The sequence below is a fragment of the Patagioenas fasciata genome, chromosome 1 (genome assembly GCF_037038585.1).
Source record: "Patagioenas fasciata isolate bPatFas1 chromosome 1, bPatFas1.hap1, whole genome shotgun sequence".
NCBI classification, from domain to species: domain Eukaryota; kingdom Metazoa; phylum Chordata; class Aves; order Columbiformes; family Columbidae; genus Patagioenas; species Patagioenas fasciata.
In genome coordinates, this window is record NC_092520.1 from 181,022,805 (window position 1) to 181,166,983 (window position 144,179).

At 36.7% G+C, this 144,179-nt stretch overlaps 1 protein-coding gene across 4 annotated transcripts; it reads right to left on the minus strand.

The window, feature by feature from the left end:
• Window positions 1-29,226: 29,226 nt before the first annotated feature.
• On the minus strand, window positions 29,227-107,044 carry SLC16A7 (solute carrier family 16 member 7). Of its 4 annotated transcripts, none has more exons than XM_071802734.1 (5): window positions 106,933-107,044; window positions 58,780-59,017; window positions 35,426-35,569; window positions 32,544-33,356; window positions 29,227-30,128 (listed from the first exon to the last, which is right to left on the minus strand). In XM_071802734.1, exons 2-5 carry the CDS (start codon window positions 58,991-58,993, stop codon window positions 29,857-29,859), a joined length of 1,443 nt encoding a protein of 480 aa, XP_071658835.1. In that variant the 5' UTR covers window positions 58,994-59,017; window positions 106,933-107,044; the 3' UTR covers window positions 29,227-29,856. The 4 variants fall into 4 exon arrangements, with proteins under 4 accessions (XP_071658835.1, XP_071658834.1, XP_071658831.1 ...); XM_071802733.1 differs by having other exon boundaries at window positions 58,780-59,022; XM_071802730.1 differs by lacking the exon at window positions 106,933-107,044 and adding an exon at window positions 106,434-106,679.
• Window positions 107,045-144,179: the final 37,135 nt, after the last annotated feature.

A 144,179-nucleotide genomic window follows, 5' to 3' on the forward strand; every position in this document is an offset into this window, starting at 1 on the left:
AAGGCTCCTCTATGCCCCTTTTTTCTTGCTATGAAAAATGAAAAGTAAACATTAACAAGTGCTTCTGCCTGGTGTCTCGATTTTCTGTTTGAAAGATGCCACTGTTAGGTAAAGAAAGCTTCAAAACCCTGCCATTATCAAATCACAGAATCACACAGAATCACAGAATGTTAGGGATTTGAAGGGACCTCAGAAGATTATCTAGTCCAATCCCCCTGCTGGAGCAGGAACACCTAGATGAGGCTACACCAGAATGTGTCCAGGAGGATTTTGAATGTCTCCAGGGTAGGAGACTCCACAACCTCCCTGGGCTGCCTGTTCCAGTGCTCTGTTACCCTCATGCAGAAGAAGTTTCTTCTCAATTTTAAGTGGACCCTCTTGTGTTCCAGTTTGAACCCATTACCCCTTGTCCTATCGTTGGTTGTCACCAAGAAGAGCCTGGCTCCATCCTTGTGACACTCACCCTTTATATATTTGTAAACATCAATAAGGTCACCCCTCAGTCTCCTCTTCTCCAAAGTAAAGAGACCCAGCTCCCTCAGCCTTTCCTCATAAAGGAGATGTTCCACTCCCTTCATCATCTTTGTTGCCCTGTGCTGGACTCTCTCCAGCAGTTCCCTGTCCTTCTTGAACTGAGAGACACAGAACTGCACACAATATTCCAGGTGTGGTCTCACCAGGGCAGAGTGGAGGGGAAGGAGAACCTCTCTTGACCTACTAACCACCCCCCTTCTAATACACCCCAGGATGCCATTGGCCTTCTTGGCCACAAGGGCACAGTGCTGCCTCATGGATATCCTGCTGTCCACCAGGACCCCCAGGTCCCTTTCTCCTACACTGCTCTCTAATAGGTCATTCCCCAACCTATACTGGAACCTGGGGTTGTTCCTGCCCAGATGCAAGACTCTACACTTGCCCTTGTTATATTTCATTGAATTTTTTCCTGCCCAACTCTCCAGCCTGTCCAGGTCTCGTTGGATGGCAGCACAGCCTTCTGGCGTGTCAGCCGTGTCAGCCTCTCCTCCCAGCTTGGTGTCATCAGCAAACTTGCTGATAGTACACTCTATTCCCTCATCCAAACCATTGATGAATATATTGAATAATACCGGTCCCAGTACTGACCCTTGAGGCACTCCACTAGATACAGGCCTCCAACTAGACTCCACCCCATTGACCACGACTCTCTGGCTACTCTCCTTCAGCCAGTTCCCAGTCCACTTCACTACCCGATCATCCAGACCACACTCCCTCAGTTCAGCTGTAAGGATGCTGTGGGAGACTGTGTCAAATGCGTTACTGAAGTCAAGGTAGACCACATCCACCGCTCTGCCATCATCTATCCAACTCGTTATGTCCTCATAAAAGTCAATGAGGTTGGTCAAGCACGACTTCCCCTTGGTGAAGCCATGTTGACTGCCCCTAATAACCCTCTTATCCTTGATATGCCTGGAGATGGCATCAAGGATAAGTTGTTCCATCACTTTCCCAGGGATGGAGGTGAGGCTGACTGGTCTGTAGTTACCCGGGTCCTCCTTCTTGCCCTTTTTGAAGACTGGAGTGACATTTGCTTTCCTCCAGTCCTCAGGCACCTCTTGCATTTCCCAAGTCTTGGCAAAGATGATGGAGAGTGGTCCAGTAATGACCTCAGCCAGCTCCCTCAGCACCCGAGGGTGCATCCCATCCAGACCCATGGATTGCCTAATTGCTCCCAAACCCAGTCCTCATCAACCGAGGCAAACTCCTCCGTTGTCCTGACTTCCTCTGAGGCCTCAGGGGTACAGGGCTCCTCAGAACAGCCTCTGGCAGAGTAGACAGAGACAAAGGCGGCATTCAGTAACTCTGGCTTCTCTACATCTTCTGTCACCAGGGCACCCACCTCGTTCATCAGTGGACCTACATTGCCTCTAGTGTTAGTTTTATCTGCCATGTATTTGAAAAAGCTCTTTCTGCTGTCCTTGACCCCTCTTGCCAGATTTAATTCTAAGGAGGCCTTAGCTTTCCTAGTTGCCTCCCTACATCCTCTGACAACAGCCTTATATTCCTCCCAAGTGGCCAGCCTCTCCTTCCACAATCTATAAACTCTCTTCTTCCACTTGAGCTTATCCAGCAGTTCCCTGTTTAACCACACAGGTCTTCTGGCTCCCTTCCTTGACTTCCTATGTGTCGGGATGCTCTGATCTTGAGCCTGGTAGAAGCAGTCCCTGAACACTAACCAACTATCTCGGGCCCCTTTACCTTCAAGCAGCCTTGCCCATGGGATTTCCCCTAGCAATTTTTTGAAAAGACCGAAGTTCACCCTGCTGAAGTCCAGGGTTTCAATTCTGCTTGGTATTCTGTTCCTGCCACACAAGATCCTGAACTCCACCGTTTCATGGTCGCTGCACTCAAGGCAGCTCTCGGCATTTACTGCTTCAACCAGATCCTCCTTGCTAGTGAGGATGAGATCCAGCTGTGCACCTCTCCTAGTTGGCTCCTCCACCATTTGTATCAGAAAGTTATTGTCAAGGCACTAGAGGAACCTCCTAGACTGTGGCTGGCTGGCTGAGTAGCCCTTCCAGCAAACATCAGGGAAGTTAAAATCCCCCACAACAACCAGGGCCTGTGACTGTGAGGTTGCTCTCAGCTGTCTGTAGAAGGCTTCATCAACTTCCTCACGCTGATCTGGTGGCCTGTAATAGCCACTCACAACAGCATCATCCCTGCCAGCCTGCCCCTTAATTCTCACCCATAGACTCTCAACTCGCTCCTCATCTGTGCCTGGACAATACTCAGCATATTGTAGTTGCTCTCTTACGTAAAGAGCAACTCCACCACCTTGCCTGGCTGGCCTGTCTTTCCTGAAAAGGACATAGCCATCCATGACCACATTCCAGTCATGTGAGCTGTCCCACCATGTCTCCGTCATTGCCACCAGGTCATAATCTCCTGCCCGAACAGAGATTTCTAACTCCTCCTGTTTATTCCCCGTGCCGTGTGCATTAGTGTACAGGCATTTCAGAAAGCAAACCGGTTTCACCTGAGGGGTATGTGAGGCCTCCTAGTCTTCACCAACTCTAGAGTGATGCCCCACTGATGCAAGCCCAGCCACAACCTCATCCCCCTTCGAGTCTAGTTTAAAGCTCTCCAAATGAGCCCTGATAATTCCTGTCCCAGCATCCTTTTGTCCCTGCGAGATAAACCTTTCCCACATATCACTGTCCGGACTGGTGTCTTGTAAAACCAGCTGTTATCAAAGAACCCAAAGCTATATATATGTGTGTGCATATATGTATATGTATGTATATACATATATATATATATATACTGAAATAAAATCTGTATGAGCTCAGGCATTTGTACTCTGAACCCTTGTTGGATCTGTAGCAGTATTAACACTCACACTCAAATAACCCTGAAAAAGCATCCCATGCCCACCACACACACACATGCGCACACACACACAGACGACAAAATTTACTATATTATTTCATTCATTTATTTCTTTGGATGCAATTTTGTGCTGAAGTGCACTAATCAAACCTCCTTACTCTTTAAAATTTACCATGGTTGATCCCCTGCATAAAGGCAAAGAAAAATATACATCAAATCGCACTGTCATCACCCACTCTTCTAAAAGAGCAGTGAGTAGCCAAGTAGCTGTAGACTGTAGTTGGAGCCATGATTTCCATCCAGACTCGATGCTTGGATGAGGGGAAGTCCAAGGCAAACCACAGATGTGCAAGGAGTTCATGCTGATGCCATAGCTGCGACTCAGCTGATGTTCCTGCCTTAACATCAGAACTGAACAGCCTTGGCATTGGGATGAAGAAATGGACCAAAAAGCTGCAAATGGTGTTCTTTTAGTAACTGAGGCAATTAAATAACACAAGAGTGGAAAGAAATTGGATATTCCAGAAGCTTGTGCAGGTATATTAAGTTATGCACAACTAGAAGTTGACTAATAGTGCAATTACCCAATGGAAAATAAAATGCAGTATTTCCAAGAATTTTTAGCACTTGTTTTTCTGTTACCCTCTGACCCACATGGAACTGATCATCTGCCTGTCATGCTCAAGGGAGTCAAAACAGAAATAACAGAATCATCGACCAAGTAAACAGCAAATGTCAAGAAGAACTGGGGAGAGGGAGGTCTAATCTCTGCCTCTCAAAGGCTAAACCCACACCGAATTTGGCAAGGATTCAGCAAAGGCTCTTCCCATGCTGCCTGTGCCGTGGAGGGGAATATGAATATTTTCATAAACTAATAGTTCGTTCCATTTCCTAGTAGTTCACCAGAAACAATCCTCATGAGTTGCTCAGATGGTGACAATGGAAGTTCTGAATCTTTTATTTTCACCTCTACGTGACGCAGAAAGCCTTAATTACTTCCATGGAGTTAAAACAAACCAAAACCAAACAAAACAAAAAAGACAAGTTTATAAATACAACAGAGTTTGAGTTTTATTCTTGTTAACACAGTTTTCAAGGCAGCTCTTAGTAGTTGCACTAGATTTGTCCCTGTGTGAGAATTAAAAAGAGAAACCAACTTCAGTACAGAGTATTGCATAAACAGGACCTGCCATTCTTACTTTCAGAAACGATTTGTTGGTCAAGTAGATGTTCTCTGGATGCAAAGATTCATTAGCAATTGAATGTGATTACTGATGAGTTTTAGACTTATTCTGTCTCACTTCATGGTGAGATATCAAGATTACAACTTCCTGTGGAAATTATCTTCTTTTATCTTTCTTTTTCCCTTCAGCTTTTTCATCTAGAAATGCTTAGAACAAATGACCATAGCTATGGACACAGATATATCATTACTAATCTAAATGAAATAATATCTGCATTTTTACATTAATATTCACTGAGGCTCTAAAAAAGGTTAGTAGAATCATATATGGGTTTTATTATTTCATAGCAAACAAAGATTTTAAATACAGCAAAAAAATACATTTATTGTACAAACATGCACATTTAAAAAACTATATATATTATAAACACCCAAAGGTAAGTCTGAGTTTTGAATTTGTAACTCATTTTCAGAAGCAATTTAAAGTAATAAATGAGGCAGTCAAAGGTTATATCTCTATGGGCCCACCAAACATTTGATCTACATGCAAGAGAACTCAATGGCAAAATGTACTCATTTCACTCCACTTCAAGGTACAGAGTCTTAAATAAATAAATTAACCCACAAAATCCATGGGAGTGTAAAATCTATTACAAACACATAATACTGGTTATTATTTTTCATACGCAGCTATTGGTGACACAATCACATAGAAACGTGATTTGATCAAAATCAAAGTGTTTTCTGTAATTGTGTAAAACAGATTGCACATAAGAAAACTTTCTAATGAACTTCCCCATACAATTTTGTAAGAGACAGCAGATTTCCATAACAAGTATACAAGTACTTTAAATGTCCCCAGTATAGAGTAAGTCTTCTCTCATTTTAAAAGTCATCAGAAGTGTCATCCCAAAGGCAGGAGAAGATTGAAAAAGTTTCTTGATAGCAAGCATGTAGAATACATCACCTTGCATTAAAAAATTGCAAATGTTTCCCATTATATCAAATGCAATTTCCTTCTCCAACTCCTAGGAGGTTTTGAAGATGATTGCAATCCTATAAATTTTACAGACATGTCAAGTTGCCATTTCTCAATAAAATACCTGTGCTTATTTAACTTCAGTGCCATGATTCTCAGGAACTTTTATCTTTTGTGTAGTCTGTATCTCTTAAAATTCCTCAATAAGGCATTAAGCCACATTAAATTACATTTAATCAAGAAACTATTAGTTTTTAATGAAGTAAGGCTGGAAAAAAAAAAAAAAAAGCTGGACCATTTTACTGTTATAATGTCAGCGGATTTAGTATTTCTGGAAATAAAATTTGATTTCAACAACTTTGGCAATGCACATTACCACACAGTGCAAACACTGCTGACAGTGACCACAGGGCTCTGCCTGTAAAAGGCTAGCAGTCACGAATGCATTCTCACGGTCTTTTAACGTAGCTGTGAGGAATGATTAAGTTGGAAACACTAATCTCTCTCATTTTCCTTTATAATTCTAGACAGCATGTGAACAAAGGCTTTCAGAGATGAAATAAGATGTATTGACTGACCGTGTCATTAGTCCTCAGCATTGCATGTCTGGATTTGGAGAATATATTTCCGCTTAGTAAAACACAGAGTTTTATAGTAAAAATATGTAAATCAATGGAGTTGGAGTATTGTTACATCATCCAACTGCTGGGAAATTGACTCAAGAAAGTTTGTCTTTCATAGCTATATGTGACAACAGGCAAGTATGTTTGACCTCTATGGGATTTTTCCTATCAGATATTGGTGACAATATTATCACATACACAATTCTTTACAGAGAAGTGTGTGCTTCTAATGTTCTCCATCCTCATCATGAAATGTCCCTTGCTGGGTAACATGACAAAAGCTGCACCTCACACACAAGTGCAGAGGAACACGACAATTAGGGGAATCCCAGTACCACCCTGTCCAGTTCCTCCAAGTTCCCCACAGGATCCATGAGCCTGTGAAAGGCACATCCCCATGGCCGCAAAGGATCACAGAAATATAATGACGAGGGGTGACCCCAATGCCCCAGTCAGAGACGGGAGCTCCTGTCCTGGCCCCAACATTGTCCCAGTGCAGCCCCAGTCCCATGGGCCAGGGGACACCCAGCACCAGGAATCAGTGAAGAGGTTCTCTGGGTCATCCCACAGAGCAGGTACACTGCTTGAGGTACAGGGTTTACAGAGGGGTGTAAGGAATAACATTTCAGGACTGCACAGGACTTACTATAGTATGTTTAGAGGAAGTAAGGAAGGTAGGGAATGAGAGGGATTGAGGTAATTAGTCCAACATCTATACAGTCCTAAAATTACATTTGACCCTTTGAAGGCAACTGTGAGGCTGATGTGGCTGCCTAACGAAAAGGAGTTTGATGCCCCCGAACTATAGGTTTTAGATGTACAGTTTAGTCAGGGTGATGTCCTCATGTACCGCTGGAGGAGAGGAAATAGTCTCTGCTGTTTGCTAATATTTGAGATTTTTATTTTATGTATGTGTGTGTGTGTGTACTCTCTGCCTTAAGGTACTTGAATAAAATTTGGATATGTTCACAGAAAATATGTAGCAAGGTTACACGCAAAAAACATCTGTTGTTTCAGCAGAATATTTTAGGTGCTCCCATGATTTCAGTCATGGGGAGCATAGGGATATTTCGAAAGCACAATATTACTTCATTTTCCAGGGAAGAACATGGTACCGGTGGGTCTGAAAATGCAAGAGTTTCCAGGGAGAAGTGGGAAATCATTGGTGACTGCAGAGTAAATTGCTAGAGGCTGAATGGCTATCAACTGCAGTACCAAGTTGTTGATTTACATGTTGTACACTTGCAAAGAAGTCGGTGAGTCTAATGGACAGGAGATGTGTTTACTTTCTTTAACAGTTTTTTCTTCCTCCAAGTATTTATGCTTTTCCTTGAGGTGCTTACCATGAGGGAATGTTTGTGACTAATATCCGCTTTTCTTAAGAATGACTTTTTGGCTACATCCATTTATAATATTTGAATCTGTTATTGGAGATTTAATATTTAAAATTGATCTAGTTACTAAAAGCGATTAGACGTATTTACCAGGGTTTATTCAAATTATGGATTAGTTTGATTAAAAAAAAAAAATCAGATTAAATTTCTATCAGCAATGAAAAAACTTGAGAAGGTAATTGCTTAATAATTGATCTCAGTTTAAGCATTACTATGTTACTCTTGCCTGTGTGAGGAGCTATTTTTTGACAGATTTTTTTTTTTCCTGCCTAGTAATCTATAAAGCTATATCTTGTTACATATTCTGATTAAAATTTTTAGAGTCTAAGGTCCAATGAAAATAAATCTGCTCATAAAAAGAACGTATATACTTTGGCCTAATGATAATTTTAAATACCCACACTGTTTCAGAAGCCTTTCAAATTAATAAAAAACAACAAAAAAAAATCAAATAGATTTAATTTTTAGCACTGATGTTGAATATCTACACCTTACAATTTGTGATGTCAAATTGATGAAAAAAATGAGAGTGAATTCTATATAAATCTTTGGAAATTAGAAGAAAACAACTGTTATATGGGATTAACAATAGTTTGCAATCTACAAACAGCAGTAAAGGAATATTTAGCAAAAATTTCTGAATTATTGAGAACTCCAGGATTTTGGTTTTCTTTCAGCTTAGAAGTATAATGTCAAGCAGGTTAAATAAATAAATAAACAAATAAAAGATAATCCTGTGGTTATAGCTGGGTGTCTACTTGACATGTACATAATATTAATCTTTACGAGAAAAAAACACCACAAACAAAACACAACAAAACCCCCTAAAATAAAACAAAATAACATCAACAAAACAAACACACAAACAAACAAACAAAAACCCTCAAAACCAAAAATCAAGATTAGTTGGGTAACTTTTTTTGCTGGGTTAGCTGAAATCAAGGATATTTTCCATGCAGTTATAATATTTTCTTCTTCGTAGCTAGCATGGCCTTTTGTTTTGGATTTAGTTTTAGAATAATGAGATAACACTCCAGGAGAGATTTCATGTTTTCTTCCAGTAGTTTTCCAGCGTTTGGAATTTGATACAGAAAAAATATAAGAACTCACTAGTATCTTTGCTGTTGTCAAGCAAATGAAAGACTTCTCCAACTGTCCAGCTGCAGGTGCAAATTAGTAGGAGGAGGGGCACAAATGGGACAGCACCTAGATTGACATCCAAGTTGATCAATTAAGTATTCCATGCTGTGAACATCATGCTCCACACATAAGTGGGAAGTTGCTGGGGACAGCCCTTCTTTGATGTCCACTGTCCATGAATGGTCCTGCTACTGCTCCCATTGCCTGAACCACTACTTCCCTATTTCCCTGCTCTTTTTTAATTATTCTATTAAATTTGCTTCCATTTCAACCCATGACCCTTTCCTCCTTTTCTGTTCCTTCCCCTAGGAGAAGGAAAGGCAAGAGAGAGCGCGGCTGTCTACTGTTCGGCTGCTGGCCCAGGGCTGAATGGTAACACAAAAGTCCCAAGTTACCACTGAAATGAAACTGTATACAATAGCTGCTTACATGTAAAGGTGTATTTGTGCTCTTTGATCTGAGAGTTCCCCTGATTTCTGCACATCTGGCTATGGTGCATGCACGAGCAGGTTTGGACTTTACATTTGCCTAAGCATTACTGAATTCTAAAAACTACAGTAATAATCCAAAGGTTACTTGACTAGTTCTATAGACAACTTTTCCACATGTCTAATGACACTAACAGGAATTAGGCATTGGGGTCACCTCTGCCATTCCAATTCTGTGTTCCTTCTTGGATATAAAGATAAGCCTTTCAACATCCCATGAGATCAGCCTGTGATTAACACAGGTAGGGTCTGCAAAAGCGCCTTAGGAATGGTGGCATGAAACTTCCATTTTTACTCCTCTCTTCCAAATGAAGTATATGTGAATCCCTAAAGGTCTCATGAGAGTCTTTTTTTTATTTTTTTTTTTTAAAGATATTTGAGATCTCTTTATCATTCCACAAATTAGGTTGGCTAACAAGTGCAGAGATATCTGTGCATTACCCTTTACACACAGTTTTCTTAGGTTTGTTAAAAGAAGAAATACAGCTTACAAATATAATATCCTTCTGCTGTCTTGAAAATGATTTTCTCAACCCCATCAAATGCAACTAGTGAGACTTCATTTCCCAAAGTAAATCAAGATCTTATATTTGAGAGTCTATGCCGAACATTTCTGGTACATAAAAGAATGCTCCTAGAAATATTAACATCCTTTTTTTCTTCTGTTTACATTTTCCCATTACTTGAAGTGTCAGATAAGAACACATATTGAACAGATATTCTCTATAGCTTTTATAGCTGGGACTGTCTTACTTTTTTTCTTTTTTTTTTTTAAACAGTATTTGCTTTTTATAGTTTATAGAAATCTTGATAGTAATTTTTTCACTTCTGGCTTGTATATTTAGCTGTATGCCATGATCTATCTTGTAAGTGTATTCTGTTCTTACTAATGATTAAAGGCAAAAGCTTTCAGATTCCACTATATTAAATATTTCAGAGGCTGATTATAGTCAATATTTAAAAACAACAACAACAACTACTACAACAACAACAATAACAACCAAACAGAAAACAAAAACCAAAAATCCCAAAACCCAAAAAACAATATTGGAAAACTGCACAAAGAAGTAAAAAGAAAAAAAAAAAAAAAAAACAAAACCAAACCTTTAAATAAACTTATGGACTTAAGCAAATACAAGAAAGAAGGTGAAGCATAAAGTAATAGCCATTTTTCTATTAGTTCACTAAAATTAAAGAAGTAATCTCATCACATCTAAGTCAGTTGGTCCCTTACTCATTAATTAGACAATAAAAGGGATTTTCTACTAAAAGTATTTTTGTGTAGGGGATATTCTTGAGGATTTTGTTCACAATCACATCCAAGCTAGTGTTCAATTATTCGTATTAATTAAAAACAAAGGTCAGCTCAAAGGGGTTATTTAAGAAGACTTATGTCTTTTTAAATAACCTGTATAGCACATTCACAGGCTGTTCTGTAATAATTCCAAATTTACTTCTTTCTGATTATTACAAAAGGACAGTAAATTTTATTTTGTAAAAACATTTTAAGTCAAGATACATAAGGATTAATTTATTGCTTATTTTTGGTTTTTATTTGATAAATTTTGAGAAGTGACTCAAACGTCAGTGATGACATTTTCAACTATTAATGTAGGAATTCAAGCACAGTACACAGAGAGGAGTTATCATTGCTCTGTCTTCTCAGACTCCTCAATTCTTGCCCATTCTGCAGTCATTTACACGTGTGAGTGACAATTGAGAATCAGAACAAATGAAAATAAAAGCTTTTTTATTCCCTTTGAATACGTAAAATAGCTAAAGTGAATTCTGTGATTTGGCTTTTATGATGTCCCATCAAAGTGGTTTTTAATTTAGCCTTGGTATGTTATTCTTCTCAAATGAAGTAATGGACAAATTTAATTGAATGTAAGTACAACAAATCAACTAGCACTTCAGTTTTCCTCCTGTTGGCATTAGCTCATCCTGTATCCATGTTCTACTGTCCAATAATGGCGCTTTGGCAAGGCACAGCCTATGTCTCTGAGGGAGATAAATATGTCATATTGCTTCATAACAGGATTCTTTGTTTCCACCCAACTTCTGATACAGTCACCCTTTATCCATTTTACTTTCCTAGCTCAAGGAAAAGAAGAACAAACAAACAAAAGATAATCCCTGTATCCCAAGTATCAGTGATAAAACATCACTGACTGCTGAGAAAATCATTCCAGTGGGATAGAAGATCTGGAAAGAATTCTGTAGTAGAGGATGCATAAGAATAAACTGAGAAGAAAATTAGTTACTAGAAAAAAACTTGCAACTAGAAAACTAGAAGATCTTAGGTCTGATTCTGATATGAAGATATACATGACTTGATTCCTGTTTTATTTTAGATTTTTTTAATTACTGACTTATACTTGGTTCAGCAGAGTCCTATTCTTTCTGATGATCAGGAGGAATCAACAGTTACCATTATTTTCCTTTCATCTCTGAGATATAGTAAAGAACAGCACAAACTTGTGGAGTTGGGAAGATAAAGTCCAAAAATAAAGAAAAAAATAAGAGATAGGCAAGCATAGCAACATGATTGGGAGAGAACAAGGACTATTTACAAACTGGAAAAGATTTAAATAGTCACACAAATTTCTTTAGTGGCAGAGACAAGATATGGTACCAAGCAGTTTTGATTTTCTTTCTGTTCCTCACTAAGGCTGACCCAATCTCACACTTAGTAATTACATGTCTTTTATCACAAAAAGTACATCTTTGAAATGAGACTCCATGAGCCAATTAGGCAGATTAGTTTCAAAACACACAGGATGCAGCAGTTCTCATTTGTTGACCTTTGGACAGCTGTGCTAATGGCTTTGTCTTTAAATTATCAATGTATTAGCTCAATTACAGCTACTTTGTTGTTTAAAAATGTTAGGAACCTGATTAGCTTTCCTAGCCTAGCTTGAATATGTGGGCTGACTGTCCAGCTGTATCTTCTGTTGCTGAGTTTACAAAACATAAAGAGGGCAAAGACACAGTCAGTGAAGTGGAGTGTCAGCTCAAAGTCCAGGTCTAAATGGTCCTAATTGTGATTGCTTTAATTGACTTTATCAACAGGAATTTTCTCTGTTAACAGTGCATTGTTTATTTAAGATATAGCCAGCAACATTACCAGAAAATATACGTATTTTTATCTTACTACATAAGCATGATGAATGTTTTGATTTATTTCTGATTTGATTTATTTTTAGAATGTTTTTAATTTCTACATTTTTACTTTCAATATTGTGTTATGTATAAAGATACACACTTTAATTAATGTGAAAATATGGAAGCATATGCAGTAGTCATTACAGTTCAGTAGTCATATTTATGTCTTGTCTTGAATTCTAGAATTATTTGTAATAAGATAAGGAATCTACAGCCATTCTTCTCCCTGCTAAAGTTATGTGGAATACTAAACTTGCAAACAAATAATAAGGTTTAATAATTCAACAGGAATAAGTCAGCATATTCTATCATAACTTCCTCTCAGCCTGCTGAATATTAATTAGTTATGGCCAAGAAAATACTCAGAGTTGAAGCATGATGATCTTCAAAAGACTGAAGCAATGTGAAGCTTAATTACATTGTTTCTTCTGCTTGTCACTAATGTTATGGGGAAAAAGACCCCTATGCCAGACTTCTTGTGTCACACTGGTGATGGTGACGACTGTACTCCCAAATCCATTAGACCATTGCTGATGAGAATAAAAACAGTTCAGGAAGACTGGTCTGTGCAAAACACCATCAGGATCAGGGTTCTGTGAAAAACAAATTTATGAACTTCAGCCTGATGTAGCTCTATCCCAGGGGTGAACTAGGGTTATGATAATACTGAATTTTACTGTTTCTTAAAAAATAATTTTTACAGGATTTTAACTTTGATAAGGTTTTTGTTGTTTTTTGTTGTTGTTGACGATCGGTGAAAATAGTTTTTTGTATTTTTTTCAGTGAAATCTGAACCCTGTGAAGAAAAATTCAATTTTACAGGGAGAAAAGAAGTGAGGGAGAAGGAGAAAGGAGAAAGGAGAAGGAGAAGGAGAAGGAGAAGGAGAAGGAGAAGGAGAAGGAGAAGGAGAAGGAGAAGGAGAAGGAGAAGGAGAAGGAGAAGGAGAAGGAGAAGGAGAAGTATTCCACAGTCAAGGTGTGCAGGAGGAGACAGGAATCTTGAAAAAGTAATTCATCTCACCTTACTTAGAGATCTGAGGACAACAGTAATCCTCCTCTAGAATTAATGACAAGAAAGAGAAAAGTGATTTGATGTGTCACATAACTGAGGTATCAAATTCTAGCAATACACTAGTACTGAGTTATGTTCAAATAGAATAAAACCAGTTTGATAGCACAATACCTGCGTAAATAACAATCAGATTTATCATGAGTAGGGCTACAAAACCAGATCTATCATCTAGCTAATGCATTTCTAGTGAAAATATTGGATTTATTTATTGAGCTCTTGAAAACTAAGAGCTCATTTTTTTTTTTTCTTGGATTACTTTCTACTGTGACTTCAAACCTCATAAAATCTTTGTTCTTTTTTTGTTAGTTGAATATAATGATTAAGTAGTAAAAAAACTATCTGAAAAAAAGAAATACACTATGCTTGTATTGTGCAACATTGCAGTAATAGTACTGATTTACATCAGACAAGGATCTAGGTTCTCAAAGAACATTATTTAATCAAATGTTATGGACAGTTTTACTTGGATCTATTTTTGCTTAACACATGCTTTCATTTGTTTGTATATATTCAATCAGTTTCACAGGTTAGACGTGCAACACATCAAATCTTCTCATTTTTCCCCAAATTATTTGTGACAAATTCATAACTTTTAGCATCAGGCTTGGAATTCTCCAGATGATGTGTGGCTTATATGGTGAGCTCCTCAAATGACCCAGTATCAGGTGACATATCTTTTATATGCCAGTCAAATCTCATTTAATTCTAGGAGGGTAATCTTATTTTTTAAATTATTTCTTGCATTGTGTCAACAATTTATTTTTCCCTCACAGTGTTGAATATAAATATCTAGCAGAAATAAGCCAAGAAATTCCATGGAAAAGCATATGCCACTGGCGTGCAAGGAGGTTATTGCTAGATGACAGTCATGATGGAGATATTTTCCATAATGTCATGGAAATAAAAGAATCAGAACTGGAGGATTACTGACTTCGCACAGATATTCACTGCAATGCAATGGTCAGCACACTGAAAGATCAGGTTAACAGAGACATGCTGAAGGGTCAGAAAGCTGCAGACGGCCATAAAATTGAAAATTCTCAGATGATTGCCTAAAAGAACATTAACCAGGACTTTGACGAGTTTTAAATATGGTGGGGTTTTTTGTTGTTTTGTTTTGTTTTGTTTTGTTTTGTTTTGGTTTGGTTTGGTTTGGTTTGGTTTGGTTTGATTTTTAGTGAGTACACTTTGTTCACTTTGTTGTACTTAGGAGTGACTTTTAAAATTATTTTAAATCAGTTTTTCAAAACTAGTCCAAACTGATTTTCTTACAGGAAGACTTGAATCACCCTTTAAAACCTTAAACCTAAATTTTTATTCTCCTCAGCTCAATTGTAATCTGCAATCTTGAAGTCTGAGAAGGCCAGGGATGCCTTTCAACTTTTGTTAAAGTATGGATTTTTTTGAACAGAGCAGCAAGTATGCTTTTTGACTTTACACGACTTCGATTACCAGAGCATTTCAGAGCCCTTCCTTTAATCTTCTGAGAAGATTCTCTTGATGACTTAGATTATAAGGATAGATCTCATTTACTGATCAGTGCAAGCTGACTAAGTTTCTGACACTTTTATAAATATCATTTTTCTTAATAATCTTCCTAACAGAAGAGCTTAAGGAGATGAAATATAAAATAGACAGTTAATTATGAATATAGAGAAGCTGCCTGAATTAAATGAGGATTGTTCCCTATGAGTAGGAAAGATTTAAAACTTGAAATATGAAACATTTTTTTAGTAATTACTATTTTTTTATTTAAATGAACCAAATGGAAATTCAGTTGAAAGTTACCTGGAGAGCTCCACGAGAAGTGTATACTCAGTACAGCAGATTCCCACCTTCAAGCAGAATTGTTAGGGAAAATGAAAGTAAAGAGCTATAAATGCTGGATTCAATACTGAGATTTCTAAATTATTTGATTGGACTGAGAACTTTTTTTTAGTGCTAAGTAAAAACTTACCTGACCTTTTTTATAACTCTATTTTCATTAAACGAAAAAGAGACCAAGTAAACAGTTCTGGCAAGTATCTGCTTTCTGAAGTAAACTATTTACATTCTTTCATCTTTAGGGACATTTACAGTAGGTTGAATGTTAAAGCACGTGTTCATTAATGTAATAAGACAATTTTTAGAAAGATATGTATGTTTTTTCTGTTTATAATGTAAATATATATATATGTTCCTGGGGATTCATTTAAAATTGCGATTCACTGCAGTCACAGTTTTCAGAACTGTTACTTGTCTAACCAGCTGGCAGATTTTAACAGTAGGATTTATCCAATGAAGCAAATGGTTGGTATTTTCAAAGCTGTTCCTTACATATTCAGCTAAGACCCATCAACTCTCTTAAAACAGGTTACAATCAGGTAACAAAACTGTTATACAAGACTGAAATTTGCAGAGCTCCATGAAGACCCTAGGTTTTCATGCATATTCAGAAATTGATTTGTAAATCCATAGCTAGGTTTGGATACACATCAGAATGGGCATTTGCATTCTTGCTCTGTGTTAAAAGATTAATTGCAGAAGGCCATAAACTGTCTTCTTAGAAGTTTTCTTCAACTCTTCTATAATGTAATGAAAATCATGCTTTAAATAAAAAGTGACATTCAGAGCTACATCACAGCAGGCAGAAACTCTGCATTACACTTGTTAGTCATTGTCATGTAATGCAACTGAAGACAGGAGGCTGATTGTGACTTTTGTCTGTCACAAAGAGTTTCAGAAACATTTGTTACCTTCAGAAAAGAGACTGCTACAGTTTGAACTTCACAAATCAGACAGTAACTAAGAAACAAACTGAGTTGATCATGTCCTTTGTGGATTGCACTCATTGCTTCCTTCCTCCTTGTGTTTGTACTGTTGAAATGAAGGCTTTGGAGAACTCCTTACTTCTTGCTCCTGGGGAAATATTTCTTTCCATTGTAGAGTCCTAACAGGCAATTAATTTATGGTGGTCATACAGGCACACGTACAGGCACACGTGGGTTAGTAAAGCAGAAGCAACTACAGCATGTGGTGCTAGATCTCCCCACTTTTCCTGTCACCTTGTAGCTTTACTAATGGAGATTCAGAAGCTAGTTTGAAGTGCTGCTCATCAGCCCATATGCTGCCTGTGAGGACTCCTCAAACACACCCTCTTCAAAGTTATTCACATTTTTAGAGGAAGTTGTTGATTTCAGGTGGGTCAGAAAAGCAATATATGAAGTTTTTTAGAGAGTTACTTGTTTAGTGGTGTGGGTCAGCCAGACTGAGGAGAGCGGATAAAACGGAAATTGTCTGGATGGTAAGTTAACGGAGATATAAGTGGTCTACTTGTCCATCTTGAACACTGCATAAGTGAAAGAAGGCTTACGTCTTCTTTTTTTTCTTTTCCCCACATAAGTCCCTACAGGTCTACTGTAAAAACCCTGATTGAAGCAAGTGGCTGTTGTGATGTAGATGTTTCAGTGAACAGTCACAACTTTTGTCACAACTTGTCACACAGTAGCAGAGTCATATTGTTGTAAAATTATTAAATTATTCCTTTTCAGGAATCACAAACATTTTCAGTTAGAGAACATTTTGAGAGATAGAACAGTGTATTTGGAAAGACCCTGTGCAAGGCAAAAGTGGGAGAAGAGCTAACCAGATAAGAACCAGGTCTTAGACTCTATTTACTAGCTTTTAGGGTGGGCACTATTCATGTGTTTACAAGAAAGCTGAGTCTCTCCCTTTTGTTGTATCCTGTCTCTGGACTGCGAACTATAAAAGACCATGCCTTTTTTTGTGAAATGGAGGGAAAGATGTAGTGGGAAAGGAGCATGTTACACCAGCTTAGCTGCATACGATCTTCTCTTCCACCACTCTTGACAAAAAGGAGCTACACTTCAACACATCATCTAGGAGTGCTCAAAGGAGTAGAAGGAGGTATGGACCTTCCCTTTGCTCCACATCTGATACAGGTCCACAAAGCTGTTTAATGTTAACCAATTAATACACTTTTGGGGTAACCAAAACCAGCTGGACTCACAGATCATTTTTTTCATAGTAGAAAAGTAGGAGTGGTGACTGTGAGCAAGACAGCTTTTCATGTATATTAGATACTGTTCCTGAAATTCTGGCACTTCTATTTTTAGCTTCACAAGGCAATATACATTCTTTAACATCAAATCCATTAGCACTGTTACAAACGCGCATATCTATTCTTTCATGTGGTAATAAAATTCACTTAGAAATAAGGAGCTGAATAGAGAAATTGTTGCTTTTAATTTAATATGTGGCTTTTAGTTTTGTTGAATTATAAAGTTATTTCTAGGTCAGAGGTGTTAGAAATTGAGTAGGTGTGTGGAGCTCTTTCTTTAGGGATGCTAGCAACCTCATGCTGAGAACTTATTGTCTGCAACTCTGTAAAAGGAGAAGTGGTTCTTCAGCTGCTACAAAGGTGAAAAGGAAAACGGTATGTGTTCTGAGAACATAAAAATATTAGTAATAACTGATATTACACCTTGAATTCATATGTTTCACCTTTCTTTGTGAAGATTTCTAGGCATAATTTCTTGTATGTTTAGAAAATAGAGACAAGTCCAGAAATTGCTTGGAAATTTCCTAAAATGATCTGTAGGACAAATGCGAAACAAATTCCAGTTATCCTGCATTTTAATTTCTTTTTATTTATACTGTCACCCTATTTTAAAGGGACAACTTTCTAAATACACAAGCTTTCCCAAGAAGTCTGTATCAAACAGGAAAAGCTTTTCAGGAGTAGAAGAGAGACTTCTGAATCTGCAGTTCCTGAGTCTTTTTATATTTGAGGTTTACTTATGCTGCTTTAACCCACTCAAAGATACTTCCAACATAGGATTGTTTAAAATTTTCACAGTCACATGTGATTGATCAAAAAACTATTCCAGAATATAATTTTCCATACAGTAACTAAAAAATTCTGGACAGAGAAACCCTCCTAAGGACAGGAATCCTGAAGTGGAAATATCTTTCATAAAGTTTTTTTTTAATTTGGTTTCATGTGAGTTTCTTAAGGTTTCTTGTAAAATCTATCAGAAAGAGAAGTCCCAAAATTAAATACTTTACATTTTTTCCTGTGGATTATATTCATGCACACCGAGGTTTACAACTGTCGCTGAAAGAACCACAGAAAATATTCAACCTAAAAGCTGTCCAATGAGATGAGTGCCTGAATTAAGCACCTTTCAGTGCTGAAGCAAAGCATTGCTTAGCTGTTGTGTATTGTGGGTGCTTAGCTGTAGGATGGAGAATGTGCAAAAAGTGTGAGGCAAGCAATTTCCATCCCAGGCTCTGCAGTCAGCTGTCTGGTCTGCACTTGGAGGAAGGTGAGAGAAAGGTTATTGTGGAGCCTCTCAGTGACTGTTGCTTCAGTAAACAAAACACATTGCCTACTCTGGTGACACAGATGTGGGAATAAGTTATTAACTGACACACAAAATGGAGTTGTAAATGGCTTGTTGTTGATGCCCTACACCAACTGCAGAATTTAAAGCAGTCCTCTGGCTGCAAACTCCTTTTAATCTAAAATTATTGAGGGCAATTGAGTATGTCACACTTTTTAGCCCTGGGACTACACACTTCTGTTAACAGCCCACTTGCCACCCTCTGCCAGCTGCACTGAATCTCCAGGTTGCTGCTGCTGCTGTTCTCAATGCAGAGTTTAAGAATGAGTTTTTAATGTTTTTACTTGATTCATTCTAAGACAAAATTTTGCTTTAATAAACTTGAGTGGAACCTAGAATTAAGGCCACTTAATGACACTGCTACTGTTGGGAAAAATATTGCTAGAAAGAGTAAGTCTCTTGAAAAATAATTGCTACTTTGGGGCATTATTTCCTATTTTCAGTTACATTTTGCATCCAGACAGAATTTCTGTGCCTCTGGATTTTAGGATGGGAAGATAAATATCTATTTCTGTGAGGCAGTCATTTTCAATCAACTCAGACTCTACCACTGATAAAACAAATGCATTGTCCTTGCAAACACAAAACAGTTGACTGTGGATTTATTAATACCCAATGATGAAACCTTTTACTTGCAGTGGACATCAGCTGAGTAAAAAGAAAGAGAAGATTACCAATTCCAATCTACTTTATTTCAGTCTTTCAAAATATATGGATAGTGTCTATTTTCAAACCAATGCATTTTCTATAATATTTCCCAAACACAATTTGTATTTTTTTTCTGGCATGCAGGTATCAACAATTTGTTTTATTGGTGCTCCTTCACTTTGTTTAAAATATTGGCTGTTGGAAAACATGTAGTCCAGATGCTAGAGTGCCGCCATGCAAGATGGAACAAAAGATTGCCTGTCTCTGCATCGGCAAAAATTATCAGCAGCACAGAAATTCACTCTTGAATCCCAAACAGCTTTAGAAGAGGGAATCATAGGTTGGTTCATGTCAGAGAGAAAAAAGAACTGAATCTGTCTCTCTGTATGTCTGATGAATTATGTGCTGATCGCCTAATCCTGTTGTTTCATATATGGTATCCAACTCTCCCTTTATTTCCATTCAGAAGATCCAAAATGGAATAAAAGAGCTTTGTTTTGTAATTAAGATAAAGAAACAGTTTTTCTGTGAGTGGAAAAAAAAAACCCTTCAGATCAACCACAACCATTTTCCCCTAATTATTCAGTTCAGTAATGGAACTGAATAATTACACTGCCTAACTGCTACTCATCTATCATTCAGGCCACACTGGAATTGCAATTATTAATCAAAGTATATTATGAAGGTTGGCAAAATGAATCACTGTTCCTCCAAAATAAACTCTTTGTCAGTGAAAGCTGATGCATATATGATATTTCAGAAATTTTCCATTTCTTTTGGTACCTAGCTACAGGTTTAACGTTCTACAGGATCATTTCTGAAAATAATTATTTTGTGGAAAATTCAAGCACATATAGATTATGGATATCTGAACCAGACTATGCAAGAGAAATATTTTCTATTAGTATTCAGTTTGAACTTATTTTAACAGTAACTTTTGAGAGTTTTAAATGTCTGAATAACACATTTTCCTAAATATTTCACATGGCTTTTGTGCTCAGAATTCAAATAACAAAGAGTTTTATTAAATGATTTTGAGTTTTGTAGGTCTCCATAAACTTTGGTGAGGACAATAAAACCAAAATAAACTGTGCTAATGTACTTCTACCTGTTTTAAATTAAGAAACAAGGAAAGTGGCATTAGCAAATTTTCCATTCCAATATCATAGACCTTAAAGGGTTCAAATAGATTATGCACATTTCCAACTTACGAAAAAATATATGAATCATAGAATCATAGAATGTCCTGAGTTGGAAGGCACCCACAAGGAAAGCGAGTCCTCAAAAAGGGAATTAGGAATCGGAAAAGCCATAAGACTTGGGTTGGCTGGTGTATAGTTGGTATAGAAGGCACCAAAATTCTTCTGCTGTTACAGTAAATCTGCAGTGGTTTTATAGACATGTCATGGTTTAACCCAGGCAGGCAACTAAGCACCACCCAGCTGTTTGCTTGCTTCCCCACAGTAGGATGGAGAAGAGAACTGGAAGGATAAAAGTGAGAAAACTCACGGGTTGAGATAGACCATTTAATAGGTAAAGCGAAAAAAACATGCATGCAAGTAAAGCAAAATCAGGAATTCATTCACTGCTTCCCCGGGTTTGCATGTGTTCAGCCACCTCCAGGAAAGCTGGGCTACGTCATGTGTAATGGTTACTTGGGAAGACAAATGTCATACTTTCAAATGTCACCCCTTTTCCTCTTCTTCCCCCAGCTTTATATGCTGAGCATGACATGATAAGGTAAGCAATATCCCTTTGGTCAGTTGGGTCAGAGACATATCAAAAGAAAGAAAATTTATAGTTTTTGTAACCAAACAAAATAAACTTTTGCATAGATACTACTGTTTAAAAGCACTCATTAAAATTGCCAATTTCCAGGCATTAGCATCTAATTATATTTTTAATTGAAACAACATGTGCAAAATTTTAGGATGATATCTGCAAATGCTGAACAATATCTCCTGCAGCCATGCATTTTGATTCAGTTTTTTCTTTATGGAGACTCGGCCAAGAAATTTCTCAGAGATGTTTTTCTTACATAAAATTTGAGAGTTTGTGCTTTTCTCAATGGTTGGAAAATAACTCCCCCTCCCAATTATGTTTTACTTATTGCTGTTGTTTGGGTGGTTTTTTTTTTTTTTACAAAAAAAAAGAAGATCCATGCTTTGCAGCTAAAACATATTACTTGATGGATATTTTTTCAGCGTGGTTAGTATGAGTGAAAAAGTTAGGAGAAGAATAGCACATGAAAGAGGGAAAGTAACTTAGTTACCTTCCAGGCCCATTTACTCCAAATTTTGACAAAATGCTAAAAGGCAGATCAATTAAGATTAATCTTAGTTTTTTATTATTAATTTTTAAAACGTTTCTTTCAGATATACCAATTTGAAATATCGGTGTGAGGTAATTTTCAAATAATAACTGGAATCTGTCATTCCAAAATCTAAATATATTCTGATAGCTGAATCAGCACTTCCTTGTAAAGATTATAGATAACATATTTTGAAAGCAGATTTTACAATTATTAGAAATCTAAAAATAAAGACCATTTGCTTTCATAGACAAAGTTATTTCTTTCTTATTCAATAGTTCATCTTTTAGACCTTTGTTTCTAAGCAGCTTATTGTGCTTCTGTGACCTTAGCATCTCTAATATTAATATTATCTCTAATTTCTCCTTAATATCTGTAATTTTAGATATCCAATCGCATTCAATAAATAAACACCAATTTAACTGGGGCAAGCAATCAAAACCTTAAGTCAATTGACAAATATGTAGCATCTGGGAACGCTTATAAAAATGAGAATAGAGTTAACTACATCTTCTATTTCAAGCTTTGTGGATAGATTTTTCTGTATAAAAATGAGTATTAGTGAATGAATCATATTGCATGTACATGGAATATAGAAAAACATCCCACTCAGAGTAATGGGGAAAAATCCTGGGTGACCAGATGGTATTTGAGTAATGTCTGAGATTAAGTCATAATTATGGTGGAATTAGGAACAGCAAGGAGCCGGTAACATGTTCTGCTGTTTGTAGTGTCTTTCCTACACAGGAAATTTTCCAGTTCTGTCCCTGTATGCAAGAAGAAGTGATTCTCAGATCTTAGCTACATTTGAATAGTGAATCAATTAATATATGAATATTTGCATACTTTAAAAGTGTAAATAACTTACTATTAAAGAGTCTAAAAACCAGCAGTTACATGCTTTCAGAAATTTACATGGAAATTTTATTTTAATGTTCCTTCTTTTAATTGTTTATCTTACACATTTTTCATTCTAATTTTTCATAAATATATATGGGCAAACTTGACATATTAGACACTAGTACAAGCTCGGAATGGAAGTTAATGGGCACATATGCTTTTAAATACAATGTAATGCAGTGCAGAAGCATTTTACTGGGTTAATATACATTATGAACAATGAATTTTGTCAGGTCAAAAAAGGATTTGGCATCTAGAAAGAGAATGCTATCATTCACCCAAGCCTCTTTGGAACATAAATAGCACCTCTAGCTAATAAATGGTTGTCAAAAAAAAAAAAAAATCTAGCCAATATATTCAAGTGAAAACCATACAGTATTGCAAAATACAAAAAGGAAGAAAAAAATTTGTTACTCAACAACTATGGCTACTGTATGTTTCATTATTGCATAGCAATACCAAGTTCTGTTGGAAGACTGCAGATATGGTGAACTTTCCAAGTAGGCTGTAAATGGAAAATGCACCTATGTCACACTTCAGGAAGGGTATTTTTGTAAGTACTTTACCACTCTCAAAAAAGATCTCAATAACTTTAAGGTAGAACTTTTAAGGAGCCAGAGACAAATGTAGACATTTCACTGGCTCGCCTACTTGCAGACAAGTGAAAAACAAAAGAGAACAAACAAAAAAAAATTCTGGAAAAGATAATTTAACAGGAAAACTGTTTTCAGGGCTTTGAGTACCCTCATTCTCCACACTTTTTACAACAGTATCATGTCCCTCAATACTTCATATAATCTTGTCATATGTAATAAGATAGATAAAAACTCAGTCTATGTGTTGCAGTCTGTTCAGAGATCATCTAGTTAATACCTTCACAACAAAACCAAACAATCAACCCCTCCACCAATAACGTAGGTTTTACAGTCTAACAACAAAGAAAATTCTTAGTGATCTTATGCCACTTTGAACACAATCATGTTTGAAATACCAGTGTTATATAATATTGCAGTTTTCTGAATGAATTTCCAACATAAATAAAACCAGCAGAAATGGAAAAACTGTAAAATATTACTCTGGTAGAAAATCTTTACATTTTTTTGTCATTTGCTGAAGTCTTTTATCTGCTTACAAATACGATTTATTTATCAGGCACAGTATATAACTTACTCTAAGACATTATATATATTTTATATATACATAAATATATATAATATATATAAATTAGAGTTTTATATATAGGGGAATAAATATACACATGCATATGTATTCCCTTGTATATAAATCTATATATACATTCCCAAAAGACATAAAACATTTTCCCTGGAAATAACAAAAATGAAGATTATAAATTGCTGAAGAAAGGCTTGAAAGAAAATAGATAATTTCCTCTGGGGTAAAACAGAATTGTTTGGATATTTAGTTAAATATATCCACTATATTTTATAATCTACATTCAGAGTTAATGTTTGATTTTTTTTTTTTTATTTACATAGGCTATTAAAATTATACATATTGTGCGTTAATTTAGGGACTGATTCATTCAGAATATTATGCAAGCATAGCTTGATTGCCAGTTGCCACAAATTCTGCATTTGCTGTGTTATATCTGACACTCCTGAGATTTGATATGGAGAAAATAAGGCTGAAGCCTCCATTGAAGCCACATTACCTCCAATGTCTGATAAAGCTTTCTGACTTCGAAAGGGATTTTTATGTTGGCTTCATTGGACTTCATACTAGATTCTAGAAGGCAAGAATAGTTTGCAGAATAAAAAGAAGAATATCTTTGAAGAAACAATCATCTCTGGTTTTGTAAAGAGTATACAAAGGTCAATCATTATTCCTTGGCCCCAGTCCAACATTTTGTGACCATCTCCCTCATCTGCCCCACAAAAGGGAAATCAAGCTAAAATTCTGTATTATTTCTAAACCAAAGAAACTTCTTTTTTTTTCTTTTTCAGGGATGCAAAATGTGTTCTGTAATACTTGTTAAAAACTGCTTGGGTATAATGGGAATATTAACTATATAATGTTTGCATTTAGTTACTTTCACTAACTGAGAAATGGAAATAAAATTAAAAAAAAAAAAAAAAAAGAGAGAGAGAGCCAGCATCTCACAAAAAGGGCAGTAGACTTTGGATAGCTACAGGATATGTTGAGTACGGGTTAAATCTTTAGATTTAATAAAGCTATGCCAATTGAAACAATAATTTGGTCATAAATGTGTACTGACTTAAAAATAGAACTGTAAGTAGCTTAAAATATTTGGGAGACTTTCTAATGGTCTGTAGAGGTTTTATCATTATGCTTTTTGTTAACTGTATGTTAACTGAGTCATGCAAGTCTCCAAACTAGAATTAAGAGGTAGATTATGAGAAAAATTTGAACTGCAAAACAACAACATGCAAATCATGTTGAAATTACATAGCAATGCTTATGAAAATTGTTGATCAAAAAGGTGATAAAACATGCAAACACTTTCAATATATACGCAAAAATATCAGAAAAGCACCCACACTCAAAAAAATCCAAAGCGTCTTGTTAAAATTGATATGTCATCTCAGAAAATAATTATTTAAAAATTCCCTTTATATTCCTCTCTTTTAGTAGAAAAATAGTAATCTATAGAGAAACTAACAAAAGTTGCCTTGATTCAATTTTGTTATAGGTAAAATTGTCTGTATCAGCTACAGCAAGTTCATCCATAAAAGTGGTCAGTGGCTTTGTTTAGCAAAATCCTGATGGCTGCCCCAAATCTTACTACATGTGGTATCTGAAGTTTATTATGTATCTGAATAATACCTCCCCACTGATACTCACAACCATCCAGACATGAAAGTCGCAAGTGAAAAATGTTGCTTAGGAAACAAGCATTTTAGTCACTATATGCCAGGCCCATCTTTGTGTTACATCAAAATGGAAAACAGGGTGGGAGTGGGGAACCTTCAAGAGGAATAGGACTTGTTTGGGAGGAACAGTTACGTACATACTGAAAAATGTTTTTTAGGCACACTGGATGCTGACATACAAAAAGACCTATAAAACTCATGCGAATTTTGAATCTGATGTCAGTGAAATTGCTGCCATTCACTGCAGTAGTAACTTGAACTTCCCCTCATAAGGACAGCATCATTAAAAAAAAAAATAATCTATTTGAAGATAAATTAAGACTTTTCCTAGCTCTGTCAAAACAGTTCATACATCATATTCCTGAAATAAAAGGATTGTAGTCTGATTACTTATGTTACAGGAATTCATATAAAAAGATGCTTTTGGGATTTTAAATGAAATACAGAACTGGTAACCGTTGCAATCACAGTTCAACATGGTGGGAGGAGTGAACCTTTGATACGCTCTTGAAAAAGTACTGAGAATTACTGGGGAGAAGTCTTCCTCTGGAGTTGGAAAGGGCAATACAGAAGAAACCTGCAGCTACTAGAAAGTATGATATGAAAAAACCCTAAAGAGATAAAAGTATCTGCATGTATACTCTGAAACGACTTAAAATAGAACTCTGACATTAAATAGGAAAAATATTATTTAAATTATCCCCTTTTCTACTAATTCTTAAATTTTGGCATTATTTTTCTTGATTGATAAAATAAGAGCAAGATGATAATTGTGACAGAGACATGAAGAGGATGAAGTATACATATGTATAAATGAGATTAAGATCAGTTAAGGATTTGCTTGCAATGACTGACAGAGACTACAGACTCCACAGTGCAAAACAGATTCATGTGGTATGTCCTGACATTTGAGAGCACATTTCTTCATTGCAGGACAGGGGTATCTCTTAGTCCTGACCTTGCAGTGGTCCAGACATGGGGAGAGGTAATTAAAAGAAACCAGGAAGATTTAGAGAGATGGTATATACCCAGGTCTTATCTTGAAAGCAGAAATGTGATGATGAAATGAGTTGCAGTACAAATTGCAGTTCGTTGCAAGTAAGAGTGATATTCAGGGTTTTGAAGGCAAGTTAACACTAATTTTGCTACTCTGATGCTCAGTATAGAATTGATTCAAGGCAACACATTATTATTATTACTTTTAGAATTAAGAGCTACATATTCAAGATAATCACTCCTTTAAGACCGGTTATTTGGAAGACACTTTTTTTTTTTTTAATTCCAGGCTGGTTTTGCATAGATATGGTTCCAATTTTCTTCATTCATCTCTAGATTTTAATTTTAATTTTCAGCGTATTCTGATGGTTTTTGTTCTGTTGCTAGTATTAAGAAGAAAAGTAATGAAAGAGGTGTAAGGGAATGTTTCATTTGACTCAGTTCCCACTTAATATTGCTCTAGTTGTCTGCTCCATCATTTTACCTGATGGGATTAAAAATTGAACACTGGAGAGTGGTTGTAAAGCAGGTCATTCATTCCTGTTATTGATCAACATAATTGACCAGAGATGAAAGAGAAGTACCTCTGCAGAGGATTATGTTTATAAAAATTTTTATTTCCTCTGAGATAGTAACATAATTTTTGTTGCTGTTGGTCAAGTGCATCTATGGCTCAAGGAACCTTGTTTTTCCCTTATTTCCTATGCTATGTTGCATCGCATTCTGTGATCCTGCATAAATACATAAATTGCTTGCACGTTTCCTGAGAACCTTTTACATCTTTTTTCTGAGTCCTTTATTTACTCAGCAGCAACTTTTAAGAGACTTAAGTCAAAAGTTGACACTAGTTGTCTTCTACCCTGAAATCTTAATCAAACTTTTTTGCAAAGAGATAATAAGCACCTAGAATTTTGCCTCAGTTATTTTGGTTCAACCTCTATATTAATCTCTTTTCAGATAATCTCTGCCTTTCTACCACTTGCTGTCAAGAGCAAAGTGATGTTTCTGATGCCTACTCTTTAGCTAAAATTTCAGTTAATCTTTCCCAATCCAGTGTTTATAAATGATATTCCTCATTGTATGAAAGCTGAGTGTCGATGAAACTCTTCATTACTTTTTGGCTCTGGGCACATAGAGCCTTCACAGATCCTGGAATTCACCCTGTACAGCCAAAACCAGAGCACTATTTTTACCTTATGGGGTGCTGTCAGTGCTATGGTTTGGAAGGAGGCGCTATGTTTTTATTTCTTCCCTGAAGCTGGGGACTGGGAGAGGAACTTTAATTTTATGGGGACTAAATAATCCTCCTTTACAGAGTTCACTGCTCAAATCTGAGCATGTAACCCGTATTTTCTCCCACAACTCTGAAAAGCACACATTTTGTTGCTGATGCACCTATAAAATTACAGGACTTATAGAAGGTGTTTGTTTTTTTGCATATCATTAGCTAAAAAGTAGGTATTAATTTTTGTACCATGCTGTGAGTGGATTCATGATGCTTCTCCCCTAAAACTGTGCCGACATAATGAAAAAGTTCAGCATTACTGTGGAAGTTCATAGTATATAAGATGATAACCCAGCAAAACAGAAGCAAAACTTTTAGAAGAATGAAAATATTATATTGGACACTACTCTTAAGGAATGGCTTTCCTAAAAGTACTGACCTATATGCTAGATTTTACCTTTTTTTTTTTTCTTTTGTTATTGGCACTTCTGTGTGTGTTTAACACAGCTTGTTGTCAGTACAATATATTTGCAACTTTTTCAGGTTTAAAAGAGGGCTAAAATGAGTGATATGCTTTTCTGTGAATTGAATCTATGTGTGTCCTGCATAAACAGTGTATAAATATTTTATGAATCAGACCCTTAATTTTCACAATTTTTGAGGCATTTATATGCACGTCTCCCAAATGAATAGCTCCTTTCCTCACCTACAAATAGAACAGAAATATTGTCACTTAATACCTTTGGAAGCTTGCACTTTTAGTTTTCAAGTCCAATGCTAAATAATTTCTGTGAAGTAAAATTGTAGATTCACATTTTCTTTAGCCTAAAGGAAGAGAAACAATTGTGTACATTTTAACTGATACAAATATCAGTGTGAAACTGTAGACACAAGACCAAATATCTGGCACAAAAATGATGTGTTAATACAAAGAATACAAGGCTTCCAGACTGGTACTGTTGTGTGCGCCTTGCAGCAATTTTGCTCAAACTGGCATTAATAACAAGAAGTAACTTTTCACTAAACACATGGCAAAGGGAGTAGAGAACTGGTATGAAGTTACCTGTCTGCAAAGAGCTGAAGTTCGACCTTAACTCTCCTCACAGTAGGCTGTCAAACAACTAGTGACTTGTCAATAAACCCATGCATCTACTCTGAAGTCATTGCCATGAAACTGATTCAGGCCACAAAAGCCAAAGTTAAGCATCTTTTTAACATCAGCAAGCTCTGAATCCAGTTCCTTTAGGAAGAAGGCTTCATAGTCCAGCCCAGTTCCTTCAGCCATACAGGAATACATAACCAAACAAGCTAATTGCCACTCTTGTTAGCCATGTAAATCTTAGTTTTAAAGGCTTTTATGTACAGGCAGATTTTAGCTTAATTTGAATTAAGTGAGATCTGAACGTATTTTGTGTTCAAATGTATATGTTGAAGTACAATGTAGTCAGCTATCACAGGAGGAAACAACTTCTGGAATATATTGTAATTCAGCTGTTTATTGCATTTTAGAGATGATGCCCACCAATTGTTTGTTTACTAGCCTTAACTTTTACATTCATATTATAAATGTTTATACAGATATAATGTATCTTTTTGATCTAGTGGGCATACAAAAGAGAAAAATGTTTTAGTGTGCTTCACCCAGGTGGTTTGTCTCTTTCGAAACAGATCATTGAGCTTATATTCTTTGTAATATTAGTGGTAAGTACAGTTTGGGCAGATTATTTCAACAGACTTTAATAACACTCTAAAGATGAACACAAAGTATCTTCCCAAATAAGACTAAGAGATGCTTTTGCATTAGATATAATTTTGAAACAAATCTGTTTGACATTGGAAGGCTTTATAGTCTGGTTTACCTGACTCTTGATTGTCCAGAGTCATAATGTGATGGACTCATTTGCATGAAGTCTCTACCTCTGTAATCTCAATTTTGTATCACTGAAATAAATAAACTGTAGATAGTAATTTGAGTCTTGCCACACGGCAAAATCTGTTCCCATCCAATATTGTGACTGAACATTATTACCACAAAACCTGGCCTGTGTCTTGGAGATATATTTCTAATGGAAGTCATAAATGTTGCATTCTGAGTTAAATTGCAGATTAAATATTGGTTTCTCTTTCTGAAGGATCTTCAACAGCTTTGTCAGCTCTGCTGGCACCATCTTCATTCTCATTGTTCGTTAATGGTTCTGCTTCCTTCGGGTCAGCATTCTTCTGTTCTTTCTGCTTCTCATCTTCTAGTTTCTTTTCTTTTGCCAAAAGCCTGTAGTTAATGGCATTGCCAATGAACAACCAGATACTGGCCACAATCACAATCACTCCACAGACAAAATACATGTACTGATATTCACCAGTAACATCCACTAACCAACCTGAAATACAAAGAGAAAAAGAAAGAGCTTTTAGGATAGAATGTCCGATACAATACAGATCTTTCCCTAGGAGAAATATCTATATATTGCCTGGTTTTGAAGTTGGAGCAGAAAATAATTTTCAACATGTTCAAGTTGTCTAACATATACAGCATAACTTTAATGAAACCTGTACTAGTCAAGCTAGCAATTGTCATTGGATTCACTGACAACGATAAAACATTGAAGAACAAAGTAAAGCTAAATGAATAATGACAGACAGTTTTTCAGCTCTTTCATTTTCATTCTTTCATTGTCTTATTATTTTATTCACTGCCTAATTTTGTTTCCTATTGTCTTGGAGTGACTGTCTGACACTCATGGAGGCTGCATACAGACAAAAGGATAAAGAGGTATGTGCCTTTTCAGGCTGCTACCACTGTGCATCAGCGGCTTGATTTTCAGTTTTACTTTCCTGTGACTTGTCCCTTCAGCTATCACATTCAACTGCTGAGTTTTGAACTCTGAAGCCTGTACCTGAAAATTATATCCACACCTCTGAGATTAATATGGACATTACAAATAAAATAAAATAAAACTGCTCTTCCACTTTATGAGCAATTCTTTCTAATTTTTCTCAACTTGCAAATGAAATGTATGCATCCAACTATTTAGCTCTGAACTCTGCTATATTGTCATTGAAATGCACAGGGTAACCTGCGCACTTCAATTTAGTATGTATGTAGATGCTTTTACTGGGTTGAAGCCACAACACCAGCCTATTTACCTGATACACATTCACAAGCCTTCAAATAATCTCAGTCTTTATTTCACGAGCCTAGTATTAGGAAAACCTCAAATAGCACTGCTACTGTAAAATTCACCTATCAGTGTAAACAGTACAATTTACTGCTTTCTATTAATAAAAAGCCTGATAAAACTGATGATTAAAAATGAAATTTTGCATTAACATTATTTCAGCATAAAATTGTAAAAGTTATGTAAAAGTCAAAGTTGGAATTTAGCTTTTCCATGGATTCATCCCCTTTGTTGAATCTATTTAACAAAGTAAAACAATTATTCATAAAGTTATAACACAAACACTTGCTTTTCAAAACTTCTGCAAAGCTATTACACTGAAAAACAAATAGTTGCATATGCTGTTGCTCAAAAAATATTAGCTTTAATATCTGTAGAGTTAATATTAGTATTTACTTTAGAACCTGACTGAAAGGGCTGGACTCCAGTGGTCACAGGCTCAGTCCCCCCACTAGGTGGCATAGGAAGAGTCTGTGTGAGAATATATTGTGTTCTGCCATCACCAAAATGAATCTGTGTGTTAGAAGATGAGGAAAACATGGACAATTTTGAGGACTATTAAGCATTTACTTGTACAAATATTATTGTACTGAAGTGAGTGGAATTATTTTGGCTTATTTAAAATTTCACTCAACAATGCTATTTTTATAGAAATATTGACAGTAATCCTTAAAAAATGTGATACATATAAATCGGTTTAGGCACATACAATCTTGCTGACTTTTCTGACATTGTTTATGTGGGTATAGTGTATGCGGATATAGTGTGATAAACTCAATATCTTCCTATTTTCATATTGTTGGGCTTACACTGCAACACACACACATGCACATGTACTTTTAGCCAATACTTTTCAGTAAGATCTGAGCATCTATTTCCTTAGTCCTTATATCCTCAGAAGCCTTAAAATTATAAAACTTACTAACACCATTACTATATACTGACTAAAAAGCTAGCAAACAGAAAATATTTTAGATAAGACTCTTCCTCATTTTTGGTGTTAGAAGCCCAAAAGTTATGAATAGAGTCCAAGCTATACATGTAGGCTCCTTTTTAAGCTCCTCTTACACTCAAAAGAGAGAAGCTGACACCATCATCATCCTTCAGTCCATGTAGGATTGCCTTACACATACCTGTTGGCTGTAGAAACAGGCTAAACGACTGGCTGTAGGCAGGACCACAGTGTGAAATTGTGCCAGGACACAACGCTTCATGGCACCAGCTGGCATCCCATCACATGCATGGCCTGCCAAGTCTGTCAAGCCTCTCCCTGCCTTTTCTGGCACCTCCCTCCTGTTTTTTTTCTCTCTAGAAGTGTCAGTCCTCTCTTTTTAGGCAAACTAAAGTTGTTACTTTAAATTTACATGCAGGTTTATCTAGCTGCCATCAGAGAAAATAATTATAAGTCCCTTTGTGAGATGTTCATAAGAACTGACCAGTGGATTCACCTAATTCAAGAGAGTAAGAACTGTGTTGGCAAAGAGCAAATTGGAGCTGAATCCTAGTCACAGAGAAAACATTAAACAACATTAAGGACTATGTTTATATTAATTCAATGCTAAATTGCAAGATTATGCTGTAATGTCTGAAAAAAAATGGAATAAAAGAGATTCTTACCTCCCAGAGGAGGGCCTATGAGCACAGGGCAACACTCCACAATGGTGACAAGTCCAACTGCACTGGAAAATCTGGCAGCCCCAACAAGGTCCATCAATGTCTCAAAAAGAACACTGCTAACCATGCCAAATGCAAACCCAAAAAATACAGCATATATGACCAAGCCAGTGTAATTTGTTGCCAGAGGACACAAGACATGACAGACGCCATTGTAAAAGACAGCAAAACTAAAAAAATACTGAATCTTTGGCCGGATAAACTTGGAGTTTGCTACAAGTCCCATTGAAGGCCTAGCAAACATGTCTACAAAGGCTAAGATAGATAGCAAAAAAGCAGAAGAATATTCATCAATTCCCTTGTGCTTCGCATACGGAGCCAAGAATACTATTGGAGCAAAAAATCCGATAAACATAATGACATTTCCTGACAAATAGATCAGAAACCCTCTGTGTTTGAAGAGGGACAGATCTAGATATTTATTCATAGTTTGCCAAAAAGACTTCTTGTTGTTTTTGTGCAAGGTAGAATCTCCTGTGCCTTTCTCAGCATCTTTTTTCACAGGAGGGACTGGTTTTGGTCCAACAGGTCTCATAAGTGACCCAGCCACACAGCAGTTCAACAGAAGTCCTCCCAGAATGAGAAAGCTTCCTTTCCAGCCAAAGGCGTTAAAGAGGAATTGATTGAGAGGTGCCAATGTGCTCAGAAACACTGGACTTCCAGCCATGGCCAATCCATTAGCAATGGGACGCTTCTTATAGAAATACTTGCCAATCATGGTCAAGGCAGGCTGTAAATTGAATGCTAATCCCAAACCTAAACAACACAGAAAAAACCAGTATTATTGCAGGTCATGCACTAAAAAATATATCACATCTATCTTGAGTTATTTTTTAAATTACCAGTATATAATGCAGTGATTTCCAATTAAGATATTATAGAAGCAAACTAGCATTAGTGAATGAAATCCAGCTTCTTTGCTAATGTGTATTAACGCCAAGACTATTATCATTCTGCTATTTCGCCCAGTAGCACTGCAATAAAAGTCAAAACTCCTTGTGTTTCCGCAACGATAGAGACAAGGGAACCACAGAGGAATTATGGTATCAGCACCTTGACTCACCATTTTTATGTTTACTAAGCTATAATTTCTTGGCTCATTTGACAAAAGTTATTAAATGTCACCTGGGCTACAATGAATCCAGTGCATATTTAAATGCATAAATCTCCTCATTTCTTACTGACAGCCCTATTTAAGATCAAACTTGTGTACAAAAGTGGACCTTAAAATGGCTAATTATTTTGGAGCACATTTAGCTCCATTTCCTCAGGCATGGAACTCACTGTTAAAGATGGAAGAGTTGTAGAGGACAAGCACTGGAGCAGACCACCCATCCAGATCAGCTGAGTGTATAAACTGAACCTCTAGGCCTTATCTCTGTATTAAGACATCCAGACAATAACATCTGACTAGCTATGAATCTGCTGGATGGCACAGGAGAGCATTTTTCTTCCCTGATAGGCTCATTCCTGGACCATGACTTTATTCTTTCAGTGGGCCCCAGGTTTAGGATGTAAAAAATAAAAACTTTAAGAAATAATCACTGAACAAAGGACTTATTTAGTCCCAACATGAAGACAGATGAGCTTGAATATAGGAACACGTATTATCTCATTCACTTATTACCTGCCAATATTTCACCTTACTTGCCTTCCTTATTCTGAGAATGTAGCTTAAAAAAAAAAAAGAAAAACCACTACTTCTGATAAGCAGGTTATTTCATTTACTGGCTTTATGATTACTTCGGTTCATTGCCTTAGGCAATATCCAGGCCTTTTATGATACATAAATAAATTTATTTGGGGATTGACCCTGAAGGATTTTAAACAGAAAGCTACTGATCTGAAAGTTTTTATATTTTTCTGTGAGAGCATATGTATGTACAAACCTACAGAAAGCTGGTTCTAGCCTCTGCATTTTTACTAGAATTCTGCTAGCCTCTGTCACCCCATTTGAAGTGCAACATAATTGAAAAAATAAATGTGAAATTCTACACAAATGACTGTAATAAGTGCTGTCACGAGTCAATCAGTTTTTATACCATAATTACAGTGCAGTGTGGAACAGTACCTACATACAACATTTATTGAATAAAATCATCAGTTGCTCCTGAAATATCCAAAGAAATAATTTAACATCATACCAGCTAATTTAAAGGATTAAATAGTTCAGGTAGCTGAAATGAACTGATCTTGCTAGCTTCTCAGTTTGCATTTGTACAATGCCTTGCACAGTGGGTTCTTGATCAGTAAGGCTCATTGGTAGAACAGTACCAGAAATACTGTGATGAGAGGGAGAGGAGAGGAGAGGGGAGGGGAGGGGAGGGGAGGGGAGGGGAGGGGAGGGGAGGGGAGGGGAGGGGAGGGGAGGGGAGGGAAGCGGAGAGGAGAGGAGAGGAGAGGAGAGGAGAGGAGAGGAGAGGAGAGGAGAGGAGAGGAGAGGAGAGGAGAGGAGAGGAGAGGAGAGGAGAGGAGAGGAGAGGAGAGGAGAGGAGAGGAGAGAGAGGAGGGGAGGGGAGGGGAGGGGAGGGGAGGGGAGGGGAGAGGAGAGGAGAGGAGAGGAGAGGAGAGGAGAGGAGAGGAGAGGAGAGGAGAGGAGAGGAGAGGAGAGGAGAGGAGAGGAGAGGAGAGGAGAGGAGAGGAGAGGAGAGGAGAGGAGAGGAGAGGAGAGGAGAGGAGAGGAGAGGAGAGGAGAGGAGAGGAGAGCGAAGAGAAAAGAGAAGAGAAGAGAAGAGAAGAGAAGAGAAGAGAAGAGAAGAGAAGAGAAGAGAAGAGAAGAGAAGAGAGGAGAAGAAGAGAATGCATCTTTTAAACAGGGCTCTTACCTCCAATGACACCAATACATATGTAAAGTTCCAGGACGCTATTGCAGAAAGAGGAAGCAATCATCCCAAATGAACACAGGATACCTCCTGCTATCATCACAGGCCGGCTACCATACTTATTCACCAAAATACTGCTTATGGGACCTGTTGGTAGAAAGAAAATACAACACATAACAGGTTACTCCATCATACATGTCTTTGTATTTTGGACATGTTGGAATGCTTTCCTTTTCCATCCTGGAAAATGTTTAGCTCTTTCTATACCCATTTGTCTTACAAGTACACTCCGTGAGTCTATAGATACATGAGCCTGGATGTGGATATATTGCCTACATGACAATATAAATATTGATTAGTCATGGAGATGGATCAAAATATTAAAGACATCAGACAAGCAAGAGGGATTGTTACAGTTTGCAAGCACTCAATACTGAGATCGGTCAATGGAAGTTTTGAAAGTGCAAGGACTGAAGAATTTTAAGTATGAGACAGACATTGAAAGTCCAACTCACAGAACAGGAGGAATCTCCAGGCAAGCAAACTAATAATTGAACTTAGTACTATAGCATGTCCTGGACCTCTACTTAAACTACACATAGACTTAAAAATATTGTCAAATCAGAATGTAAATGTCTGGCCCCTGAGGCTTGTTTTCCCTTACCTCATCCAGAAAGGAGGGTTAGTAAGATGACTATATGTTGTGTGGGAAAACCTAAGATGTGGTTTAGCACAAAGACCTATAAACTTCAAAAATATTGCTCTAAGTCCATTTTTCAGTTTCAACTGCAATCCAGTTTATGGTGTAATTATATCCACACTAAACAAACACCTAGTATGCAATTTAGCATGACATGCATTATATGTTTTTTTTAAATGCCCGTGACTGGATTAGATGGTGTGCTACATATCAAGATTAAGAGGTTGTCAAAGCTCTTTAGGTAAACCTGCATACCATCTGACTGCACTATATTTGGTCCAAACCACTATGAATAGTCTTGCTTTTGCAATATCTAAATTTATCCAGTTGAGAAATAAAAACATCCATAACAAAAGGCAATAAATTTCAAACTCAAGATCAAGCAGGCACGTGGCATAAAACGGAATGCCAAGCACTGCATCTGATTTCACTGCATTTGATTCATTGTACTGGTAACAGTTTTAACGTGTTCCTGTCCAGGCAGCACAGACATTGGCCAATATACTCAGCTTTCCACCAGCAAAAGCAATCACTCTTCTTGCCCAGGCAGTTGTATTGTTCAAGGTACATGGGGAAATAGAGGACAAACAGGGTGGCTATTCTACTGGAAAGGTGAAGGATGCTCAGACTGAAGGCATTAGGGCTCATCTTCCAGACACAGAAGCACAGGAGACCAGGCTCTGCTGTTCACTTAACTGCCACTTAAGCACAACTGTGTATCAAAACCAGCAGACTTGAAAATCCACACCATGGAAAGCCCCACCAAATCTATAATAGCCTGGAGATTTATTAAAAGATTTGAAATCACATATGAAGCACTAAAACATTTCACTGACAGATTATACCATGAGATGCCTAACACTTCTTTATTTCCATTTGGGGGAACCACTGACCAGAACAGTGACAAGCTGGTGTTTCTCCTTTGAGGCCACATACAGAAAGCAGTGAAACATGAAGGACAGACAAATTACACTCCAAACACTTCTCAAATACATCATGCTTACTTTTCCTGTCTTAATAAACTTGGGCTCTCCTAACTATGGTGAAGCACAACTTCAATCATGATTTTTTTTTATTTATAGAGCTATATTTAGACAATCAGCAGTTTGGTTCATATTTGAATTAGAATGAAAGCCATTTTGAAATATGTGAACAATACAAATATTTCCTCTGGGTCAAAAAAGCCCCTTTGTAACTTGAACTCTTTGTTGAACTCAAAGCAAAATGTTTCATTCCAATATCAAGTAATATTTGTATTTTTGAAAATAAATTAAATTTCAGGCAATTTTATGGGAAAAAAAGAGGTTTAATTGTTATCACAGCTAAACGCAATAACAGTATTTCACTTCAAAGACAGCAAAAGAATTATTTTAAAAATTATTTTCAAGTTATTTTACCTGTGATGAGATGGAAGTATTTACAAAATTGACCTGAGCACATAAAATTGGTTCAGTATTTGTTAGTATTCTGACCTCCCCCCAAACTACTACTGTAATAAATGTTGCCTCGTTGTAGTCTTACTTAAGATATACCTTTGCTGGTCCTTAGGAAAAAAATCTAGGATTGGGACATCATAGCAGGTGAATATTTGACCCTACTTTTTATGGATTCATTCACTACAGGCAGTACCTTGAATTGTACCCTTATATAGATACTTCAGTAATGATCTAGATAGACCTCTTAGCAATTTGTTTCTTTTCACATTAAACAAAGACAGCATGAAAAGCCAGAAGGATAGGTGTGAGACCATATGACACATAGCAGATTATAAAGTGTTGGAAAGAGAAGAATTGCATTAAAAAATATTGCTGTGCAATATTGCTATATTGTTAGCATTTTAAATAAAAAATATTGATCAAAAAGACAGCATTGCACAGCACATTCCAACAATAATCAAGGACAAAGATGAGCTCTACTGTAATATTCACCCCAAAAGAGTACTGACTGTAATAATATTCTTTTCCATCAGTCCTTCTTTCCTTCTCCTGTAGAACAGGAAAACAAGTCAGATTCTTGTCTGTTTAGGGATTTGGGGAAAAGTTTGTTTTTAGTTTTTGGCTGATTGTCTTTTTGGGGGAGTTTCCAGAAATGGCAAGTTTCATAGTACGGTCCTTTGAGAGGGATCATTTTGCAAACAGTTCCTTACCAGGAACAAGAAAACTGGACATCTGTGGACCTTAACTGTGGCAGTTAGGCCAGGACTGTAAGTTACACCTTTTCAGATCAAAGCATGCAATGTTAGCCTCATCTACAAGACCTGTTAGCTAGAGGTCAAATATGGATGTATTAACTTATGTAGGCAGTGGATGAAGACACCAGAGGAAAGACAAGCCTGTCTGATGGGTCTGAGTCCTGTACTTTCAAATGACCTAAATCTGAAATGCATTATGAATTTAAAATCCCTGTAAATGTAATATTCTCCTTGAGACATTTTCCTTAAGTTAATGATGTGTATTCACCACCACATCTCCAGTTAATTTGGAGTTTTCTTTTAGTATATCCCAGTGTTTTAATTTAAAATTTGTGCATGTGGGAAATATTAATTGTTCTATAAGCCATAAAGTTAGTTTAAGCTCACTCCTTAAGTTATCTAGGAACTCTTCCAATCTGATGAGTAGGTTAAATATTTTCTTGTGACATCTGTGTATATACTTGGTTTTGGAGTTTCATAAAATGATGCATATTCATACCTTAAAGTATATGAGTATGCATAAATTCCAACCATTTGCTTGCCATCATACATTTTATAGCCATGCACAAATTCCATTTCACATCTAACAGCTTCTAAAATTATTTAAGCAATGTTCAAATGCTAGGATGTATCTATATTCTGTGCATATTTTTTTCTTTTTAGCAGAAGGAAGATCAAGCTGTTTAAGCACTGTACCACTGCCAAAATCATGCTATACGTTAATGCACGTTAACGCACTAACGGACTGCTAGATCTCTGAGTCTACTTTCCAGACATCTGAAGTAACCACATAACAGATGTTAAGTCAGGAAGCCCACAAGAATATTTACTCTGATCTCTCCCTTAACACCTACAAACCATCAGCCACAAAAGACTATACACTTCCTAAACCAAATTTAAGACCATTATCATAATATGCTAACAGTCTCGTAGTTGTATTTTTGTTTTATATCTTTCTGTTTGAGGCAAATGACCAGACTGTGAGAAGGAATAAGATAGCAACTCTAACCAGCACCACTGAAAAACCATTTCAGGAAAGCTGTGCAGCAGGACAAATATGCTTTAGAAGAAGACAAGAAAAAATAGCAGCTTTTCACATTCTTAGTTATATGTCAAGGGAAAGATGGCAAAAGCCATTTCAGCTATGTAAGCAGAGACTGGTTCATGCATTTGGGAGCTGTTTATGATCTTTTATACAAATTCTATAATAGTGTGACACCTACTTTCTGTTTTGATGGCTCAGTAGAACATTTGCATGCACATAGGTATTGTGCAAAACGTGAGGGCAAAGCTGCTTTCGCTGGTCTTCAGTGAATACCAGGACCTCTCTGAAGAAAAATATTGCTTACAAATGAGAGTAATTATTTCTTATAATAACAAAGGTAGCAATAATCCATCTTTTCCTCTCACCTCCAAGTTTAACTTTTCAGTAACTATTTAAATCTTCCTTATTCTGCTAAGCCATGTTGTAAATAAAAAGTAATAAAAAGGCTACATAACTGAATAATAAGTAGATTTTAAAATCAGATGTTTGAAGAAATAATAACTTTTTTCCCACTTAAATTATGCTTATTGTGCTAATATGGCTAACTCAAATATTAAAGTTTATTTTTGAAAAAATATACTGCTCATTATTTTTGTGGAAATAAAGACAGCTCAAACTATGCAATAAAAAATTAATATTACTTCTCATATAGTTACATTCTCAGAGATACACATGCAATCATATACACACATCTATCTATTTATTAACTTTTTTCAGCCCTAAGAAAATATACACTTCAAAAAATTACCTGACTCTGGAGACAATGCAACAACTTTATATCTAGTACCTCTAAAAGTTTAAAGGATGCAAATCAGATAAAAATATTCCTATTTCCTAACACCTTGAGGTAATAGTACAGGAAGATCAGTTTTAAGACCATGAAATAGAATACAAGAAGATTTATTATGCATAAAATCTATACCTTGCTCAGCTCTCAGGTAGAATAACATTTATAATTCCAAATGTATTACGTATACTCCATTAATTTATAAGAGGAAGAGAATCTAGGACACTAGAATTCTTGCTGCCTTTTCTCTTTCCCATACATTTTTTTCTTACCAAAATGAAAAAAAAAAAAAAAAATTACTTCAGACAGTTCTCCCCTAAATAGACAGCACTTTATGTGAGGGATGAAAAAATCTCCTACATGTTTAAGGTATAATACCTAGTCAGTCTGGTTACAATATTAGGGATTGGTTTGTAACAGTATCAAGCTGCCATAATTGTTTTCTGTGTCTCTAATAAGATCATCTTTGGCTCTATTCTATATTTATATTCACTGTAGGAATGAAAGCTTTTTTTAAAAGCATATAATCTTGATTTTATTATTTAATTCATTTGTCCTGGTTTGGTTCCTTACTGCTATTATACAGTCATGTAATTAAAGATCATTCACATCTGTAAATTTTTCACATACAGTCAGTGCATTTATGCTTTTTAGTTTACTATCTGCATTATTTTTAGTATGGAACTAGAGATGAACATATATTGACGGTATCATACAGTGTTTGTAGTGTCATTGATCCAAAGCAACCTGAAATTATTCAGTCTGAACAATATGACATGTATTTAAATAAAGTGAATTGCTGAAAGAAGTTGAAAATAAATGCAATAATAATATTTCAAGCTGTACTAATGCAATACTGTAGATCACATCCTGTCAAGTCAAGTGATTTAAACACAAGTATGTTTTCAGCCATCTGCTCTGTAGAGTCAATGCAGATATCCTTCCAGTCTGGCTTTATTTTTTATTTCTGTTTCCTGCAGGGCTGGAAAAGCCAAGAATTCACATTAGGATCAACAACTTGCTAATATAAGACTTTTTCTTTTTTTTTTTAATGAATTATAAAATCCACTTGCAGGAGTTGATTTGCTTTTTTTGGCAAAGAATCCCCAATATTCTGCCAGAGTAGAGCCTTAACTTTCACTTTAGAACTACTTCTTCAACAAAAAATGCTTTAAGCGAGTGCTTGGTACTGCTATTTAAATGTCATCTCTGGTATCCAGAGGAAAAGAAAGTCACAATTGGTTCTGGTCATGTCAAAAACATTTTCATGAAGTTGGAAAATGCTTTAAAAATATGCTGCTTTTTGCAAGCAGGACTAAGTGAGCATTCTGTGACAGTCGTCTCTAGTTCTACCTTTGGCTAAATACTCTTTAACAGGCACTTACAGAAGACAGATAGAAAAAAAAATACCAATGAATTGATAATATTAAAATGTCATGCAACTATTTTAGTGTTAGACTTTTTAGCACCTTCCTGGGAATGGTAACCTGCATTTCTGACACGTTTTTGTGTGTTTGCATAACGGTAACAAAGGTAACATCGTTCAAAAATTGCTTTAACGCTTTCTCTGTAGTTCCTCTGTGCATTTGGCAGTATTTTTCTTCCATTTCGTATAACATTTACAACTGGTTGCACTGATTCCATAAACCCAGATAATATAGTAGCCTTGACAGAAAGAGTAAAAAATGCTCTTGCAATAAAAATCACCAAAAAGAAATGGATAACGTTGAGTTAGGGTTGCTAAGCCGTGAGTTAAGATAGCTCAGCAGCTGAAGCACAGCATGCCGGGGAGTGAGCAGTCGGTTGTTCAATCATCCACCACACTTTGCTCACCACTTCCCCTCTTCTAACTACATTTCCTCAGTGTCATTACCCTGAATGCACACATTCTCACCTGTGTCCTGCAGGGTCCTTGAATTCTATTAAGTTTCTGTCTTTTGATTACTAATGAGGATTAATTTGACCTTCAGATATTCCTTGGGACTTTCGTGACAAATACAATAATCATGTCTGTGGTAACCCATAGGAGCATGGGTGATGGCAGAGTGCCTCAGCACACTGGCTGCTTCTTCATGGTGTTTCCCTGCAAAAGGTTATATCTCATAATTTAGAACTGATGTGCTCAAGTCAGGAACATATATGTCAGGCTGCAAATAAGAGCTTTTTCCTGAAATGGCCAGAAGAAAGATATATAAGTGATCAGTGGTGATGATGCTTGCTTTAAATATACTGCTTTTACGTAGAAATTAGAGAACCTTGATCTGTGTTTTGTTTGTTTGTTAGTTTGGGGTAATTTGTTCATTTGTTTGTTTTTCCAGTGATACATCAGAGACCTTTGATCAAAGCTGTTGGTTGGGTTTTTTTTCTTGTTTGCTAGGATGCAAATATGTAGGGAGTTATGCACCATGTAATTTAGAAAACTTATCTTCAACTCAACAAATTACTCTATATCTATGAATTTAAAGAAGCTGGGAAATTGCCCAGCTTTTAATCAAGGAGTAGCCATGCTGATTATTATTTACATGGATTCATATCAATTTTTTCTATTAATTATCTTTTGCATGCTGTGCTACAGAATTTTTTTCACGAAAGGCTGGAACACTTGATCACAAAGCAGAAGACTTTAAGATGATTTATGACATTTCTTTTGAATTAGAAATATGAAACTTCATAATATTTAATAAGAAATAAATGAGTGTAATCTATGAGCTGCTGAACACTCTGCAGGTTTCAGAAACATTTATGATCATCGACTACAAGAAAAATTTGTGTCCTAAAATTAACTGCCCAAATTTTGAGTTGACACACTTCCTGTGAAATGAAGTCAGATGCAGAAAAATATTTCAGCATTTTTAAATTTTTTCTTATATTTGTATTCTTGCTTCCTTCAATACCACTGCATGAAGCCCATGCATATATATTTGGAAAAAAATAGTCTTCCAACTTGGAAAAAGGCAAGAACCAAGAAAGAAGAAGGGAGGGAACAAGCTAATGACAAGGCGGAACCAAAGCACCTGTAAGAGAGATGCATATAAACAACGATATTTTAACATCGAGTGCATATTTCACAAAGTGTCCTCCATGCCTCTGTAATTGGGATAGCCAGAAATAGCATCAGACATGATACGTGAATTGCAAATGATCTTCTCAGAAAACTATTCTTTTCTTCTCAGAATCAACTATGCAACCAGTTTGTAACTTAAGTCATAAATGTCATGTAGTGTATCAACAGAAACATTAGAAAATTCAGTGGCAAATATAAAGTACTTGGAAGTACTACTGAAAGTTTCCTGCAGAAGAAGACAATTTTTCTAGCTTAGTATTTAACCATAATTAGCTCCTCGGAACTTTGTGTGCTTGCATGAATCTAACACACCTTTTCAGACCCAAAAAATGAGTTGGGTATTTCACCTAAATAATATTACTGTTGACAGGTAAAACGAACCTGTGCCATAAAAGGTTCCTCTCTTTCAAAAGAAAAATGAAACAAGGACTTACTAATTTTTCCTCTATGGAAATACAGCAAAGATAATAATATAAATACATAAATGTGAGTAAATATAATTCTCTATAGCAACAATTAATATGAAGGTATTAGTAATAAAACACTAAATTTATATCCTTTGCAGGGTTTCACCTGGAATTCCAGGAGGCGTAACTCTAACTATAGAAATGCTCCCATGAAAATATTTAGTATTTTTTTGTCCAGAGGTCTTATGCTTGAAGTATTATCCATTAATCTCAGTGGCTGGTTATTCTTTTGACTTAATTCAATTTGATAGTATTTGTGTTTGAGCACTGGAAGAAGCATCAAGTTTCTGAACAGAGTAAAATAAATCCTGTCTAGTATGTCTACTTTCATAGCTATCCAGTATGGCTACTAGTTGTATCACACAGACATACACTCATGCACACAGTTAACAGAAAGTACTTGACAAACAAGTTCTGCCGTTACAAAGGGAGGATGATTGTATTGTTGCAGAACATAAAACTGAAAAGAAAGACAAAGGTGCAGTATACCACTGTCACAACGACAATTATAGTAACTTGAAAATAAGAAATACATTGTGAATCTCAGAACTAATTGTTGGCAAGAAAACCAAACAACAACAAAACCAGTGCTTGCTAATATTAATATTTATTTTGATTCATAATAGATATTTTCCTAAACCATGTTATTGGTTAGTTACATATATTACCCGTTTTTCTTTCTTCCTCTTCGAGTAATGACTTTTTCCACAAATCTGTGTATGCACATGTGAACAAAATATTCATAAATGTTAATTACTCATTACTTCCTATTTATTATTCCGTATTATCATTCATGATTTTTACACACCATCTTAAAAATCTGTGGCTACTTCTCCTGCAAGCAGAATAATACTTTGTCATTTGGAAGCCTAGCAGACATCACAGAGACCAAAAGTCAAAACAAACATTTTCAGAAGACCTTGCACAGGCTATTTAGTAGTTCTTATGAATGTAGGATATATTCTCTGCAACTCAAATCAGTACATTTTCCAGATAATGCATTCATTGTGAAAAATTCAGCCAACTTCAGTTAAGACCAGTATTGTCATTTGGATTTCTCTGTCTCTACAAATTGCCCATCATATTAATGTTTATACAATATCCCATTTTTCCCTGCACATCATCCTACAGTTAGTTTTCCTCCAGAATAATATTATACCTAACTCAGTTTGGAAATGATTCTGTGTATATTCTTACAGGCAATAATATGTAACTTCAGAGAAAGCACAAGATACATGCTTCTTCTTAGTTCCTTCTTTATCATATTCCTTTCTGGCCTCAATTTTTGCATTGTATAATTAAAATCCAAATTGAAAATACTCAATCTACTACCTATGATGTTTCTGTGGACCACTTATGATGAATTATGGCTCATAAGTGGTCATCAAGTGATCATCACCTCTTATACATATTTAGAATATATGCAACAAGAAGTATAAATCTGGATGTATTTATAACTTGGAATTTGTCCTGAAAATTCATCATATTTAGGTCATTGTCAATAACATTGCCACATTATTTCCAAATGCATTTTCTGTTTAACACTTACGTAACATTAAGCTTAAAATGTATTTTATAGATTTTTTTTTTCTAAAACATTACTTTATCATTATTTTCACTGTAACTGTATTTTAATAATATCTAATCAAACGCATATGAAGACTTCCAGTGGTAACAATTAGAACCTTAAGAGTGGGAATTTCCTGTGTTCCTTCAGAGCCTGTAAATTAGGTCATGTCTGAAGAACTGCCTAATATCTGAATATCTGAATAATATTTAGTTCCAACCTCTGGAGACAACAGGTCCAGAACTCTGGAAGTGTCCCACAGATTCGGATCGGAACATTTGCCAGTTTACTTAAAATTAAGACACCCCGCATTTTGTTGCATTTTAAAATAGTAATCTTCAGGAAAATATTTATCAACCGATCAATAATTTAAGAATAAGTTTTAGTCTCTTCTCATTCTTTTTTTCCTAAACTTTCACAGCAAAATACACATGCCTGAGAATAACAGTCTATCTAATAAAATTGAAAGAGAAATCACATATATAGTATTTATATCTACATTATCTGAGCAGATGTCAGTTTATTTTTACATATTCCTGTACCCACCTCACATATTTTTTGTCATCAGAGTTGAATTTGTCATGAAGTTGACACTTTTAGATTTCTGTCTACTATGGAGAGAGCTTTGCCTGGTAAGTCTTTCAAAATTTTAAATGTTTCCTATGTATAGTCACATGCTATTTCTTTTGCGGACTAGATCAACAAATACACTTTCCATGGACTATAGTCAATCAAAACATGATGACTTCCTCCAATGAGGGGGAAAGTATGCCTTCCGCTACGAAAACAATATTTCATAAAATACGTGAAAGAATCATGAAAAATAAGTAGAGGAAGCCTGGGACTTCAACAGTGGAAAAGGAATACATTATGAGGGAGCTGGACGAAGGTTTTTATGGTTTTTGTGTATTGCCTGAACTAGGCAGGAAACAACATCTATAATGTTCTCTACAACCCACTTCCCTTGTAGCAACAGAGGATACATCTCCATGGACAAGGTCTTCTAATAACAAGAGGGTGGAGGAGGGGGTAGATCTAGACCAGGTTTGCTTATATATTACATATACTACACATATAAATTTGCTTACATATATGACACGTATAGGGAATATTTAAACTCTGTTGCAAAAAGCAACATGAAGTGACTTGGTGACCTAATGCCATCTTATTGCACTTCAAGATAATATTTGTGTGGCTTTTGAACCACACATTTCCTTACCTGGTGTGAAGAAATAAAACCACCCACCACTGGCAAAAAATTTATTCTCCACCAAGTAACGTGAAGCAACTTCCTTCTAATGATTATGATGCATCATAAATTCAAAATAAATTAGTGCCCATTAAAACGTAGGCTTCTCATGATTTGTGTTACTGATGCTGCTTATACATCATACATTCCTGGAGCCACCTTTCATCTAAGGAGTTATGTTGATATTCTTCAGCCAGAACATATTAAAACAATCCAATGAAATATACCACTTCTACAAGGACTTAACATGTATGCCTGTGAGGAGAATATCACTTAGATTTCCTAATGAAAGAATTATTTTCTTCCCACAGGGGGAACTATGTTTCCTGAGTCCGTTTTAATATATCCTACTGAAAAGCATTTGGTTAGAAAGTTGAATGATCTAGGCAATATGTATATCTGAAGACCTTGTCAGGTAAATTTTTTATAACAGGAGAAATTATCCAGAAGAAATTCTATTATATGAATTTGTTCTTGTCTTAATCCCATATGCCACTTCAGCTCTGTTTCTCTGAACATAGGGTCAAGTGCTTTGCACTCAGGTTACTGTTTACATTTGAGTAAGTAAATATGAAAACCTTCTAAATCACAATGGCAATGGTTTATATAACCTTGCACATTCTTTGCACAGGTAAAATCTATGGCGCTGTCTCAAAGACAAGAAAATCACTGCCACGTAGACTATGTTTGTGGCATGCTATTTGATTTAAAAGGAACAATACATAAAATTAAAACTAGCATTGCTTGAAGCACTCTTATGATTTAACATTCATTTTATTCTCAAACTGAAATAAAAGTTTCAAGTCTCAGAATTTTCAGTTCAATTAAAACTCTTCAAATAAATCACTCTAAAGTATCTAAATGTCTTCTGTCATACAAATAAACAAATTAGAAATATATCCAGTATTCCCATGATCGAATTCTTCTTCTTAGCTTTTCAAAATAATTGCATTTAGTTCAGGTCATCTGGTACTATATTGCCTTTCATTACCATAGAATCATAGAATCAAAGAATCATAGAATTATTTTGGTTGGAAAATACCCTCAGGATCATTGAGTCCAACCATAACCTAATCTAACTCTACCACTAAACCATGTCCCTAAGTGCCTCATCTAAATGTCTTTTAAACACCTCCAGGGATGGTAACTCCACCACTTCCCTGGGTAGCCTGTTTCAATGTCTGACAACCCCTTCCGTGAAGAATTTTTCCTAGTATCCAAACTAAACCTCCCCTGGCACAACTTGAGGCCATGTCCTCTTGTCCTATCACTTGCTACTTGGGAGAACAAACCAACACCCTCCATGCTACAACCTCTTTTCAGGTAGTTGTAGACAGCAATAAGGTCTCTCATCAGCCTCCCTTTCTCAAGGCTAAACCGCCCCAGTTCCCTCAACTGTGCCTCATCAGGCTTGTGCTCCAGGCCCCTCATCAACTTCATCACCCTCCTCTACACTCTCTCTAGTTCTTCAATGTCTTTCTTACGATGAAGGGCCCAAAACTGAACACACTATTCAAGGTGGGGCCTCACCAGTGCTGAGTATAGTGGTATGATCATTTCTCCAGTCCTGTTGGCCACATTATTCCTGATACAAGCCAGGATGCTGTTGACCTTTTTGATCACTTGGGCACACTGCTGTCTCATATTCAGCCAGCTGTCAATCAAGATCCTCAGGTCCTTTTCTGCCAGGCAGCTTTCCAGCCACTCTTCCCCCAGCCTGTAGCATTGCCTGAGGTTGTTGTGACCCAAGTGCAGGACATGGCACTTGGCCTTGTTAAACCTCATACAATTGGCCTCAGCTCAATGATCCAGCCAGTCCAGATCTCTCTGTATGGCAATCCTACCCTCCAGCAGTTCAACACTCCCACCAAATTTGGTGTCATCTGCAAACTTACTAACGGTGCACTCTATACTCTCATCTAGATTATTGATAAAGAGATTTAACAGAACTGACCCCAATACTGAGCCCTGGGGAACAACACTTGTGACTGGCTGCCAACTGGATTTGGCTCTGTTCACCACAACTCTTTGAGCCCAGCCATCCAGCCAGTTCTTTTTCCATCACAGAGTGCACCCATCCAGGCCACAAGCTGCCAGTTTCTCCAGGAGAATGCTGTGGGATACGGTGTCAAAGGTTTTACTGAAGACAACATCCAAAGCCTTTCCCTCATCTACTAGGTGGGTCACCTTGTCATAGAAGGAGGTCAGGTTGGACAAACATGACCTGCATTTATAAACCCAGGCTGACTGGGCCTGATTGCATGGTTTTCTTCTATGTACCATGTGATGTCACTCAGGATGATCTGTTCGATGACTAAGCTCTCTCAGCACCCCTGGATGTATCCCATCTGGCCCCATAGACTTGTGGGTGTCCCAGTGGTGTAGCAGGTGTACCAAACTGTTTAAAAAAAATTGCAACTCTACAGTTTTAAATTCAGTATAATCCCAATTGCTGAACCATGTTGGTGTTCATTATATATTTAGTCACATAATGCACATTGGGCCTCACTCTGAGATTAATTTCCCCATCACATTTTGGGATGTGTAGCCCTTCTGCAAGTCTAGCCCATAGAAGCAAGGTGTTTGCAAGTTTTTTCTGTCACACCTTTTTTTTTTTTTTTTTTTTTTAATTTTCTCTAACTTCCTATGACAATAAAATGTGTTAATCAAACCTGATTATTCAGGTCATCAGCCCCTTATAACCATCTCTGACGTTGACTAAATTCTCTTCTCACACGACAATCACACAATTTCAGGTCATTACCTGAAAGTGTTTTGCTAAATAGTTTGTTGCTTCAATGAATAATCAGAATGATCCTTGCTGTCACTCCACTCCTCAGTGCACTTTTCAGCACTGGAACTCTACAAAACCCAATAAATTAAAATTGAAGTTTGGAGACTCATAGTGTAGGTGAAGTTGTACTGTGTCCTTAGATTTTTACTTTTTATTTATGAAGCAGAGATAAGCTTACTGCCAAATCAGTCAGGAGTTTAATCAAATGATTAATTTAATAAACTGAAATTCACCAGTTTTGCACAAATACTGTAAATCCTCAAAACTAATCTCCTATATTTCATTTATATTTTGGAGAAAATACATGAATCATTTATGGATGTCTTTTTAAGGTTGACATAAATAAAAATGAGATTTTAATTAGTGCCTCTGGGAGCACTTAAGTCATTGAAAGTACACTGTCAAGAGATCTTGATGTTACAAACACCTATGGATAAACATATTTGCATAAATATATAAACATGTTTATATGTTGTCTTGAAGCAGGTTAAAAATGTATTTTAACTTTGAACTTTAGGAGATCACTAAGGTATTTAAAATTTAGCACATATTGCAGGATTAGCACCATGGTACCCATACTTGGAACAGAGTCCCAGGCAGTTATTTCACATGCCTCTGAAAAGAGCATAACATCATCAGTGAAAACTGTCGTTCATCACTATGCATATTGATTAATCTCTTGTAAGTTTTACTTTATTCTTTTACTTCTTCCAGCGTCACTAGCAAGGCGTGACTCTAGAACATTTGGCTATAAATTCAAAGATGACCTGCAGATTCACTATATGTAGCACATGACTTCTTTATCAGTAATGTAGCTATTTAACTTTAATTCTTTTATTTTACTGCTTTTGCTCTGCAGATCCCCATGTAAACTAATTAAATAACTAAGTAACTAAATTAAAAAATCTTATTTCACCAGAAGTAATGTCATGCCTCTTTGCACCAGCTTTAAAACCTTATATTCCTTAATCAAGTGTTTCATAGTAACATTTATAAAGTATGGTCTCTTATGGACTGAATAGTTCCTGCAAAGACAGTCTTTAAGTAGAATATACAGAAGTAAAACCTCTTGCATTTTTTTATTTGCTGCTCTGGAAATTACAACTATTCTGATTAGGCAAATAACAACAGATTCAGCTACTTAATTACACAAACTCAAAGCTTAGTAACATCACAATAAGGAGGGATTAATTCGGTCATTTGGGTATATGTCAATAATTCAAACACTTTAGAACCGAACTGCTCTTGAAGCTTTTCTGAGTGAATTTTGGCTTCCAAGGACACAAGATCACTCCCCCTCCTAGGGAAGGTCAAACAGGACAGCCACCACCTTTACTTGTGCCAGTCCTACCCTAAGCTATTGCAGTCTTTTGAAAGCCCTGACATTAAATTATATACTACTATGTAGAAAATAACAACAAGATAAAAGCTAGAATATATCTGCAAATCTGGAAGCAGCATGTGTGGGACAGAGAAGTTCATTCTTTTTAAAAGGAGAAAAAAATTCAGCAAAGTAAATCCTGTTCCTGGAAAGACAGAGTCCTCCACAGAAGGGATATGAGTAAGGTTTATACCATGACAAAATTGGCACTGCCAGCTGATCCTGATAGGGAAGCATTTGGGGATCTTGTTACAAAGAGGCTTAAGTGTATTCAGTTTTCAAACCATTCACAGAAGAGAAGTAAATATAACAGATCCATAGATTCCTATCAGCTTATAATCAGCTACAAAAGAATGTGAACTTGGTCAATTATTAGACAAACAAGCTATTATCCTGTTTGTGTTTTTTTTTTTTTTTTCTTAGCTAGTGATGGAAGAAAGGGAATTATGGGTACGGTGAAAGTCATTGCAAGATTAGAGAAGATTTACAAGCTAATAGGTAATCTTTAAATTACCATGTATTTTTAGCAGTATGCAACCTAGTATAACTGAGTCAGTGACACTGAAATATAGGAGAATTATAATGTGTGCAGCATACAAGAGGAAGAGTAAAGAAGAAAATCAAACCTTAACCAGAATAGCTCAAAACCACCAACCATGGGTGCATATCTCTAAAAGGAAGCATTCTTAGATTTCAGGGTCTCCCTATAAAATATTAGCATATTTGCGCAAAATGGACATCTGAAATCTTCCTCTAGATTCCTTTAGCATTCACAAACCCAAGAAGTCTTTCTGAACCATCATTCATTTGACGTGTTTTGGACATTTAACATAGGAAGGGATGAATCAGAGATTTCCATTTTTATTGACTGACAACAGAGGATGTCTAGACAACTGGATCAGATGTAGTCACCTATGCTGAGGAATATGAAAGACATTAATCTTGTCCATATAATCTCTAGTTACTATTGTTAAAAAGCTGTAAGGGGAGTACTACTTCCTTCAAAGTTTTCTAAAAGTCAAAGTACTTAGCGATAAGTGTTTCAAGTAGAAAACCAAACATAACACGTTTCCATCATCAGTGGGAAAGTGTTGTGAGAAGTGTTTGAACTAGATGAGGAAATCAACATCTTATTTCACAATAGAGGCTCCTATTTAAATTACACTCTTTCATTTGGTTGTCTAGTCATAGTATATAGTATATATTCAAACAAACAAAAGTCTAGTCAGCGAAAAAAAAAAAAACAAAACAACGCTTCTTGACCATTAAAAAAACCTTGCCAAAATTCATGGAAAAGAAAGGTAAGTTTTTCTTTTGCTTATATGCATCAACATATATTAACTACTAAAGCTGCAGCTGATTGTGCTCTTTGATGTATATAATCTTGATAGAATATCACTGTTAGATGAAAAGGTTCTGATTTATCAAAACTTCTTCATATGATATATATGTTTATCTACATGTGTTGTATGCAGTCTCTGCAAAAATCTTCAAAAACAGTTAATCAGTTAAAAGACTGAAGTAATTATAAAAGACAACTTAGAACCACCTCGTTCTTTGATTCCTGTAGGTCTCCTGGCATCAGCATAAGCCTGTCACTAAGACCCTGGTCCACTTACCTCTATTGATGACTACAAATCTACCTATCTTTATAAACAGCAAAAATCTCTGCTGTTGCCATTTGATATTGGCTTAGAATATCTTCTAAACATATCAGTGCAACTCTGTTTCCCTTAAATATACCCTTCAAAACAAACAAAGGAATAGTTCTTAGACATTCCAAAACAATGGACCAGTAAATTTCTATAATAAGTTCTTTGTAAAGTGCTGGGTTTATTATTTCATTTGAAGTGCTGGTGTGACTACAATGGTATACACAGCTTGAGTAGATAGACCTTTCCTTCCCCACAGTACTTCTCTGGTATCTGCTTAAATATTTCCTAATTCCCAGTTGTACTAGACCATTGTTTCACTACCTTTGAATTATGCGATACACATCACAAATACAGCCATTGTATGATCCAGTGATATGAAAAACTCTACGGGAACTAATCCAACATTATTAGTACACACAAAATCAGCATTCTTTCGTCAAAGTTTTACTAGCTCAATGAATATATCAAAGGCCTAAGTTTGTCCCTTGTTATCTTTCTTAAACAAACTCAAAGTTTTAGTCCCTTAGAAAATGTATTTTACGAGACATGCTATTTATTTTTGTTTGACTTTGACCCTTTACTTGAAACTAAGTGGGAGGAAAAAAAAAGAATCTTCTTTGCAGATAAAAAAGCTGTCAGTATTGATTACTTTACTTACAGAAATTCCTGCCTACAAACCCAACTGAAGATCAAGACAAATACAGAGCCTTAAACAGGAAAAAAATGCTTAACTAACATTCATTATGTAGTCCACATTGCCTACTTGTATGTAAATGAGAACTGTTTTAGTAAAGGGCTTGAGTTAATTAAATTAAAGTTAGCACAAATATTTCTATGATATGCATGAAATCATTATTAATAACCTATGGTTTGGATACCGGAAGAGCTTGGTAGAAACAAAATGGGAATTCTTTGTCACATGTCTTTCTGACAATTATTCAAAATTAACATAAACATACAGTAAATGACAAAAAAACCCTTATTTCCTTAACTTTGAGACTGGCTTCTTGAGTGTGGTTTAACAGATCCCAGTACAAACTATGTTTCACAAAAATTTGACAAAATTGGATCCCCAAATGTGATTGAATATTTTACAATTAGATCTCATCTGGTCAGCCAAACATAACAAGTTGCTGAGTAAAAAACCAGCTTGCTCCTGCAGATAAGATGATAAACCTGTTTGGGAAAAAAAAAAAAAAAGTCTAAAATCATCTAGAATGCATCTGCTTTTTTAAATCTTTCTTCCCACAACCACTTTAAAGAGTGTTTTCTAAACGCTAGGGAAGGCCTCTTTGAAACAGCCGTTGCTACTGCAGAACACTGCCCTGCAAGGTACAGTCTTACTAAAAATCAAAGCCTTCCAAGATATGCAAAAAGTGGCTGCACTACCCTTCCAAGGCTTTATCAGGCTTCCTTATCATCCAGGTCTTATTTTAAAAACTGAACTACTGTTTGTTTGTTTGTTTATTTTACTTTTGATACCTCTTTTTTGTACTTATCTCCATTTGTTAGTAAGATTCAAAATGCTCTGTTCTTGTGTCACCTCATTATTACTTCTTGTCCTTTATCTGTGAGTCTCAAATTAACTTGACATAGATGTTTTACATGTATTTTAGGCTAAATGTGAAGTATTCCCTCATGCCCATGAGGCATTCAGTAAGTTGATAAGTTCTGCTTTCAAGGACGCTCGAAATGAGGTTATTAAAATTCAATGCTTTGCATATTCTGATGGCAAAAAACACTTGTCCCTGACAACAAAGGACATAGGTCAGTTTAAGAAAGGTTCTCAATCTCCTTATCCATGGCCACTGAATTCCTTGTGCCAGTACTTGTAAAACCAAAATATGAATATATTACCAGGGAGGAAGAAAAGTGTAGGAGCCCAGGTCCTGTCCAAAAGTAAAAAGCTATAACCATCTGTTGTTTGTGTTACATGGATTTCGCAACTGTCATCTCCACTGTGCACGCCATTTCATCTTCACAGCAATATCACCAAAACACCCACTGAGATAAAAATCACAAATATTTTGAACATACCATATGATATGTTATTTTCCAAATTAATGTTTGACAAAGTCAAAATGAGAACTTGTCTATAGGTTACTTTTTTGTTGTCACCTTAAAAGTCCTTTAAGTGTTTGCTACTATTTGGAAATATTTAACTTCAAACTTGAACAACTTAAGAAACAGCAAAGAGAGAGCAAGTTATTAAATGTTGCATTTTTTAGTTATTAGCATGTTTTGAAAAACAGTAAAGAACATCACTGTATTTACACAGCAACTTTCTTCAAAAGGGTCCAAAGGTGCTTTTTAAATTATTTACTTCGAAACATAACCTAGAATTTAAATGGACCTTTCTTTTTTGAACTTCAGACTGGCAAGACTGTCTCACATTTCACATGTGGATATGGCTTGAAGGATTTATCAGCTCAAGCTAATCTCTATATCCCAATGTCACTCCCCAAAAGTTATTAAAAACCAAATCAAAACAAAACAAAGCAAAACACAACAAAAACAATCAAGACCCCAAACTGAAACTGTCCTTGGAAAAACGACAGAAAAAGAGTAACAGACAAGTGAGCAAACCAACTGCTTTTTCCCTGAGGAAATCTAAAACTCAAGGTCAGCTGTGTCTGAAATCACCAGACCTGTCACATGGTTTTCATAGCAGCCACTAAGACTCCTATCAAACCTACACTGAAAGCAATGAAAACATTTTTACTGGAAACAGATAGAGCTCTGATAAGAAGCTCTCTAATCACCTTTGGCTGGTTAGTGCTGTGCAAAGTGAGGGGTGAATTTTTGAAAAAGAGAAAAATGAGCTGAGAGAACCTGAGGTCAAACGTATATTAACTTTTTCTTGAATTCCTTAATAATCGTATGTGTTAGAGCACACATGTGGTTTTGTAAGTATGTATACATATATGAATACATATATAGTTTATAAATACAAGAATATATACATGCACACATTTTATATATGTGTGTTCATAGGCATACAGCAACACAGGTTGCTCTATTCAGGTAACTTACTTAATTCTATTTTAACCCAGCTTCTGCCCTCCAGTAACAAAAGTTTGGAGGTCTCAGTCACAGTCCCTTGGGTGAAGGACTCCATCACAAAACCATCACCCTTAATTTAATTCAATTGACAGTCTCTGCTCAAGAGAGGCAGAAGAAGGAGTTGCCATGGAGACTGAACTATTGCTCTTCTCCAGAGGATGCTTTTTTCAAGCACGGGCTGAACAGTAGAGGCTGTGCAATACCTCTAACCTTGATCACATCACAGGATCTTGCTTTTTGGGATGGCTTTTCAGTAAACTCCAACAAATGTCCAGGAGATGGGGGGGGAAAGAGAGAGCTTAAGAAAACAAACAAACAAACCAACCCAACAAAAAACAGTATGAAAGTGCACAGTATACCAGATTGAGAGAGGAAAAGTGTTTCATATTGATTTGATTTATCAGATTTGTCACCTCTGCTTAGTGCTTTCCTAATGGGGTGAATGCTGTGCTTGACCTATTTGCTGGAATGAACCAGGACTGCAGGAGACCATATGGATTGCCAGATGGTCCGCTATAATTTAATACCATTTATTCCAAGTATGAAGTAAGTGATAAACATAATTAACATTCTTTTAGCTCCTTACTAGATGCCTTTTATTAGTTTCTTTTTTTCTTTTTTTTTCTCAGGCATTGAAAGGTAAGTTAATACCTTGTTACTGGAACACAGATGCCAGCTAATTACCGTAAGAGGCTGCAGCCTCCAAAGCAAAGAGCATCTGCACAGACTCTAACTTATTCACTGACCCCACTGTGATGATTAATAGGTTGAATGCTAATCTCTAATGAGGATGACAGATCTTAGATGTTTTCAGGTTACCTTAATTAGTAGTATGATGAACAGTGTTCATTACAAAGGTACGTGTCACACTTCATAGTAAACAATACACCTTGTACTCATGGTCTGAACATGAATTTCACATTACAGCACATCAAATGCTAAGGAATCAAACCACCTTCAGACAGTAAAAACAATGGAGTGATTTCCTTCAGAAATGTTTTTCCTGATTGCTATTTCATATGGTGCCAGTGATTGTCTAAATGGCCTATTTTTTAGGAAGTGGTTCTAGAGAATCTATGGCTTCAAAGAGTGTTTACATCAGACAGGGTTGTTGTTCTCAACATTTTAAGACCATGAGTCTATAACAAGATATTCAAACAACTTAGCCTACTGCTTCTGTGCTGATAATATTCACAGTGACTGGAGTAGGTGTTAGCAGAACAAATAGTAAGCTATTTTGTAATTTTTAATGTCAATGTACAGGTGAAGTTACTATGCTGGTACTCAGAACAGTAAAATAAGTATTAGTGAAAAGTTAGTATTACTGAATGCTTTATATTTTACATTAGAAGTGGTGCACATTGAATCTCACAGATAAAAATGACTACAGCTAAACGTCCTGTGATTTTCATCTGTACTGTTAAAAAAACTTGGAAGAACACTGAGATGATAGGAACATCATAAATTAAATGTTATTCAAAGATCAAAACAAAAGAACAGCACCTGCGCTATAAAGCAAATCTGCCCTTAGAATATTTATCTCCAGTTAGAAAACATGGTGAACAACAGTCCAGGTCAAAAGTCACAGCACAGGGAAAACAGAAACAAACTCCGGGTTTTCCACACCTGTATTCTTACTTGTTTCAGCACTTGGGCCCTGCACTTGTTCAGGGGCCTCCACACTTACATGTGTACCTCCACAGTGCAAGTGCTGATGCATCCTTAAGAAGCAGCTACCTTAGAGGGGATCCAAATGTGACAGGACATATCTGCTCATTTACTCCACTCTTGACTGCAGTAGTTCAAGTTACCACTTCACCCAGTGAATTTTGGTGAATCACTTTATGATTCTCTACTAATATATGAATAAAAATGGGATCAAAATCCCTGAAGAGCAAGCTTTTGTTGATAGTGACATCACATGTCAAGACATCTTTATAAGGTCTCTCTGCCAACATTCTAAAAAATAGGATCCATTTTCCATCTCATTAACTGAAGAGTATTTACTTGAGGTGCTTAAGCTAATGCTATGCTTACTGCAGGTTCTTTTTTACAGTCAGAAGGGAAAGACAAGCACTTAAGAGAGCAACTTAAGTAACCTGAATTCCTCTCTGTAGGCACTTGCCTCTTTTCCCTGACTGCTGAAGGAGCTAGGGTCATTTGGGTGTCAAAACTTCAGGGACGTTGAAATCAGAGATAAAATGTTACCATCTCAAAAATGAGACTTCATGCTTCCTTCAATAGGTTTACTGGATAATACTGGACTTTATTATTACACAGATACAACCTCTGAAAAATATTGGAGTGATGTTCTTCATTGTTTAAAGATATTGAATTTCAGTGTGCTCTTGGCATAATTTTTTCAGTTTCTATGTATATACATTTAGACATACGTATATATACATACACACACATATACAGGTATGCATATAACTGCTCCATCATTGTGAACAGTCTGAGATGTTCCAAGTGGTCACCTCACAACATCTGAAGAAAGGGCAATGCCAGATCTATTGCCAAAATAACCTCTCAACTGCCTGAAAAAGTGTTTTGCCTAAATATTGGCTAGCTCCCACCAATACTTGAAAAAAATATTCTGAAAGAATGAAGAAATTGAGTAGAATTTAAGAGTTAGACTTTGAAGCTGATAGACCAAAACCTACCCAAGCAGGTTTGACAGCACTTAAACATGACTTCATACTTTAAAATCCTTCTTCATCTATCTTGTTCTTTACTTACTTGCTCATAAGAAAGATTATATCAGAGCATTTCTGTTTACTGTTCATTTCAGTCCCAAGAATAAGACTGTATCCTAACTGTCATATAGATGGCAGGTATGAAACATGGCTCTTGGTCTAAATGGAAAGCAGACTTTTATTTCAGGGCAAATAGGGACAAGATATGAAATCGCTGTCTACAGAGGAATACCTGTGCCTGACTAGCAAACCCTCATAGTCAGAATAGATTTCTGTGTTTAAACTCCATCATCTGATCTACTGAGAGATCTCATCAAGGCAGTGGAAATTGAACAAATGTACCCCCAGGCTCAGGAAAAATTACTTGGCCATTGCTTTGTTGGAAAATGTGTCTCTCTGAAAATGTGAATTTAGAGCAAAATTGCAAAATAGAATTTGGTAAAGGAACAAACAAAAGGCCCTAAGGGGAAAGCAAAAAGGAAGAGAATACAAAATGCTTTAAAAGTGAAAGTAAACAGTACTTTAAAAATGATGTGGTTATCAGTACTCTCTGATAAAATATGATACAAAAGAAGCATGTATTTTCGTAAATTCTTTAGGTAATAATGATAAGATCACATAGTAATTAACTTTAAACATTTTTAGAACACAGAAAAAAACCCACCAAACTATATTTCCAAATTTCACAAATGTCTTACCTCCTGCATACATGACAGCCAACATTATTGATGATATCCAAGCTATCTCACTATATGATGTGTGGAAGATTTCTTGTATTTCTTTGAAGAATACCGTGATGGCTTTGGGGAATGCATAGGAAAATCCAATGGAGATAAAAGCCCCAAAGACCACAACCCATCCCCAGCCTCCATCTGGAGGTGGGTACTGTGGCGCTCCTGTTGCTGGTGGCATTTTTGGTCTCTGTCTCTTCTTTAACTAGGCTGAAAAAGAAGAGAAGAAACACAGTTTCAAACAGTTTTCCTTTATCAAACTGCAGTATTCAATAATCATCGGCAGGAATTATAAAGAATCCTCAGAGCAGAGACCAATTTCCTGCATCCAAGGAACCACAAAGTGCGAGTACCTGATTATAGAAGCAAAATGTTTTCTGAAAAAAAAAATTATGTGGCAAGAATATTTGCAATATCCTATTCAGTGTGTGGTGACTACCACAAATCACTGATCTCAGTCACTGAAGTTGCGTTTGCAATTAGTCTCTTACGGGAAAGTGATGTGTTTGTGCAGGTTAATTTATGTAGCTATATGTACAGTGTGGATCTAGCACAGGAATGAAACAGAGGAAAAAAAAATGGCAAAGTGACTTATAGGAAGCTATGGAAAAAAGTTATAATAAATTATCACTAAATGCCATTTTGCTATCAAGATTTACTGTACCTCAGCAAAATCATCTGCAATAACAGCAAAGAATTTATTACACAGTTTTTTATCATATACTGTCATTATCCAATTCTTAGCATTGTTGGTCTCTCTTGCTTATCTGATGAGAATAGCTAAAGAACAGATCCTAAGCAGGGATGTAAATTTCTTGTGTATCCATAAAATAAGTACAAAATATTACAATTCCATATTGAACTCTTATTTTTATTATTTTCATCTTCATATCAATTGATGCTGATATTACTTGCAGGAACAAGGTGGATCTTGATGGTACTATTTTTTGTCTGTTTTCATGTTAGAAGACATCAGGAAGTCTTCCACTAATAACCTCACAAACTTTCCACAGCTATTCTCTAATTTAGAATTTACTATAATAGATGCCACCAGAATGATATCTTAGAGAGGTTCTGAGAGGTGCAACCAAGACGTTCAGATAGCTCAAGAAATTATAGGTAATCTGCATAAAACTCCTAAAGCTTGAAATAATTTTTGTACTGTCATTATTATCCTGATACCTAAAAACTTAAGATTTCTACATTCTGCATAACCATTTTAGAAAATATGTAGAAGCAAGAATCCATTTTGTAATTCTGAGATTTTTTCCACCATAAAAACCCCTTATTATTAAACAAAGAGCTGGAGTCCACTGTGTCTTGTTCTGTGTAATCCAGCCTACACAGAGAGCATGAAATGAAAATTCCTTCTTCCTCCCTGTTTCTTTCTTGGGCATTTAGGCAACTTATTACTCTTGATTGGTCTCCTGTCATAATGGTATCGAAAGCTGTGGATGATAACACTGTGTAGGCTGCTGTTATGCTTATGCATAACTGCCAGTGAATTTCTATGTGATTTCTTCCGTGCCACTTATGGCATATTCCAATTTCTCGTAGCAAACTGCATTAACACTGAGAGTGATATGATTACCTTAACAAAAACTAAAAAATGAACTGTGTCAGCTTATATTAATCTCTCGGGATAATGCCTGGAGTATTTTCAGGGTAAACATCATATAGCACTGCATGCAATATTCGCCACAAAACTATCAAAGTGTTGCTTTTGAGATTACCTAGCACTAGACTAGAGTTGTGATAGAAACCCACTGTATTTCTGATTTTTCACTTTACGGATGCTGATCGCAGACATTGCCCTATATTGACAGACCTCTGGAGGGACAGCAAAATCAACCACTAAAAGATCTGGCTTCTACGCAAGGTTGGAAAAGCCCAGGTAGTTTGGCTACTGCATCATATCATACAGATTTGCTGCTGGCAGCAATAGATCTATTGCTCTGTCTACAGTGTACATAAATATCTTTTTCTATGCATGTCCAGAAAGAACCCCTGGCATGTACTTTGTTTCTGCTTATCCTAGTCTCAGTTTAATATTAGTCCACTGACATACATCAGTGAGGAAAACCTAGGCCTGTCTCTAGAAGTAGGTGGACTAGTAGAGACAATTCCAGTTGCTGAGACTCAACTTTGGCAAAGTAGTTAAATACCAAGGGTTTTTTGTCAAATCAGGACTCATTAGAAGGAATAGTATCTCAGAAGATGATGAACTTGTAACTTATAATAGACATTGTAATGGTCGATTGCCTTCACAAGCACAAAATCTCAAATTGGCATAAAAAGCAGAACTCCGTGTGAACTGAGTGACAGTAAACAACACAGTTTGCTATCTGTTCCCGAAAGCTGTTGTTGTGCTCATCTGAGAAAACTTTTGGTTATTTCCTAAAAAAAAGGTTGACTATTGTTTTCTTACACTTCAAAGGTTTGAGCATATTTGTTTTCATATTTTATATTCATATGACAACACTTCTATTTCTAGTATAAATTTTAGTAACGCCACACAACTTCAAGGCATTGCTCTCCATAAAAATTGAAAGGGATTATCAATTTATTGAGCAAGCACTCATTTTCCCAAAAATAATATACAGTCACTTGGAAAAATCACTGCGGCCATATTAGTCGGAAGAATGCTGAAGGTTCTGGAATGTCACTGAAGGATTAGCACTTTGGAAAGATCATAGTTCACTGCTTTCTTCCTTTCAAAAGCTTCATAGTAAACTAACACGGCATTAGGGAGACGAGCAGGGGGGCATTGGCTGTTTCTACCCCACAGCCAAAAGGCAAAATGCTGCAAAACCCACTGCATGGCCAGCTTGTAACACTGTGCAGTAAAAGGCTGTCTGCTAACATACACTAGATATTGCACTGCCACAAAGTAGAGTCTGGATCACTGTATCTCACACCTCCTGTTTATCCCACAGAGTAGAGTTAATAATAGCTTCCCTGATGTTCCTTTATGATCATGATAGACAATTTTAGCTCCAGTTAATAAAAGGTGAAAAGGAGAAAAAAAATAATTAATACATGTTTGCACCAAAAGCAAAGAAGCATTAATTCTGTGAAGAATATAAAGAAATATGATAGAAAACCTAAAAAAACAGACAGGAGTGATGATGTTCATGTGAAGGACACAATACCAGACTGGAAAAAAAGAAAAAAAAGGTGAACAAGCAGCACTTGAGTAAATGAAGATCACCACCAGTGTTTGTAGTCAGTCATGTGAATTCCATCATGTGCTCACAGCTAGCAAGAGCACTGCTCATGCCTGTGCTTTTATAGGCAAGCAGTGGGTGAGGAGCACTGCCTGCCATTCGCCCAGGGAAGCAGCAGGGGAATGCCGACTGGAGCGGGTCCTGAGTGAAGTCATCCATCTCCCTTGTCTCTCTCAGACACAGAGAACTTGCTCAGCCTTTCCATACCCTGAGTCAGACAGTGCACAAAGATTTTCTCCTAAGCTCCTTCTAGTTCCCCTGTATAAATCCCATTTATATAAGCAGTGAACAAGAACATAGCTTACTATAATAAGAGCTGCATGTGTCTACTAAATAATAATATGAGAGAAACAGGGTAAGAGCACATATCTAAAATACCTGATATGCAACATTATATATTATATTATAAGTATTATATATATGTCTCAGCATATTTGAACTTAATTGTGTAAATAAGACTCAGTGAATAAAAGAGGGAAAGAGAGAAAAGGAGGGAAGGGGGAAATTGGGAAGTGAAAGAAAGAAAAAAGATGGAAAGAGAGAAAGCAGCAAGCAAGCAACAAGATTAAACTAAGAGCAAATGCTACAGCCAAATAATGCACCTTGAGACCATACACTGTAGAGTTCAGTCATGATCAACCTGTTCAGACTGCTCTTATACCAATGCTCCATTAATATTCTGCAGCTGCCAGCTGCCACAATCGACTATCAATACAACAGCTTGTCAAAGACTCTTCTGAGAAGGGGTTATGTTGTTCTCTTGTTTACAGAGACTGATTTTACTGGGAGTTTTAGTATTGTTTTTTCTGCAATATTAGGGTAACTGTTGGCTTTTCTGCTTGCATTTTGTCTGCCTTGTCCTCAATGTGCCACATCACCACTTGACTCAGCAGCCATTTGTCTCAGAGTAAAAGAGCTGGCATGTGAAAAATCTGTCCACAGTTGCCACAGAACAGTAGGAATATATGGCACGTGTATACTGCATTCCAGTTCCACACAGTAAGCCATCCTCGTGGAGTGGCTGAGAAGTACCATCGACCTTCAGACATAGGAAACAGCTATAAGAACAGGCTAAATAACCTAAGTCTTTTCCTGTATCAGTGGCAGAGCTGGGATGTGGGCTAATGTCCAAGTAAGCTGTGAGTTATGACTGTGATTTTAAAGCACGTGTGTGTTTTATAAGCTCATTAAGTAGCAAATGTAGATTAATTGTACTGCTTAATACATGAGTTAGGAGCACAGGTGGGGTACAATGTTAGCTTTATAGGTTTCAATAGTCTGTTGCTCTAGCTTGTCCGTAACGAATGTTAATTACTTGCTGTATTTGAAATAGATGACTGTGGTAGTATTAGCAAAACAATGAGCTGTATAGGAATTATACTCTTACGAAAGATCCTTGTTTAAAAGCTACAAAATTTTCAATTTTCTTATTTTTATTAACAGCTCTTTAACGAGTTCCAAGCAGGGTGGTAAGACAGAGAGTATCATCTCATTAAATGGTATTGCCTCATCAACTTCTACAAGCTATTGCCATTATCTTGTGAGCAATATTCAGTATTTGAAGAAAAAAAAAAAAAAACTCATTAGTTTTGTGAGATAGTTTTGCTCTGACACAGGATGATTTTTTTTTTTTTTTTTGTGGAGAAAGGGAGGATGTGGAAAAACTGACTGAAGGGATCAAGAGAGCTTATTCTTTGCTTTCAGCTCTAACTACTCAGTTCTGGAGGCAAAGCAGCTCCTAATGAGCTCTGGTAACCAGTATTAAACAACTGGTAATCATCCTGAAAGAGGAAAATAGGCTACATTTTGTCTGAACATCTGTATTCAGAGAATGAGGGGTATGCAATATATGAAACCCATATATATGAAAGATACACTCAGAATCTGACTTTGCTGCATTTTTTCCACTAGCGTCTAACTTGCAGCACAAATACACCCTGTGTGGGACTAAAATTGCTAAAATGTGCCCAGGCTACCTAGCATTTTAGAAAGCTGCTGTTTTTTCTAAACTTTCACCAATAAGCTTGAATCAAAGGGCCATGTCTGTGAATGCTTTTCAGACTTTTATGTGACAATAAAATATATATGTATTATAGTTTTGAAGCTTATGATAGTATTTATTATTTTTGCTAAAAGTCTGTGCAAATCTTAAAAAACACTATTTAACTTCAGTCTTTAATAGCGCCATATCTAAAAATATTAAGATATATTACTGCAGATATTTTAAGTATCAAGCTATATGTTACTGAGAAAAGACAAACTTTTTTTTCCTCAAAGAGGAGGTGAAAGAACTTGTTCTAAATATTTACATATATGAAACAAACATGGAGTCGTGTAACCCATTCATAATTTACAGTTAAGAATCAATATTATAGTATACTTGTCATCCCAATAAAGCAGCGACAAGTCAAGTATGTGTTTGAAGACAGTGTGGGAAAATAATAGCTCCTCACACATCCAAGACAGGCATATTAATATTATTCTTCCAAATGCCTAGGAGGCTGGCAGAGGCAGGCTCTGTGGAGGGAAGCAGAAGAGAGGCAAAGGCACATGTTGTAAGATAAAAATAAATGAACAAGCTCAATAACTTTCTTTCTTCTTAGGGTCTGGCATTGTAATGGGCTGGTTCTTAGTAACAGCATCAGCTGAGCAAATAATTGGATGTAAACGCAAAAACTGTTTGTTGAATTAAACAATGATGATTACAGATGTGAGTTCCTGGTGGCTGTGGGAATAATAAAAAGCCTAATTCAGTTTTACTAAGAAGACAGGAATAAAGGCACATATCATGTAATTCCTTCTTCCTGTTTGAGGACTCAAAATAGGATTATTGAGATAGAAGTGAGCCCTGTAAGATATTGATGTATAAAATGCAAAAATGTATAAATTATGCTGTGAGAGTGTAATTAAATTCCTATTTGTACTAAGGTCCTACTTCATCAGAGGCTGAGGCCAAAAACTCTTACTAAGTCAGCCACTAAAGTCAGGTTTTCACATAACTGCAGCACCCATCTGAAAAAAATATATTGAAACTGCATTTGAATTGTTGCATCATTGAAATCAGATTTTGAGCACTGCTGAGTCAGTAGTGAGATGACTAATGTAATTTGTCAAAACTAATATTAATGCAGCATTTACAATTCATTGGAGTTTTGTTGGGAGGGGGTGATTTTTATTTTTTTTTTCTTAATGTCATATGTTGTGCTGCCACATTCTTCTGGGAAACCATAGTCTATATTCACAATCACAGTCATGGGTTGGAATTCCATTCATCATGTCACCTGTTATTACTTTTTTTCATTGACTTTAAGGGAAACATAAATGACTGGCTTACTCTGGTTGACTAAATGCCTGGATGACTAAAGTTAAGTGAAATGAATTCCAACAAAAGTGATTGCAATTCTGGTTTAATTACTTCAAAAAAAAGCAGTCAATAGCATATCTCGCCTAAGGAGGTTGGCACTCCACCCAAATTGAAGTGCACTGAAATGAAATGTTGATGGCTAAATTGAAAATGCCAGCGATCCAGTCTGAAGAATTAATCAGTTTTAACAATAAGTTGATTGAAGTTGATGAAAAATTCTGTATACCTGGAAAAACAAAAACAAAACAAAACAAAAAAAATCGAACTAATCAACCTTTCCAAAAATGCCCAAACCAAAACTTTGTTGTGCCTCTGAAGAACTAGGTTTAATAAGCTCAGCTAAACCTGTCCTTTACCACTCAAAGTGTTGGCTCCCCACACTGCAAGAATATTGATCCACTTATTAATTAATTTATAACCACTTGCATCACCCTTTAAATTCTAGTACTACTCCCTCATATTTAACTACAGTAGTTACCAGCTTACAACCTGTTGCATAAGCTTATTATTTTAACTCTGTATAGACCAAGTTTAATACATTTTTGGTAATATAAGCTTTTTCAATACACCAGCACACTCATCTTCTTTAAAATTCACATTGAGTGAAGGTTATATACCCAGAATAACAGAAGTCGTGTAAATCTAGAGCTGCATGTTTGATACATATTTTTAAGAACTCTGATGTTTGGAAGATGGGGAGTTATATTTTCACTTAGTTGTATTATTTTATAAATGGAAGAACTAAGGTTTCAAGTCAGTGTTAATGGAGTTGTCTGCAGAGCTGCAGCACATTGCTTGAAAAATAAATAGCATAATCTTTCTAAAGCAACAGATTTTCCATTATCAATAATAACATATATTCATTTTAATATCATTCTCTCAATACTAATCCGTAGAAAAAAAAATCAATGATGGGAAAAGCTAGTCTATTCTTAGGCTGTGTTATCAGTTAAGGTTTTCAAAATCAAAATTCATATCTTTGTACATAAATATATAATTTGAAAGTGGCAATATTTAATTCATTTATTGCTGAAGATTATATTCACATCCATCTATCAGCTTAATATTTGATGTTATGAAGATACAACAGATTCCAGTTCAAATTCTGCTGACATTAATCTTCATAAACTTTATCAAAGTTACTCAGTGCTCTCGAGATTAAACTGCAACCCATCTGTTTTCTGTGCTTCAAGATTATTGCCCATTGTACTTTCTGTAGATGTCCTACCACTCGCCTAAATCTTGGCATCATCTCACACATACTGGGAAAATATTTTATTTCTATGCTCCTACAGTACATGACTCCTATGGGTGGAAACAGTAATTCTTAAGTTTCAGTGACAACTACTTAGATTATGTAATAGGAAGTAAATTGATCTGGATTCTGTTCCTAAGAGCATATGACTGGGAACACATAACAGGCCAAGGCTGAAAAATAACTCCAGACTGCAAAAGCCTAGGCTAGGTTCACATTTCATCTGTTTCTGCCAGTTTGGAAGTTGTTGCTAGTTTAAGAAATATTTTCTATATTATTAATAAAATGGAAAAAAAATAGGAATGCTTCTGATGACATAGAGACTTTTCAAAGCATGAAATTGGAAATCTAATGAAATATTAATTACCTGTTAGCAAAACTACAGTTTACATATGTACTATGTAGAAAATTACATAAATAAGGTAAAAAAAAAGGAAATGGGCAGAACCACCAAAACTTAAAATGAGTAAAACAGCTTTTAAAATAAACTACTTGGGATCTATTTTATCTTGGAAAAGCCAGAATAGTTTCTGCAATTGTAGGTATCCAGTCTAAAAAACTGCCCAGGATTTAGGTCCTAAGTAAGAAGCTATTTGGTTAATGTAGGTTTTAAAAGCTGTGTGAGAATGGAGGAACTAAGCCAACTGTTTGTATGAAATAAAATTTAAAACATATAGATAATTCAAACTGAAAAATCCAGCCAATACAGCTGTGCCCTTAAAGGCTTGATGCGTGAACTCCTTTTGCCAGTGAAAGTTAAAATATGAACCACTAATTCCAAGCACAATATTGCCAAAAGATAAATTAATCCAGACAAGAATTAGTAAAACAGGAAGGAAGGAAGGAAGGAAGGAAGGAAGGAAGGAAGGAAGGAAGGAAGGAAGGAAGGAAGGAAGGAAGGAAGGAAGGAAGGAAGGAAGGAGGCACTTTATCTGCCTTAATAAAATTTAGCAGAAATAAAAACTTTTTATACATTTATAAAAAACATTTTTAGAACTGAATCAGTGTGGCTTCATAAAACAAAGTGGAAGAATTCTAAAACTGTCAACATTTTTCTCACAGACTTAATCTAGCTGAGAGTTTTCTCAAGCTGGAGACACTTATTTTCATTTTATTAATCTCATGACCAGTGAGACCCATGGCTCTGAAAATCCAAAACATGACAGCAAGGTATGCTCGTCACTCCAGCTGTCTCCAGTTTCAGGCAGATAGATAATCATGCAGATATACTAAAACAGTGCTTGTGTTTGGGGCCATGCAGGGGCCATCTTTGAACATGAACTTGCCATTTCTTAAGTACAGAAATCAGTTTGCAGCAGCACCCACAGGACTGTGCATCTCTAACCACCTACCACTGAAGTAGAAAGCTATGGCCAGCGCACTGAACTTTCAGCCTTTCTTATGCTGATATTTTTGCAGGTAGAAGAAGGTATATTCTTATTTGATAGTCCGTAACTTTGAGCAGACAGCTACACAAATGGGGAGGTATTTATTAACACGGGACAGTGTAGTACTACATAGATACTCATGCTATCTTTTGATAGCTAAGCAGGGCTAGTAGGAGCAGAAGAGCTGTGTTAACTCAGTATCCCATTGAGGCAACATAGTTCTACTGTAGTATCATGGCATTATGCTACATAAAATATGTACATGTATGCTGATTATTTGTCCAGTCTGGAACATGATGATAAAAAATTCATTTGAAGTATGTACCAAAACTAATATAATTTAGGCAATGGTAATGTTTTAGCATAAACAAATACAGGGAAGGAAGAAGTTATGATTGTTTTGATTTACATGAGAAGGAAGAGGATGTTTAATTACAAACTTACTATGTACTTTGTCCAAGCGTTAATGAGGTGACCTGCTGATATATATACAAAAAAACCTTTAAAGAGCAAGACATTTCATCGAATTCTGATGTGTACTCCTCCACCCATTGTGAAAAATTTGACATGGGGAGATCAAAAAACCTCTCTTTTCTATTATGGAAGACACTTTTTCCTAATACAGTACACAACACCCAAAGAGTACAACATACTACTGTATCTCTCAGAGAGTAGTTCTACAATGCTACATCTAAAACAGTCTCTGACTAATTTGCAACAAGCTTAGAATTCATCAGGAGTCTAATATAAATCATATTGTTTATACATGTATCATTTGCAAATTTTTTATTCTGTCATTTATTAAACACCCATAAAATGTCCTGAATACTTGTATGAAGCCTGGGTTCTGCTCTGGCACAGCAGCACTGAAAAGTTGTTTAGTGCTTGTGAATACACTCAAAGAAATAAACAGATGATGAACCACTGAAGGATGGAAGTGAAGTGCTGCATAATTCTAAGACACCTCCCCTCTCATGCTGATATCAGGAATTTCTGAAGACTCTAAAATTCCTTTTTTTTTTCATATTTTTTCATATTTTCCATATTTGAATCTCTCTTTATAGATTTTCCCTTTAATCCCAGCACTATTTACTTATCTTATATACCATCCATTTCTCCAGCTTACAGTGGGAACATCAGCCTTCTGGAACACAAGTCTTTTACCAAGAACTTACCACTTATCTTAGCTGTTATGAGAGTGCTCCTTTCAAACACTAGGGCAAAAGGAACTCCTTTTCTTACTGTGTATGAGTGACCCAAATAGTCCACTGTTTGGGCTGCAGACCTAAAAAGCAGACCTGAAAACTGAAGTCCTGAAGTGCAACAGCCTCCTAATTGTGCAATATTCAATTGCTTTTGCAATAGTTCTGTTTTAGCCAGTAAAATACTCATTTTTGAAAGAGAATATGGGGTAGCAGTTCTTCATTACTGAAAAGCAACCTGACAAAACCCACAGCAAGATGCACTTCTACTGATTTATGCAGGGCTCCAACTACGATACTTCTTCCATGTACCAAAGTGCTCCCTTCTACATAACCCTTCTTTGCCAAAACCACACCAAAGTAAACAGACTGGCAAGCATTAGCTTTTACATTTCTGTTTCATCACAAAAAAAAGCTTTACATTTCAGATTGTTCTCCTGAAAACTGAGATAACATTCATTATTCTCATTATTGAGAACCTAGATCAAAATCATTCAAATCCTCAAGACTTCACTACAATAGCTGCAATAGAAACAGTAGTATAGCTAACATAAATATCTCATAAATGAGGCAAGAAATGTAAAGATCTCTGTGGTATTTGTATACGTCCAATTAGCAAAAGGCATAGTAAAAATATTAAAAGAGACTAGTTAAATTATATTTACCTGGAAGCTTAATAATTCAACAGCAAGCCATATAGAACATAGGGCAATAAGAGCATCAATCTAAGCAATAACTCTATTGTCCCTTTCAGGACAGGAGTTTAATCAGTTCAAAGGCAAAAAAAAATGAGTTGTGGTTTTCCTCATGAAAAGCAGATACATACACAAATGTGGTTGTTATCATATGATTTTTACTGAAGGCCAACTTATATATAAAACCAAGAGTTTAGCCCAACTTTCTACATGTAAAATTGTTCATAATGTGTAAAAACATCTACAACACACTCCACATATCTATTCATTTTGTCTTCATAACAAGACAAGGAAGTGGCAGTGGGGTTTTGTAAATCTTCAGGTTTTTCCTTGAGAAAGCAATACAATGCTGGGATTCACAATTTAAGAGCATTATAGTCCACTGAAGATTACTCTCTCAGTCTTCAAGACAATAGTACTTTTCTTTTTGTACAAAACACTCAGCTCTGGAGTTTATAAGTTTTTCTAAAACCTTTAAAGACATCTCTTTTACTCATTTCTGCAAAGTCTTAACTATTATCCTATCTATACACAGACTGTGCATACGCTTCCTATACGTAGACTTCTACTTTCACATACAGCCCAACTGACTTCAAAGGGGCTTAGATGGATTTGAACTACAAAATCATATATCTAATTGTCAGTTTGTTACATCCTTTCTCAGTCAATAGCTGCAGATGAAACAATAACTATCTTCGGGAAGGACTAGATTTAAGTAAGCATTTTCTTTTTCTTTGAAGATTCTTCTCCAAACACACTTTTCAGTGTTTCACTTATCTCTCACAATATTACTGGATGTACTGCAAGGTGTTCCAAAGGGAGGTTGTACTTGTTTCACTCCATTTGATTCAAGCACAAAATCTGTGTCCTCTTCAATCCTAGTGTTATTATTCCCTTTTCATGATATTTTGCATACTAAAACCAAAATCTGTGTTCTATTATTTTTTTCCACCTTTAAGTTATGTAGTGTGATTCTCTTCAGTCCACAAAATGTTTATACTAAGAGACAAAGCTTGAGTGGGTAAAATGAACTCTGTCTTAATTTCAAATAGATCTGCGTGGCTTTCATGTAGAGAAAGAGCACAGGTTGTTTCTATCTCTTCTCCCTACTTCAATTTTTTAATGCAAAAACTATGTCAGTAAAATACCACACAAATTTATTGCACCATTTACATGATAAAAGTAGTATGCAATGGAAAACCATATCTAAGTTGCATTTTTGTGCCTTTGCATCTCGGAAAATGGTACAAAGTATGTAGGTGATAGTACCTATGAAATGAAATTTGAATGCACAGAATGTTTCATCTGCCCTCTGTGGGGAAATGTGTGATTGGCCCCTAAAGAATAAAGCTGACTGTTAAAAGATGCAGCACTTATAAACATTGAATTTTTAGGAAATGAAGAAGGACAGTAACAGAATGCACCTGTTCAGGTTTCCTGAGCAAATATCAGTGCAAAAGGATGAAGAAAATAATGTTGTTTTAATCTCCAAAGTGTGAGTAAAGCTATAATTCATCTTCTTTGCAAAACGAAACAGGACTTTCCATTGCTATAAGTTGCTTCTAACTAAGTGTTGTAAAAGGCTGACCATTACCTGAGCCATGAATCACCCACATTCACCCTCTTCAAAGCTTTTATATCACTCACTGAAATTCACTATATTTTGGCTTCTTCTGCATGAGGAGTGCTTCCAACATTCATTAGACAAATACTTGGATACAACTACTCCAGAATTTTTTAGTTGTTTTTTAAAATTATATTAAAAGCATAATTATCTAGAGGTTAACACAGTTTGATAGAAAAAAAGTTACAGTTATCTTTCTTTAAAAACCTAAGAAAGTGAAATAGGACAATATCCTTTGTGAAAAATGATTATATATCATTCAAAATTGGGAAAATGACTTAGAATAGTAATGATGTTGACATGAGCTAGACAATAAGGTTGTACTTGTGCCTCCTCCATAATTACATAAGGAAAAAATAACTTACAGTTACATATTTTGCACACACTATATATTTACAAGTCTACGATAAAGACATGCATAGGTACACCTTCAGAAAATTATTTCTTTAGTCTGTTAATAGAGCAAAGTCTTGGTTTATTTGCTCTAAAATGTCATACATACCTGCTCTAATGTGAAATAATGTAATATTACTCTACCATTTACTAACACATAACTACAAAAATCATTGTTAATTGTAAATTTACTTGAAATAAAGGGCTTATTTAAGCAAAGCAAAGATGGCTCAAGGGCATATTTGCACCATGAGACTGACATAAAGTGGCTAATATATAATCTGAGATGAAGTCTTTATCCTTATCAATTGCAAAGAAAGACATTTTACCAACAAACCACTATCCAAAATAGTATTATTATGTGCATTCCAGAATATTACACTTCACAGAAGAATGTAACATACAGATAAATTTAAATATAATAACTAGTTGTAGGTTTTTATTTCTTCTGGATTTCAATTCTGAGTAATTGAATGTGAAAAATACGCAGCATTTCTGAAGTATGATGTTTATTCTACAAATGGGTTGATGTACCCAGGAAAGGAAACATGTAGTGGAGAGATGTAATAAGTCTTTCAAGGTATACATTAGCTCTTTCACCCTGAAGCATACTTACACTCCCGTATGAGTTGATGTGTATTTGTCAAGTTGATTGACACATTTAATTCATCCTTTTTGCAATTTCTTGTTTTTAGTAGATTCCATTGTATTTATTCTTTCATCTTAATTATGATTCTTTCATAATCTATATTTATCATATGAGTGTACCAGTAATATTAAGTATACATCTGGTTATTTTTAATTCCATGCATGACACGGAAGCATAGTCTTCCACTCAAGCCAATGACTTAGGTTTCAGATGACCTGGACCCACTCTCCAATTCTACATCAAACTTTTATTGTAATTTTAGGCAAGCTTTTCATGTCCCAGGGGCTTAAGAACCTGTATACATTCATTTTTACTTTAAACAAAACATTTAGGTTCAAGAGCTTTGCAAACTTGTTGTTGGTTACAGGTGTCTACCATCTCTGTAGTGGAAAGACAGTCACTTCTGGAAAACCTAAAATCTACATATCCGCCCCAAAAGCAGCAATCTCTCCAGCTCAGTCTAAATTTTGTTAGTACTTGCATCCTCAGTGGTCAAGGAATAGGAGATTATTGCCTCCAAAATAAAATGATGTTATCAAGATGTACTGATAATGTCCTCCTGAATAGTCTTACAACTGAAGTAATGTCTTAAAATGGAAAAGACGTTGGCTATAATTTTCTTGGATAGAAAACAAACTTGAACATTAAGTAATGTTCTGATTGAGCAGTGCCTAAAAAGGATGTGCCAGTGTCACCTAACACAACCAACGGTGTGACACCCTATTGACCAGGTAACCTCTGAAGATGTAGAACAGTCCAGACCTACCAAACATCCTCATGTTCTTTACTTAATAGACCCCAATGAATGAGAGTAAGACATCCAGCACAATCAAGGCTGGGGCATTTCTGACCCTGCTAAGAAACAGATTGTTAGTACTCTGAATTGACTAGGAGAAGAACATTAAGGGCCTTCACTGTCATGCAGCAGTCTTTTGAGGTTTTGATTACTGAAGTTTATACATAAGCTTATATTTATGATCATGTATGTATGAAGCTTATATATTGAGCTTACATATGAAGCTTATACTACTTTCTGTATCAAACTTTATTGTAGTGAATTCAGGGATGATGAGAACTGACTGAATACATGTCCCAAATGCAAACAGTAATCAACAGCATTTTCTTGGGTCATGAAAAGCTCTCTGTTTAAGTGCTTATATATGATCAGTTCTGTTATCTTTATTTTGTCCATTAAGGGAACTCAGTAATGGGTGGGACTGTTGTAGAATATATTATCTATCCACTTTTTCCCTCATTCAGTCTTCAGTGTGAGATAGTATGTATGTTTCTCAATAGCAAGATCTTTAACACTGTATAATTTTTGACCTTTAAAATTGCCTTTTGCACAAGCCAGTGTCAAAACCTGTTTAATCTATCTGCATTTTTAAAGTGTTTATCACTGTGGCATTGCTGCCAGAGTGGTGTACAAAGATTAAAAACAATAGGTAGGCAGTAGAATCTAAGTTTATAGAGTACTGTGATACCATGAAGATTCTCTGCAATAATCAGTGGAGACAGAAAAAAAAAAAAAATTGGGTTCTGCACAAAACTTGACAGTGGTAATGGAAAATCCAACATTTTTTCTAAAAAACATTTATTTATTTATTTGCCCATATTAATGGAAAAACATTAGAGGTTTATTTATGCAAATAACCTGAACTCAGTGAGAAAAATGTTATCTCAGAAACATTCTTTCTCACTCTCTCCTTCAGAAACAAAACAAAACACAACAAAACACAACACAACAAAACAAAACACAGCTGATTTTTAAATGCAACTTTCTTATTTGGTCTAGCACACTCATTCAACATTTATGGATGCATATATTTTGCAGGGCAAAAAAATAACAGGTCATTTTTTTAGCTGAAAAAGAGACAAAAAGCATTAAAGTCAACATTTCAGCTGAGGAGAAGTTTTAGTTACATTAGAAATCATAAAAGATTAAAGCCCATGTTTCAGATGTTGCAAAAAATATTCCCCTTTGTCTTCAGTATAAACTTAGCAATTTCAATGCAAAACACATTTTTAACTGAAAAATAATATAGCCTAGTAGCAGTATTAACTTGCCGATTATATGATAGCAACAGTCTCTCTACAGTTCATCCCACATTATTTCTCTCTTCTAGGCAAAGGAATGTATCTTTTTGATTATTCTGAATTCAACAGATTCTGTCTTTAGTGGGCCAAGTGGTGTCCTGTGCTTGGCTGGGATAGAGTTAATTTTCACAGAACGCTAAGAGGGGACACAACCAGGACAGGTGACCCAGACTAGCCAAAGGAGTATTCAATTCCATTTGACATCACACTCAGTATATAAACCAGGGGAGCTGGTGGGGGACAGGGAGAAGTAATCACTGCTTGCGAGCAGGATGGACATTGTCCTCCAAGTGGTGAACAGTTGCATTGTGTGCCCTCTCTTTGCATATTCTTTTATTGTTGTTCTTGTTTATCTCTTCACTTTGCTCTCTGTTAAACGGTTTTTAACCCAACCCACGAGTTCTCCCTTTTTTTTTTCTGATTTTCCTGCCCATCCCATCGCTGTGAGGAAGACATGAGTGAGCAGCCCCGTGGTACTTAGTTACTGGCTGAGGCTAAACCACAACAAGTGGAAAAGTATGATATATTGATTTTGAAAATTTGAAATGATACAGCAATAACCTCTTCCTTCATTTGTTGCAGAAGAAAGAAGCAATCCATAGAAGACACAGTGTTCAACCTGAAATGGAAGTATTTACTGGAAAAATTAAAGTCAATGCTCGCTTTGCTGTTATACATCACTTAGCTGAAATAATATGTGCAAATTCCACACATTCAGCACTAGCCAAGCTATTGCTTGTTTGTATTTTGTGGCATGAGTAAATGCTTGTTTAAAGACACAGGAAGAGGAGCAGATTAACATATTTTCTGTGCCAAAGTAGAATTTACTCATAAAAGACAAAAAGCTGCATAATATTTTTAAGTCTTGATGGTATTTGTCATCCATTCTGCCTCCTATATCACCACATATATCTTATTTAAACTGTCTTTTATTTATCCAGTATTTTAAGACCTGTGCACATGCTCAAGGATATTGCAGGAGGTCTCAGCTGAGATTTCAGATTAAATATTGGGCATCACAGCAGAACAAGGTCACCTTTTAGCCTCATGACTAAAAGTTTTGGTTCACCCTCATTGACCCTGCCTGGACTACATTCTGAGTTAAGTCATGCAGGAAGGTGGGAAGGATTGCACAAGAAAATGTGGGCAGGCTCAGTAATGTGTATAACCATTTGAATCTGTTACAGAGGGAGCACTCTGCTCTCGCCTTGCAGTAGTGTTTGCTTCTCCCCATGGTCTTTCAGTTGCCTCTTCCTTTCTCTTGTTTTGTATTCAAGCCAGAGGAAAATTCAGTGTTTTCACACAAATAATTAAGGTATCTTTTTTTTTTTTTTTTTTTGTACAGTATAGCACAGTCACAGGGATTTTAAAAAAACTATTCATGGCTTGCTATCATTCTGCAGCACTTTTTCCGATAGTTGTTCTTGCCCCAGCTGACCAGAACAGAATGCCACAGCATTTCTGGAGAAGAGCTGCCACGCAAACAGCTTTCAACTGTGAAATCATTCAACAGATTTGGGAAACAATGTAGATCTCAGCCAAACTGCTAAGTTTTATTTGACAGAATTTATCAACACAGAATTTCCCAGCAATTTAAGTGTATAACTTCTTCATCAGGTGGTCTGATTAAACACTATTTTTAGAAGAAAATATGAAACAATTTCCATTCTCTGTAACTGTTTTTCTACTCTCTAGCTTGTTCCCTGGCATCCAGCATATACCCAGTTGTTTCTTTACAATTATGAGATTCATTATTTCCTGCAAGAAATATGGATACATGGGCTTGATCCTGTTCTCCAAAATACTGTTGGACAACAGAATAGAGTAAGCACAGCAAATATTAGATACAACAAATAAAACTGTAGAAAACGTACATTGTGTAAAGTAACACAATGCAATAAGTAAGGGCACAAGGCCATAGGAACCTGGTTCTGTGAATGCAAGGCACTGACCAAGTTTCTCATTCAGAAATTCAATGTATTTTCAAAGCAAATACATCTGTATTCTGTATAGCTCCCACCATCATCTAATCCCAAACATTATAGGAGCTAGTCTTAAAGAAGACTTTTGCCTGGTTATGTGTTGAATATCCAGACTTCAGATCAATGCTGCCTGGGCCTGGTTTATTTCTACCTGAGGTTCTGCAGAGGTATGAGCACCTGTTTTTATAGGACAAAGAAGTGAGTCTCAGATACCAACCTCCAGGATTCCACTGTGTGTCCACAACAGACATATCTGAGATTTCTGGATAATTGCCAGAAGTCCTAAATTTCTTACTTGAAAAGATTTCCAAATGAGAAACAAGGATCTGCACATCAGGATGTAAATATCTGCCAGATGTACTCAACCAAGCCATGACCAAATTACAATGAACTACATAGATGAACCCTCCCTCTGTCTATTCTAGTAGTCTGGATAATATTTATATGTTTGCTTTTGACAATCTCAATTCCTGTCATTCATCCTTTCTTCCACACTTTGTTGTGCAAAAAAATAAATAGCATTTCGAAAGAATTATTTTTGCACTGATACTGTTTTAAATTCCTTACGGTTTGTTTTCAGAAAGAGGCAAAATAATCTTATTCAGAAATTATATATTAATTCAGAGTTAATCAGGCATCAATGGAGTATATTTTCCACAGACATTCCACATTCCAGTGACAAATATTTTTCTAAAAATGTTAAAGGAAAGTCTCAGCTGTACTAGCAGTGAATGGAGCTGTCTGGGAATAATCAGCTGACAATCTAGAAAAAGAAACAGACAATGCTTACATAGCTTTGAAAGTTTATCCTGTCAAACCTTACAGCTCTGAGAAGCAAGCAATACTTATTTAAGTCAAAAGAAAAATTCCCAGTGAGTTATACTAATAGGATGAGGACTCCAAATTATTCTACTTCACCTTCCAATTTCAAAATGAAAAGTTTCTAAGGAAACACATGAAACTTCACCTTGATAATGTAAATAAACAATAGGATATGAGTATTTCATATCCAAGACATTGATTTATATGTAACAAAACCTACTTGAGCATATCACATATAATATATAATATTTTATGAAACATGAGCAACAAGGCAACTAAAGCACAGTGATGAACATTGGAAAATATGTCAAAAGGAATAAAACTGAACCAAACCAAAAGCAGACATATTTTAGTTTTATTCCACACAATGCACCTCAGAAATAATCCTGCATTTTACAAAACTTGTTGCAGGACTCAAACTACAAAACCCTTTGCTAATACCTGACAGTGGTAATTAATGATCCATCAAAAATGACAAGGAAGTAAATTTTATACTAACAGAGTAATGCGCTGAACCACCCTCAGCTGTCTGGATGCAGATAAATGAACCAAATCATGCCATACTATGCCAAGGCTAAAGAACAATTTTCCCATTCGCATGGTATGCCTGTAACAAATACAGTCTGAGGTTTCCAACAACAGACACGCTGTTATTATGGCAACTGCACAGGATAATAAAAGAAACATTGTGAAAATCACATGTGACAAAAGTTGAAAGGAAAGTCACAGTAAATAACTGCTACCTTAAAGCTAGGCCTACTGATATTCTTTCAAATACTTCCATGAATGTCTGTACATTACACTAATTCCACAATAAAATATTTTTTATTAATGTTACAGGTATATACATTATATTAGATGCTGAAATGAGAATTTGGTAAAGCAGGCTTTAGGCTAGAAGAATGAATAGATACCTGATTATTATATCATGATAGCACCAATCTGTTATCCTTAATGTACTTCATCCTCACAGGGAATAAGAAAGAAATTAATTTTATTCTCTATCTGTAAAGATGTTTGAATATTCAAAAACAGGAAAAGGTGGATGTGTCTTTGTGATTTCCATGAAACAAAATTGCATTTTATTGAAATACCTGTTTAAATAGGTAAGACACTTCTGGTTAGTAATACATAGATACAGGAATTTGGTGAAAAAAAGAGAAATTAAGGTGAAAACTAAACAGGAAAAAAAAAAAAAAGAAACAGGAGTTTAAAAGATGAAATTTGGCATAAAAACTTAGAGGAAACGTTCTGATATAACAACAGGTAACTTTGCGAAGTAATTTTTATAACTTGTAATGCTGCCAGATTTTCCCCTGACATGTCCTCCCAGAAATATTGTCTATGAAGACACGAAGATCTTTCTGGAAACTTAGCACTCTAAATCTGGATGAACCTTTTCACTTCTGAGTAGGCAGAATCACATTTTTCCTGTTCGTATTGTGCAACAAAAGATCATAAAGTGGCTAAATATTGGTAGGTAAGCACGTCTCACTCATGCTACAAGTTCAGAAAAATACTCTTACCAGTTCATTACAGTCAACATATTTCAGAAATCGTAGTAATCATAATGAAAAAATAAATAAGCAATGCTTTGAAAGCAAGTTAGATGCTGTCCTAAGAAATGAGGCAATAGTGGAAGTAAGCCTCTCTCCTACCTGCCATTTGGAGGTATCAGATTGAGATACCTCAGAGGCTAAGATCTAGCTTACCGGTTTAAAATTACCCCCAGATTCATCAGCAATGTTTTTTGTCTGATATACCCCATACATGGGTCCATCAGGACAGTCTGTACTTTAGTTGTTTAATATAAAAAGTCAATACACACATCTCTTCTTGTCACTGGCTTCCCTTACCAGGGGCTCTGTGGCATCTGGAAAAACAGATTTGGTAGTATCTCAGTTGGATAAGGACAATGTGAATGTGTTTGGATGAAGGAAGAGATGGAAAGAGAAGAGAGATGAGGAATTTACATTCAGCTAGAGAACCACATTTCCCAAGTGAGACAAGGAAATTGATGCGTGCCTACTTTTCTATGAACTTAAGGTTAAGTTGCCCTTCAGACACCTCTCTGTTAGAAGCTAAATGCTGTATCAACTGTCAACCCAGTCCTTAGAAGCAATTTTGTGACTCAGCTAATAAAACAGTTGAAATAACTAATGAAGCTGCATTTCTGTCATTGATATATTTCATCATGATATGTATAATACTTCTATTTGTGAAGGATTTGCATCTATAATTTCTCTTCAAATCTTCTGTTTCAGCTGTACAATACACAGCAAATCATCAGCCTTACAGTATGATTTGATTACACATAGGCCTAGCAATATTTTCCTCAGTTTATATCTACTGCTTGAATTACAGTAACTTTTATTTTTGATCTAATTGCATTTTCTCATATTAAAACATCTCAAACTATCTCTGCTTTTTCAGTCTGTTTAACCAGGATTGCACAAGAATACTGGGCCCTTGAGCCTAAAATTATGTATATTTGCTTGCCATTTTCTTCTTTTACTGCTATCGCATGAGTAATTCAGCTGCACTATGCAGCCAGATGTTAGTACATACTGTTATCTATATCATTCTTGCCAAGTCAGAAATGAATATCATGAGATCATTTTGAACAAATAAAGTACTTACTGAGGGACAGAAAACAATGTGTCTTGTGTGAAGGATTCAATGCATCCCAAAAAGCTATTTTATAGCTTGTAATTAACTCTTCAATATTTTCATAGATTATAGAAAGTCTCCCTCATAAATCTGAGATTAATTACTAAGCAAAAAATGCTTATGTTCGTTCCAGTGATGTATTTCATACTGATTGATACAAATTCATTTCTTATTTCTATGTGAACAGAGTTCATTACTAAAGCAAAAATTCCTGCTCTACAGAATTACATTCCTGTTCACCTCTGTTTTTATTTCCAAGTTAAAAATTACTCATTTGGAATTTAAAACTGAGGAGATGTCACTAATTTTTTGTATCACAATGATACTAAAACATGATTCATACTCTCTGAAGAGTCTTACAAAAAATAAAGAATTAAATCAACCCAGTTAAGATATAGACACCCAAAAGCACTTAAAGTGTTTTTTTCATTATACCAGTAGTTTAGTATTTATTAGTGATTTAAAGTGTCTGTAATATCACATCTGATTAAAATATTTCTAAAAGATTCCTGATTTGTCATTAAGTGGGATTTCTTCCCCTTTTTCTGTTTTTCTTTATTTCATTGTATTCAATATACTTAAGTGTCTGTTTTGTGGGGATAAAGTTGTATAAAATGAAAAACTGCTTCCTCCTCACATTGTTCTCAGTATTCTGATTTTCAGGAGATGTACTTTTTCCCTCATTCAAACAGATCTTTTCAAATGTTGACTTCTACTCTTTAGATGAGTGGTTGTTACGAAACTATCTGGGGAGAAGGAGGATGACTTTCCCTCTCACAGCTTAAAGATTTCTGCATTTGCATAGCTAAGCTCAAATAACCATGCCCAAAAAGAGCTGATTTTCCTTCTTGTAGCCCTATCTCAAATGTCCTAATCCAGAAAACACCAAAAGGAAGGGTCTTTTGTTACTTCTTACAGAGCCTTCTTTATGTTGTATGTACATCGTATTCTCTCCATCTCAGATACCTCCTCAGTACTTTTGCCTTTCTACTGTATGATTCAAGGTCTCACCTCACTTCATACTTGCTATCATTCCCTTTGTGCAAAAGGACAAAACCTAAGGGGCTCAAAAAAGACTTTTTCCTACAGATCAACTGTTCTAGTTTTGCTTTTCTACCTCCTCCTCTTGATCTAGCGCACTACCACTGCAGCTTGCTTGAGTTGCACACCACCATCAGGCCGTCAGCTGAAGTTATAATGACCTCAAGCTGAAGTTACATCAACCTGCCATTTACAACGCAGATTAACTTTTTCTTCTCCTGGTGTCCTAATTCAGATATCTACAGGCCAGGGCCAGCCAGCAGCATTGGCACATGTGTGAGTTACCTCCTAACTTCTTCTGGGAGTGCTGGCTGCTGTTTGCAGCCTGCCAGTGGCTTCCTTTCCACCAGCAACATGAGTACCCAGGCTACACCAGCACGTCTCTATGTCTGCATTCCCACAAAGTGCAGGCTGCAAACAAAACACAAAAACCAAGGCAAAAACATTCACACTGTGTTATCTAATAAGTATCTCTCTTCTGCAGAATCCATTTTTATCATAGTCTTCTTTCACAAATACCTGATCTTTACTGTCAACCAGAGGAAGCGCTTCAGCTTTAATGAATCTGATAGCAATGGGAGAGAATGGGAAAATGAATTAACATTTCGTACAGCCACCACAGATAGCTGCCCAGAATAAAGTCCAATACATGAGAAGGCTCATACCAGTCACTCTAAAGATGATGTAAAAACATCAATCACAGACTCTTGCTGTTCTGCGTCTGTGTCACTGGGAAAACTGAATGATGTAGAGGATAGTAGGTAACAACTACTTGCTATTTCTCACAATAAAAGGATGAGGAGCTACTCCAAGAAATGATCAGGTAGATTGTTTAATGATGCATGTTTTTAAAGCAAATTGCAAAGAATTGTATTCCATTCCACTTTTCTAAATAAAATTTGAGCCTTGCCTGAAACCTGGGAAAAACAAACAAAAAAAACCCAGACAAAACCACAACGCACACCAACCTTCCCTTAGAAATCCTACTCCTCAGGTAATATTAACAGCCATGTCACCATCCGTTTCTCTGAGAACAAACATTAAAGAGGTTTTTCTTGGTTTTTTATCCTTCTCCCACAGGTCTAGATTTCAGAAGACACGGTGTGGACTACCATATTTTGCAGTCATTGTCAGTGTATTTCCTGAATATATTGCAAAAAATAACTATTTTATAAAGGAAAAGTAATTATTATTCCCAAATATGGGAGTTAGCCCTTAGAGACAGTGACACAAGGCAATGGTTGATTTTATGAAATATAAAATAGGTTGTTAGATAATACATGTTGTAGACCAGTAGCTACCAGGAAAGCAACTATTTCTTCCAGTGATACTCCCCATAACAAACTTAAGTAAACAATCTCATTATCTCTCCTAACAAAGAGGCTATGCTTCTCTCTAGGAAAAGACTCTTCAGCAATTCAGCAGCACAAACACATGCTAAGTATTTTTTCTGGATGGGAGCTAGAAAACCCAACACACCAAGGGACTGAATTCTAGACAGGCAAATGACTATGATGAAGTGCACCTTCCCCTTTGGACTCATGTCTGTAGCTGAGCTGCATGACGGCTCGAGAGTATAACTATTACTGTCAGGCTGATCTCATGAAAAGGAGGGGGATGTACAGGACAGCTGGCCAGCAACAGATGGGGATACGCTGTTCCATCTTGCAGGTTGGTAGAGCTCCTGTTGCAGCACATGCTCTCCCAGTGGAAATCTAACTGTAATGCAGCACCAGTCTTCCAAAGGAGGCCTGGCTTTAAGCCACAGTCAAGTCCTAGAATTCAAAGTACTTCTTAAATTATCTATCTACTACTTAAACAGCCCAGTCATTTGTAGTTCAGATCATTTGCTTATACTGGAAATTAATTAGTCAGCCCTTTAAATGCTTTTCTGTTTAAGATAAGGTGAAAGCATGCCATAACCTTCTCCAATTTTGTGAACAGAACTTCATATATCTATTGACAGTTTAAGAATTTTTGTCCTTGAAGGAGAAAATTCTTTGCTTTTCTAATCACAAGATAAATGCAGAAAGGTCATCATCACTCCCAGTCACCACAAGGATGATTGCTTTCGCTCATTCTACTTTACAGTAACATTGGCTTTGACCATCAATTGACTTCTAAAATAGTTACACTGCATTAAAATTAGACTGTTGCTACTGAAATTTACAATGAACTGAATTTATCTTTTATTCATGTTTCTAACTTTGTGTAGACACCTAGACCTTAATTTTGTTCTTTTGATATTTCAAGTTAAATAACACTTGGAAGCAAAAAAGTAAAACTCATTTGAAAATTTATAGAAACAGAAATTAAGACACTAGTTCAGTTTGACCTTCCAAGTGGAAAGAAATGAATAAATTAAACATTTATGCCATTTCATTATCAAGGTGACTGGAGGTAATTGTATGGAGCTTACTCTACTATGCAAACTCACCCTGACCCAACTAGTGATTGTCGGTCAATATAAAGAATCACCATCTTGTCTTAACTCCTGAAAACAGACAGATTCTGTCTACTATGGATAAAGTGATCATGCACATAATGTCAGAGTACAGTATTCATTTGTAAGGCTAGATTAACACTAGGGTTTAAATTGCAAGACACAAATGTAAACTAATGGAAAAGCTGAAATGTACAAAATGTAACTTGAATAAACAAAATGTGACAAGCAAGTTAAAGAGGATTACAAAATAAGATTTGGCTGAGAAATGCTGCTTCTCTGAGTTATCGTCTGTGCACAAAAAAAGTGTTATAACTTCACAGGGTATGACAAGACACCTTGTGCTCACACTTGGCAGGTTATTAGAAATGTTATGCAAAAGACACCTGCACAATCCCGTGCAGAGCCATAAGAGTTCAGTGGGACATTTTTTTTCTTTATGTCTTCTCTTTTTTCGTAAAATAGTTTTAAAGTATAAAAAAAATATATATTAACAGTGATGTATAACTTTGTAGTAAATCCTTTTTAAATGCATAAATTATAAGTTAGAAAAATAGATATGGTCTAATACTCATTAAATGCTAATTTTGTATTATGCATTTCCTTTCTTTTAAATGAAAGATCAATTTACAGAAATACATCTATGGTCTGACCCTTTTGAAATGCCTACTGACATCAAAGAAAAGCTGTCTAAGAACAGAAAAGTGTGTTTAACAGCTTCTTCCTCATTATCAACAAATATTTCTGTATTTGAACTAAAGGAGCAGTTATTGTGAATGCTTACACACAGAATTTTAGTACTTGAGCATATTCCTACAAGACCCTACAGCATTAACTTTTACTCTGATGAGCCTCTTAAAGGGAGTCTTGATGAAAAAAAAAAAAAAACACAACTTTGCATAATGTGCTCTATAAAAAAACAACAGGATACTCAGAGTACTCATACAAATAAAATTAATATTCGGACTAAGTGTTTACAGATGTAAGTCTTTAAACAAATGCAGTGAGCTAGAATTGAGTTTACATTACTCTCTTAGCTACTAATTCACTCTCACCACAAAGCAGAACACAAATCAGACATAGTTCTACCCAGAAAAGGGAGTTGAATCTGCTGAATAAAATATTGCCATTTTTATGTCTTTTCTTCTCTACAAAGTCATAGCCTACCCTTTTCATTTTTCATGGTCTTTCTGTTCTTAAATTTGAGACCTAGAGTTGAAGGCGCATCATCAGCTTATCAACTGTCAAATATATTTTCAACTTATTACTAAAACAGCTGAATTATTATTCTAACCTATTTTTTCTCTAGTTTCTCCATACAACAGACATTATTGGTACTGATTTACACATAACATGTGCTACATAATATCCATGTAAATCACAAAACCTATATCAGAGTTCAAAACCTATTGTAAAAGGACAAATATGAGTATACTTTTATAATTTTCATAATTTGCACAATTGGCATATATATGGTATATAGCTTTTGTATCAGCACACATCACATACACTGACATTTTTGTGAATACAGGAATGCATGAATTATTATTTACTGCTCCTAAACATATTTCTTTGTTGCAGTATAATGGAAGAATATAATTTTAAATGGCAATCTGAAGATGGAGATAGTTGGGTGTTTTGTCAGTTTTCAGGATCTTCAGGACCAAGCATCACATATGGTAATTTTATTTGAGGTTGATGACCAGTTCTACTTGTCATGTACAAGAAGTTGGTTCCATCAGTTTTGTATTGTTTTGAATCACCAGATGGCACTTTTCCCTGCTCTAAAGATTTACCATCTGAGCACGTAGGAGTTAGATCTGGAGAAACACTGCCAGCTGAACTGAGATGCTGTATAGATGTTAAGTGTTTTAGCAGTAAAGAAACACTTGTCTTGTTTCAATCTCTCTCTTTAGCTGAAAATATTCTTTCTCAAATTAGTTACTGTAGACAAGCTATGTCTACAAAAGTGGGAAAAAAAAAAAAAAGAACTAAAAAAAAAAATCACTTTTGTCAACACATATGCACTGCCCAGGGACATTTTTAAAGGCATTCTTTCACATTCCCCCCAAGACTATATTTAAAGCTTCACTTCTAACTTGAATAAAATAATATTGACAAAATGAAATAAAACTGTGTTGAAAAGTTTGTCCACTTCTAACACCATTATCATTTTGCTTCAATTCTGGTTATGTTCTTCAAGTAATTTCTCTCCCTTATTTCAGTGTGCAATGCACAGGAAAGAAAAAACAAATCAGAAAAGTATGCAGTCATAAGAGCTCTCAGTGAAGTACAATCCTGATTCATTATCATCACATACTAATGGAATATCTCAGTGGAAACACCATAAAGCAATGTTAAACATCATGCAGTGATTGTTTCATAATGTCTGTAACTACAGTGCACACACATCTTTCTCTCTCCTGCTTTCTTCTGTTATGTGGGTCAAGAACAGTGCTTTCTTTCTCTGTGACTTTGGGGAGAAGAAACAGGCTGATGTGCTTGCTTTCCCCCGCCCCCCTCACCCCCTCAATTTCTTTGTATCTTCTAACTATTTAAGGGGACAGGGAGTTCTACTGGTAAATCAATTTTTTTCTGCCAATATGAAAAACAGGTTTTTTAGGAGGTAAGTTAAGCAAAAGGAATTTTCTTCATGTTGAAAATTCACCAAGGTTGCATGCACCTTCACAAAAGAATACTTGTTCAAACATGACTCCTTATGTAAAGACTTGGGGACTTGTCTACCATTGCCCTGTAGCAATACATTTCTGTTATATCCTTCTATTTTTACTAACAAACAAGTGACTGATTTTACTCTTGCAATACATCACGTTTACATGAGGATGGGACTACATGAATAAACACTGGGGTCCCAGTCACTGGTGAAAAACAAAATATTGCTTATTTTTTTATCTCCCTAATATTTTTTTCATAAATAATTTATTAATAACATTTTGTGTCGATTTATTGAGAAACATATAATGAGCAAATACAAACTAGAAAAAAAAAAAAGTATAAAAATACTCATTGGAAAAAAGCATGAAAACTGTCACCATTGACTGGTTTTGTCATTTTTTTCGTTTGCAGTTTGACCCATTTAAGTCCATAGCCTTCCTATGTGGTAAGCCATAACAGTTCTTCTGATGTCAGAAGAGCTGTGAAGGTAACAGTCAAAATTCTGGCCCCTAAGCCCAGCCTGTTCTAGTGAAATCAAAGACAGCTTTGCACTCCATTTTGAGCTCAGTAAACAAAGAATTAGACCTTGAGGTTTTAAACTTTGATAACAGGGATGGCAAAAACGGTACCAAAAATCACCAGGTTGTCTCCATGAAACAAACTCAGTAAACTTTTGCCCAAAATTATGTATAATCAGTCATTGTAAAACTGCTAGTGCATTATCTATTGGCAACACTGTTTATGTTGGTTGGAGATTTTAGGGAGGTTGTAATATATGAAAAACAATTGGAAATTACTTTTGCACTTGCTTTAGTCAAAGGAATGTAGTAATTTTAAAGTGCCTACAGCTAAAACTAGGCATATGTACACTGAGTTCTGAGGTTGCAAAAGGCTGAAACAGAGTTATTGTGCCAGTGAAGTATTCACCCACATTGCTCGTTTTAAAGCTTTAAAGCAACCCCTCACTCCTTATTATAAAAATCTCTGGCACTGCAAAAGAATTGACTGTGTAAGTGCTCAGCAAGGCTGAATAGCCTTCATTCCATCCCTTAGTTTCATGCAGGGGGATTATGTTATTGCTACCCTCCCAAATCCTTATGTTTATCATGAAGACTTGTCTTGTAAGTAAAACTGATATTGCATTTATAAATTATTTGTTACTTCAGAACACATGGGATTAATGCTCTCTGTCAGCTCAGGCTCTAGTCTTCATTCCCACACATGCTGCCAACGTAATCATCTACCTTGCCCATTGTCTCAGCTATGTCCAACTTGTCTTCAAATCTCCTGCCCTCATTTATCTTTTTCCATATTAGCTGTGAGCTTCTTGAGCTTCTTCAAAGCTCTGTTTCTGCCAAAAACTTTGCTTGCACTCTTTATCACTGTCTCATCATTCCTCTAATTCAATCCAAGACACATAGCCACAGAACCACTTCCAGCATGCCCTTCACTCTAACTCTGATTTACATTTCACATCCCTTAGTTCTGAAATCTGACCTGAGCTACACTGATGCTTTTGTTTCTTTAAAGTTTCTTTTTAGAAAAGAACTTTGAACTCTATTTTCTCAGAAATGTTGGCAAAATACATTAAAAAAAAATTCAATCAAATCTATAAAGCCTGATGACTGAGGAGTGTCACCATTCAGTCATTAATCCTTGTTATAACTTTTTAGGAGTAGACAGAGTGTAAGAGTATTTCTTCTTTAAAGTACTTCACAGTCTTTCATCAATATATGCTAGATAATCATTAAAAAGTCAATAGCAAATATTGTGCAATGTGCACTGGCGCATTGACTTGTCTTGCATTTAATTAGCCAATTAGTTTTGCATGGATTACCACAGTAATCTGAAACTACCTATTGCCAGTAAGTAAAGCTAAAAGGAAATAGCAAACCAGCGCATTACCTGGCAGAGAGCTGCTGTCCAAGACAATAATCTGGAATTGATAAATACAGAGCCTTTGTTCAGTTTGAACATTTAAAGACTCTTTGGAGACCTGATTGGCTGATTATCACACATGATGTTTAGACAGTTTATTTTGTGTGACCAATTGTCAAACCAACAAGCATCTCAAATTACTGAGGCACAAGAGGTTATTGTGAAGCTCAACATTCAGAAAATGGTCTCACAGAAGGATATCCTAGGTTTATGAACATTTCATCATTTGATTGGGATTTCTTTCACAGTTTCTTTGTGTGATATGCAGGATTTTTCCTTATAATCCTCTGTGTATATTCACAGGTGTATTTAGATGCTACAGCCTTTAAAATGAGTGCTGATATCTGGAGACACCTGAACATAGTTTGTGCCTAATGCTACTGGAATTCAGCATATACTGAGATACAGTGTGTGAACCTGCCATTTAAAACATATAGTAAGTTAAGATCAGCACTCACATGATTTTGTTAAAACAATTAAAAGTGTAATAAAAATGCTCTAAAGATCATCAGCAGAAGCTTAAAGGCAAAATTGCGAGCACTCAATGCAGCTAACATGTTGCAAAAGTCTAATTTTTTTTCTCATTTGAACAAAATTGTCCAGTAATTAACAGTAAATATACAATTAACTTGGACTTTTTCAGAGTGCTCCATTTACAGGCATAGTAAAATACCACATCAGGTTTTACAGAGTAATTAGAAACTTCTTTGTATTAATAAGCAATGCTAGCTACTACATTATTTAAAAAGCTGTATTTTGCTGGAGATAATGCAGAATTTGCTTCAGAGCTCCAAAAAAAATGTTGTTATTTCTTAAAATTTACAAAAACTCACCATTTGTGTATAGGAAAAAAACCTGAATCATCTGCAATACTGATGATAAAATAAATACATACATAAAAGGTAAGTTGTACCTTAGACCAGATCATAACTTCACTCAAAAATTCTGAGCAAAATGCTTTTGTAAGTTCACATAAAAAGCCCTTCTTTTTTAATTGCAAAAATGATGTTAACTCTTTTGTTGGAGAAGAAAAAGTTGTATGTGTCATTACAATTGCTATTTTTCACCAGTCTCTCACATCATACTTGCTTTGACCCAATAAATGCTGGAAGGGATGAAACTGGATGGCCAAATGAAACAGAAAAACATTCAGAGGACTCGGGTTAAAATTCTTTTTCTTGTCCTAGATATTCACTGTGCAACCAATATTAAAGTCTCAAAGCTCATAGAAGTGCATTGCTTGAGAATTTTAGGCAGTGCCTGGAGCAAATATTATTATAAAACTGCTTTTACTTTCACTGTCCACCACTTCAAATATTCACAGGGAAAGAAGCAGTTCTCACAATGAATTTATTCATTTATCTGAAAATAATGATGCAAATGATGATCTGCATTTCCAAGACCTGTGTCAATCTCGCATGAAAAGTGAGATGTGCTCTGGCACTACTGGAAGCACACCCAATATGAGAGTTGCTTAAAGGAAAAGACTAGCCTAATCATGAGAAAATATTATCATTTAATTGATCTCTATACTGTCTACAACTACAACTAATTTGAATCTAAAATGGTTCATTCGGGAAGGATGAAATATATTGGAGATAATACATCACAGTGATATTTAAGTCCCTCATGCCAAACTGCGGGGAGGACTATTTGCAAGGGGTGTTCGTCTCAGCACTGAGGACAACAGCAGGAAGGGATCGTGTTTGCTGACACAGGCACATAAGAAGAGGAAAAAAGGAAGTAAACATGGGTTGCTGAACTCTGATGGAGACCCTGCAGTGACAACAATACCACATTTCCTATTATTGGAGAAAAATAGGAAGCGAGACATTGTTTGTACTGGACACCCTCTGTTAGATTTTGACAACTTGTGTTTAGTCCCAGGTACAGCTTCTCACTTGTGTCAGCAGAGTTGGTACCCCCTGCTGTGCCCTTCAGTGGCAGGCCCTTCCTTCCACAGGATCCCCATCCCACCCCGGGCAGGGGAAGAGAAAATCACCTCTGGCCTCGAGATTTCTGCATCTGTGATAAGCAGCCACAGAAAGAGGGATTAATAGCAGGTATCACTGTGATGTCCCTAGAAAGTGAGGCTGCAGTTGTCCTTTAAGGACACTGAGAGCAGGGCCAACATGAGCAAGCACAGCACTGCACCAGCTTGGCACCACAGTGGCAGACCACAGCTGCCTTTTGTCCATCCACTTCAGAGAGTGAACAGAAGGGCTTAAATCTGTGCCCACACTGAGGCTGATCTTCTAAATTCAGGGAACTGAGCAAGAGGTAGAAGGTCAGAGCTAATGTTAAAGTGTGCTTCTGACTGACAGAACTAATTGGCACAGGGCACACCAGTGGCAGGCAGCTGGCCTGCAGTTCGCTGTCAGCTTGAACCTGATGAAAATAAAAGTTAATACTGTCTTGGACCATAGTCTATAAACATCTATAGACACCAGGAGGGCTATTACTCAATTCATCATATGAGACTAAACTAGCAGTGTGTTTTGTGAATAATAATGGAAGTGGGCTTTTAGATATAATAGAAATCCAGCTACTCGAGAGCTCCTCTGAGATAGGTGCCTAGATGTAGATACTTTACTGCACCTTGCTGCCCACACACACAGAGGCATATACTTATTAAATTTAACTGTTCCTTCCTGGAAAAGAGCCAGACACCAGGAAAAGACTGACATTTTCTTCTGGGATCATGAGCTTAAACTGTTAAAACTGAAGTAAGTTCACCATAACCATTTAGTCTGGATGCCTATCTGAACTTCAGCTCAGGTTTGCTATGCAATAACATCTGTTCCAGTATGTCTGTTTATTAATAGACACCTAAAAAAATAATTTCTTTTACACACAGCCAAGTGATATATTTAATATGACAGCACAATTTTTCCTTCAGTCACAGTACAAAGATGTTGCCTTTCTTGAAAGAATGCTTTATGTTAACAGTGGCAACAGTACTTAAAGTTGTATAGTGGTGTTTTCTAATAATGGAGGTTTGGTCGCAAACTGCTCTCTGTTAGAGGGAATTCTCTTGGTTTTGTCTAATCTTCTGTAAGACCTCAGATATTGGGTGGCAATCTCAATTTCTCCTGTTTATCCTACTAGTGTATACTTTTAGCTTTTCACATTTTTAGGGAAGATTTAGATTTGTAATAAAGTTCTGCAAGATATTATTTGGCTTACACACAATTTGTGACTGTCTCTGATTTAAGAGATGGATTCATCACAGACATCTTTAGACTGTGCTGACATTTGCACATGATCCGGATACCTAGGTTCCAGAATGATTTATAGTCAATGGGCAGAAATGAACTTCTGGTACATATCCTTCTGACCTGTTATAGACATCTAAGTTATAAAGAAATTACACGTGGCCTACAAATGGCTATATCTCTCCATTAGATAAGGTGAGTCTAGATAACTGGCTGAATTATGGATATCTGTGCTACTGAACTCTGCATTTGGATGAATGCAGCCCTACAGGTTCATAATATAATTTATTGGTATTGCAGGGAAATGGAAATAAAGACTCAGATCATTCTTCCAGTCCAATGTTTTAAAATTGTGTTTTGAGGTAGGTAGGAGGAGGATTTTCTTGTTTGTTTATTTAACTCTTATGAAATCAGAAAGTGAAAAACACATGTTCTGGATTCTAAAAATGTTCTTTCCATATTATTTGAAGTAGATCCACAGCATAGCAGTATGGTGTTGAAATCTGAAATGTTGCAGTCTGTCCTATATTGCTAAGAAAAATAAGTTCAGTTTTGCTGAGTAATGAGTCACTGAAATGCATGTGCTTAAATAGTCATATTTTGTGCAGGATTTTATTTTGCTGTGTTTGTAAAATGTACAATTCAGCAATGTTCCATTATGAACATTTTTGTGGCTATCATGGCTACGTAGAATAAAATGTATGGAAGGTGCAGATAAACTATCTCATGCTTCATGTACATACCATAGACAACTAATACTATCCTTTTAGAAAGTAAATCTTCAAGCCAAGTCTTATATAGCAAAAGCAAATCTGATTGAGAAAATCCATATGTGTAGTTTTAATTCACAATTTAGTCAACTAACTCATTGAATGAACAAGCCAATTAAAACTTGAAACAATGTTCAATGCCTTATAGAAAAGCACAGAGGGCGGCTTACCTTATGTGAAGACTAGACAGTTGCCCAGAGCTGCAGAATTGAAGAAGCAGCATTTTTAGACCCAGTTTCTGACTGCACTCGTTACATTGCTAATAAGACATTAATTTTTATAATGTAGAAATACTTTATCTCACATTTTTCTGGAATTTTGTTAGTCTGTATTTTGCAATAGTTTAATATGTGGCATTCTAAAATTCTAAAAAAATATGGTATTAAATATGATTTCTTGCAAATTTTGGAGTAGAGGCAGCAGAATATATTTTACTCAAGGCAACGAAACAGCTAGGGCAGTCTCTGATGATACAGATATTGAATATGCATCAGGGACTGCTCACAACTGATCAGAAAAACAGTAACTGTTTGCCATAGAAACTGGCAAGACTTTGCATAAGCTCAGGAATTCCATAGTAGATCCATTTGCAGGAAAAAGGCAATATAATTTAAAACTATTCTATATTAATTATTTAAAAAGTGTTAGCATTCAGGCCTGAATACATTCTGATAACTGCAGATACACAAGAGCTTGAGTAATAAGATATGAAATAGGGTGTGACAGTGCACAAGTTTGAGTGTGTTAGGTATGAAGAAAATGCACAAACTGAATGGTATGTTGCACGTTACATTGTCCAACATTGTGTGAACACGCAGCCTTTTGGGCCAGTTCTTGCCTGATTCTCCTGTAAGTGCTCTTTTGCAGTAGTTAGCATCAAGGGATAGTAAAGAAGGAATGAAGAAGACCATAAGGAACAGCAGGACCAGACAGAGTTGCTGTACCTGGACTATGAGAAAGACAGAGATTTTGCCATTTGCCTCCAAAATGGCAATAACTCTCCCTTCTTGTACATCACCCTTCAGAATGACCTAGACACATTGGTGGGTTAAAAACTGCAGGTCACAGAGGGCTACATCTGCCTGCACACAAGTTGCAAACGCGTGTACTGTAGCTCTCATTGCAATGGCACTGTGACGAAAACACATGCTCCCCCACCAGCCCCTTAGTCTGCCAGCCCTACACAGCAGCAACCACTGCCTCAATCTCCTCCACAGAAATACTTACTGCCCTCCTCCGCCCTTCCTCCCTAATCCTCCAACCTCAAACAGCCCTAGTAACTCAAAAACATAGCAACATACAAAGTCCAAGGCAAGGAAAAACTACTTTGTAACTGACTTAAGGCTTGTTTATGATAAGACTGAGATTTCATGTTTCCCCTGGTGCCTTAATTTCCCTTCAGTCATCATCACTATTTTGTATTTAGATGCATCTATATGAATATATAGATAATTGTACACAAAATGCAATACCTTCAAAGTAATTTTTAAGGTTACTCTATCAGGACAGAGTTAAGCCATGTTTATTTGAATATCACCTAATGCCTTAAATAAAGAAATATAAACTTGGCCACTAACATTCTTACTTTTTTAAAACACTGCAGTAGCTCATGAAAACAAAATACATTCAAGTCACTAATATTAGTTTGCAATTTCTGTTTTGCTCAGATCACTTTAGATTCTTATACCAAATCCCTTCCTCTATCTTTCATAAATTATTTGTGAGCAAGTGTATTTTTAGAGTAGAAAAATATATTCTTCTAGTCCGATCAGCTAATGTGTGTGAGCCTAATTCAGTGAAACTCAGTGTGCACATGAGAGTGAGTATTAGAAAATAAAGGGTGTAGGACAAGGAGTAATGTCTTTAAACTGAAAGAGGATATATTTAGATTAGATAGAAGGAAAAAATTCTTCACCGTGAGTGTGGTGAGACACTGGAACAGGCTGCCCAGAGAAGTCGTGGAGGTCCCATCCCTATCAGTGTTCAAGGCCAGGCTGGATGGGGCTTTGAGCAACCTGGTCTAGTGGAAGGTATACCACACAACACAGGAGGGTTGGAACTACATGATCTTTAAGATTCCTTCCAACCCAAACTATTCTAGAACTCTAACAATCTTCAGAGGGGAGAGGATGTTGCAAGGACATTGCAAAATATAAGTGAAAAGGAAAATGATCTTGAATGGAATGGTACTACTGCCTTTACTGGCATCTTAATTCTAATGGTATGCATCTTGTGAAATCCTGTAACTCTTAGCTTTAACTTAGCAAATCTTTGTAGTTGCATAATTATTATGTTAAGCAAAAATATATTTGTTTCCAGCCTGTAAGAAAATGCAAGAAAGTCTCCAGAGTGAAAGTTTATGATTTACATACAATTATATAAATTGCTAAATATATATGATATTTGTTAGAGGTACACTCAGCTTTTCAGCCAAATTTGGACCATGATTAAGGGAGTCATTTAGAACAAGTAAGCAATAAATGTAGGTGTACTTTACAGTGGGAACATGACAGTTGTACTTGGGTAAATGTTACTTTAACATATAAGCATAGTGATAAAAATATTCAGCAATTGAAGTAATTTTGTTTAAAGTCAAGAAGGATGTAGAACTCATATTGATTAAAGGGGGCAGTATAATATCTTTGTACTTTGCCTAGAGGGGCAGCTGTGCTGGCAGCAGCTTTCACCCCCAAGGGATCATCTCTTGGCTATAGTTTCTACAAGGGTAAAGCAGCTTTATTTTTACAGGTAGAAATCCACACATATCCTGCCAACTGAGGCTCCTCAGGAGACAGATAAATTTTACGCAACTCCCAGCTGGTCTGAATACCGCGACAGCAGCACCTTTCCCCTACAGCTCAGGTTTTTTTTCTGCTCTCTGAACTAATCAGCTTCTTTCAAGCCACACTGAGTATGTCTATTTGAGATGAATACAACACTCTTAGCTCCCACAGGTAAAAGATTCAGATCAAAGTGGAGATTCAGTGTAGCTCCACAGCACCTGTTTTCTGCATGTGTGTTTTTTTAAGATGGTAACCTTAGCAGTAACACAAACAGCCTCCCAAAACTCAGTCCATAGCCTGTAACAGAACTGCTCAATCTGATCTAATCCTTAAAAAACTGAATCAAAAAATGTCTTACATAAACCCTTCACTCTTTAGGACAAGTGATAGTCTCCTGTGTTTCTTGTTTGCAGCAGAAAGTAGGCCGCCCATTTCTATCCTCAGCAGGGCCCAGATAAACAGTTCTACCAAATGAAGAAATAAACAGGGATTCCCTCTGGCAAGGTCAAAGAAGCAGATGAAAATAACCCAGGGAGCACAAATTCAACAAGATACTAAAGGTTCCATGCTCAGTGGGGTTTGGTTAAATAATCCAGGTCCAGTCTTTTAGGAACACAAATACAAACCATTCCTTCTCAATGGGGTAACAGAAACAAACACACAAAGTTAATGAAGCCAGCAGGGATTGGCCAAACAGTTCAAACTCCCCTTTGGAGCAGTGAAAACAGCTATGTAGCAAACAACTCCAGCCACTTGGCATGGGAAACATGACCCTGCTCTGCTTTAGTTGGATGAGCAAAACCTTGCTTGATTATAGGAGTCCTTCACTCTTTAGGGGGCTAAATTTACTATTAAATGCTGCCTAAAGAATCACCCATTCAGTTCTGACGGTTTGTGTGCTAAGTCAAAGCAATGGCAGTGAAGTTTTCCGCAGGCATTCCATCCTTTTATTTTCTTACTGGGTCCAGAATCTACATATCCTCTCACTCCTGTACTGTCAACATGCAGTTTCTCTCCTTTAGTCCCATGGTTTTTTTCACACTAGTCTCCTCATATGAAACACTCTTCTTTTTTTATCCATGAGTATCCAGTATCCCTTCTGCACACCTGGTCATAGAAATATTCCGAAGGAATCAAAAGGATTTTATGGAAAATACATCCACATATATCTGTGGTACTCATGGTGAATCAATATAGTCCATAAATACCATACTGCGACACTCAAATTTCCTGAAACATCAAACCAATATACCTGCACTTCTTTTTCCAGTGCTGCCTTCTCTCCACTTCATGTCCTAGTATGCAGCATGTTGCATATTTCTTCCTATATTTCTATCATCCTGTGCTTGCATAGATACATACAATTATTTCTATTACAAAACTATCATCTCCTCACTTATGTATATTCAGTTGCCATAAAGAGAAACAAGTATTACAGATACTTCCTTAAGACTACATCAGAATGCAAGATTCTCTGCTTATAAAATAACTATATCTGCTGTTCAAAGTACTTCTAAATAGCCTGTTCAGCATACAGTTATAACTTCTGATTTCATCCTGTGAGTGTTAGTGAGAAGAGAGGATTGACTTAAAAGTAGGATTTAAGCTTCAGTTGTTAAGAGATAACAACCTACTTACCCAGGAACCAACAACAGTGAAATTAAACATACTAATTTAGGTGGCTAATTTACATTTCACAAGACTATTATGCTACATACAAAAAAAAAAATGTTGTATTTATACACCTGGGACAAAACTAGTAAATGGAAAAGAAAAAATTGTAACTACCTTATTAAGGTAAAAAGCATATATTGGATCCTCAATAAAAATTATAATTCAGTAGTCTGTAAGAACCCTGTTCTATTAGATTAGCAATTTAGGTATAAGAATTTAAAAGTAAGCTTGGACATGGTAACTAAAATAGCTTTGCTATTTTTTCAGGAAATAGGTACCTGAAAAAAAATCATGCTCTCATAGCTAAAACACATTTGCAATGGGAACAATACAAGTCATCATTTTAGATACACAGTATTTCAGCAATCCTAAGTATATTCAGCAGCGCAAGCTGATTACCTACTTAAGCGAGAACATCTTGTTTTATTAACAGCTATCACATTCAGAAGGACCTATTTTAATAGTGGAAAGGACAGGCACTTGTATCCTATTGCATTATAAATACAATATGACTCTAGCTTCCAGGTTGCACAAATGATCGGCTTTATTATTAAGCATAGTGGTGGAAGTCACTTTTATTTTTTTAATCACAAAAATAATTCTGAGCTGGAAACTGTCAACTGGATCAACACTCCTTTATGCATGCAGCTACTAGTGGACACAGCAATGTACACATCACAGAATCACAGAATGTTAGGGATTGGAAGGGACCTGGAAATAATCATCTAGTCCAATCCCCCCGTTGGAGCAGGAACACCTAGATGAGGTTACCCAGGAAGGCTCCAGGCACGTTTTGAATGTCTCCAGAGAAGGAGATTCCACAACCTCCCTGGGCACATGACATTCTCACATATCCTATGTCAGAGGTCCCTTTTCATGGTATGAGTGAGAGGGCGCCACTTAACAAACAGGCAAGGTGGGATGTGTCAGCAGGGTACAGGCTGGCGTGGGGCTTCCCTGTGCTGTACAAGCCATAAGCTAGGAGCAATCCCCTTTTTGCTTTACCACTGTTAAAGCACCCATACCGCAGAGTCCACATTGGCTCCCACTGAGGTCACAGGCCATCATTACTCAAGTACATCTGAATAATAGTTCTAGCCTTTATTTAATTTTACAGTGTTAAGTGTAATGGTTTTGAATGTGTCTTACATTATTCCATGTAATTCGAGATATTCTCAGTCACCAGGCTAAACAGTGACTATAAAACTCAACTCTTGCCTTTTATTTTCAAGGTTGCAATATTAATGTTTGAGAATTGTATTGCTCAATTGTTTTTAAATTTTTTCTCATATTGTATTTCATATGCATTCCTTTATTAACATCTTGTTTGATGGATATTAAAAACAGAAGAGTACATAATGTAAACATTTGTAATTCAAAAGATAAAAATAGCATGATAAAACATAAATACTAGTTGGTATGGAGGAGCATCATCTATGCCACGTAAAAGCTGTCCTACAAGAGAGCATGGCTCTGACAGTTTCCAGTTTTAGTGCGGAAAACCCACTACACCAGCAGGATGAGCAAAGCAGAAGAGTAACTTGATATTTTACCTTGAGTATTTTCATTCTAATAAATGGAAAGAGAGAAAATGCTCTCACAGAAAGAAATATGGGAAGAGAAGGACAAAGATGGACACATGAAAGCATTTGTTTGGAAATAAATAAATCATTCTGGTAATCATTATGAGAAGTAATTTCCATTTAAACTAATCAGGCAAGCCAAAGCAAGTTATCCAAAAGACAAACTGAGTTTTGAGAAACAATTAAAAGAGTTTCTTCAGACATTACTGTGTGTAAACCACAAGTAACTCTTTTTAACCCAGTGGAACTGCATGAGAGGAATGGAGCTCAAGTTTGGACTTGGAGTCACAGAAGCAGAGGAAACACCAATCAAGCAACACTGACATTATTTGACTGAGAGAAAACACCACAGCACTTTTAGGTCTCAGTTTTGAATGCCCTTGCTGGATTTCTCTACCTTATGTGAGTTTGGCCCTTGTATTCATTAGCTTTGCTTATAAACCTCTGTCACTATTGTAATACAGCTAACACTGAAACAGGCCATGCACAGTGCCTACAACACTCTAGTGTTGTTATATATGAATGAGGAAATAAGCTAAATTGAAATAAAGCACCCTCATATCCAGCATAACTACATCAAAACATCTCTTTTTGGATAACTACATCAGAAAAACATGAGAACAAAAACTACCTGATGCCTCTAGCCAACATAATTATATCTGCACCCGAACAAGGCAACAGGATCTCTTTTTCTCTTATTCTTCACAAATACAATGCATACTTCATGCTTTGTAAATACAGACTATTATGATATATTCTTTTCTACCTATTTTCCTCAAATATACAACCCAGAGGTCTCAAAATACACCACCTTTTTTCACTCCTTGCTAAAATCTGGTGGTGTGGCTTCTAATCATGGGCTATTGAGTCCCTCGATTTGCCTTTTGTAGTGTTGTTAAGAAGAAGGGAAAGGGGCTGCCTAATGGAAGGCAGGGAGGTAGAACCCCTATGTGACACGAGCAGAGATCTTACAAATTTCACAGGGCAAAAAGGAAGCCTTCAGTTTAACATTATGTACAAACTGTTATGAAGATGTACATCTTAAAAAGGCTTTGGTAATGGGATGATAGGCCCATTGCCTTCTTCAGCTTCCAGTACCAATTTCTCTCCATGGTCTATTCTGTTCTCTCCACCTGCTCCCAGATGCAGCCCCTCCTGCTCAGCCGGCTTGAGTCTCTGTCTTAGGCACATTTTTTCTGTCTCTGAAACTAGTCTTCAGTTCCAGTTTGCTGTTTATAGCTCACCAGTTTCCATTTCTAGCATCAACAGGCGGCATTGCTGAGAACACAGGGCCCACATCTGTCCCTGGCATAGCAGGCAAAAGGAGTTAACTTCTAGAAAAGTTCAATGGAGAGTGTAATCAGCAAAGGCAGAATTGTCAGGGAGTTTAACACATAAAATTCAAATTGTTAAAAAATCAGACACCTACGTTCCCATGGGAAGCTTATTTGCCCCAAATTGCCCTTTTTTTTTCTCTTTTTTGAACCTGCCCTGAGTGCCATATTATGAATGCAAACTATAGGAGGTCAATTTGATAAACACAAGTCCTATGGCATTTTAATTCAATAACATGGCAAACTGTTAAGATGTTCTACATTTTAAGGTTTCCAATTTCCATAACTCTGTAAGATCAGCAGAGAAAAGCAGCTATGTCTCTCAGAAGCCAAGTTCTTATGGTTGGTAGTTTGAACATAATCCTGTGTCACTTGAAAAATTCTAACCTTCATTGCCACAGATTTATATCATTATCCCAGATATTTGGAAAAAAAATGCCACAAACCACTTCATATCTAATGTTAAAAAGAAAACCACCTCTAACACAACTTATTTCAAATGCATATACTGAAAGTGAGTGCATTTCTCTGTCTGCAATGCTAATTAAACATATTACAGTAGGAACTGATTTTCTGGACAAATTGGAGAACTTGGCAACCACCAACTACATGAAGTTCAACAAGAGCAAGTGCCGGATTTTGGACCTGGGACATGGTAGCCCTGGCTGTACATACAGACTGGGGGACGAGATGCTGGAAAGCAGCTCCACAGGAGAGGGATCTAGGGATTCTGGTCAATAGCAAGTTGAACATGAGCCAACAGTATGCCCTGGCAGCCAAGAGGGCCAACTGTGTCCTGGGATGCATTAAGCACAGCATTGCCAGTCGGGCGAGGGAGGCGATTGTCCCGCTCTGCTCTGCACTGGTGCGGCCTCACCTGGAGCTCTGTGTGCAGTTCTGGGTGCCACAGGATAAAAAGGATTTAAAGGTACTGGAGAGTGTCCAGAGGAGGGCTATGAAGTTGGTGAAGTGTTTGGAGAGAAAGTTGTATGAGGAGCTGCTAGTCACTTGGTTTGTTCAGCCTGTAGAAAAGGAGACTGAGAGGAGGCCTTATCACAGTGTACAGCTTCCTCATAAAGGAAGGAGGAAGGGTAGGCACTGAACTCTCCCCTTTAGTGACCAATTACAGAACCCGAGGCAATGGCAAGAAGATGTGCCAGGGGAGGTTTAGGTTGGACATTAGGAAAAGGTTCTTCACCCAGAGGGTTATGGACACTGGAACAGGCTCCCCAGGGAAGTGTCATAGCCCCAAGCCTGACAGTGTTCAAGAAGAGACTGGACAACACCCTCAGACACATGGTGTGATCTGTGGGGTTGTCATATGCAGGGACAGGAGTTGAACTTGATGATCCTTGTGGGTCACTTCCAACTCAGGACATTCTATGAGGCTATGATTCTATGTATGCTTTTGCCATTTTTGCTGGCACAGAAATGGTAAGTCTTTTTGGTTTGTTCCTTCACATGTTCTTAGTGCTGTAAAATACATATTTCTTCTCAGTATTTCTTGAATTCAGAAAACAAGACTGAGAAGTACAAGTCTGAAGCTGACACTATGAGTTTGATACTAATACAAGACAGAAATTGGGATTTCATCTTCTTTCGTCTCCTTTTTGTTTCTACCATAGACTGCAAGGGTGTCTAAGTCATGAGTGGCAGGCATGAACACTAACATCTTAATTAATCTATTTCTATTAAAAAAAAAAAACAAACAACTCTTTTTAGGGATGATGTAGTGCTGTTTTGTGACTGATTTTACTAATTTCTGTTGCATGGAACACATGCAAAAGGCAACATACATCATTGCTCTGTTGTTATCACTGCTGTAGGGACAGCAAATGGGTAAAGTTCTTTGATGTCAAACATATTTTGGACACCATTACAACTCTTCATCATATTTTCTATCCTTAAGTGCTTGGGAGTGCTGCCAACAGTTTGCTGACACTGAGGCCATGTGGTGGAAGGGGACTGTACAATGGTCATGCCTGAAGCTACAGCAGGAGTCTGCTAGCAGGTGTGAGACGATGAGCTCTTCTAAAGGACCAGAGCTTTCAAAAATATATAAAGATAAGAAAAGCCCTTAAATACAGGAGGTGTTCTGAGCTGTCTTCTGTGCAATGTGCTTTCTGAATGTTCCCACAGGACCTTGATCATCACCTACAGCTTAGTCCTCTGTTGGAAAGATAAGTCCTCTGTTAAAGAAAGATAAAAGTGAAATAACTACCAAGCTTGCTGTCAAAACAACTGGAAAGTGTTCTTCTGGGGAATACAAATGTTCAGACTGGAAGAAAGCAAACACTGTTTAAGCAATCCTGCACGTTTGGGCAACTCCAGTCCACAGAGTTTTATGCTTTGACTGTTAAAAATACATGCTGTCATTATCTTTCATAGTAACCATATGAAAAGAATGTCAAATCTACCTATTCTGAAATATTCCAACTTCTATAATGTTTGGGCTTTCTGCAGCTTGTGAATAGTTGACTTAAAAGTTTCCTGCAGTCTAAAGTTATTAGCCAATTCTGTATGATTTACACTATTATTAAGAGCACTTCTTTCTTGTTGGTTGGAACTGAAACATATTCAATACTTCACATTCAATAATCATGACACCAGGTTAAAAGAAAATGCATCAACAGCTAAATTAAAAACAAACAAACAAACAAACAAACAAACAAACCCAACAGGGTTAAGTTTGTTTTCTAGTGCTTCCTTTTGTGAATTAACACTGATTCAATTTTTCATGATCTTAAGTCTTACAATCACAAAGCAAAAGCATATGTTATGCTAAGGCTCCACTCTTTTCCATTAATTTTCTTCCTTCATTTTGGGAACTTTTTTCATTGCCCTAGTTATGTTAATATCCTTTTGGAAATGCTTATTCAATTTTTCTCAAGCAAATGTTCTTAATGCACACTTCTGATTCCACATTACTGCAAGTGTCAAGGGACAGGAAAGCATCATGTCCTGAAAATAAAAAAATATTAGCATGTAACTGGAGGATTGACCTTGAAAATAACAAATAAAGGAACTACTTAAAGACATTGCATAAACTAAACTTAAAAATATAAACAACAAAAGAATGAGCTGCTGATGATTAATCACCCTGCCAGAAACAAATATTATGAATTTAAAATCTTGAGATTGAGAGGAAACAAAAAACAAACTGAGATTCTAGTTTGTCAGCCACTGTGACCTGATTAGCTAGACATTTTCTCTTCAATAAAAGCTTAACATTGTTTTGATTGTTTGGCTCCAAGACAAAGAACTATAAGAAATATCAGAAATATATGACAGATTAGAAAGCCAACTAGTGTTCCCCAGTAAGTCTGTCCAACCCACTCTGTTCCTCAAGTCATGGAATATCATGCCCTTATTCATATATCCCAATTACTTTTGTTTGAATACTGCAAATTTTCTTCAAATGTTCCAAGATTCACAATAAAACTATGAAAGCTGGCACAACAGCTCACGAATACATGCAAGTCAAGGAATGTAGGCTTGGACTGAGCTGTGTATGTGGAAAACAGCCTGTTTCTCACTTTCAGTTGGTCAATGAGGTCCTATTTTCTCATCTAACCTCCTCCTTGATTCTGTTCAAACATTAGGCCATATATATTACATGAACAGATGCAGAAACTGGAAATGTTCTCTATCAATGATTAATGGTTATGACCTAACTCTTTTTAATAAAAATCAAATGAGAATTACACGTTTTCATAATCATATTGACCTTGAAACATAAGATTCATTTAACAGCACAGATTACTAGCACAGCCCAAAAACATTCTTCTTTTCTTGGTCATTGCATAAGAAAATGGACAGCTCTAACTCTGGCAAATGGTGTAAAGGATACAACTAATTAAGAATTATATTCAGACACCATCTTTGCTAAAGCAATCATTCAGCTCTTTACAAGAATCCTGTGATGTTACAATAGAAAAAAAAAAAAAAAAAAAGACAGGTGAGTCGTAGTCTCTTTTCTTGGACTGGAAGGGCCCCAACAATAACCAGCGTTACTGGAAGCAATACCACCTGCTCATTGTGAAAAATGGATAATATAATTTACTTAGGAAAAAAAGGATATCTATGAGGATATATTTTTCTAAAATTAAGAAAACCTATAAGCAATGGGGCAGTGGGTCCCAGGAAAGAAGAGTAATGAAAGAAAAACATTTAAAAAAAAAAGCTTGTGATTCAAGTAGAAGTGTTCTTTTCTCTCCCTTAACTTGCCTGTCCATAAATAACAGCATCTCCTTTAAGTCTGCCCATAAGATCTCCTGCCTCCATAAAACTCAGATTCTAGAATGAGGATTTTGCCACAGTAAGAGCTGAGTGAGCTTAAATCCAATATATACCTTAGATATGTGACAAATGGAGTTAGGTTAAAGAGCTGGAAGGAGACTTTTTTGTATACTATTAATGATGCATTCATTTACACTGAAAATTGCTGAAACATCATTCCAGCTCTCTTCACTGCAGCTGCAGAGCCACGATGTTTAACTGCATTCAGTTTTTTCAATATTCCCCTTTGTATATTTCAAAGTCTCCTGCAAAAGTTTATATCTACTCTTCCTTCATCACTTTACATGTCAAATACCTGTTCAGATCAGTTGTATCACTACATAATCCAAAGTATTTCTTATCCATAAAACACGTGAATTTATTTCTGTACCATCCGTGAAGACCGTCCATGAAGACCACAGCTGATATTTACGTTATTCCAAACTCTATCATGTAAATAAAATAAGACTGACTTCATTAACCAAAATCACTTACTGCTGCCATAAAATAAAACCCATAACCTCCAGCTACCACTCTTTGCCTATTCAAAATGATTATTGGTTTTGCTCTGAAGTCACTTACATTTTAAACACTATGTTGCAAACTAAGCTAGCTGGGCCATTACAGATACATGGAGTAACAGTTTTATAATAAATTGCACAAATAACAGAAACATCTGAAGTATAATTTCTTCTCTGAACTTATTCCACTATGAAGACAGAGTAGATAGTCAGCACTGATTCTCAGGTATGGTATTCAAAGCTAGCAGACAATAATGGAAGGAGAGAGAGTTGTCTTTAAAAATAAGGAGGGAATCACATATACATTATTTCCAGATTTAATACTTGTACATAAAAGCATTTACAACTTGTATTGAACTATTTGTCAGTTTTCTGCTTCCTTTAAATATCAGTCTGCCTCCCTCTGTCTTGAAGACTAACTTTAAATATCATGATTCATCTAGACTGAGGTGAGACAATATTTTGTTGGCTCAATTGGTATGCTGTTAAGTTTGTGGCCCCATTCCTGCAATGGAAGCTGCAAGCACCTATTTCATTACTATTTGATGGGTAACTTGAGAGGCACAGATGGATGTCACTATGGAAACATGAGGGATTATTATAGAGACCAATGAAACAGGAAAGGACACTTCCATGAGGCATTAGCTTCCATCAGTTTCTCTTTCCCCAAACAGCTTTCAATAATAATTTCGGTAAGACTCTTCTTTAAATTAAATTAATTTTTTCTTTGTTTTCCTGTCCACCTGTCTGGAAAAGCACTGGAGGACCTGTGTCAGTCCTGCAACCCTGTAGGACTAAGAGGTAACATCCCCTCCCAGGAGTAGCCAGGGACACTCTGATCTCTGAAATGTGAACAGGGTAACTTCTCAGCCTCTTCTAAGACTGTTTCCTTGCTTCAGTGTCTTGTAGGGGCCACTTCAACAACTACAAACCCAGGGCACAGGGGTCTGCATGGGCACAGAAAACCCCTTTTCTCTTGGGATGATTGCTCCTTGCCAAGGAGGCTGCTCAAACCATTCCCTTCAAGGACCTTGAATCCACTGTGTGATAGCAGAGGTCAAGTAAAGAGAATGATGGAGAAGCAATATTTTCCCTCCTCTGGTACCAGTTACACAAGGAGTACACAATCACTAACTAAAGCCAGCAATGTTTGCAGATGATAATGCCAGCATTGTCGGGCTCACAGCAGCCCAGAACAGAGTAGCAGGTGCTGCAGCTGGCATGTGCACCAAAGGGTCCATCCAGACCCACGTTCCCCAAGGTCATCCTGACCACAGAACTGTGACATCAGCGCTTCTTGCAGGCCCGTTTCTGATGACGGCAAGAGCGGCAGCACGGTCCTCGCTTCGCTGCTGGCGCCGCTGCTGCTCCCCGCCCACATTTCCCAGCGGAGCTGCCCCCGGGGCGTAGGCGCCCCGGGCCGTGGCTCTGCTCGGGGCGGGCGGTGCCTCAGCACCCGGGGATGCGGCGGGAGGCGGCCCCTGCGCCCCAGCTCGCCACACCGCTGAGATGCGCGCAGCGGTTCGGGGGCGGGATCGCGCCGCTTCCCCCCAAAGCTGTGGTCTCGGCTCGGCCCCGCCGCCCGCCTCCTTACTCTTCTGTCAAAGCCGGACGCCCACATGGCAGCGGGGAAGCCGCTGGCTGCAGGGCCGGCGGGGATTGCGTCGTCTCCCTGCAGTGGCTGCTTTGGTACCGGGGGACAGACCCCGACAGGGACAGCGCCCGCGAGGGGCGGCGGCTGCGCCCCATGCGGCGTCCGTCCGTCCGTCCATCCATTCATCCACCCATACCTGCGTGGGCGGTGGCTCGTGTGTGTCAGTGACAGTGCTGCGCGCACAGCGCGGGGGCAGCTGCCCTCACGCAACCAGCCGGGGACCATGCCAGCACGCCCCGGCTGCGGCAGCCACTTCTCCGTCCCCCGGAGCCCTCCCCTGCGGGGGCGACCTCAGCGGCCACGCTGCTCCTCCTCCTCCCTCCTAGTGGGTAGGTTACGTTACCTGGTCTCTAGCTTGGGCCGGATCTAATCCCGCGGCCGCCGCCGGCTTCTCTCCCTGCCGCGGGGGCGAGTGGGGTAATTAATTTATTTATTTCCCATGAGGTATCCTCGGCAGCAGAGCAGCGGCGGGAGAGCCCGGGCCGGGCGGCAGAGAGGGAGGCCCGGGTGCTGCTGCGGGGCCGACGGGGCGCCGCTGTCCCGGGGGTGCTGCCGGGGAGCGGCCGAGGCGCTTCAGCACGGGCGGGGGGGGGGCGGGGGCTGCGGAGGAGACGCCTCCCGGGCTGCCCAACCCGGCTCCGCGGGGTTGGCGGGGGCGCGGCGCCCGGCCCGCAGAGACGGAGCCAGAGCGGGAGGTGGGACGCTCTGCGCCGGGCTGCGCCGCGTTGGGCCGGGCTGGGTCGGACTGGGCTGGGGGCTGTAGGCTGTAGGCGGGCAGTAGCGGGTCCCCGCGCCCGCCAGGGCGAGGCGTGAGCCCCCCCGCTTGCGGCCTCCCCGCCTACCTGCCGGCTCGGCGCTGCCGCAGCGGGTTCCGAAGCAGCCGAGGGCGCACCCACCCTCGCTCGGAGGCGCGGCCGCGGCAGCGTGCGCTCGCCGGGGAGGAGAGGGGAGCAGAGAGCCCCACCGGCCGCGTGTCGCGCTCTTCACCTCGTTTCTCGCAGCACAAGACGTGTCCACCCACCCATCCCGGGCCCCACCCCGTTCTCCTCCTTTTCAGAGCTGAGTTTGCGAAGTATTTCATGTTGTAAGACTGTTTGCCCTCACGATTCCACGAAAAGGTTGCATAAAGTCGCATCATTGTGGTTGTATCAATAAAAAAAAAAATAAATCAGTGGGTATTGTGCGGGAAATTTGTCTTCTGAAGCAGGAACTTAAATTTGACAAGTCAGCAATGATTGTTGTTGATTAAAATCTTGGTCATCTCTTCCTTTGCCTCCTTTTTTCTACCATTAAAAAGAAAAAAAAAGGTTGCAATAACTGTTTTGTATATATCATTAACGTATTTATGAAAGTGGCCACTGAATTCTCCAAAAGTTCTGTCCTTAAGCCTAAAATCCTGTAGGGAAAGAGAACATAATAATATAGTTGCATAATTAAAGCCTTTATCAAAATGTCTATCCTCACGGGTAAAAGTTGCACATAATGTGCAACATTTGAAGTACTGTGAAGAGGCTGGAGTAATCACAGTTGTTGACATTATGTTGCAAAATGTGTACAAAAGTAAATGTGATTAACATGGGATTATTTTTTATTTTAAAATTTATTGCATGTTATTTGTTTAGTGAGGGCTTTATGAATAGGATCTTCACATACATATTAGGAACTGAGACTGCCTGTGTAAGGGCAGGGAGAGAGAGAACTTGTATTGTAGTTGGGGGTATTCCAGTTTGCTGAACTGTTAGTGAAGGAGGGAAGGACTTGTTAGGGTTGTCTATTTATTTTCCATTAATAACATTTGAATCCCCTAACTAGCATCAGACACAGCAAACAAAAAGTTTGAAAAATTATCTGGAAAAAGACATGGCAGCCCAAAAAAAAAGCTGCAGCATGTGTGGCAATACCTGTTACGCATCACAGAATCCATTCACAGAGGACTGCCATCTTGAAGCACAAATTCCTTTGCATATGAATCTGTTTGCTTTTGTGTGAGAAGTGTTAGGAATTGTTCTATGTTTTTAATCATTAAACCATAAGACACAGACCCAGAAAGCTCAGTAATGTAACATTTTATCATTCCTTCTTTCTCAAGGATACTATTGTTATAATTTGTGTGTCATCTGCTTCTACTGCAAGTTATTCAAATTCAGGAGAGAATACTTTGTCATGTGTTTGTAAAGCAGCCAGGTCGCTACAGTCTCTGCGCAGATCCTGGCACTGTAGTTGTAAGGAGCAGTAAGTAATTCATCAGGAGACACAACAAATACTTTTATTCCTGAAACAGACTGAAAAGTTTGGAGTCATTACGTCACATACACTAAGTAATACTTGAGTTACGTACCTGAGTCCAGGGACATTTTTAGGAGCAAACATCCTTGGTGACTGCCAGAGAAGCTTGTGGAAGTCACATTTGCATTAATTTGGGTAGTGGTGTCAGTCATCTCTTGTGCAAGTGCATGAAGGGACCCTGTGCCCAGCATCCCAGCAGTCACAGCATCTGTCCTGGCAACAGGTTGCACTACTGGCCTTGAAAGACCAACAAGTTCTCAAGAGAGGTCCCCTGAGCCAAGTGGAGAGAAGAGCAAACACTAAGCAGTGAACTTGGGCATACAAAGGGGGCTTGGGTACAGATGCCCAGGGTCAAACTCACTGTCACTTCCAGACAGGCCGACAATTACAGGATTAAAAATGTGTAAATTAGGATGAAATCTGATGCAAGGTCTTTCACAGAGAAGCTGCTAGTACTGAAATCAAAGTTGCATACTTGACAGTGTTAAGCTCTCTTCCATATCGTAGGCCACATTGGACCTCAGACAGTTCCTGTAAAATGCAAAGCATGGCTACATTGTATTTTACAGTGAAATATTAAAGTTTATGTATTTTTTTATAGAATGATAGGAAAATGATTTTCAAAGGAAGATGTAAAATAATTAAAGTTAAATTTTGTGTCATTCTGGCCTACATAAGATTACATTCTGATTATGTTACTTTGTTTTCTTTTGTTTTCTGGACTTACTGCTGTACCATAAATACACAATTCAAACTTCTCTGATGTCCACATGCAACACGTCCATGGTGTGGTGTGCATGCTTTTCATCTCTAACAAATACACAGGGTATTATCATTAGAATTACATTGGTAAATCACCTAGGCCAGCTTCTGTAAGATTTGTATCAACAACTAATCATTGTCAGTCTGTGTCTCACCCTACCCTCATTCCCACACACAGATAGCTACTGCTAGCCTATAATCGTAATCCTAGTTCTCTAAGTGAAAGAGATATGTATACTTCAATTTTTGTGATAAAATTCATATGAATATGATTAGACTGTAGAATTCTAATGATAAAACATAGCCAAGGCATGTCTTTCTATTGAGGTCAGTTTCCTCTATAAGCATCAATCATGTCTGTTCCTCACCCAATAAAATTATTTTTCTTTTACAGCTCCCAGGGACACAGAGAACACAGGACGTTGTAACTACAGCAATAGACTCAACTGCAAAAGATCTCTATCAGGCATCACAGAGAATTTGAGGCAGCTGGCAGTTATCAGCTGAAGCAGGTAGTCAGTAGAAGTGTAGAAGATAAATAGATAATGGAAAAGCAATCTGGAAACCTGGGAGAGATAATAAACCTCTCTTCTAGAGGGGAGGTAACAAATCAGGTAGGTCACTGATGAACTGAACTCCCAGATCAGTGCTGTGTCTAATACTGCTGAAAATACAGTAGCAGTTCATGCCTGTCAGCTCTGAAGTAGTACTCAAGATGTTGTTGAAAATGCAGTTTGACATATTCGGTTATAGAAATCAGTATTGCAGTGAAGTGAAGAAGGATCACACTGTTGAAAGCTGACCAAAATCCCAGGGACACCATGACCCTCTATGAAATTACAGTTGCCAGAATAGAAAACTAGTTCCACCTCCTTCTCCTCCTGCCTGCTGCTGTGTCTATACTGCCAGTGCAACCATTACATAATATTCCTGTCATACTGCTCATGATCATCTGCGGGCCTTGTGATTTCTTTTTGTGTGATTTCTACTTGTCTTGAAATAACTGAACCATTCTGTTTTCATTACCACAAGCACAGAGAAGAGAGGGAAAGGCCCATGTCTATGAGTAAAAGAATGTGTTGTTCTTAGTAGCTGTATATTAAAACAGTCCTACAAAACATCTTTCTCTTCATGTCACTCTTATAATTCTCAAATTCCTATCTGTGGAAAGTGTGAAATCTTGCATGAACATGCAAGGAAACAGATACCATTTGATAACACTTCTTGCTGTTTTCTGAGATGTTGTAGGACTATATTGGTGGTAGGGAGATAGCATCAGGAGATATTTCTGTGAGAGTGGGCACAGAAAATAAGTCTGTCGGTGGCATCTTTCAACTAAAGAAGTGATAGAGTTCCTCCACTTACACATGTCTTTATTTTGTTAACCCACTCAGCTGGACCATACTAATGTCAGTGAAATATGAATTCCTGTGGAGTTGAATGACAAAAGGAAAAAAAAAATTAAAACCACAACAAAACAAACAAACAAAACTTCTGCTCAATTTGCTTTGAAACATGCTTTAAAGAAATCTGTCTGTACCACAGAAGTTATAAATCATTCTGTGTATTTACACTGAAGGAGCATAAACCAAGACACATATATGAAATATTTTTAGAGTATTAGCTACCCCTATTAAAGAAAGTCCCAAGCAGGAAAGCAACATATCATATTCAAAGAATCACAGAGTGGTTGGGGTTGGAAGGGACCTCTGGAGATCATCTAGTCCAACCCACCTGCTAAACCAGGTTCACCTAGAGCAGATTATACAGGAATGTGTCCAGGCAGGTTTTGAATGTCTCCAAAGGAGACCCCACAACCTCTCTGGGCAGCCTGTTCCAGTGCTCTGGCACACTCGAAGTAAAGAAGTTTCTCTTCATATCCAGATGGAATCTGCTGTCCTTCAGTCTGTGCCTGTTGCCCCTCATCCTGTTGTTGAGCACCACTGAAAAGAGTCTGGTCCCATCCTCTTGACAACCACCCTTAAGATATTTATAAACATAAATAAGATTCCCTCTCAGCCTTCTCTAACACAAAGCCCATCAACAAAATTTAGATATGTCCATGTTGCTGGTTGCATAAATAATGTGTGTCCTTTGAACAGTTCTCTCTAATTCTTAAAAAGTAACAGATGTACATGTTTTTATTTTCTAAGTATTGTTTTAATAATTGTTTTACTATGCCACTGCACATGAATTAATTGTGTGCCTCTAAATTCTGCCTCTAAGTAGTGATTGCTCAGGGTGTTTTCCCTTTCACATCTCATTCTATGATTGCTAAAATAAGAAAAGGCCAAAATTTCAAAGCTTACATACATTAGAAGTTTAAAATGACCTTATGCTATTTTGAGGTCTGATTTGTCTTTCCATTGTGGCAGTATAAACCTAGTGATAGATTCCCATGTATCTCTTGAATGTTTTGGTCTTTTTCTACACTGTGATTCAGATTCAACAGGGAAAGTGGCAAATAAATAGTTCAGGTCAGTCCAAGCTACATACTTGTCTGAGATTCAGGTATTTCCATAAGAGGTGTAAACAGAGTGAGATCTTAGCATCTCTTTCTGGTCACGTTCCCTAATTGTGTATAAAAGGAGGCATCCTTCATTATCTGGTTGTGCTCAAAAGTAAATTCAGTGCTTTGAATCTCAGGGAATTAAGGTATCTGTTCTATGCAGGTACAAGAGTTAGGTAACTGTCAGACAAACATCATGGTTGAGCTCTTCCAAAGATACTTACTTGCTGTACTCCCAGTGAAAAGGAAAAGCCTTCCTCCTTAATGTTTCTGAATTTCCTTGTGGAGGCACTTAACCCACTGACTGTATGAGAGGTGGAATACCTAAGGCAATAAATATGAATCATGCTGCCAGGCTGTTGTTGTAGCACTGGCAGCTATAATAGTCCGAATACAGCCCTTAAGAATAGATAGTTTTGCAGAAACCTTAAGCATCAATGAGCATACTCCAATCGGATCACATGCTTCACTCAAGGTAACATGAAAACCTAACTCCTGAGTTGGCCTATGGAATATCATGAACATCTTTAATATTGTGAGCATATTGAATGCACAATTCGTCTTTGGTAGTTTCATTTGTTATTCATTGGGTTGAAAGTATAGGACTGTACCAAAATCGTACATGGAGCACTTTTAATTCTTGACTTTATATCTTCTTGATAGAATCACGATTTTCTTTGGAACTCTACTCTGGGATAGTCACATTTTCCCAAAGTGGGTAAAACATAACAAATAGAAGTGTGTTTTGACTACTAGTGCTTTGCATGCTTCAAAACAGTAAAAATCCTTGGTATATCATGTATTTACTTTCTTTACTGATGAGATCAAAAATGTACCTTTGCAATTCAAAAGAATTATAGAAGAATTCAGATGTAGTACTATGTTTATTTTTTTCAGATGTAGTGATATGTTTAAGTTTTGGGGGCTACATACTCGGCAGGCCCCTCTCTCTACACACAAATCAACGCTGGGAGATTTTTGCAGAGAAAACCACACTATACTTATGTGTGTGGTTCTACACACATGAGGAAGCAGAATTCAACTCTCTTTTTGGGGAAGGCCTTGGACTGCTAATCCAAATACTGTTTTGCTGTCTTCCCCAACAGATTTGTAGTATGGCAACTATGTGTTTGCAGATGTGCTCTTACTTATTTTTGGTGACTCTCTTATTCTGTTTACAATTAGACCTGCTGGAGCTTCTGATGGTGTCCTGGGATCACACTGTTCTATTTTGACCATTCCAAAAAATCAGTAATAAAAATTTCTTTCTCCATGTTTCCATTTTATTGTCAGTCATTGTCTCATTGCCAGTGATGTCTTTGGATAAACAAGCATGATATCTTGTACTGAAATATCCACTTCTTACCAAATGGCTTGAATTATGCAGCAGTTTATTGTGGTCCACGGTGAGACTTCAGTGGCAATTAAGACACCTTAGACATCTATATGGAAGTGCTCATGTGTAAGCTATATGTGTAAACTCCTGTTCTAAACAGAGTCAATGCAATCTATGGAGCCTACTCCATGCCTTTTCAGCTGACAAACTACTTTGCATATGTTTCAGAGTGAACTGGGTTGTTCTCTAAGCTCCATCTGAGCACAGAGAAAAAATATGGCATAATGTAAAATGTACTGTCAGTTTCTGTGTCTCACTGTTCCCTAAAGGATGCAGCTTCCAGAAACTGTAAAAATATTCTACTGTAATCATTAAGTTTCTGACAAAAGTATTAAAAATAACTTTCATGAGTTTCTTGCAAAAATAAGTTAGGATTCCATGAAATTATCAAATTGTTTCCTGTCATTTGCTGTGATTTGTGTACATCATACACCTGTATACTCTAAACATATAACATGTATTTGGCCAAGTAAAAACAGTCCTGGGTGGTCTTTGTGTGCCTTTATCCATCGATATAATGATGTCAGTTCTTGAATCTCTCAGGCTTATAACATACATTTAAGATCTGAACAGGATTATTTGAGTTGGCAACCTGTAATAATGGGAGACTGCATTTGTTGATGCAGAAGGTTACTCTGAATTCAGTGTCTGTGTGTCTTACATGTTCTGTGTGAATAAAATACTTTGCTGTAAACATAGTTTTTTGTTTCCTTTGTACATACTGGGGAAAGGGAAGTCATTTGTCCCTTAGCCTAAAGATTTTTACTTCCCATACCACCATCAACCTGTTTTGTTTTAGAGCATTGGGTTAATCTGAAGATCCCTGGCTAATATAGCAGAGAGCAAGTTTGAATGCAACCATCAAATAAATTGGAAAGCAATAACAAAGGACACAATCCAAATTATAGTTGGACTAAGGTTACGCATGGTGGCTACTGACCCAGGACAACTTTAGAGACAGAACCTAGACAGCTGCAGAGCAGTGGCAGCCAGCCAGTGTTTCTGAACAGATGTAGATGAGGCTAAAAGGAGGAGGACTTAAATCTCAGCTATTAACTGCTCTAATACGGAACAAACAAGCTATAGAAGAACCTTACATGCTGTAACAAGAATTACAACAGCTAGCTAATAACAAAGGCCTTAGAACTTCTCATGCAACTTTTCAAATAGAAATTCTCACAACCAAAGTATTTAAAAAACACTAGCTTTTGAAACAAAAGTTCTAAAAATTGTATAGACTAGGTATGGCATAAACAATTTTTGCCATTAAATAAGTCATATACTGAGTCATCAAAGAAAGGCCATGTCTTCACAGGCACATTTTAGTTTATGCAAAGATAATTCTAGCTGTCCTTCTTTGGCTGGGAATAAGAGTATGTGAGCACTGATATATTGGTTTTAGTATCCCAAATAGCCCACTCTTCATGATGGTACACTGTGTCTTGTGTACTTTAATTGTTGTTTGAACAAGAAAAAGCTATTTTTGAAAGCAGTGTTTCTCTCTGAAAGTGCATTTTTCAAATATAATCTATACACTATGTGTATCTATCTCCACTGGATGAAAAGGTCGCTTTTCCTATCCTATTTATAAAACATTTTAATGCTTTACCAAATAATTGCAGGACACAAAGGCCTGGGAATTGAAAACGAGGCAACAGCTCAAACAGGAGGATAAAAAATGCAGCACAGAAAGGTACCTGCAGAGAATCCATAGCTGTTTGTGACCCTCCCCATTGTTCTGTGTAGGACATATTCAGCTAGTTTGGATTAGCCATGGATAAAGATGATGTGAGAATGAGTCCTCTAGATATTTTCAGTTTTCCATTATGACAATATGCCATAGAACTGTAGTATCAGATATGAAACCACCCCTTACATGTTCTGTCAATAGAATTATTCATCATTAAGTTTTAATTCATGTGTGCTGTATACTATGTATATTTTTTTCCTTTTAAATCTAAAAACCTTTCCTGATAAGGGCATCCTTTCTCAAAGTACTTCTTAAAATAGAATAGCTTGATGCTGTGGATAGCACTTTGACATTGACGAAAACCAGGGAGATGCAAACAAATTCTAGCAAGTCTGGAAGTAGTGCCTGTATACTTGGTTTGACTCATTAGTAGACTAATAGGCTGCACAGAGAGCTGGATCATTGAAAGAAGACAGTGAATCAAGGGCAGACTAATACCCTGTAGCTCCCATTAGCCTGCACATTAAACAGATAGATCTACAGATATTTCTGTTTCATACAAATCACTGGAACAATAGATAGAGGTTTCATATAAAATCAGCATGGCCATAAAAAGGAATGTAGGAACATTTTACAATTACTGCAATTAGAATGACCAAAGCTTTTGCATACAGCTTTGTCAGGATTTTTTTTCTCAAGAGCCTATACCACAAATCTGAAGTAGCTGAACAGCACAGACATCAGAGTTCCCTAGTGTGGTTATTTTTTCTCAGTAATAATTCATAAAACCTTTTAACAACTTTGATGTAAAAATATATTTATATCTATCTGAAAGAAAACATACCTGGTTTAGGCTGAGGGCAAAGAACGGGTAAGATGACCTGTAACCTAGGATTGCAAGCCACTGTTCCTATCCTTTATCCTTCAGAAAGGAATCAGTTGTGTTGACAGATACAGTGAGATCCAGCAGTCCCTTCCAAAATGCTTGTAGTGTTCTGTGAGTGCAGGAAGGTCATAGAAAGGGTCAGCAAGGTCCCAAACACTGCACATTAAAGAGTTCAGTTGTGTGGAGGAGCCTCTGCCAGACACATTTTGGATTTAAGTTACCTTATGTGAGATTCATATGACTAAATGGAACTCTTGTAATGTAACAGCTATATAGGAGCTAAGCATCTAGGCTACCCTTATTCTTGGTGGTTATAAGTAGGCATCTGAAGGACACATTTAATTTAATAAAAAAAGTCTAAATGGGCCAGAGGATTTGTGTTCTGGAACTGTCCATTTGTCTCTATTGACTACAAAGACAACCCAGGGTGTTAGTACAGATGTAAACATTTGCGGTTTAAAAATCTAAAGTTCCTTTTTGAAGGAAAAATTTATCAGTGGATTTATCGTACTGCTTTTAGCTGATTTTTGACTGCTCAATAGTTCATTATATCCACACTGTTTGCATCCTGTAGTATAATGACTTATCCCAGGCTTCCAATTTTGGCTGATAGTTATGTACTAGATAAGCACATTATCAGTTAACCTGAAGAAAATAATAATAAAAAATCCATTAAGTTATGGATGAGAACTTATGAATTTTGAGACTCCCCGACTTTCTCCTATATTCTGCAACACTGAGTGATTACAAGGATGGAGAAGACAAGGATTGTGTTGCCTTTCCTGATTTTACTTTAGATGTAGTAAGAAAAGATTCATCCTAGTTCTGACAGTCCATCAATTTATGCCCCTAAACATACAGACTTAAAACTTCATTGGTCAGTTTACTATACTTTAACTGCAGGTTACTACTTTTATGTACTCCATATGGACTATTACTTGAAAAGTGTGCTTTGAATAGATCTTGTAGCATGGCTGTAATATCCAATAGAAGTGAAAAAATGGTGTAATTATGCTGTGCTCATATTTTGTGTAAGGTATAAAGAATGTACTTACAGATGGCTTGAACCTCCATAAAGCTCTGCAGGACCAGGGATGTTTTATGTGCTGACAAGTCCAAAGCTACAGCTGATGAACCCAGGCCAGCAGTGCAGCTACTACAGACCTGCACATAACTGGCAGCTGATCTGTGGTATTCGTGGAGAAGATATTTTTCTCCTGCATGCAACATGCCTTTGCCAGCTGTATCAGGCTTGGCACAGGTAGAAATATTTGATGCTTAGCTACTTTCTGCTTTGAGAGGAAATATTGGTGTTGAATTTTTTCTCCCATATGTGAAAACTATATTCTTGGTTTCTTACAGCCTTAATCAAATACTTAGCTAACCATAGTTACAAAAACATACTAAAAGAAGTATCATTCATTAAAAATCCCTAGCTACCAGTCTTCTTGTAGTGATACTGATAATTTAGAATTAACAAATATAATAAGGAATTATTTTCAAAGGGGACCAAATGGGATGTGTGTATAATGAGTTCATTATCCATTTATTTCTTAGTGAGAATTTTAAAATTGTAGAATTTTTTTGAGCAACCACAGTGAGACTGACTTGTTTATAAACCAACACTCATGTTTTGTTATGCATGTGTGAGTAGACAATTAATTTTACATCCTAGAAAACTGTTTGTTTAGTTCTTTGTCATACATTCCTGTCAATATCCTGAATGAAAGGAATGAAGATAGAGTGGCTTAAAAAAAGTGAAAAAGAATCCAAACAAACAAACAAACCGAAACAAAACCAAACAAATAAAAAAGCCCACCAAATGTTCCAGTAGGGAACAGTTCTCTCTATGTTGGGGTAATATTTGACATAATTTATTAGTGTTTGTCTGAGTGTTTCATTTTGGTGGTGTTATGGTAGTTTTTATTGTGAATTAAGAAGTGCCTAGATTAGCAAATGAGTGCTTTTCTAAATCTTAATAATGAAAGATCAATAAGTGATTTTAAAATTACTTGTGACAGATCTCAGCAATAATAGAGGAATATAGTTTTCAATTCACTTGTGTACTTCACATTTATGTCAATGAGACTGATTATGTTTTAAGGCTTTGCAAAGAATTGATTTTTCAATTTCACTTCTGAATTAAGCAATAGAAATAATTTTTATTCTGAGAAGCCAGTGTTTTGTGTTTGTGTTTCTCTTCCCCCCCCTCCTCCCCCCTTCCTTTAGGTCCCAGATCAATGAAAAAAGAATCAGTTCATTTGAGACTGAAGTATTGTATGGCCTTGCACAAACAATTTTCTTGGAACACAGGTAAGAAATAGTGAAGGAGAAGATGGACTAGATCCAGACAAAGCTGCTGGAGAAAGCCATGTTTTTCTTTCTGCTGAAGAGTTGGAATGTCTGCCTGCATTGTGCAGCCTAGATTTAGTTTTTAGTTCACCTTGTCATAATCAAATCTTAAATTCCTCTAATCCTAATTGCCAAGACGTGAATGGTTTTGTGAAGAGAAAAACAATCCTAGCAGAAGTAGCATAAGTCTTCTATTTTCTATCACCCTCAGAATATCTATAGCCTTGGGAGAAAGTATTAATTTAAAATATGAAATAAACTCTTTCATATTGCTACCCTCAATCAGAAAGAGAACAGATCTGAGTTCAGACAAGCACCCTGAGAGGCAGGGTGTGGAATACGTAAACACTGGGAAATCTCTGGATAGGATATGTGTATGTTGGAGGTACTCCGTTTTTGTGTAAGACATCATCACTGGGTTCAGGGAACAATGTAAGAGCCACTGGTTTTATAAGCACTAATACAAAACAATATTAAAACATAAATGTGATCTCTCCTTTCTGCTTTGTACTCTAAAGTTACGATACTCACCTAGGATCTGGTGGAAAGTTGGGAATTTAGTGGGAATTTAAGCAGGGACTGCCAAATTTTGTATGAGTGTCTGGAGCACTAGATGAAGCAGGCATAATGATAGTTCTACATTTATGTGTAATGAAATTTTAAAAATTCTGGTAATGAACACATTTGGCTTGCACTCACACAATTTTGAATTGACTGCAAAAGTATTTTTTTGTGGAATTTATACTTTGTCAAATCATCATCAACATCATAATCTCTGCTCATCTCTGCTCATCTGATAACAGCCTTAGCTGCAGTCCTTCAATGGATTAGGATGGAGCAGAATTAAAGGATACCAGTGGGAACACTTGGCACAATGAGGGTTTTTGATATGGGGTAGGTTTCATTTTGCATCGTGTTACCAAATTACTGCAGTTAGAGGAAAGGGGAGAAGAACTATTTCTCGTTACTCAAACGCACCAAATGTTGGAGTTACAGAACTAAACTTTTTGGACTTAAAGAACTGAAATGTATAAATGCGTATTCAGAGGAAAAAAAAAAAGTTAAGATGCTGATGCATTGCAAATTTGTAACATGACTGCATGAATAAGGGCAATATGGTAGCATGGCAATCACTTCCTCCAGTCCTCTGCTCATGGACCTCAGTGACTTCTCTGACTCTATTTTTGCCAGCCTTTTTTTCTTTATCATGTCTCTTGGTGTATTTCATAGACTGAGTAAAGGGATGTCAGTCAGAATTACAGCAGATCCTATTTCCTGCCTCATCAGTACCTACTTAATACAAAACTCTCACTTCTCTCTGTCCCACCTATGCTACACACATCTGCACAGAAAATTAAGAATAGGTGGTTTTCCATAACCCAATGGTTTAAAGTTTCTAGATGGAATTAGAGTCTAGATTAAGTCAAATTAAAGGAAACGAGGTAACTTTGGCAATCAAGTTCAATCTCTTGCTATTCCTGACTATGTTGTTATAATAACTTTGAAGATGTAGACATCTATATTAGAATACACATGTATTCCCAGAGTTCCTTGGTATTTTCTTCCCACAGTTCCTCACTTCATATTGATGCATTTCAGAACTTTTCCTCTCTGATACGTGTCATGGTCTCTTTATACTCAAAAGGGGTACAATATCAACCATATCCAAGGTTTCTGCTCACTCTCTCCTTATTCACATATTTTCCTTATTTCGGTAAAGCTCTTTTTAAATTAAGCTCTGACTTACAAGATTTGGCTTTTTATTTTTTCAAGCTTCAAGTTGCTCCCTGTAATTAATGTCCTATTAGCTGCTTATTGAATCAAGAAAGGATAAAACTTATTCACTGAAAACACTTAGGATCTAAATTTGAGAGTGAAATATTTTTCTTCACTGGACTATGTAGTTAGATCATCCTGTCTGTTAAGAAGTGTATGAATACAAGCATCTTCATTAATATATGGAGTTTATGCTGGTTCTTGATTAAGGTCATTCACAATGGTAGTCAACACTTGATTTAATAATAGTCTTGAGGTGACTCATACACAAAACTGTTTTTGAAGCACATTTGAAAAATATGCCAAAAATAAATAGCTGCTCCCTCCAAAGCTGATAATCCTTTTCTGCATTTGCAGAGGCCAGGAAGATTCCCTCACAGCACTTTTTTTTTTTTTTTTCTTTGAACTTCCTATGCAAACCAAGAATATAACTGTGATCTTTTTCAGTGCTGAGTTCCCTATTCCCTGGAGCTATTCTAATTCAGATAGTAGCCTTTGTATTATTTTGATGAAGCAATATCATTTGCTAAGACTTTTAGAAGTGGTTCTCTGTGCTGATCTTAGATTGAGTTTTGGATTCTCTGCTTTTCACACCTGAAACGGATCAAGATATCTAAATCTCAGAAAGCACATACTGTTCTATAACTTCTGACTCTGACTCTGGAGATGTCTATATTCAATTAACACCTCTCTTTCCATCTAAAGATTTGTATGTACATATATGACTGTAGAATTACATTTTCTTGGGCAGCATTGCCTTCTCTACATCAGAACCCCTTTATGATCTAGAAACTTAAGGACTGTTTCCCAAAGGACCCAAATCTAGTAGCTGTACATTGGACAGTCTCAGGAACTGGCAACAGAGATCAACCCATCCCAAGCCACAACTGCTTCCTTCAGAAACCATGGCTGGGAAAAGAGATGTGATTACTGTGGTGCATGCAATTGGCACGTTGTTTAGAAGTTGGAGCATTCTGGTGGAAAGCAATATAACTGGGTTTTAATAATTTTAATTTATGCCCATGAAATGCAATTTGGGATTAAAACAAAATAAAAAGAACAACAACAACGTAACTTTTTCTCCCAGTACGGCATAGATCCAAAACTCATCTTTCTAACTGGATGCTTTAGGTATCGCTGTCATCCTCTAACTAAGGTATAGCCTTATGTGAGGGTATTTGATTGAGAAATGAAAGCTGTGGATTTAAGTTTATTTGAGTTGAAGATAAATAAGTAATTCTTTGTGATGTATTTATACAATGGGTTACATTCAAATGGTAGGAAGCATCAGGTTTAAAAAAAGTGAGCACTGCTCAATAGTTTATATATTTAGCATAAGAAAATGACAGCATCTGAACCCAAAATGCTTGCAGAAGCCTCTTTAGATTAAATGAGCAAAAGGGGAGTGGGGTGGAAAGTGATCAGTCAAACATATCTATTAACATTCCTCTAGGATCCCTCCATACTCAGAGTGTGTTACCCATAAATAGCTAAACCTTGCCAAGCTCAGTGACTTTCTGCATCACCAGTAGCATTAGCCTGCATCCCCAATCTGGCAACAATTGGTGACACTGGTGCTTGTAAAGAACCAGGGAGAACTTTTCAGCTCTAAGGCTGACTTACATAGACTGATGACACCCATGCAATATTCTTGACCTTGGACCTGTGCCTGGGATGGTATCCTTGGACCCATAGATACAATAATGACTTTTAATTTTCTTTATTTTTCAGTTAGTATGTTTGCAATAATGAAAGAATGTTGCAGCCCCCTGACATCTTGTTTTCAGAGCATGTTACTGAGGGCATCTGTTATAGGTTCTGGAGTGTCATAGACAGGACTTGTGGGTGTATTCAATGTGCAAGACTTTCTGGAATAGTTCTGGAGGTGGGAGGGGTGGATAGTGAGTTAATAAAGGAGAGCAGAGTGGAGAAAACTCCGTGTGCAGGAGTGGCTCTTGGCTCACTCAATCCCAAGCATTTTCTAGGAGAGTACTAGGTGGTACAGGTGAAAACCATGCCAGAGAGTATGTTAATAATTAAGTAGCATGAGTTGTTGGGTTCAGGATTTGAGCTTGCTCTCTAATCCTATTTTATTTAGCACTCTAGACATTGCCAATAGAGATAAGGTTTTACTGCTGGGCTTCTTTTCCCCTAATCCAAAAAAAAATGTTCAAACATGACTAGATAAAGAGACGGAGGGAGATAACATCAGACTGGTTTCAATAACAAGGGTTGAACAAAGGTAGCAGAAAATACTTGCTTCTCCCATTCATAGCTGAAGTAAACTATGGTTTTACCCTCTGCTATACATACATATTTAGTGGACGTTATTAGAATAGAAACACTGCAGGGACACCAGAGCAGAAACAGCAGATCACAGAGGTGCAAAGAACTATGAACAAGTTATAAACCCAGAACTATGGGAATGAGTAAAGAGGAGTCTTAAATAGGACTTCCATAATTACTACAAAGATTGAAACACCACCTTAATCCTGTTGATGTTACTTTTGTGATGCTGCTTTTTATTTAGGTGTTTGTTTTAAATAGAAGGTCAAAGTAATAAATTACTCCAGAGATAGGTCAGTAAAGCAGAAAAATTGTTAGATTTTTAAAAATGAACTGATATATCTTGGGTCGCCCCTGGTATCTAAATCTATTTGTCTTAAAAATATTAAAATAAATGTTATCCTATTTCATTGAAAGGTGTTGGGACAATGTCTCTGTTAAGTACAATAAAATTATAACTATCCAGATCCATTCAGAATATAAACAGGGAAAGATGGCAATCGAATTACTTTTTATGGACTTTATGGATTTTTACATTATCACTTTATTATAAGTGATGATTCTGTAGATTGCTAAAATACACTCTTATTTTTACTACTACTATTATTTGTGTATCTTTGGTTGAAAATGGTTGTAGACAATTCACTAATGGCAACAGAAATGGCAAGAGACTTTTCAGTTGGCAGGTTTACAAACCAAAATAACAATGCATATTGTATAATGTAATAATTAAAGAAAAGTAAAATAATTGTAAATATATTAAAATTCCATTATAATATTGTTTTTAAAATGCAAAGTGCCATTGTTGCTCCTTGAAAAAATATATTTTCCTATAATTTTCCTTAGCACCCCATGGTGTTGGTTTTGTGCTACATGTATTTAAATGAATGGTAAATCACTTTTTCAAACATTTTAGGTGATCATCAATTACATGCTTGTACTATTTATCTCAATAAAACAAATATAGTTCTGAGACTACCTCCTCAGTCAGGAGCATTGGCTACAGTAGAAATGCAGATCCATAAAGGACTGAACTAGCAGAACATTCTCCATGCAGTACTTTTACCTTTCAGTTCTGTTATGATTTTTGGGAGTTAGTGTGAGAGGCACTTCACAGAATAATGACCTGAAGTGAAGAAGTGCTGATGAAGCCTTTTGTCACTACAGAATAAATCATGAACTCACTGTTTTTAGAATCCCATGGACATGGCTTTATAGTGTGACTCTGAGAAATATTTGTTCTAATTTTTCAAGGGAATGAGCAAATCTGTGAGAAATGTTTACTGAGAACTCAAGAGCCCAAGTTGGGAAGGAGGAATAAGATATAACTTTCACACATTTAATGCCTTTGACTTCCCCTGCACTATAATTCTGTCTACTTCTGGCAGGGGTACTAGCCTGTTACTTTTTAGTGCATTGACAACCACAAAAACCTGCAAAGGTACTGAATCAGGTACATTATTTACTAGCAAAGATGACAGTGGGAAAAGCATGAATGACAGCTTTACATTCTGGATTAACATCTAAAGAAGAAGATCTGAGAACAAATCTGTCATAAGGGCTTGGTACTATAAGGATCTCTCGTTCACAGTGTAGCCCAAAGGACTGCAATCATGTACTAATGAACCTGAGAAATCCAGGTCTATTCTGTAAGTAGGAGAAATAATTCTGTACTGCTTCTCCTGATGGCAAGTTACTAGCACAAACCCCAATAAACTCAGCTAAGTGTCCCGTGTGTATGCTATATTCAAAGGCTTTTACACTGTCTTGCTTAAAAAGATCATAGAATCACAGAATCACAAAATGTTAGGGACTGGAAGGGACCTCGAAGATCATCTAGTCCAATCTCCTTGACAGGGCAGGAACACCTAGATGAGGTCATACAGGAAGGCGTCCAGGCGAGTTTTGAATGTCTCCAGAGTAGGAGACTCCACAACCCCCCTGGGCAGCCTGTTCCAGTGCTCTGTCACCCTTACTGAGAAAAAGTTTCTTTTCAAATTTAAGTGGAACCTTTTGTGTTCCAGTTTGAACCCATTACCCCTTGTCCTATTGTTGGTTGTCACCAAGAAGAGCCTGGCTCCATCCTTGTGACAATGTGACACTCACCCTTTATATATCTGTAAACATCAATGAGGTCACCCCTCAGTCTCCTCTTCTCCAAGCTAAGGAGACCCAGCTCTCTCAGCTTTTTCCCATAAGGGAGATGCTCCACTCCATTAATCATCTTTGTTGCCCTGCACTGGACTCTCTCCCTGTCCTTCTTGAACTGAGGAGCCCAGAACTGGACACAATATTCTAGATGTGGTCTCACCAGGGTAGAGTAGAGGGGAAGGAGAACCTCTCTCGACCTACTAACCACCCCCCTTCTAATACACCCCAGGATGCCATTGGCCTTCCTGGCCACAAGGGCTCAGTGCTGGCTCATGATCATCCTGCTGCCCTGATATGCGTAGAGGAGATGATGATGATCAGCATTAGCCACTCAGTCAAGTAATTTATTAAGAGCACGGCTTATGTCGAGATTCTGCTCACAACTGTTTTGTGAGTACCTGCCTTGGAGACCCTAAATTTTGAGGAAACATAATTTTAATTAGGTTCCTTATCTGTGTGCAGTTCTCCACCTCCATCAACAAACATTCAACCTACATGATCATAAAAGTATCTTTTTTCTTTCTTATATAAAAGGAAATCCAACTTGGAACTAAACAACTTTCTGCCAAAGCTCTCTTTTCTGGGTTGATGTGATATTTTCTGATAGAAAGAGACTGGTTTGTACCACAACTGGGCACTCTCCGTGGGTGGTGTTACTTGACAGTGAAGCTGGGAAAATCTCTCTCTGTCCTTGTACCTCAAAAAGCAGGGAACATGCTAGGCGAAGCATACAAATAAAACTGTGGGTGAAGAGATTTTGTGGTCAAAGTGCACTGACTGGGACTGGAAAGGGTTGCTGTGAGACTTGGTGATGAAATGTCCTTTTTATTAATCTTCTTCATCAAGGAGAGAACCTACTTCACACAACAGATGTCTTGACTCAAGGTGCTTGGGAGACTCTGTGAATCACTTGTCAGGACAAGTGTGAATCATTTTTGGGACGGGAGAGAAAGAAGCAGATTAATAAAAAGGAAAGAGACAGCTCAACATCAGAGAGATGTTTATCTGAGCAACAGAAAGCAACATTCAACCTCCTGATGCATGCGATTCAGAGCAGAAATTAGAACATTGGTCTCATTCTGCCTTTCAGAGCAGAAATCCCATTTTGAGAAATTCTGATGAGGAGAAATTATTGTAGTATGTAACTGTGTAAATAAACCTAGTTATGCTGTAGCTGAATTTGGCTCAGAATTATATTTGAATAACTGCTGTATTTCCAAGTAACTGGGAATGAATATTTCACTGCAGATGTTTTCCTTGATGACATAAATGTCTCAAACCTTATTTACCAGTGGTTGTGGTAAATATTCTGGCATTTTTCTTTCTTATGTGACTGTATACCTACAACATTCTTCTGCTATCTAATAAATCAACTGAAGTATCGCACAACACCATTTTTATATGTTATGGCAGTACTCAAGAAAAGCATTTCAATTGATGTCTCTCAATAAACAAAGGAGTGGCCCTCAACTTCAGAAATGTAAAGTGAAGCTTTTTTTTGCTTCCTGTGTAAGGGAACTTCATTCTACAAATAGATTTGGCCTTTCTTCTCATGGATAATAAATCTATCATTTTTTCTAGAACCTCCTTATTTTGTAATTTGAATTTGAATTTCATCTTTAAGAAAAAAATGTACAGAATCAGTACCAGTCAAACCAACATATATTTAATACATTCTGAAAACCGCAGAAACAGTAACTTATAATGAAAAAAAGGCAAGTTGATAATCTCTATTGCTAAGGACGTCATTTCTATCACTATAAACTATATTGACACAATATTAGTATACTGTAAAGGATGTGAATAAAAAACTTTGTATTAAACACCAGCATATGTTATGACACAGCTTTTTTTCTGTAACTTTTTATTTGGTGGAACCTCGTAACAGTAAAAATAGCGTTATTCCAGATGTGTAGTCAAAGTAATAAAAAAAACAAGGCCTGGGTACCTGGGTAGAAAATCTGTGAAATAATTGCTTAAATAGCTATGAATTTGAACAAACAATTCCAGAACCATTTTTTTCCTTCTCTTTGTGATTTATTTCCACACATCAAAAACTCAGAAGAACATCATATAAAGAAAAGAATAGATATGTGTATGTACTTATAAGCATTGTACCAAAATGTTTCTGAAGCTGATTTTGAGCAGCTGCAGAAGAATCTAGATAACTGATTGTTAAAAACTGTGGATTAAATTCATCACAAATAACTGTACCAAAATGCATATGGAAAGAAAAACAATGCAATGACATGCATTAGTGTAACTGTTTCCACTTGGAAAAAGAACTTGGGAGCTTTTTGTTCAGTTCTCTGACAATCTGACTGTACCGTCAGTAGTGGTCAGAAACCAACCACAGTTGATATGAATTATTACCAAAGGAATGAAGAGCAAAGCAGGAAACATAATTATATCAATGTATAAAAGCAGCATTTTCAAATTGTAAATATTTCATGAATTTCTGGAAATATAAGGCATAAAAATCTCCAAATATGTAAAAAGCATGTAGAAGGGTGTGTGGCATGATAAGAAGTAAGAAACTGCTTGCTTAGGAAAAATAAAAAATTAAATAAAGTCATTGGGATTTCCAAAGTCTGATTGTTTTCCCTTCATATATATAATTTCCAGAGTATATGTTTAGAATGTTTCTTTATCAAAAGGACAAATAATTTAGTATATTCCACAATACCCTTTAGGACTGTATGTATTTGCTCTAAATTAATTGTTTGAAAATGAGACACCTGAGTCTTACCTATTCACCTTAGCTTTGCTGTCAAATCAATAGGGGAAAAGAGAATCTACAGAAGTTTCATCTCACCTAAATGTTATAATCCAAAATAGCACCAATTATTTGCTCTTAAGATGTTTATTTCCATCCATTAATTTTAAAGAAGTCTTTGGGTGACTACCTTAACTACAGTAATGTGCTATTGGTGTTTCTACCATATATATATATGTGTGCCCATGCTTATTTACTATATATACAGCATACATATACATATAATATATGCATAACATCTATATAAAGTATAGACTTTTTGTGTTTTCAGTATATACATAGAGATGGCAGTGAAACAGCCAGACAGTAGCCTTACAAGGTTCCTCATCTTGATGGTGTTCAAAGAAATCCTCTATAAAGCTGAAAGGCTGATCAGTTTTCATTTCTGTGATTGCTATCTTGTCATCGACTGTTGGTCCTTTTTTTACTATACAAACCTCCAGCTAAGGAAAAGTAAACTAGATAGAAGTTTATACAAGACAAGTCTGAAAAAAACCAGCATCAGTTGGGGGTACAAAACTATTTCTAAGCACTCATTTTCAATAGCCATGGAGAGAGAGGAGTCTGTATATTGCATCTACTGCTCAGCTCTTTGCAATGCCTGCTTATTTCAAAGAAACTTCTACTGTTTCAAGAGATGTTACTAATTACAGGGGAAAATATGTTTTTGGTGGAGTGTGGTTTTTACAATGGAATGTGAAGACATTAAGTAGTAATGATGGCTAGCAGGTCATGAATTAATGAAATAGTTTTTCAGTTTCCTTGCAAACCATGATACTTTTTCCTACTTTTGAAAAAAATCAGAGTGTTAAAATCTAAGTGTAAAAGCTTGGTTGCAAATATTGTAATTAAAGTTCAGAGGCAGTTGTAATAAGAGCCATTTATAGCCAAAATATTGTGTTGTGTTTGTGAGTAGGATTTTGCTGCATGGTTTTATGAGGTTATAGCTGTAGTGTTTCCATTTTTGTTGTTACCTGAGAAATCCATTTCTAGCATAGTTTGTTCATGATGCAGCTAACCCATTGAAAGCAGATAAGATTTGTCCTTGAGACACTGCATAGCCTGCCTGTCAGATTTTGAAACGATTTAATAAAATTATTGTTGACTTTAGCATGCTTAATGGTCTGGAACCTTTTTGTATTACCATTAGCATATTCCTAATGGAGGAAGAAAAACTGTGAGGTATTTGTATGTCAGCTGTTTGTCAGTCATAAATATCACCTTATAACATTTGGTTAGAAAGGTGCTTTTTCCCCCATATTCCCTTATCACATGTTCTTGCTTCTTGCCTTTCTTAGCTTAACATTACCATGTATCTTAAACAGAATTTATGAAGCTGATGTGAAATGAGGTGCATAAATATGGCTTTTATTGTATATTTATGCACAATGTGGTAAGGTTGCGAACCTGACCTTTTACGTTCAGTAGAAAAAGTCCAGCTCAAATATGTAAGAGTTTGATCAGATCCAGTGAAAGCACAATCTTACATTAATGGAGGAAAATCCAAGTATCAGGAATGCAGATTTAGATATGGAAGAATATTCAGCAGAATTAATGAACATTATTTTTTTTTATTCCTAAGCCGTGAATACAGAAGTTATTTTATTTGAAGCCATTAGTAGTCTTTATATCCAGTAAGAATTGATGAAAATGCACAGTGATTTGCAGTATAAAGAAGGGAAGTTTTGTTTGTGCTAAAATCAGAAATATTAAATATGTGGCAATTTAATTCTTGGAGTGTCCCTTTTGTTACAGCAACTATATTTTTAATTAAATGAGAAAGTTTATTCTTCATCCTAACAAATGCATTGCTCTTTTACTTGCTAATGAGAAAAAATGCCTTCCACAGCATATTTAGTTGAAAATTTTGGCAGTAGAAGTCTGCCCCTTTTAACATAGTTCTTTTCTGGTCTTTTCTGTGTTCAGGTTATTACAGAATGTTATTAATACTTTTGGTATTTTTGTGATATTGCTAGTATGGTGTCAGTATATACATGGGACATCAACACGGAAGTCAGAGAAATCAAAACTGAAAACAAAAATGTCCTTCTGTTCCAAGGAGTTAGTAAACTCTCATGAACTCAGAACAAACTTCTGGGCAGGAACTGGAAGAGGATCCTTCTGAGGGAACAGTTTATTGGAAAGTTCAAATCAATCAAAAATAATTCAAAACAACATTCATTCTAGATTTTTCCTCATGAAAATACTTTTCCTTTCCAAAATGAGACCTGTCCATTCTCTATTAACTAGTATTTTTGAACCTCACTGCCTCTTCTTTCAAATTAATACCCAAAACATGAGGCAGCTGTACAATCAGAAACTATGTACAATCAGTAACTATTAACTGAAAAAGAATTTTCAACCTTACTGTGGTCCTTTACAGGAGTGAATTTTAGTTTCAGAATAGTTTCTCAGTTTCTTTCAGTTTCCCTCTCTCAACCAAGAATCATTTATATGAAAAGAAGCAACTGCATAGAGGTATTAATGTTTAAGACAATTGCCTGTAATGTGCATAGGGTAGGTGAGTTCTGGATATTCTCTAAATTTTAAATAAATATTGGTCTCATTCTCAAATCTATTTAATCCCTATCAGACTGATTATCTATGATCTTCCAAAGTTCAATACTTTGTCAAGAGGCTATAACATGGCTGGATATAGCCCAAGTAATGCTAAAAGCATGGAAGAGTACCTCATATAGCAATCTACAATATGTTATTGGATACTTAATAATATGGGAAATATTTGAGGAACAGCTGTAGTATAGTTCTGTTTAGAAGTGCAAATTATCTGAGTTGATACATAACTTAGTAAAAAAGTTTTATGAGATATCATGAGATTGGGCCAACAAAGAACAAAAAAGAGACCCCATTGTACTGAACACGAAATGAAGGATGGCATATTTTATGCTTTGTTTCTTCATCTTATATGTTTGGAATGCCTAAACCTTTTCTGGAATCTTTACAGCTTTATTTTCTAAACATTTTGTGTATGCATACATACATACATATATATATATATATCTATATATATAAAACAGACGTTTTCTCTGCAGTCCTAACATTCCCATTTATTGTTCAAACATTTCCTTTCATAACCATGTGATCTACACATGGTCTCCATTCTTCAACTCTCTGTCATGCAAATTACCCTAATATCCCAATTTAGAACAAAAAAACAACCAAAAAAAAAAACACCAAAAAAAACCCTGTCCTGGTTTTTGTTTCTCTTTAGTGAATTTTACTTTCAGCTAAAAGTTTCTTAGTAACTGCAGTTTTCTAAAGTAGGATACATATTTTGGTAGACATAGCAATGGAATGCAAGGTCGCTAATAAGGATGCACGTCCCGTAAATGAGAGGGGCAAGGAAGAGAGAACTGAACAGGTGACTAAAACCGATCAACTAAGTATTCCATCCCATTCACGTGATACTTCATATGAAAGTGGGAGATCACAAGGATCTCGTCACTTTTCCCCTTCTTCGACTGTGGCCGGTATTTGGGGAGAACCCTGCGAGTCATCCCTGCAAATCTGAGGCCTAGTGATAGACTGAATCCTGCTCCAGTTTGCTGTAGAATCCAACTCAGGACTTCTGGGTGTCTACTCTGCTGCTGCCAGAGCAGCCTGTTCAGAGTTTTGCTGGGGAATTCAAGATTGGGTTTGTGTATTTTGTATTATTGTCTCTATTTTATTAATAGCATTAGTAAAACATTTTTAATTTTTTCCAACTCTCTCTCCTGTTTTCTCTTTACCCTCCTATTGCCTGTTCTTAGTGGGGAGGAGGGGGCTAAAGGGGGCTAGGCAGGGACAGGGGGTTAACAAAGCATCTGCCATGGTTTATTGTCACCCTGCAATCAAACAGTGACACCCGCGCCGTTTTCTCTCAAGTCGTACCTTAAATAGACAATTATCCCTACATATTGAATTCTAATAATTTCTTTCCCTCCTTGACAGATTGCTTCATCTCTCCAACATAATAAAATACATGTGTTTCACAAGCATGAAAAAAAGTTGTTTCATAGATGTTCTCTTCTGCTTCCAAGGGGAAGGACAATGGAGGAGGATAAATTTCCTCTTCAGAAGGGAGTTTTGAGCTCTAGTCTGGAGGAAACCAGCCATTTATACTGAGGGAGATGTACTCCAGACCTCTGCTTGTCATCTGTGTGTGTATGTGTGTGTGTCCCCGTTCCAAAAGGAAAGTGCCTGCTTTGAAAACCTTTGCTTCTATTACATATTTCCTAAATTGGACATATAAGAAGTCTCAATAAGAAATAATAACTGTCTTATAGATATTCAGTTCCCTAAGTTTTGAAAAAGTACAGTATCAATTCCATGATTTTCCTTCTGCTTTTCTGAAAAACTATTATTAAAAAAAAAAAAAAAAGAAAATCAAAAATAATTCTGTTGTGACAGATAAAGTCAGTCTTGCTCCTAAATATAATTTGCTCTTTAGCATACTGATATTACTATTATGGCTATTATGACATTTCTATGCATAAATAGTTCATATTATAAAGAGATCTATTTCCATTCCAAGTAATGTGTTTTCACTTTTCAATCAGAATGTGTTTTATAAGTATTACCTAGTTTTTATGTTACAATGTTTTTTTCTGTTAGATACTCAGATACACATTCATGCATATATAGGCATATATATATATTCATATATATTTTTATACAGTTTTCAATCTGCTGATTTGTATTATGAAATCATGCAACTACTGCAACCAGAGCAAGAAATTCTTGTTGCATCAGAAAAGACTCAATATACAAACCATGATGATTACAATAAAATCTAATGACAGTGAAAAAATTAATATTTCAAATATGATGTTAGAGTGGCAAAATCCCTTTGCAGAGTGTCATTATACAATTCTTCGATCTTTCAGAATCTTACTTTTCTGTGAAAATGCTATTAAAAATGAATGCAGTGTGTTTTTAGGTAACCCTGGATTCACTGTATTTAGAGCTCAGAAACAGATCAAAGGAGGGCTATAGAAGTTAAAGAGAAAGCAAATCCTTATGTTCTTTCCATGTATGATATTCGAGGGAGCATGTGTTTGAATTAATAAGAAAACAGAGCTGCAATGATGAGACAATGTAATGTTATTTTAGAACTCTTACTGCAGATGAACAAAATTTCTGTGAAATGTGAAGACAGTCAACACAGAATATTGAGTCTTCTGCCATAATGAAATTAAGTTCTTCTGTTTTCTGGTTCTAGATGCTGAATGCCATACTCTCATAGACATTACATGTAATTGCAAAATTTCAAATCAACTGTTATTTGTGTCTGTACACTGTTAGGGAGAAATATGTACATTAGGTACCAAAGCTAGAGAGGTTGTTGGTTTTGCTTGTTTTTTTCTTTTTTTCCACAGAAAAAAAAACGTGGTATTTGACAGGATAAACTTTACATGCATTGACAGATTAAAAAATATTTTACAGTGAAAATTTCAATCAGTTTTCCTTCAAGACATGCTGGGATAGTGAGAAGGAAAATTTACTGAAATTAATCTTGTATTTGTAGGGTTTTTTTTACTTTTGCATAGTAAACAAAATGAAATCAAGTTTTAGTTTCAGAAAGGAATTTATGATTCCCTGCAACTATGCCTAAAATATGTAATCTGAGAACATGCAGTTGGGCTCTTTGGACACAAATGCATGTTTGTGTCCAAAAAACAAGAGTGCATTATCTCCTTTCCACTTGTGACCTAGTTAACATAAAAAGAAATCTGGAATCATGGCCAAACCAGGAGTCACGGCATGTATCTCATCTCCCTAAATCAGAGAAACAAGTCTGTGGAGCATGGTGGCTGCCTAAAAGAAGCCAAGCTATACTAAGTAAGCTCAAGTAGAAAATAACATATTTTGATTAAACACATTCCCATGTAGAGATTTAAGAAAACATCATTAATAAATAAGATGTTGTTTTGGCAATAGAGCATACCTCTTAAATTTGAATACTTGCAAAGTAAAAGTACATACCAGATTACAGCTGGATTGGAACTTGGTCCCTTTTTACTGTGATAGCTAAGTATCTTATGTCTCTCCTTCAAGTGTTTTCTGTAGAAAAATGAAAGCTAATTATTTTCCCTTTTCCATCTTCTTTTAAAGGACAGTTAACTTCATAATATTTTGGATCACTAGCTAGTATTAAAATATGCAATTTGCTAAGTTAGTGCATGATAACTCTTCGTTACTATATTCATTGCTTCCAGGCAAATCTTTCAAGCTCCATGTCTGACTAGAAGGAGTCTATGAAAGTACAACAATTTGGAGAAAAGATAGTTCACCATACCAAGAAAAATAAACATCCAGCTAGGCAAGAATCATTCAAACTTTCTTGAAACTTTGTATGCAAGATACTCCTAACACCAGACTAAAATGGGACCATTACTTCTGTGGAAGATGACTGCCTGAGTACTAGAACTAAGTGTAATACACAGAGTATTTTTCATTACTGTTCACTTGGTCAATTTGGAATTTCAGAGAGAAACACTTGCAACAAACATTGTGTATGGAACACTATTCCATATTTTGTCATTATTCAGTGGACCTTTAGATTGGAACACAAATTTGTGGTGTCTTGTTTCTAGTTTCAAATTCATCTTACATTGAGGTAAAATGCACAGTAGATATTGAAGGAACATGCTTCATTAATAAATAGTAAAAACAAATAAAAGTTATGTAAAATTGATTTGCAGGGACAAGAGTTGGACTCGATGATCCTTGTGGGTCCCTTCCAACTCAGGACATTCTATGATTCTATGAAAAAAACTCAAAAACTCAGAATTTCTAGGATTTCTGGAATTTATATGATTCAGTTTAAATTTGTTGCCGTCTCAATTTCTGTAGCTAGGTCTATAACACAATAACTTTAACATGATGTAGCTGTTCTGCTTCTTGAACTACTTTAGAATCATCAAATCATGGGATCATAGAATATGTAATTTGGGTTGGAAGGTATCTTCAAAGCTTGTTTAATCCAACACCCATGCAATAAGCAGGGACATCTTCAACAAGATCAGGTTGCTCAGAGCCCTGTCCTGCTTGATCCAGAATGTTTGCAGGGGTGGAGCATCTACCACCCCTCTGGCCAACCTGTGCCAGTATTTCACTATACATGTTGTAAAAAATTTCTCCCTTGTATATAGTCTAAATCTACCCTCTTTTAGGTTAAAGCCATTACTCCTTGTCCAATGGCAACAGGCCCTTCTAAAAAGTCTGTCCCCATCTTTCTTATAAACCCCATCTAAGTACTTAAAGTCCACAATAAGGTTTCTGTGGAGTCTTTTCCAGGCTGAGCAACCCCAACACTCTCAGCCTTTTTTCATAGGAGAGGTGTTTGATCCCTGCCCTCGTCTGGATCCTCTCCAATAGGTCATGTCTTTCTGGTATTGAGGACTCCAAAGCTGGATGCAGTACTCCAGGTGGAGCCTCACCAGGGCAGAGCAGAGGGGCAGAATCATCTCCTTTGACCTGCTGGCCACGCTTCTTTTGATGCAGCCCAGGATGCAGTTGGCTTTCTGGGCCATGAGTGCACATTGCTGGCTCATGTCCAATATTTCATCCACCAGTAATCCCAAAACCTTCTTCTCAGGGCTGCTCTCAATCCCTTCATCCCCTAGCCTCTATTGATATTGGGTTTGCTCCGACCCAGCTGCAGGACCTTGCACTTGGCCTTGGTGAACCTCATGAGGTTCACATGGGCCCAGTTCTCAAGCTTGTCCAGGTCCCTCTGGATGGCATCCCATCCCTCAGATGTGTCAGCTACATTACTCAGCTTGGTGTCATCTGCAAGCTTGCTGAGGATGCACTCAATCACACTGTCCATGTAATTGATGAAGATATTAAATAGTACTGGTCCCAATATGGTCTCCTGAGGGACACCCCTCATCACCAGTCTCCATATGGATATTGAGCCATGGACCACTACCCTCTGGATGCAACCTTCCAACCAATTCCTCATCCACGAAATGGTCCATTCATCAAATCCCTATCTCTCCAATTTAGAGAGAAGGATGTTGTGGGGGACTGTGTCAAAGACCTTACGTAAATCCAGATAGACAATATCTGTAGTTCTTCCTATTAGTTTACCAGTCTTGTTTTCCACTTCACTCTACTCTTCTGCCTGTGTTTAAAGAACTGGCACCTGGTTAAATTCTCCTGCAAGTCTACAATGATTCCACATTTGCCATCCTACTTCCCTGTGAACCTTGCCTTAACAAGTCTTTTGGATCAGATCTAGTTCTCAGCACTCATGTAAGGAATTATCGTCGTCAGTCTCAAGTGAGATAGGCAGTCCTCCAAAGCAAATAAATCCTGAAAAAAATTAGATGAGAGGCATTCCAAAATTCATTTCTGTAAAAAGGATAGAAATGGTTGTGTTAGTTGTCGACATGATTTTGTTGTGCCTGACTGCAGATGGCCAAGGCTGTTGTGCTGTTCTTTTGGAAGCATTAGTGATTTAGATTAATGGAGTGTACAAGATGCAGAAGAAAACCACAAAGCTTAATACATGTTTTAGCATTTTAACTGTCTTGAAAATCTTTACAACTGTATATTATTTCTTATAGACCAACTGCACTATGAATATGTCACTGAAATTCCTCATTACCTCAGCACTAAAAACACTTGAGGGACGACAATATCTTTTAAGAACATTTTCTTGGGTTGTAAAATACAGTTTTTATTACTTCTTCTAGCCAAGATAACTCTTAAGATAACATGGACAAAAAGGATTTTGTTCATCATTAACTTCACTGGCAGTAGGGATGGAAGATCTTTTGACTGGTTGCTTGAAACGTGGCTTTAGAAAAAAACTTTGCACCTTTGGTAGGTTATGGAGATTTGGTTTTGTGTAGTGAAGGCTGGGATATTTATTCCTGAACTGGAATTTGAATTTCAGTGAGTAAAGCTGGGAGGTTTCTTGAGGAAGAGAAGATTCAAAGCAAAGTGATAGATAACAGAATACTAAAGGGAATCAGGAGTTGGTGAGACTTTGCTTTGCTTTTTTGGAGCCACAGGTAAGGACATGGTAGAACTATATTTTCCCCCTCTAAGAAATAATACTGCAAGATATCATTAATGTCCAACTCTTTATTGAAATGGAATTTCCTGACAAGAAGTGGGAACACAGCAGAGTATCACCAGAGCTGGGAGGTTTTGAGAAATATAAATTTAAAGGCTGGATTTGTTCATACATTTGTAATATCTCTTTCTGTCACGAGTGGAAGGCATTGTAATAGCATTAGTTTATTGCTGATAAAACTGTGTTCTTTGATGAAACTCCATATACTGTACTAATAGTGTAAGTACAGAAAAAAAAAGTGGTTTCAGTGAAGCATATTTTAGAATATGAAAAGCCACTGTTTCATGGTTTTGCCTTTTTTTTTTTTTGTCACAGAAATACCTGAGCAATAGAAATGAAAACTCTGATGCTAATGAGGATTCGTACACAGGCACCAGATGACAAAGAGGTGTCAGTGTGTGTGTGTGTTTCTATTGTGAGTTTCCGAAGGGACCAGTAGGAAATTAAACTAGACAGCAGTCACAGTTAGCATGTATCATGCTTCCCCAAAATTCTCTTTGCAATAAAAGCAACTTCAGCTGTTGGCAATATCAGTGGGCTGCATAAGAGATATGGAAGGCAAACACATAAGGAATTTTGTTGTTGCAATTATTTCTATCTTTTTTTTAATTATTATTCTCTCTCATAACTGAAGACAGGGGCATCTTACAAGTAGCAAAGTATTCTATGTCAAACTGTAGTCTATGCAATTTTATAATAACTATTTAAAACTACTATTTAAATCAAGGTTTTGACATAGAATTAATCCTTTCTTCGTTTTTTTGTTAGTTTCTGTCCTTGGGCAAAAGTATATAATACAGTTCAACACTGAGTTTCCCTCTCAGATTATTGCAGTATCCTTTTAAAGTATAAGGAAGATCATAGGGCTCAGAAAAGCTCCATAAAAACTTCCCATGGAAATATCATAGTGTAACATATTTTGATATGTCATCTTATTCAGATTCCAGGCTGGGCAACTAGATTCAGCAACACATTTCTCTGTTTATCAGCTGAGAATTTCAAGGCTGTCTATGAGGTGAAGTGTGGGTCTCATGTTGACGGTACTGAAGACTACAGGGACTTCATTAGATACAGTACATGTAGAAAAACAGGCATGTTTATAAATGGTATCTAGAGGAGTGGCACAATAGGCAAACATTTGAGTTATGCAATGATCCTTTAGTAGGCCACCGGAATTATCAGGTTAACACAGTACATAGAGGTATGTTTTTATGTAACATTTCTCCCCGCCCCCTTTTTTTAAAATTTATGAGTTCCCTCAAGAAACTCAAGGTATGGCTGAAAGTCATAGGAACCAACATTTATGATCAATAACCTTACCTTGGCCAAGGAGTAAATCAAAAATATAGTCCTAAAATTTGGGGAATCATAGGAATTGTAGGAGGTGACCAACTTTTTGGTTTTTTGAACAAAGTTCTTCCAACTGGAATAAGTGGTCTCCTTAATAATAATCAAATTTTGATGGCATCCAGCATTATAAATTGGGATGAAATCTTGTTAAAGTTTATGACTTGATAGTTTCTAATTCATGGTTAATTATTTAGCTTATAAAATAACTAGAAAAAAAAAAGCTAAATGTGAAAGTTTTTGAAATGCATTTAAAACCATTACATCATGTTACAGGATGCTTGGGGCTACTACTATACAGAGACATTTCTGTGTTAAATAGGGAAAGTGTGGTTAATTGTCCAATAGAGTATAAAAATTGTTGCAGTGATAAGGTTGTGTAAGCACAGTTTCCAACATTCTCCAACTATGGTTTTGTCCTTGGTCCAAGTTGAATTTTGGAATTAAAAATTTTGGGCGATTTCTGGCCCAAGGTTTTGGAATTTTTTTTTTTTTTTTTTTTTTTTTTTTTTTATAATATAGTTGTCATTAGAAAGACTGAAAGTGTTCTCATGGAGTGATGAACAATTCAGGAATGTTATGCATCCCTAACGGAAAGGTAAGATTGAACAACCAGAGGCTTCCTTTTTCCATTCCTTCTCAGGGCATTTGTATCTAGCTGACAGTTAAGTGGAATTTAGCTCTGGAAATACTAGATGGTGCAGTTGGAGACATTTAATGCAACTTCTGCTATATGATGAGGTACATCAGTAAAAGGGAAGACTATGAATATGTTAATCAGCCATCAAGTCAACAAAATGATATTTTGGGAAAAAAAAAACAAACAAGCAAACCCCAAACCAAAACTAATAGGAGAAGGCAGAGATGATTTCCTGTAGAAGTATACAGTGTTAAAGATAACGGTATTGTTTTAAGCACTAAGTTGTTTCCTTTGATTATCAAGACAGATGAGATCTATAAATGTGTAAATGATTAGAATGAGTGGAGAATAAGGGTCAGTATTACCAGCAGATATTGCAGGAGCAAAAGAACACCTGTGAAAGAATATTTGTTGTTATGTATAAATGTATCTAAAGAATAAAAGCTATAGAAATAGAAAAAGTGTTAACCTTAAAGGATAGTGTTGACATATGACAAAATTTTTATAGTTACCATGAATCTATTTAAGTTGGAAATTTAGAAACTGTCTTTAAAATTAAAAAATAAACTTTCTTAGACTGATAAGTTGACTGTAATAAAAAGTTTCTGTGGATCTTTCATTTGTGTTCAGTGATGCTTCCAACAAATGCCCTCTCTGTAGGAAGACTTTAGATATTTATTGCAGAGATATGGTTTTGAAAATAAGAAAAACTGAAATGTAATCATATTGCCCCTTTTATGGGCAATGAAGTGCTACCTCCTAAAGCATGTACACATTGTAAAATAGTAGACATAAGACAATAATTTTAGCATTGTAGTCTCCAAAGTTTTACTGCCGTAGTGATCATATAGAACCATATAGGACAAGAGACAGAGGTAAGAAGATAGGAGTGGAAAAGAGACTGGCTATAGATTGTAAGTGAATTTGGGTAGCAAGAGTACAGAATATTTGGGGATTTGTCAGGTCAGAACTTTTGGCAGCATAACACTTATCACTTCAGTCCTGCATTACATGCAGCTTGTTAATCACTTGCAGTTCCTCTTCATCAATTCTCTCCATACATCTTCACAAGAAAAAAGATGAGGGATAAATAGGAGGATTTGCAGATTATGACAGTCCTATGTAGTGAAAACAGTGCTTCAAGACCGGTCTTTTGCAATGGTTGAAACTAGTGGCTTACCTATCTAGTTTCAGGCGGGAGTGATATTGTGGAAAGGATGGACCATGACACTTACTGGGGAGAGTGACCTTAATTGAAACAATTTTAGTTGTAATTCTTGTGTTTCTCAGGTATCTTTGTAAAGCCTCTCCACCAACAAACACACAGAAAATGTTGCCCAATTTGTAGAGTTAAACGTTTCAGTACTCCAGAAAAATCAATTTAATAAGGAGAAGCATAATTCACCTGATATTTTAGGGAAAACTGCCACTAATATTTTGGGTTTTTTTTCTGTTTTTACATCTAGATGTGGTCAGACATGACTGATGACTTGTTTTCTCACATCACTGGAAGTATGCCATACAGCCTCCATAAAAATATTTTCTCTCCTGAAAATATTTTGATAGATTTATATGCATGATGCAATATCATGCAGGGATATCCAAGTGTGTTGTGCAAGACATAGCTTTGTTACTTGTTTATATGGGCTTCGTTCAGCCCATACTAATCTATCATATTTCTCAGACAATTGTACTTTGCTTCTTTGCATGACAGTGCATTTGCCATCAAAGTACAAGTTTTCTCATGTTGTATTAAGTTATATTTATACTGAAAAATTCAGGTGTAGACATTGCAGTACTGAGGTCCACAGTTTAGGAAAATACTACTTACAAGAGTCTGAGGTAATATTTTCACACAGAATGTTAGGGATTAGAAGAGACCAGGACTCCAAAAGATCATCCAGTCAAATCCACCCACCAGAGCAGGGATACCTAGATGAGGTTAAACAGGAAGGCGTTCAGGCGACTTTTGAATGTCTCCAGAGAAGGAGACTCCACAACCTCCCTGGGCAGCCTGTTTCAGTGTTCTGTCACCCTTATTGTGAAGAAGTTTCTTCTCATATTTAAGTGGAACCTCCTGTGTTCCAGTTTGCACCCATTGCCCCTTGTCCCATCATTGGTTGTCACCGAGAAGAGCCTGGCTCCATCCTCATGACATTCACTGTCACATTTTTGACAATTTTTTGAGTTTTTAACTCATGCGAAAGATGGTCTTGGAATACCTTTAAAATTAAAAGCTGAACCCTGAAACAAACATATCCAAGAACTGATTCTGTGACAGATGATCTAGATTATGAGACTGTGAAATACTTCCAGGTGTTCTGTCCTAATGACTGTGTTGGAGATTCATCCCTTGACTTCAAACAAAAGGAATGTTCTACGGGTGATGTCTTCTCTTTTGGACAAAATGTGGAGCTCTATGCTTTTTCCATTTGGTCTTCTCATTGTAAAAGGTAAGTTAGCATTATCTGGGAAATTGCATAGAGGTTATATATTGTAAGTTCATCCTGTTACACGTTTTTCCTGGAGCCTTTCAGTAATGCATATATGATCAATATCACAGGAATATAGGTGATTTTTGTCACACACCCCTTCAGGTAGTTTCCAAATATTCCATTACTGTACACCAGTAAACTTGTAAGTAAACAGATATAATAGAAAAATGAGAATTAATTATTATTAAATTTATCAATATTGGGCAATGACTAGAGATCTGGAATCTACTCACAGTTCTGGTGGTAGCTTTTCACAGCTCTCTGCTGCACCTTCCTTTCTAAATAAAGCTAAAATGACAATCTACTTCCATTGTAAAGTTGCAGCGAGTTCTCCTGAAGGAAAATTTTGTCTCAGCTACGGAAAAAAAGACAACAGTTACCTAATCATGTTTCTGTTGCAGAGGTATTCATATGCAGGTACAGCTTCACAGGTATTTCAGTTATTATGTAACAGCTGCCACGTTTGTCTTTTAAAAAGACATTGCCCTTTCAATTCAATATAGACATGCTCTGACAAAAGAAAGTACTTTGTTAATGCTGATCTAAGGTTGCCCGTGGGTTTGAGCTGTACCTAAGGATTAGGTCAGTGAAATTTAGTCTTTTAGGATATGAAGCTTTTAATCTGCCATTTTTGAGCAGTGCCCTTAAAATTCCACAATATACAGATTTACACTTAGTCTTTGCCAATAAAGTCCTATTTCAGAGGAAACAAAACCCCTTATAACTTTTGAGCAATCCCTAACACCTTTTTTTTAAATATTTTTAAAACTGTGGCTAAGTGAATCGCAATGAGCTGAAACTACCCTTATGTGGGTTATAGTTGGGAAGTAACCTCAAATATGTTACGCCTTACAATCCATTTATACACTTTCATGAATTAAGTTGATTTTTCAGCAGGATTTTCACTCTCCTAACACTGAAAAATCCATGACAAGAAAAGGCTTGAATTTATTTGCATTAATATTGTATTAAGACACACATACAACTCTCTCTTTGACTACATCCAGTACTGGCTCAAACCCAGATCTCCTCATACTGCCAAGCTGCTCCAACTAATCCCTTCACCATTCAATATCACTGCACTTAACACAGTGAATCCAGATGAAATGCATGTGGAATTTTGCCAGCTGGGGCGAGTAGAGCCAACGCTTCACTGACATGTATTTTAGCATTATTTTTCTTGATATTCACAACTTTAGGTTACATAAACATCAACTCACCCTTCATGGTTTTCAGACATCTGAAAATCACTGGATTAAACAGTCAGGAAAGGAACATGACTGTACTGACATTTGAAGTGCTAGTAAAATACATTTTCGTCAGGCATTTATTATTTACCACACACTTCAGATCCAAACATACATGATTTTGCTGCATGCCAAGGTAAGTTGCCAAGAAACAAGGGAGATTAGGTGGCTGTTTGGAGCTTCTGAACATATCTGGGGACATGCAAGAAGTTTGTGCAATAGAGCAGAGTGAGAAGAATGCATGGGCTTCAGTAAGAAAAATAAGGTAAGGTCAGAAGATGCTTTCATGATTTAAAGCTCTGCTGTTGGGATCTGAAATAATGACAGACACAAAGGCTTTCTCTGTAATGCTGCTGGCAGTGAGATTATAACTGTCCCGGGACTAAACAGTAAGAAACAGAAACATTGTGCATACTGAGGGGAATGAGTTCAAGAAAATAATCTGCAAGGATTTCAGCAGACAGTTTAGCCCCAAAATTAAATATAGTTTTACGGATTTATTTTGAGTTTAGGAATGACTGTGACATTGTTTTGTATGGGAAATGAATAAGAGTGGTTTCTGTTTGTCCTAAGAGGGAAGCTTGGGACTCAAGAGAGAAACATATTGTCAAATCCATGGGTCACCCAGAAAAAACCGTAAAGAGACTATGATAACTGACCATGGATTTGGTAGAGTCTGTGGAAGCAAAACTGTTAGAGAAAGTGCATCATTCATCTCTGGTGTGGCTGTGCTAATGCAGTGACATTGTACGAGAAATGATTACTGATGGGGTGATAAAAGACACTAGGGAGCCATGAATAAAGATATCTAAGGAAGGTCATAAACACATGACTCATCAAAAAATTAGAATTGTTAGAAACATTTCAGTTTTTGAACTGTTGTGCAAGGCTTTCTTTAGGAAAGGGACTTTCTGTGCATAGAATCAAATCAGTTCTTAGTTCCCTCCTGTTAACAAAACAAATACTCCAATTTTTACCTTGGAAAGAGTGGGAAAAAAAATAAAGTCTTTACAAAATTCCGTCAATGCCTTTACTAAAGTAGTCAAAGTTTGTAACATTGGAAGATGAAATTCCAGATTGCCCCACAATCTGGGTCATAACATACAAGGGAAGTGTCTTCATGCTGCATGATAATACAAATACATCTGCAGTTTCTACCTGCAGGAACAGCTACTGAAATGGTACAGTTATCATTAACAGAATAACTCTACCTGACGAATTTTTTGGTTGTAAGTAGAAGAAAAAAAAGGACAGAAAGCAAAGGAGGAAAAAAACATAGATATCTTTTAGACATCACTTTGACAGTGCACATAGCCTTTGGAGTTCTAGATTTTATCCAGCAATCCTCTAAATAATGTTTTGTCTCAATACAATTTATAGAAGTGCCTGATGGATAGTAGTGTGGATCTGAAAAAGTAATTAAAATACCCCAGTATAGCATTTTTAAAATATTGCCTTTATTACTGCAACACAGAAGTTGCATATAGATACAATACTTCTGCAATTGTTAGGGAGATCACTGTAGAACTAGATCGGTGTTTTCAGCATTTAATTGTGTGAATGGAATAGCAGTGCTACACAGAGAAAATATTATCAGCTCTCAGTGTCTGCGGATATTCAGGATTTCTGGATAATGGTGTTATTTGACATCTGGATAATATTCCATATGCACCATAATGTGTAGTCCACTGTCCCAGATGAGCTCATGAAGTTTGGACCCTTGACAACTTATGTCTTTGGAATGCATTTTTCACAACATGATCCATGTGTTTATTCTTTCTGATGAAAAGTATCCTTCCCATGATATGATTCATTATTTAATGCTGACACTTTATATTGCATATTGAAATCACAGCTTTATTTGTTCTTCACCTTCTTTTCACAGTAGCACAGTATCACAGTATGTTTGGGATTGGAAGGGACCTCAAAAGATCATCTAGTCCAATCCCCCTGCTGGAGCAGGAACGCCTAGGTGAGGTCGCACAGGAATGTGTCCAGGCGGGCTTTGAATGTCTCCAGGGAAGGAGACTCCACAACCCCCCTGGGTAGTCTGTTCCAGTGCTCTGTTACCCTCACTGAGAAGAAGTTCTTTCTCAAATTTAAGTGGAACCTCTTGTGTTCCAGTTTGATCCCATTGCCCCTTGTCCTATCATTGTTTGCCACTGAGAAGAGCCTGATTCCATCCTCGTGGCACTCACCCTTCATATATTTATTAACATTAATAAGGTCACCCCTCAGTCTCCTCTTCTCCAAACTAAAGAGCCCCAACTCCCTCAGCCTTTCTTCATAAGGGAGGTGCTCCACTCCCTTAATCATCTTTGTTGCCCTACGCTAGACCCTCTCCAGCAGTTCCCTGTCCTTCTTGAACTGAGGGACCCAGAACTGGACTCAATATTCCA

Coding starts and splice junctions, on each gene's coding strand:
- SLC16A7 (XM_071802734.1), bottom strand. CDS start 58,993: ATGCCACCAGCAACAGGAGCGCCACAGTACCCACCTCCAGATGGAGGC. Junction 35,570..58,779: donor GGCTGTCATGTATGCAGGAG/GTAAGACATTTG, acceptor TTCTACCAACAG/GTCCCATAAGCAGTATTTTG. Junction 30,129..32,543: donor CATAGGCCCTCCTCTGGGAG/GTAAGAATCTCT, acceptor TTTGTATTTCAG/GTTGGTTAGTGGATGTTACT.